This window comes from Macaca thibetana, chromosome X (genome assembly GCF_024542745.1).
Source record: "Macaca thibetana thibetana isolate TM-01 chromosome X, ASM2454274v1, whole genome shotgun sequence".
Classification (NCBI taxonomy): domain Eukaryota; kingdom Metazoa; phylum Chordata; class Mammalia; order Primates; family Cercopithecidae; genus Macaca; species Macaca thibetana.
In genome coordinates, this window is record NC_065598.1 from 49736806 (window position 1) to 49852086 (window position 115281).

At 41.0% G+C, this 115281-nt stretch overlaps 2 protein-coding genes across 5 annotated transcripts; one reads left to right on the forward strand and one right to left on the reverse strand.

The window, feature by feature from the left end:
- Positions 1-5216: 5216 nt before the first annotated feature.
- Positions 5217-15444, reverse strand: AKAP4 (A-kinase anchoring protein 4). 3 transcript variants are annotated; one of them, XM_050776869.1, is made up of 6 exons: positions 15269-15444; positions 13061-13156; positions 11945-11995; positions 11216-11395; positions 6714-8846; positions 5217-5545 (listed from the first exon to the last, which is right to left on the reverse strand). In XM_050776869.1, exons 1-6 carry the CDS (start codon positions 15293-15295, stop codon positions 5390-5392), a joined length of 2643 nt encoding a protein of 880 aa, XP_050632826.1. In that variant the 5' UTR covers positions 15296-15444; the 3' UTR covers positions 5217-5389. The 3 variants fall into 3 exon arrangements, with proteins under 3 accessions (XP_050632826.1, XP_050632827.1, XP_050632828.1); XM_050776870.1 differs by having other exon boundaries at positions 11294-11395; positions 15269-15443; XM_050776871.1 differs by lacking the exon at positions 15269-15444 and adding an exon at positions 14635-14794 and having other exon boundaries at positions 11294-11395.
- Positions 15445-19515: 4071 nt separating this feature from the next.
- Positions 19516-107184, forward strand: CCNB3 (cyclin B3). Of its 2 annotated transcripts, none has more exons than XM_050776834.1 (13): positions 19516-19665; positions 41449-41522; positions 42033-42165; positions 45507-45614; positions 49660-49790; positions 56180-59102; positions 60138-60236; positions 61459-61551; positions 94703-94840; positions 101987-102142; positions 102965-103114; positions 106509-106639; positions 106875-107184. In XM_050776834.1, the coding sequence occupies exons 3-13, from the start codon at positions 42070-42072 to the stop codon at positions 106942-106944; spliced, it is 4095 nt and encodes a 1364-aa protein (XP_050632791.1). In that variant the 5' UTR covers positions 19516-19665; positions 41449-41522; positions 42033-42069; the 3' UTR covers positions 106945-107184. The 2 variants fall into 2 exon arrangements, with proteins under 2 accessions (XP_050632791.1, XP_050632792.1); XM_050776835.1 differs by having other exon boundaries at positions 60141-60236.
- The last annotated feature ends 8097 nt before the right edge of the window (positions 107185-115281 follow it).

The following is a 115281-nucleotide window of genomic DNA, read 5'->3' on the forward strand; positions in this document are numbered from 1 at the left end:
TTTTGAGGTAAGAAAACTAAGACTTGGCTATATGAAGTGAGATGGCCATGATTAATGAAAAGTTTTATGATTTCCCATGTAATGTTATTCTTGTCCACCAGAAGACACTGAACTAGATGGATTGTTATTTATTCAATAAAAGTTTATTGAATGACTACTGTGTGCCAGGCATTGTGCTGGGCACTGAGGGTACAGTGGTGAGCAAGACAGACAGGTCCCTCTGCTCCTGAAGTTACCATTTTAGTGGAAAGGGACAATCAATAAGCAAGTAAATAACAATAAAAGGTATATATCAGTTAGTGCAATAAAAATTAAACAGGGCAGTGGGATACAAAGTAATTATGGGCGATAAGGTAGTGAATAAAGGAGGGTTTTTCTGGGGAGGTGACTTTCATGACAAGCAGGAGATGAGCTGGAGACCTTCTCACTTTGGATATGTAGCTAGGTTCTGGGAGAGAAGTCCTCATGAGGAGGGGATTTCCAAGGTCCTACTCGGGGCCACCACAGACAAGTGGCTGTAGCAGGAAGGAGGATTGCAAGGTAAGGGTTGCTCAGAGCCCAAAGTCAGAAAGACTTGCTAAATTTGAGATTTTCTGGAAAGAGGCAGGAGAGCAAAGAAACTTTTAGCAGTGGAAAGGGAATTTTTTTCCTTATAGGTACTTATTAAGTTTAAACATTTTAAAATTAACTTTATTGAGATATAATTTAGATAGAATAAAGTTCACTGATTCTAAGCATACAGGTTAATGAGTCTTGAGAAACATAGACTCCTGTGTTAAACATTGCCTCTCTCAAGATATATAGAACATTTCCATCACCCTAAATTGTTCCCTTGAGACCTTCACAGTCACTTCTGGCTAGGTATTATGTAGAATGTCCCTCGATTTGGGTTTGTCTGATGGCTTCTCATTATTAGACTAGGGTTATGTGTTTTTTGCAAGAATACCACAGAAGCGATATGCCCTTCTTATCACATTATATTGGGAGATACATTATATCATTATATCTTTCCTGGTGATACCGGCCTTGATCATCTAATTAAGATGTGACTAACAGATTTCTCCATTGCAAAGTTACTACTTTTCCCTTTGCAATTAATAAGTATCTTGGGAGAGACACTGAAACTATCCCATAAATATTTGATTTAGCACTATATAAGACCTATATATTGAATTAGAGAGTGTTGTTTTGTTGAATTTAGTTTTACTAGTCAAGAGCATGGTCTATTTTTACTATTCGCCTGTTTTTATTTTTCTCATTCTTGTTTTATAGTTCTTTAATAAACATGGATCTGGATTAATGGGAAGACAGTGTGATAGGATGGAAACAGCATAGTATTCGACATGAGGCAAACCTGGATTTGAATCCCAACTTTCCCACTCACTGGTTAGATGACCTTGCAAAAGGCCTGATTCGCTAATTTCTCATCCATAAAACGCGGCTGGTAAGAAACCCTCTCACAAGGTTTTTGAAAACATTAAAGCACTGAGTAGTATCTGGCACTCAATAAGTGCTGTGTAAATGTCATTTCTTGCCTCCTTTAATACCCAAGTGTTTAATATTGTTGTCACAATTGTAAGTAGACTCCTCTTTCTGGCAGGGTGGCCTTAGGATATAGGAATTCAACAGATTCTTTTAGATTTATTTTATGTTCTGACACCACAGAGGCTTTGGCTCAGGAGAAGCAGTGAACTTTTTACATGTCTCTGAGTCACTGGGGAGAAAGCAGCTGGACCTGTTTTAATTGACGGCAAATTATTGCAGCTCACCAGTATCTCCTATTCTAATACCTTTGCAAAACTCCTTCTTTACCTTTGGTATTTGGGGATTTGATTTTCACTGATGTACAAATATATGATTTGCAAAAGTGGCATTTTTTTTCTCTCTCTCCTGTATTTCTACTTTTTGTTTATTTTTCTTCTTTCATTATTAGAATTGTTTTAAGGTAGAATTTTAACACGGGTAATCTAGTGTGGTTCCTGTTTTTACCCAGAATAAATCTGAGTTTTTGTTTGTTTTTTTTTTTGGGGGGGTGGCGGAAGGCTGTACTCTTATCATGTTAAACAAGAGAGAAAACACTGCAACACCCACCCTCCCCCACTCCGTCTCTGATTTCTGATTTCTTAAGACTTAAGCAAAACTGCCTTCCTTGTTTGGTCTTTTTCCTTGTTCCAAATTTTATTTCCCCTTTTCTAAACTTTTAATTTGTTATTTGACATGAGGCAAACCTGGATTTGAGTTTACACTGGATTTTAAACCTGGATTTTATTTTTCTTTAAAGATTTTAAGTTCTTTAGGCAGGATGTCACTCTTTCTTTTTTTATTCTGATATAGGCTTTAAGGGGAACATATTCTCTAAATGCTGCCTTGGCAATCTCCCAGAAAGTGTTACTGTTGTCAGAAAAAGGGGTCCTGATCCAGACCCCAAGAGAGGGTTCTTGGATCTAAGGCAGGAAGGAATTCAAGGCAAGTTGTAGAGCGCATGGAGAAGAGACAGTTTATTGAACGCTGCTACTCAGTTACAGAGTAAAGCCTCCTCAGCTCCTACTCAGAGTAGGGCGTCCTCAGGAAGCAAGAGGAGGAACGACTTGTCTTTAAGTTTTCTTATCTAGTGGTCTTGTTTTCTATGTAAAACTAAGTTATGTCTATGTGCTGGTGGGCTGACAGCATGACAATTTATTATTTTGCTGATGTAAAGAAAACTATTCTTGGCATTTTAGCGTGTAAGCACATCAAAGCATGACTATAATCAACTTAAAAGCATATATTGTTATGCGATATTGGGACATCTGGACATTCTGCTGTCGTGGGCATTTATCCTTACGGGTATTATTAAGCTGTTTTCTCAGCCATAAACATCTTATGACCACGGGCGGTGACTGGCAAGGAACGTGTCTTGCTAGTTTTAACATGGAATTGATTTTAAAATGGTGTCACCCTGGCTCTCCTAGGCTCCTGTTTCTCTAACATTACTCCCATGAACAGTTTTACAAATTAATTTTTCCTTTTGCCTCAGGCTCCATTATGGCTTGGCATGGCACTGTTACTGATCCTGTGTATAAAAATTTTTGATATTTTGTTCATCATGGTTTTTTGGCATTCATTTTGATTTATTAAAATATTATTTGATTGTGGAGTTTTTGATCCCTGAGGCAAGTACCTCTCTCACCTCATTCCAGTCTAGTCCTGGCCTTGTAATAACCTCCCAGACAAGTTTTGCTTATAATTTTCTTTTGAGATGGAAGCCTGATATCAGAGAGACTGAAACTGTTATTAAGCCAATTGTACCGCCTTCCAGGAGAGAATCGTGTTTTCCTTTTCTGCTCCTTTCACCTCTTTCTTACTATATGCCAGACTCTCAGCTCAGCAGAAGTCCTTGTCCCTTTCCAGCTGCTGGCATTGAGCACGGCCGCATTGCTATTGGGATGCCCGGGGTTACTTCTTCATTTAGAGAGGTCAAAGGCCAGGGTCTTATTCTCCAGAAATAAACCCCAAGGGCTATTGAGCTCCTTCAGACCCTTGTCAGGGTCCTTGTGGCCCAAAGCATTCCTTTCTCTGCTGGAATCTGTCAGTTAGCTCTGGCAAAAATCAAGTTTCCTCACCCTGAGCTTATTCCATCCACACAAGTTTCCTTTAGAAATTATGGAAAAGAAACTTGTTCATAAAATTCTCAAATGTCAGAACTGGAAAGGCCCTGAGAGACCATCTTGCCCCAACCCCTTTCATTTAACAGAACATGTAACTTCCTTTGCTCTATTTCCATGTTTCAAGGAATCCCCAAGGCTGCCTCATAATAAAAATCAGGAGCAAGGTAAGAGCCAAGTTAATCAAGGAAGTAAACTGCTATGGGACCCAGCTGTGCTCAGGGAGGACTGAGTCATTAGACATGTAGCCCTGGCCTTGAGATTTGTTTATTAAGGATTTTCTTCAAGGGCAAAGAGAAGGATCTGTGATGGCTCAACTCCAAAGATTTTAATGGTGTGGGGTGAGACTGAAAAACATTCGATGAGCTTTCAGCCGGGCTGGAGAGTTTTAAACATCCTGCTTTGAAGAAGCCTGCCTTTACTTCTTCTATCCGACTGGGTCAGGCATTGTGGAGAAGTTGGCAAAGTTTGTCTGTGTGCTTAACTTCTCCCAAAAAGTGTCTCTCTGGGTCCCATACTCAGAGGATATGCTTTCAGTTCTGAAATGTATCAAGAGGGCACTCCTGTGTTAGGACTAGCATTGAAAGTCACGTATCATTCACATATCTACATTTGCAACAAAATCCACCCTGTGCAAAACACCATCACATCCATTCCTCTAGTTTAACCTATAAACAACGTAAGGTAATTTTTAGCTACACTTTGCAGATGAACAGGCTCAGTCTGCAGGATTGCCTAAGGCCATGTGACTAGTAAGAGGTAAAGCTTTGACTGTTGAGTCCAGAAGGACACCCCATCCTGTGCTTGGTTCTACTAAGCCGCAACGCTTCAAGGGTGCCAAAACATGCCATGAGAGCACACACCAAACTAGCTAACAAGGTCCACAGGGTTGAAACCACTGTCTTGATCTGATTTGCAGTGAATGCTAGCACTATGATTGACTTATAGGACACATAGAACAAATCTGGGAACTTACTGTTATTCCCAGAGAAGACACTGGGACATTGGGCCCCAAAGGAATTTACCCATCTTAGAGGTTTATGTTCTTGGAAAATTTTTCTTTCAGACTGGAAGAAGATAAGGAAATCTCATCAATTGAAGGAAATTCCTTATAAGGAAGCTTTATTCACACACGGGAGAGGATCAGATCCCATTGTAGTTCTGGGTAGTATTTAGCTATGTGCGGTGAACACTTTTGAGGGATGTGTGTGTAGCGAGGCAGGGTAATGGTTATACACTTTCTTCAACTAAACTAAGAAAGCTGTATCCTTGGGATTAGAAAGGGGATTATCAAGTTAGATGTGCAGTTCAGGGAGAAATAGGAAGGCCACAGGTGGGAAAACTCTAAATAGACTGTGAATTGAGATTATTTGGACAAACCAGATTACTTAGGGACCTTGACATGGATTATATCCCTGTGTCTTTGGTGCTCAGAAAATAATCCAGGGTGAGATCGGAATACAACTCCAACACTGTGTCACCATTCCTGGAAAATGGACCAATTCCCTTCCCTTGTCTTGGAAATAGCTGACCAAAAAAACGACACAATTTTTTTAATTTTTTTTTTTATTCATTTTCTTTCCCAGTTTGTTGACACCTCTTACATTCACAGGCAACTGCTCAAGTGTATTGGGAAACACAGTTGTGTATTGTGCAGTTGACTGGCCTGATGGTGGTGGTGCTCTGGCTGGGATGGAATGCTGCTAGGGGGGCTAAGATGAAGACGAGTCAAAGAAATTGTCAGCTCACAGGTTAGCGAGCAGCCAGTCCAGCAACTGTTTCCTGGCCACCTTTCCCACGGCTTCATCCAGTTGCCGTTCCTTGGCAAACTTCATGACCTCTTGAAGAAGACCTCCTACACTGTACCCCTTCTCTGCTGCTTTAGCTGAAACCTGAGGAAGCTGTGGGGAAAACAGAGCTAGTGTGAGCTGCGTGATGCTTTTTAGAGGAAAGACCTGCTGGACAAAGTGAACTAACACCCTTCTACCGGCCAACCCCCTCAACTCCTAACCTCCTCACCCACACCCACCACCTTCCCGCCCATGATTCTAGGATTAGGGTACAGCATATCATAGATCCATGACTAGAGGCTGCTGACACATCTTTCCTTTTTCCTTGAACCTTCTCTAATGTCATAGATCAAAATGCCAAAGATACTTTATTTTTTGAGCTTCAAAAACACACTCTGAAATTAGTTGTGTTCATTAAATACTTTTCACCAGATGCTGGACCCTTCAGTTAGTCTGTGCTGATTGCTAGGTCAAGGTTTGGGGTTGCCATTCCCCCAGCTCCCTAAAAAAGTGTGAGACTTGGAGTACAGAGGATTGTCTGGCCTTGGCTCCTGGACTGAAAATAAGTTGGTTAAGTATTTGATGTTTCTGGAATCCATCTAATGCAGGAAACCCAGCTGTCAGGTAGGGGGTGTGTGTGTGTGAGAGAGAGACAGAGACAGAGAGAATGTGCACGTGTATGTGTATGAATGTATGAATGCTGGCCTCCGTGGAATCTGAGGAGCAGGGCCAGGACTAGGGTCAGGCAAGTGAGGCAACTAGGGCATAAAATTTAAGGAGACAGGACTCTCAGGGCACTTGCAGGTCCCATGAGTTTGGGGGAGGAGCATAGGGAAAATAGTAAGAGACAAGTTTCAAACTGTTTCTGGTAGGTCAAACACAAAATTAGTCTATGATACTTCCAACACCTCAAGAGGGAGGGAGGAACTCCATTTTCCTTTTTTGTTCCCTCCTCTCTAGAGTACTTTGGGGGATCTTAAAACTGAAAACATGAGACTTAATCATTCCCTAATGTTTTACCAGATAGTTTGTCAAAAGGGTCACTGATGAAATGCATTAATCTCACTCTCCTCCTCTTGGTGGAAATGCACAGGCCTTGAGGTGCCCACTTAGCTAGTGGTTCACCATTTTTGTGTCTTTTTATGAGGTGAAAGTAATTCATGAAGCACACGGTAAAGAATAGACTTGAAACTGGAATGATCTTGGGCTCAAAGTACAATGCTGCCTCCCTGCCTCTGCCCATTCCAACTTTCTTTTTGTGCCTTAATACATTACTTACCTTTTCCAGTTGTCCATCCTTATCTCCCATGAAGTAGAGCATGGGCACGTTAAACTGGGAGGCTGCAATCCACTGCAGGACAGCCTGGAGCTGCTTCTGCAAGCTATTTGTAGAGCACTGATTATTGACAATTACTTCATGTCCAAGAGAGTCTTGATAGTTCTGTGGCATTGCACTGCTGTGAATGCATCTGGTGCCCCTGAAATTGGGCTTATCTGCCGAGGCTGCTTGTTCTTCCAACTCAGCAAGGGCTGCCCCATCGTTGCTATACTTAGCCATGATAAGGCAGAGCTTCATCACAGATTCTACCAGTTTATCTATAAATTGCCAGTTCACTTGCTTCATCCCACTGATAAAGTCAAGTTCTTGATGGTCCTGGCATTGTTCTTCCCCTTTGTCAGATCTCTTGGACATGTAAGTTGCTTTGCTTGCCCTGGGCTCAGAATGCTTGTTCTCACCTTCGCATGGATCCTCACATTTGAAGGGGTTCTCATTAAGCAGTTTCTGAATCAGCATTAGAACGATGTTTGACATATCCATTTTCTGGGAGTCCAGGGGTTGGTTCTCCTTTTGACAGGTGGATGGTCCAGGGGCTCTGTGAGATTCTAGGTGTTTCACTGAAAGTGCTTTGGCACTTTGGCCACCTCCACACTTTTCATATTGAGTACTCTGAGCCATATAGCCCATGGTGGAACCAGGACAGTCTTCTTCACATGTATCTTTGCCCTTAGTCTGCTGGGTCAGATGGTACTGGATCAGCTTAAGGGCAGAGACAATCAGGTCCTTGGCCAGTGAATCTGTGGAAGCATTGATCTTTTCTCCTTTCTCATCTTTATTGCTGCATGCTTTGGTAGCCACCTTGCATGGGTTTCCTTGCTTTTGGTTCCAGATGGTCAGGCCCTCCTTGAGAATGTGTTCACCGACTTTCTCAGCACTAGTCAGCGTCTTGCATGGGTCTGATTTCATTTTGCCTTTGTCCCTCCCTTTCATTTCAGCTTTCATGGTGGAGAATTCAAGACTCTGGTTCCTGCATTTGGGATCATGGGACCCAGCTTTTAAAGATGCATATGACAGACTCTGAGACTTAGTCTCCTTCTCCTCACCAATAAGTGCACTGACCAAGCGCTTCAGCATGGCCTCCATGATGTCTGCAGCATTTTGTTTCCATTGGTTGAACAGATTTCTCTTGACAGCTGAGACAAAGTCTGAGTCAGTCATCAGGACCCCAGTAATATTATGCAGGTTCTTCATGCAGGAATCAATCAAATCGGACACAATCTCCTTGGTGTGCCTTAGCAACACCCTCTTCAGGACCACACACGCTGGAATTGGCTTCCCAGAGCTGTGCACTTTCAAGGTCTTCATGACAGAGACCATCATGTCAGATGCCACCTGATTTGCATAAACCATGAGCCCCTTGCTGATGGAATCTGCAAATTCTTTGCTCTCTCTCTGGGACATCTGTTTGTCTCCACTTTTGCTCTTGTTGGATAATTCACTATATAGAAAGCTTTTCTGGCCACCTTCCCTGGACTCCTCCTCAGTGCCACGCATTTCTGCAGCGGTCAGTTCCACAGCTTCATGGGCCATTTCAGAAGCAATCTTGCTCACAGCAGTTCGGGGACTGATTCTCTCTTTGTTCCCAGGGGATGGATAGATTGAATGATGAAGGCATTTGCTTCTACCTTCCAACTTCTCCTTGATTTCCTTATGGGCCATCTGGATTACCAGAGAAGATAGTCGGTTGACATAGAAGGAAAGGTCATCTATAGAACATTCTCCATCAGGGGAAATGACTGCTCTCTGAGTGCTAGGAGGTTTGGCTGGAGGAGCTGAAGGACTTTGATTATTGTTGGTGTTTTTAGCTGCTGCTATTTCTAGGCGTAGGTTTTGAGGTCTGTTCATCAAATAATCTATGTTCACTTGATCAGCATAGACACTGTAGCAGTTCTCAGAGGATGCTGTGTGATATTCGCCCTCTGTGTCTCCTACTTTATGTTTACAGGTAGAGGTTGAGGGGCTCAATGCATGTTGGAAACCCAAGGCATACTTCTGGAGATCACTGAGAAGCCAGTTGAGGACACTGACGGGATCAGAGGGAGCTTGTTTGAAAAGGCACACAGATCCCTCCGTCTAAAAAAAGAAGAAGACCTATCCATAAGAGTTTGGGTAGGCTATTTATTTCCCTTATTTTATTTAGAAGATGTATCAGATTAGGGATTTGACCTTTTAGAGTTTGTATGGGAACATAACATCCAGTTATATCCATTAGTACACATTCAAGCAGAAGTGGCAGCAACAAAAGTTCAAAGTATATACATGTGTATACTTAACTATATACAAGTGTTATCAATATATGTCTGCCAAATCATATGAATATGTTGTATCTCAATGGGTCAAAAATGTGTCAGTGTGTCTGTTGTGTGTGTATATATGCATGGAAATATAGCAGTTAACATGTGTGAACATCTCAATAGATGTGAGAATGTGCCATTCTGTATTGTTAGTGTGTGAAAATGCACCTCTGTGTGTGTGTGCATATGTGTGACTGTGTCTAAGCATGTGTAACAATGTGTTGACATCATTACCTATTGTATATGTCTATTGTATAGGCTGACATGTGCATGTTAGTATGCATATTTGTACATGCGTGAATGTCAAAATATGAGTGTCTATGTCCGTGTGTCTCTGAATATGTAAATGAGTCAATTTGAGTAATCTGCATATATGTGTGTATATAAATTCACTAGTATGTATCATGCAGCTATAAATGCATTTATATATGTTAAAGCATAAATTCATATATTAACACACACATTAATATAAGATACAATTTTAATATATTAATGTATATGTATGTTAAAATATGAGTATGTGTAAACAGGTGATTGTATAATGACTATGTATATTCATAAATTGGGTATCAATTTATGCTATATTTATATGTCAATGCTTGACCATGTGTATGTCAATGTTGTACATACCCTGGTATTTGAGTATGTGTGTGAATAGGTGTGTTATTGCATTTGTGTCAACAGTGTATGTATCAATGCATACAAACAAGTGCATTAGTAAATATGTGTCGCTTAGTGTAAGTTTGTGTGTATGTCAGCATGACTGTGTATGACCATATATGTCTTTGCATAGATATGTATATTTATAAGCATGTATACCAATAACTGAGTCTGCATGGTCACTATGTTTTGATCAAGTCTTATGCATGTAATGTGTGTGAATGTATGTTCATGCATTGTGTAATATGGGTGTTTATGTGTGTTGTGTGTGGGCATGTCACTGCATCTGATGCTGTATGACTTTGTATATATTTGCATATGTGTGTCATTATTTATGATCAGATTAAGTTTGCTACATCAATGCTTATGTGTGTCAATATCAAATGTAGCCAAGCATGTATTTATCATTGCTTGTATAAATTTTTTTGTAAATGTATATAAATGTATATGTTGATGTGTGTATCATTTTGTATAAATTTATATGTGTATATCTATGCCTGTGACTGTGTATGCCCATGTCCAGATATGTGTATATGTACTATATACACATATTCCACCCAACACTAACTGCCAAGCCCTCTGCTCCTTCTATTGCTTCATCTCCTCTCTTTTCACTGAATTTCTAGAAATGTGAGGTCATGATAAAGTCAACTTTTTGCAAACGAGCTTAAGTTACAATCAAGCAGATCTGCACTGTATGTAGGAAACATGGGCTGCTTTTCCAAAAATCAATGCCAGGTATAATTTATCCCTTTCTTAAGACTCCAAAATTGAGTTGGCTATACCGAAATAAACTGAAAACTCTTTGGATACTGTAATGTAAACTTGTTTTTCCTTCCTTAGGGGCCACTCCTTTCACTCCAAAGGAGTCTGGGGTCAGAAATAATGTTTTGGTTATAATATGAGCCTAGAGACACAGAACAAGAAACATTTGATTCCTGTGCATTAAAGTCAAATATCCTGTCCCATTACCAGCCACTCCAGGCTTGTAGGCATGAGAGGGTGACTTGTTGTATGCTCCAGTGCCCTCCCAAAGCCAGAACCCTAAACAGATGTAATTTTGGATACTTAAACAAAACCAAAAGGAGTTTGTATGTCACAGTGGCATGCAAGTCTAATTGCTTCTAACTTTAAGCTACTCAACAGCCTAGGTAATCTCTTAGACAACAGGGTAAGGACGAGGCACTCAAATTCTTGCTGGTTACGGATTGTCTCTGCTCCATACCCCTCTTTCTTCCTTGCTGGATGCTGGGCAATGTGGGGCACACAGGTCCATTACCAACCAGCAAAGAACATTACAAATAGTCTTGCGTGATTCTGATTGGACGCGTAGCTGGAAATCAGGAGAGGGCATTCTGAGCCTCTGTGATTAGTGCCATTATTAAGTACCTGTGTGTTGAACTTACTGTGGTCTTGAACTTAGGCCTGTGTTCTCTAGAATGTCATAGTATTCAAATTGATGAGCCTGTTTGACAGTAGTTGTCTTACCATGTCTGATCCAGAGTCTGCAGACTCATCATTGAGCTCTGAGAATAGAAGTGGTGGAATCTCAGAGGCTAAGTGTACCTTAGACTGGTCTTTCTTCTCAGTATCCTTGATCACGATAATCTCTTTTTCTTCCAGATTTCCCAGGTTTAAGTTGCCTTCTGAGCTGGAACCAGCAGCATCCTATGGAATTAAATGGTGAGATTCTTAGACAGTTGCTTTTGGAGATTTCTCCAAGCTGCCCCACCTAGGCTATTACTTCAAATTGTGAATGTTATGACTTCCTTTATCTTTTTTCTTTCTGCAGGAGAGGTAGGCTTCTGAGGCTATCTAGTCTTTGAAGAATGAGATGACTTTCCCTCCACAAATTACTACTCCCCACTCTGAAGATGCTCACAAAGCCATCAATCTCAAGAACCATATTCATCACCCTTTGGATGGGTTTTTTTTTTTAATAAAAAATAAAAAACAACTTTTCTGACATGCTGTCTTCCATGTTTTATCTTTATCAGCCCTACCAGCAACTTAAGTGGCTTCTAAAATGAGACTTGATATCAAGAGTGACAGTAAATTCAGAACCAGGGATCTTGGGCTCATGAGAATGCTGGCTTTCCCCCTGAGTCCCCTCCACCTTTCCCCTCTCTCCCCCAACATTTTCCATTTTTCATATTTCACTGATAACCCTTCTCAGCAGCTTCTGACCGATTCCGACTCTGAGCAGAGAATACGCACCTTGTAATCTTTATCTTCTACATTCAGGGTGGACACATCGACAAAACATATCTGCATCAAATTAGAAGGGTGAATTTAGAAAAACTCTAGAGAAAGGGGCATAATTTCTTTCTTGGAGATGATAATAGCACCTACCTCAGAGGGTTCTTGTGAGGATTAACTGAGACACTATATGGAAAGCATGTAAAAGCAGATTTCCTGGCACATAGTAAGTACCCAATAAATGTTAATACTGTGATTATTGTTAGGCAGACAGAATCTTAGCATTAGTACATTTCTTAAAGGAGAATACCAACCTCCTGTCAGAGCGAGGCCCAAGGTACAATATCCACATGTATTAATTGAGAAAACTGAGAAGAGAAATGGCTTGCCCAACTGACAAACTTAAATGTGGAGCTTATATTAGAACTCAATTTTCCTGGCTTCCAGTTTAGGGCACTTGCTACTACACTAGTGTTTCTCAAAATTTATTTTATTATCATTAATATAGAATATTTTAAGTAGTATATGGATAAACATTTCTGCATTTAATACGCGAATTTTATTGTGCATTAGGGAGAATATATACTAGAACATCAAACCTGGGATATTATAGATAATATTTCTTAGCATGATTGCAATTTTTAAAATGTAAGTCAATTTTTAAAACATTGTAAAAATACAAATTAATTAAATAATAATATGTGTGGCATTTGAACATGATTGAAGACTGTGAAGCCCTATGAAATTACTCGAAGTTTGGGAAATAGACCATGAAGCATTTTGCCCTCCTGAGGGGTCCTAGGGTAACATTGTTAGCTAGGCAATATTATTATGACTTAAGAGGTCTTAACTAATAGGGGCTGGTTGCTAGGCAACCACCACTCCTCCCTCCCCTCAGGCTCCTCCCCAGCCTCCCCTCCCTAGGTCCTTTACATCACACCACACCCTGCCCCTCCCTTGATTTTTATCTCTGTGTGATGTATGAGCACGCTGGCCCCTGACAGACCTTGTTGAGCTTGGTTGCTTGGAGAAGTCATGGTATCATCGTCCATTAGTTTATCTTGGGTCCCAGGGATATGTATACCCATATGCCAATTTTTCCTACTCCTCGGCATGAGTCATTTTTTATCTTACCACTTTCCGGTCCTGATCTTGTTGTCCTGCTGGGTTGTAGAGATCTACCTTGCACACACCCCTGTGGCTGCGTAACCAGTCAATATCATCAGACATCTGGAAAGAGAAAGAAAAGAAAGCTGAAATGCTTATATATGGTTTTTGGAAACCGGATCAGTTTGGATAAGAATCTCTGGAGGGGTTCTGAAATCCATTTTTGTGTTTCATATATAGGTTTAGGTTAGGGACTGGTGGGACGAGCAGTGGGGGACACATTAAGACGTTTGAACTTGATGCTCAGGATCATTATCTTTTAGCAAAATCCATAGTCTCCTTTAATTTAGACTCCCCACACCAAGTACTTGGAATCATGAGAGTATGATGACCTGGGAATCAAATTTAAAAGGAAATCTAGTGACTTTGGGGATTACATTTAGTGATTTACTTCTACCCAACTCTACTAACTAAATCTCTCTGATCTCCACATTTCTTTACCCCCTCAAGTACCTTCAAAAAACTCCAGCTCACGTTACCCCCTCTAACTTAATTCTAGCTAACTCCAGTTCAACCAGTCTTTCCCATTACACTAAAGAAAGTGAAATTAGATAAACAGCTATAACACATCACTCAAAGCCATTGGAAAAGACTGAAGTCAATAGCAGTAAATAAATAGCCCTTTTATTAAAACAACATATATAATTTCAATATATAGAACAAGATTCTGAATGGTGAGAAAACCCAGTCTAATAACCATAAATATAACACCAAGAGACAGAAATCTGAGAGAAGACCAGACCCTGATCCAATAGGATCAAGTTTAATTTATTTTAGAAAGAAAAAATAATCTCTGCCAACTTCCTTCCACCATCACCCCACCCCGGCCACCATCTCCCAACCCAGTCTGGAACTAAAAGTAAAAAGGAAATGACAGAAGCCAGTGACTGATTTTTGCTACGTAAGACCTGAGATTTATACTCAGAACACACAGTTAAGAGCTCAGTAGACTTGTTTTGGTATCTGGGGCTTGAATTTGATTTCTTTTCAAATTTTAACCAGAGAAATCCTTTTTGCCAAGTATTAGAGGGCTGTTGAATTCCCCTTCCCACCCTCCCCACTCCCACTCTCCCTTCTGCCCCTCCCCTCTCTCCCCACTCCTCTCCCTCCCTCCCCTTCCCATCCCCTCTTTCTCTCCTTCCCCTTTCTCCCCGTTCCCTCCCCCTCCCTCCCCTTCTCTTTCTGCCTTCCTCCTTCTTTCCTTCCACCTCTTCTCTATTCCCCCACAGCATGTTAATAATAGCTATTCTCTAATGGCTATCCTTTCACATGATAATACTACATTCCTGCTCTTTACCATCCCTGCCCCAACCAAGATCTTTTTGAACTCTTCCTTCAGGAATCTCTGTGAAACCTTGAAAAAGTTACAGGAAAAGACTCCTACACACTCTGAAGAGGGAGTTTCTTTTTTTCCAAGAGCTAGATAGAGAACACTAGCCTAGTAAAAAAAGAGGTGGAGGCAGAGTCCCTCATGTGATTCAGAAACAGCGTACGTCCAAGTCCAACAGAACTGTGAAAAACAAAATTTATGAACTCATTACCTTGATGATGAAGTTCTTTTAGACGTTTGGCTGAAAACGTGACACCCAGAAGGGAGATGTGCCCCTTTAGATGGAACTGAGAAGTGCCAAGTTCTTGGGCACCTGCAGTTGGCTGCCACCCCTGCCAGCTGTTGGACCAGACTGAGGGGCCAGGCTTTCCCCTGCTGCCTCTGACCCTGGGGTGTGGCAACAGAGTTTGTTGGGTCACAATGCCTGAAACTGTCACAACCTAAGCAAAGGTGGGCATGTTGGCAAACTCAGTAAACTATTCCCATCAAAAGCACATCAGGCTGCCTGCTGTGGGACAAGCTTTTTCTGGTATCTCTATGAGGGTACACACCATTTTTCTCACATTTTCTCCGGCTCACAGTCCATCAAGATAGCCCTTCTCTTTTCATTTCCTGCTAGACCTCCAGAACAATCTAATCATATCCCTACTAGAGAATCAGAGTTATGTTGCAAGAGATCTTTAGATTTACAAAGAAACAGAGAAATGTTAATCAAAATCTTTTCTGGGTATCCCAAATAAAAGTATGAAAATAGAAACTTGGAGGCTGCCTTAGCAGCTTCTGTAGTTTCACGTCACCATTAAGATGCCCCCCTAGCTAGTCAAAAAGAAGTTAGATGTCCCTACCGTTGTAGTATCAGAGTAGGCCATCATGTAGGACCCTGGAATGATGTTTTCTTGTCGATTTGGATGCTGTGATGACTCTTCCAGTCTGCCTCAAGATACTGCTCTTTTCTTCAACTCTCCATGCCCTCCTACAGCCTTGACTGCCAGCTGGTACCAGAGTTACTTCTTCATGACATCACTGTTTCTATAGAGAACAGTGACAGCACAAAGTTGGAGGGCTCTAAGGATTCTGTGTGCTCTAAGTGGTCTAGCAGGCTCTGACCTTCCCTATGAGAAATAAGTTGTCCAGAGAAAGGCTGATCTAGTTGAGACAGGGTCTCTTTTACAGACTCCTTAGGCCATGAAAAGACTTAAGCTCCACTTAATCTTTTCAATCTGGTCAGTGCTGGTTTGTTGGCTACAGTATGTGTTAGAGGTTTATCCATCACACTTTGAGATGCCTTCATCTCATCTTACTGAGTTTAGCCCCAGTTTGGAAATATTATCCCACAACCAAATGGCTCTCACTGTGCCCAAGTCTCGTCTTTCCTTGTCTTTCCTCCACATCTCCACTTTAATACTGCATGCATGTAAATAAATGTATCTGAATTAACAATCAGTTGAGATGATCCCCTAAAAGAGTTCCATATTCTTGGTTCTACCTCCATTTATTCTTTTTCCTGTTGCCCCTGAGATTGCATCTTCTAACTCTGCTATATGATTTTGATCCTGTTAGCTCATGGTGTCAAAGAGAAACAAAGCCTGGAATTTGTTAGAGGTGGCAAGACAGATTTTATTCAGGCCACTGCGGTAGAGGAGAGAGACTTCTGATGAACAGATGTCAACTCCACTGAAACAAAAGGCAGGGTGTGCTAAGGAAAAGTACCGAAGGACATTGAGTGGGGGTGAGCTTGGTCAATGTATTGAGGCATCTGTGTTTGCTAATGGGTGCTTATTAAAGTTAGGTTCTCTACGTTCACAATGTCAGGTTTATAAAGAAAAACAAAATTAAGAACTATAAAAAAAGAAATGAAATAAACAGAGTAAAATCAAAAAAAGAAAAGAAGAGAAAAGAAAGCTAAGCTCCTGCCTTCCCATAGAGACAGGGAGACATGGACCTTGTTTTTCTTGATCATTACATTACAAAGGGATGGCTTCCAGGTTGTTGAGAAAGACAGTCCTGGGTTGTAGAAGATACATCTTAAAAGAAGAGAGAAAGAATTTACAATTGCAAGTTTTCTAAAGTACACACTGTAAGGAAAGGGAGTCAGGGGCTGTAGTCAGGTTTTGGTCTGAACAAACAGTAAATTCTTTTGGCAGCAATGAACTGTCTCAGGAAGGCATTTTAAGGGGGGCTAGGATTGTCATCCTAGGGAAATGGCCTTTTGGCAGCATTGAATAGTCTCAGGAAGGCATTTTAAAGGGGCTGAGGTTGTCATCCTAGGGAAATGGCCTTGAGCTGATAGAAACTATGCTAGTGTTTGTTCAAGTCTCTTAGTGTGTGTATGTGTTGGGGGCAGGTGGATGAAATTGTGCTGAAAGTTGCAGTTCTTACAGGCCAAAGTTGAGGCCTAGTTGAGAAATGGGCTCAGAGAAGCCTGACTAAAGTTTGGTCATGAAGAGGGTGTTTATTGCTTTTTCCTATACCATCCTTTTGTCAAGGGGCAACTTTCGATGATTAAAGACAAAGTTGGAGCTCCTGTGTCTGGCTCATCCCTGTGGAATATGAAGCAAAGGAAGAAAATGTTTACATATTCTCCAAACACAAGAAATCATATCTCTAAGAGATTAAAAACAAAACAAAACAAAAACAAAAATTCTGTGTCTCGCAGCCCAGAAAGGAACAACCATGATTCATGCCTAGAAAATGTCTTAGTAATCCCCAAATGACAAAGAGAGAACTACTATGGATGATTAGAGCACTCTCCCAGAGCACCTGAATCCTGTCATCCTGGAGGCTAACCAGGAGCAGGTAAGAGCAGCATTTGGATGTGAAACCAATGAGCAAAATGTAAGGGAAGAATCAAGGCAGACCTGGCTCAGTCATAGGTCACAGTACATTTACTGCCTCTTCTTTCTCTTCATGAGGCTCTCAAATTGGTCTGTACTGAGTAGAGGGGGTGGAGGGCAGGTGAGGGATAAGGGATGTTCAAACAGTCAAAGTAAGGAATATATTGTATTAGTGTGTGAATACATGTGAATAGTCTGCACTTAGGTTTGCCTTTAAGAGCCAAATATAGAGATATTAAACACAAAAGCCTTGGTCATCATTTTTTTTTCTAAGCATCATCATCTATTTTGTAACCTTGTTTATTCTACCCAAACATCTTCTCTTTCACACAAACTTGTGAATAATTGTGCAAATCAACACTTTAAATACACTCTCAGTTTGCATTTGGCTAGAAAAAACTATGAAGATAATAAAAATGGGACCTGTGTTTATAACAATACCATGAATAATGGCAAAAGGAAATTGAATGAAGTGAACCATCAGCCTTCATGAAATCACTGTCTGGTAGTCTTGCTGGGTATCTTCCAGTCTCAGATTTACCCTACCTTTTATGTGATGACACAATGATCATTTAGAAAATGGGCAGTGATGCCAATGATTATCAGACATCATTTACTGTGGACCAATATAATTGGGAACACCACTTCTTTTTCTCCTGATTTGTTTTCCTGCCATGAGAGTGCACACTGACATTCAGAGCAGCTTCATGCAACCAAAGTGAAAAATTAGTCATTTTGAACATCTTGGCAATGGTACTGTATAATTACTTCTGTCAAGTATTTGTGTTTTGTCTGCATTGTACATATTTGTTCTTTCCTATGAGTGATTGGAGGAGTGGAGGGGGAAAATAAAGGACTTTTAAAGGCTATAAACATTATCATAAAAAAATTTCAGGGGGGGCCGGGCGCGGTGGCTCAAGCCTGTAATCCCAGCACTTTGGGAGGCCGAGGCGGGTGGATCACGAGGTCAGGAGATCGAGACTATCCTGGCTAACATGGTGAAACCCCGTCTCTACTAAAAATACAAAAAACTAGCCGGGCGTGGTGGCAGGCGCCTGTAGTCTCAGCTACTTGGGAGGCTAAGGCAGGAGAATGGCGTGAACCCGGGAGGCGGAGCTTGCAGTGAGCCGAGATCACGCCACTGCACTCCAGCCTGGGAGACACACAGCGAGACTCCGTCTCAAAAAAAAAAAAAAAAAAAAAAAAAAAAAAAAAAAAAAAATTTCAGGGGGCAACTGCTAAAGATAAGTGGAGTCTTAGGTATGTTAGGGGTTCTTTTATAGGCAGGGGCTTAATTAGGCAGCTAAAGTTCTGTTCCATAACCTTGTGGTAGAAAATGACTTATGGCTAATTTTGAGGTGTGGGCTTGGCTTGGCAGTGGCTATTTCTGGTCAGGCTTTTCCCCTTTATAATTATGAAATTTCCTTCCCCTGATTTCCTAGAACATTTGCTTATTGTCAGGATAATTCATCTGACATTTACTAAATCTGACCTTGTGGAGTTAATTACCTTTTCCTATTCCTAGATTACTTACATTACAAGCCTAGAAGGTTATCTCTTTTCCATCGCATCCACCACAATACTGGGCACACAGGTGGGCTCAAGACACAAGGTTCTGGAATTTTTAGGGCAGGAAACATAATTCGGAAATCACAGCGTCATGAGAGCTGTAAAAATGACCAAAAAATTTGGTTAGCTATCTGAGTGGGCAGGCTTCTTTCCCAGAGCAATAATTGTCACACTTTAGTGTGCATCAGAATCACCTGGAGGGCTTCGGTTTCTCATTCTGCGGGTTTGGAGTCGGGGCTGAGAATTTACCTGGTACTGTGTATTACATGCATTATCTCATTTAATTCACGCACAGCCTTATGAAATGCCTACCACTTTAATTATAAACGACTAGCTCGCGCGCAGAGGCCACGTGACTGGTGGGGTGCTTGGGCGCACTGGCCACTTCCATCGTCTTGGGGGTTGGGGGGCGTGTGTCTGTGTGTGTGATGATTAATATGCCTTTTATTTCATTCAGGGTCTGGAGATAGAAGAGAAATTCCCTGAGAAAAAGAAAAGTAGAAAGGTACCTACTCTGATCTTCTGGCCCCATCTGGTGGTTTCAAGTCAGACTTTAAAAAAAAAAAAAAAAAAAAAGCGCTGATTCGTGATCTCCCCCTGCTGGTGAGAATGGTGGGGTCAGTCCGGCAGCCTCTTGTACCGGTTATGCTGATGTGCGTTTCTGTGGAAGCTTTTCCGTTACTCTGAGGCAGTTGGGCTGAGGCGGTTGGTCCCCTCTCCCTCCGTCCCTCATCTACATTTTGATTGGCTTATTTTTGTATTGTTTTCTTTCAGTTTCCGATTGGTGGAGAACTTTCTGCTAAAAGCTTTTGTTCCAGTCCATCTGTGGCGTGTTAAAGGTACAGCGTGTATTGTCAGTCGTGACGACAGCTTTTTGCCTTGTATATTGATTATGTATTATAAATATAGAAATATATCCTGTGTCAGGCTAGAGATGTGGGAGGAAAACTGGCTGAGGGAACTAGCCTTTAAGTAGTTTATTTCCTCCCTGTCAAACCAATAAACTTGTCTGGAACATCTGACAAAATAACCTTTAAAAAGTACTTCAGGCCGACCGTGGTGGCTCGCGCCTGTAATCTCAGCACTTTGGGAGGCCGGGGCGGGCGGATCACCTGAACTCAGGAATTCGAGACCAGCTTGGTCACTATGGCGAAACCGCGTCTCTACTAAAAAGACAAAAATTAGCTGGGCGTGGTGGCACGCGCCTTTAGTCCCAGCTACTCGGGAGGCTGAGGTGGAAGAATCGCTTGTAACTGGGAGGCGGGGGTTGCAGTGAGCCAAGATGGCGACACTGTACTCCAGCCTGGGTGACAGAGCAAGACTGTCTCAAAAGAAAAAAAAAAAAACTTAAATATACTATTACTTGGTGACAAAATCTTTATCCTGCCCTGCAGATAGTATATCAGTGAATGAATGTTTTAAACATTACCGTTGGGCGCAGTGGCTGCAGCAGGAGGATGGCTTGAACTGGGAGGTGAAGGTTGCAGTGAGCCAAGATGGCGCCACTGCACTCCAGCCTGGGTGACAGAGCAAGACTCTGTCTCAAAAGAAAAAAAATATATATGCTATTACTTGGTGACAAAATCTTTATCCTGCCCTGCAGAGAGTATATCAGTGAATTAATGTTTTAAACATTATAGCTGGGCGCCGTGGCTGCAGCAGGAGGATGGCTTGAACTGGGAGGTGAAGGTTGCAGTGAGCTAAGATGGCGCCACTGCACTCCAGCCTGGGCGACAGAGTGAGACTCGTGTCTCAAAAGAAAAAAAAAAAATTAAATAGCCAGGCGCGGTGGCTCACGCCTGTAGTCCCAGCACTTTGGGAGGCTGAGGCCGGCGGATCATGAGGTTAAGAGATCGAGACCATCCTGGCCAACGTGGTGAAACCCGTCTCTATTAAAAATACAAAAATTAACTGGGCATGGTGGCATGCGTCTGTAGCTACTTGGGAGGCTGAGGCAGGAGAATCACTTGAGTCCAGGAGGCAGAGGTTGCAGTGAATCGAGATCATGCCTCTGCACTCCAGCCTGGGCGACAGAATGAGACTCTTGTCTCAAAAGAAAAAAAAATAAATAAATAGCCGGGCGAGGTGGCTCACTCCTGTAGTCCCAGTACTTTGGGAGGCTGAGGCAGGCGAATCACAGGGGAAAAAGATCGAGACCATCCTGGCCAACATGGTGAAAACCCGTTTCTACTAAAAATACAAAAATTAGCTGGGCATAGTGGCACGTGTCTGTAGCTACTTGGGAGGCCGAGGCAGGAGAATCACTTGAGTCAGGGAGGCAGAGGTTGCAGTAAGCCGAGATCGCGCCACTGCACTCCAGCTTGGTGACAGAGCGAGACTCCATCTCAAAAAACAAAAACAAAAACAAAACGTAAATAAAAAAAATATTAAATATACTATTGGTGACAGCTGGGCGCAGCGGCTCACTCCTGTAACCACAGCACCTTCGGAGGCTGAGGCGGGAAGATAGCTTGAGGGCAGGACTTTGAGTTTGAGACAAGCCTGGGCAACATAGCAAAACTTCCGTGTCTACCAAAAAATAAATGAAATAAAATAAAATTAGCAGTGTGTTGTGGTGCACGCCTGTAGTCCCAGTTACTCGGGAGGCTGAGGTGGGAAGATCACTTAAGCCTGGGAGGGGGAGGTTGTAGTGAGCCGAGATCATGGCACTGCACTCCAGTCAGGACGACAGAGCAAGACTGTCTCAAAAGAAAAAAAAAATTAAATATAGTATTACTTGGTGACAGCTGGGCACGGTGGCTCACTCTTGTAATTCCAGTACTTTGAGAGGCTGAGTCGGGAGTATTACTTGAGGGCAGGAGTCTGAGGTTGAGACCAGCCTGGGCAGCACAGCAAAACCTCTGCCTCCTGGGTGAAGAGGTTCTCCTGCCTCAGCCTCCTGAGTAGCTGGGATTACAGGTGCCCGCCACTACGCCTGGCTAATTTTTGTATTTTTAGTAGAGATGGGGTTTCACCATGTTGGCCGGGCTGGTCTTAAACTCCTGACCTCAAGTGATCCACCCGCCTTGGTCTCCCAGCATGTTGGCATTACAGGCATGAGCCACTGAGCCTGGCCCAATACTATATTGTTAACTATAGGCACTGTGTTGTGCAGCAGATCTCTAAAATTTATTCATCTGTGTCATTTCTGATATTGCTAATTTGTGTCTTCTTTTTCTTTGTCAGTCTTGCTAGAGGTTTGTTAGGTTTTTGATCTTTTCAGAGAACCAGACTTTGTTTCATTGATTTTTACTCTTGGTTTTTCTGTTTTTAATTTCATTGATTTCTGCTTTTGTTGTTATTATTTCCTACCTTATGCTTGCATTGGATTTACTTTTCTCTTCTTTTTCTAGTAGTGAGGTGGGTGCTTAGAGTATTGATTTTTGCCAAACAGAAATTTAAAAATTTTTAGCTACTGAAAAATTTCTCATCCTGTTTTGAAAGTTTTTCTTCCTTTTGCAAGATTATGGAAATATTCTTTTATAGCTTGTCTGGTATTTTCATGGTTTCATTTTTATATTCAAATCTCGGATCCATAAGTAATCTATTTTCATGTAAAAGTAAGGTAGATAATAACAGATCTTTTCTCTTAGGCTTTAATGCAGAGGTATAGGGAGGAGAAGAAAGGAGACTTTATGAGAATGTTATATACCTGGGAGGAGGGAAATATTGACAAATTGTGGAGTCGAAGGGCTGTCTTCTCTTTCCTCAGTATCTTCTCAGAATGGTACCCAAAGAAAAGTTTAAGTCAACTGGAGGTATGCCAGCTAAGGGAAAAATACGTTTAAAAAATTTTGGAAAAATCACAACGTTTACTGAATAAGTTTTTTTGTTGTTGTTGATGTGAAAAGCTAGAAAAAAATAGAATGAAATTGCTTGTTTTGTGATTTTTGTGTTGCTGTTGTTTTGGTGGATAGACCTTTTCCTCTCATGACTAAAAACTTAGGGTGACTTGTGTTAATGCTACGTTTCCCTTATGTACATCCCAGTAGGATACTGTCTACAATGATGACCTTTACAAGAAGATACTCATTTACTTAGCGAACAGATATTTTTTCAGTTATCTATCAAGGAGGCAGATACGGGGTACTGGTCATGTTTGTTTTCTGGAATCAGACTGCTTGTGTTTAAATTCTGACTGTAATATTTAAAACTTTCATTCACTGATATACTATCTGCAGGGAATGATGAAGATTTTGTTTTGTTACCTGTGACAAGAGCTTTTTGCCTTACATATTGATTATATATTATAAATATAGAAATATAAGGTATCAAGCTGGAGATGTGGGTGGAAAACTGACTGAGGGAATGTAGCCTTTAATCAGATTTTTTTCCTCCCTGTCAAACCAACGAACTTGTCTGGAACATCTGGCAAAATAACCTTTTAAAGAGTACTGAGGCCTGACATGGTGGCTCACACCTGTAATCCTAGCTTTGGGAGGCCAAGGCAGGTGGATTGTTTTGAGCTCAGGAATTCAAGACAAGCCTGGCCAACATGGCAATATCTCGTCCCTACTAAAAATACAAAAATTAGCCGGGTGTGGTGGCAGGCACCTGTAATCCCAGCTACTCTGGAGGCTGAAGCAGGAGAATCACTTGAAACCCAGAGGCGAAGGCTACAGTGAGCCTAGATCGCACCACTGCACTCCAGCCTGGGTGAAAGAGTAAGACTGTGTCTCAAAAGAAAAAACAAAACAAAACAAAACACAAAAACCTTAACTATAGTATTAGTTGGTGAAAAAATCTTTATCCTGCCCTGCGCGCAGTATATCAGTGAATGCATGTTTTAAACATTACAGCCGGGTGCGGTGGCTCACACTTGTAATCCCAGCACTTTGGGAGGCTGAGGCAGGAGGATTGCTTGAGGACAGGAGTTTGAGTTTGAAACCAGCCTGGGCAACATAGCAAAACCTCAGTCTCTACCAAACAAACAAACAAAAAAGTAGCTTGGTGTTGTGGCACGTGCCTGTAGTACCGGTTACTCAGGAGGCTGAGGTGGGAGGATCGCTTCAGCATGGGAGGTTGATGCTGCAGTGAGCCATGATCTCACCAACTGCCCTCCAGCCTCCTGTGCCTCTTGCTCTCAAGTCAGGATGATGAATCGGGGTAATGACTTCATGTGGCCACTAGGAGGTCGCAGCTGTTGGAAAACGTTTTCCCATGCAGTAGAAGAACACCCTGTACAAAAGGCGTCTTGAGAAGGCATCCCTCCAATTAAAAGGGAAATTGGTGATTTCTTTTGACAGAAGCACTCCCCATCCTAAAAACTGCATTTTTGTGTATGTCGTATTTATTGATACATTTCCTTAATATTTCCATCATGAAGATGTGTATAGGTTCAAGGAAGGCAGTAACTGTCTCTTTGTACAACCTAGCAGTGGCTCATGTGTTTACACACTCAGTAACTTTTGGTGATGTTGAGATGATTATGACAATAGTGATGGTGTTGATAATAAGAGTGGACTCAATCATACGTGTCTTCTGAAATTCTCAACAGTTTTACATTCACCTAGTGAGTTTATAATTCACATATCACATTCTGCCTTGTGGTGTATTTGTTTCATTGTGAGCTTTATCTTTCCAAAAACAGGACTTCTTGAGGAGAATTACTGTGTTTTACCCATTTTCACTTACCCTGCTAAGGGTAGCGAATTACTGTGTTTTACCCATTTTCACTTACCCTGCTAAGGGTAGCACAGGTTCATATATATTAGTAAATGCCTCTTCAAATCCAAGTTCCCAGATGCTAGCCAAGGGCCAACCTTTGTAAGCAGGATTTTCAAATGACGATATTCTTAGGTCTAATATATTATCTCTGTTCCACACAGATTTTGATAGGGATTGTCTTGAATCTGTAGATCAATCTGGGCAGTATTGCCATCTTAATATTGAGTAAGCTGATCAATGAACATGGGACATCTTTCCATTTATTTAGGGGTCTTTCTCTTAATGATGTTTTGTAGTTCTCAGTGTACAAGACAATGTCTATGTTGGATTACATGGATTGATTTTTCAAACTAGCCTTGCATCCCTGGGATAAATCCCACTTGGTCATGGTATATGTTAAATAATACTTTTAATATGTTGCTCAAATTTGTTTGCTAATATCTTGCTAAGAATTTTGTTTCTATGTTCACGAGGGATATTGGCCATGGAGTTTTCCTGTTTTGTATTATCTTTGGATGTTTTTGGCAACACTATAAAAGTGTTCTCATATAAGAAGTTGAGAATTGTTCCGTTTTCTATTTTATGGAAGAGACATATGTAGAATTGCTATCAATTTTTCTTTAAATATTTTGTTTAATTCTCCAGTGAAATCATCTGGGCCTGGATATTTTTCTTTTGGGAAATTTTAAAATTAATAATTGAATTTATTTAAAACTGGGGCTATTCAAATGATGTATTTCCTACTGGGTGTGTTGTGGCAGTGTGCTTTCGAAGGAATTTATCCATTTGTTTTAAGTTGTCAAATTGATGTGTGTAGTGTTGTTTAAAGTATTCCTTTACCCTTTTTATGTCAGTAGGGTCTGTAGCAGAATCCCCTGTTTTATTTCTTTTAAAAAAACCTTTATTGAGGTATTATTGATATATTAATACAAAGAACTGCATATATTTAATGTGTACAATTTCACAAGCTTGTTCATATATAAACACTCATGATTCCATTACCATAATCAAGGTAGTAGACATATCCAACATCAGCCAAAGTTTCCTTGTGTTCCTTTGTTGTTGTTGTTGTTGGGTGTTTTCTTGGTAAAAACACTTAACATGATATCTACCCTCTTAACAAATTTTGAAGCGCCCAATACTGTTAACTTTAGGCACTCTGTTGTATAGCAGATCTGTAAAATTTATTAATCTATGTCACTTCTGATATTGCTAATTTGTGTCTTCTTTTTCTTTGTCAATCTTGGTAGAGGTTTGCCAGGTTTTTAATCTTTTCAAAGAACCAGACTTTGTCTCATTGATTTTTACTATTGGTTTTTCTGTTTTTAATGTCATTGATTTCTGCTTTTATCATTATTTTTTCCTAAGTTATGCTTGCATTGGATTTATTTTTCTCTTATTTTTCTAGTATTGAGGTGGGTGCTTAGAGTATTGACTTTTAAACTTTTCCTCTTTTCTAATATTAAATAGTGTTATAAATTTCCCTTTCAGATTTAGCTGTGGCCCATATATATATGTATATATTTTAGCTGTGACCCCTGTATATATGTATATATGGGTATCATCCATTCTATATATATCATCGGTCTCTCTCCGTATGTATATGTACAATATATATTGTATTACATATAGTAGATAGTATATAATATATGATATATTTTATGTATAATAAAATATATAATGAAATATAATATATAATATATTTTTTATGTATACAACATGTATATTTCATATATGTAATTTAAAAATGAATATATATATTTTAAATAGAGACAGAATGTCCCTATATTGCTCAGGGTGGTCTTGAACTCCTGGCCTCATGTGATTGTCCCCATGTTTGCCTCTCAAATTGCTGGTATTACAGGTGTGAGCCACCATACCTGACCCACAAATTTTGATGTGTTGTATTTTCGTTTTCATTTAGTTCAGTGTTTTGTTTTTATTTTGATTAAAACTTCATCTTTGATCCATGAGGTATGTCGTTTCATTTCCAAGTGTTTGGAGATTGTTCTGTTATTATTTATTTATTTATTTATTTATTTTGAGATGGAGACTTGCTCTGTTGCCCAGGCTGGAGTGCAGTGGTACGATCTCAGCTCACTGCAAACTCTGCCTCCTAGGTTCAAGCCATTCTCCTGCCTCAGCCTCCCGAGTAACTGGGACTACAGGCGTCCGCCACCATGCCGGGCTAATGTTTTGTACTTTTTGTAAAGATGAGTTTTCACCGTGTTAGCCAGGATGGTCTTGATCTCCTGACCTCGTGATCCACCCGCCTCGGCCTCCCAAATTGCTGGGATTACGGGCATGAGCCATGGCGCCTGGCCCGATTGTTCTGTTATTCTTGTCACTGATTTCTAGTTTGATCCCATCATGGTCAGAGAACATACTGTGTTATGAGTTCAATCTTTTTTATTTGCTGAGATTTGTTTTACAATTGAGGGTATCATCTATTTTGGTGAAAGTTCCATGGGCACTGGAAATGAATGTGTATTTTGTTTTTTCTTGAGAGCGGGGAAGTGTTCTATAAATGTCAATTAGATTCTGTTTGTTGCTGTTGTGGTTGAATTCTTCTATACCCTTGATGATTTCTTTATCTAGCTGGTTTTTAAAAATCAATTATTGAGATAGGGATGTTGAAGTCTCCAACTGCAAATGTGGATTTGTCTATTTCTCCTTTCAGTTCTGTCAGTCTTTGCTTCGTGTATTTTGCAGATCTGTTGGTTGGTACATACACGTTTGAGATTGCTGTATCTTCTTGGTCGATTGACCCTTTTATTATTATGTAATGTTTCTCCCTGACCCTGTTAATTTACTTTGCTCTGATATTACTTTAACTGATATTAATATAGCCACTCCTGTTTGTTTAAAATTAATGTATGCATGATATATCTTTTTCCACTTTTTAATTTCTACCTGCTTATATCATTGTATTTGAAGGGGGTTTTCTTGTTGACAGCGTGTCACTAGGGTGTGCTTTTTTTTTTTTTTCTTTTCTTTCTTTCTTTTTTCTCTGGTTTTTTTTTTTTTTTTTAGATGGAGTCTCCCTCTGTCACCCAGGCCGGAGTACAATGGTGCGATCTCGGCTCACTGCAACCTCCATCTCCCGGGTTCAAGTGATTCTCCTGCCTCAGCCTCCTGAGTAGCTGGGAATACAGACACGCACCACCATGTCTGGCTAATTTTTGTATTTTCAGTAGAGACGGGGTTTCACCCTGTTGATGTTGGTCAGGCTGGTCTCGAATTCCTGACCTTGTGATCCACCTGCCTCAGCCTCCCAAAGTGCTGGGATTACAGGTGTGAGCCACCACACCAGGCCTTTTGTGTGTGTGTGTGTTTGTGTGTGTGTGTGTACGTGTGTCAGAGTCTCACTCTGTCGCCCAGGCTGGAGTGCAGTGGTGCAATCTTGGCTCAGTGCAACCTCCGCCTCCCAGGTTCAAGCATTTCTCGTGCCTCAGCCTCCCAAGTAACTGGGAATACAGGGGCAGGCCACCATGCCCAGCTAATTTTTTGTATTTTTAGTAGAGATGGGGTTTCATGGTGTTAGCCAGGATGGTCTCTATCTCCTGACCTCATGATCTGCTCACCTCGGCCACCCAAAGTGCTGGGATTACAAGCATGAACCACTGTGCCCAGCTTGGGGTGTGCTTTTTAAAATTCACTTTGCCAGTATCAGTCTTTTAATTGTTTTACTTAATTTATTTACATTTAATATGATTATTGATATGTCATACCTTAAGTTTGCCATTTTTATTTTTTGTTCTCTGGTTATTCCTTCTAGTTTTCATTTTTATATTTTATTTTATTTTTCTGCCTTCCAGTCAGTTACATGAACATCCACTGTAATTCCATTTGGATGCATCTGTAGTGGTTTTGAGTGCCTCTCTTCATATGGCTTTCATAATGGTTGCTCTGGGTATTACTGTGTGTGTGTGTGTGTGTGTGTGTGTGTGTGTGTGTGCGTGCGCGTGCGCGCGTGTGTATTTTTTGTGTATTTTCAGATTCTACTGGAGTTATCATTTCCCAGTTTGCAAGAGGTATAGAAACATTTCCTTCCTTTGTATCTCTTTATCCTCCTTTATTTTTTGATATTACTGTTTTTAACATTTCCTGTACCTACATTGAGAACCACATCAGACAATGTTCTAATTTTTGCCATAACTGTCAAACATATTTGAGAAAACTCAGGATCAGAAGGAAAGTCTGTTGAATTGACCCATACTTTGCTCTTTCTATTGTTCTTTCTTCCTGATGTTTTAAGATTCCTTCTTTTATACCTTTTATTTTTTTTTAATTTGTGAATTTTCTATTCTATTGGGGTAGATTTACTGGCAACAAATTCTCTTAATTTTCCTTCATCTGAGAATGTCTTGATTTTCCCTTTACTCTTGAAGGATATTTTCCCTGGATATAGAATTCTGAGTTTAGAGCTGTTTCCTTTTAGTTTTTGGAAAATATTGTGTCACCTCCTTCTGGGCTGCACAGTTTCTAATAAGAAATCTACTATTACTCAGAAATTTTTACTTCTATTAGAAATATTTCATTCCCCTCTTTCTGCCTTCAAAGTTTTTTTTTCTGTGTTGTTAAGTTTCAGAAGTTTTATGATGTGTTTGTTGTGTTAATTACTTTGGGTTTATCCTGTTTAGGATTTGCTTAGCATCTTCAGTCTGGATTTATATCTCTCCCAGATTTGGGAAATTTTCAGTCTTATTTCTGAGACTTAAGTATTTTTGTGGTAAAGATTAATGGAAGTAGAATCTCTGGGTAAAAGGGTTCAAACATTTGAAATCCAATAGATATTTTCAAATAACCCTCCCAAAGTTTATGGCAGTTTTTATTTCCATTGACAGTGAATACAAATGACTGTTTACCCACCCCCTCACCAACAGAAGTTATTATCAATATATTAAAGCTTTGTCAGTGTCCTAAACAAAAATAATCTATTGTTGTTTTAATCTGCATTTGTTTTTAGTGAAATTGAACATATTTTCATGGTTATTGGTTGTTTGTATTTCTTTTTTAATTTTTCATCTTCTTGCCAACTTTTTTGATGGGAAGTTCATCTATTTTATTGATCATAGAGTTCTCATTGTACATTTTTTCTTATACTTTAAGTTCTAGGATACATGTGCAGATGGTGCAGGCTTGTTACATAGGTATACACGTGCTATGGTGGTTTGCTGCACCCATCAACCGGTCATCTACATTAGGTATTTCTCCTAATGCTATCCCTACCCTAGGCCCCCACCCCCTGACTGGCCCCAGTGTGTGATGTTCCCCTCACTGTGTCCATGTGTTCTCATTTTTCAACTCCCAGTTATGAGTGAGAACATGTGGTGTTTGGTTTTCTGTTCCTGTGTTAGTTTGCCTAGAATGATGATTTCCAGCTTCATCCATGTCCCTGCAAAGACATGAACTCATCTGTTTTTATGGCTGTATAGTATTCCATGGTATACTATATGTGCCACATTTTCTTTATCCAGTCTATCATTGATGGGCATTTGGCTTGATTCCAAGTCTTTGCTATTGTGAATACTGCTGCAATAAACATACATGTGCATGTGTCTTTATAGTAGAATGATTTATAATCCTTTGGGTATATACCCAGTGATGGGATTGTTGGATCAAATGGTATTTCTGGTTCTAGGTCCTTGAGGAATTGCCATACTGTCTTCCACAATGGTTGAACTAATTTATACTCCCACCAAGTGTAAAAGTGTTCCTATTTCTCCACATCCTCTGCAGCATCTGTTTCCTGACTTTTTAATGATTGCCATTCTAACTGGCATGAGATGGTATCTCATTGTGGTTTTGATTTGCATTTCTCCAATGACAAGTGATGATGAGCTTTTTTTCATATGTTTGTTGGCCACATAAATGTCTTCTTTTGAGAAGTGTCTGTTCATATCCTTTGCTCATTTTTTGATGGGGTTGTTTTTTTCTTGTAAATTTGTTTAAATTCTTTGCAGATTCTAGATATTAGCCCTTTGTCAGATGGATAGATTGCAAAAATTTTCTCCCATTCTGTAGGTTGCCTTTTCACTCTTATGATAGTTTATTTTGCTGTGCAGAAGTTCTTTAGTTTAATTAGATCCCATTTGTCAATTTTGGCTTTTGTTGCCATTGCTTTTGGTGTTTTAGTCATGAAGTCTTTGCCCATGGCTATATCCTGAATGGTATTGCCTAGGTTTTCTTCTAGGGTTTTTATGGTTTTAGGTCTTACGTTTAAGTCTTTAATCCATCTTGAGTTAATTTTTGTGTAAGGTGTAAGGACGGGGTCCAGTTTCAGTTTTCTGCATATGGCTAGCCAGTTTTCCCAACACCAGTTATTAAATGGGGAATCCTTTCCTCATTGCTTGTTTTCATCAGGTTTGTCAAAGATCAGATGGTTGTAGATGTGTGGCATTATTTCTGAGGACTCTGTTCTGTTTTATTGGTCGATATATCTGTTTTGGTACCTGTACCATGCTGTTTTGGTTACTGTAGCCTTGTAGTATAGTTTGAAGTCAGGTAGCATGATGCCTCCAGCTTCGTTCTTTTTGCTTAGGATTCTCTTGGCTATCCGGGCTCTTTTTTGGGTCCATATGAAATTTAAAGTAGTTTTTTCTAATTCTGTGAAGAAAGTCAATGGTAGCTTGATGAGGATAGCACTGAATCTATAAATTACTTTGGGCAGTATGGCCATTTTTACGATATTGATTCTTCCTATCCTTGAGCATGGAATGTTTTTCCATTTGTTTGTGTCCTCTCTTATTTCCTTAAACAGTGGTTTGTAGTTCTCCTTGAAGAGGTCCTTCAAATCCCTTGTAAGTTGTATTCCTAGGGATTTTATTCTCTTTGTAGCCATTGTGAATGGGAGCTCATTCATGGTTTGGCTCTGTTTGTCTCTTATTGGTGTATAGGAATGCTTGTGATTTTTGTACATTGATTCTGTATCTTCAGACTTTGCTGAAGTTGCTTATCAGCATAAGGAGATTTTGGGCTGAGACGATAGGGGTTTTCTAAAGATACAGTCATGTCATCTGCAAACAGAGACAATTTTATTTCCTCTCTTCCTATTTGAATACCCTTTATTTCTTTCTCTTGCCTGATTGCCCCGGCCAGAACTTCCAATACTGTGCTGAATAGGAGTGGTGAGAGAGGGCATCCTTGTCTTTTGCCAGTTTTCAAAGGGAATGTTTTCAGCATTTGCCCATTCAGTATGATATTGGCTGTGGGTTTGTCATAAATAGCTCTTATTATTTTGAGATACATTCCATCAATACTTAGTTTATTGAGAGTTTTTAGCATGAAGTTGTGTTAAATTCTATCGAAGACCTTTTCTGCATAATCATGTGGTTTTTGTCATTGGTTCTGTTTATGTGATGGATTATGTTTATTGATTTGCCTGTGTTGAGGTGAACCATCCTTGTATCCCAGGGATGAAGCTGACCTGATCGTGGTGGATACACTTTTTGATTAGCATTTACAATTTGGTATATTTTTGCAGTGGCTGGTACTGGTTTTTCCTTTCCATATTTAGTGCTTCCTTCAGGAGCTCTTGTAAGAGCTTTTTGATGTGCTTCTGCATTTGGTTTGCCAGTATTTTATTGAAGATTTTTGCATCGATGTTCATCAGGGATATTGGCCTGAAATTTTCTTTTCTTGTTCTGTCTCTGCCAGGTTTTGTTATCAGGATGATGCTGATAACTCATAAAATGAGTTATGGAGGAGTACCTCTTTTTCTATTGTTTGGAATAGTTTCAGAAGGAATGGTACCAGCTCCTCTTTGCACCTCTGGTAGAATTCAGCTGTGAATCCGTCTGGTTCTAGGCTTTTTTTGGTTGGTTGTCTATTAGTTACTGCCTCAATTTCAGAACTTGTTGTTGGTCAATTCAGAGATTTTATTTCTTCCTGGTTTAGTCTTGGGAGGGTGTATGTGTCCAGGAATGTATCCATTTATTCTAGATTTTCTAGTTTATTTGCATAGAGGTGTTTATAGTATTCTCTGACGGTAGTTTCTACTTCTGTGGGATCAGTGGTGATATCCCCTTTATTGTTTTTTATTGTGTATGTTTGGTTCTTCTCTCTTTTCTTCTTTATTAGTCTGGCTAGCGGTTTATCTATTTTGTTAATGTTTTCAAAAAACCAGTTCCTGTATTCTTCAATTTTTTGAAGGGGTTTTCATGTGTCTATCTCCTTCAGTTCTGCTCTGATCTTAGTTATTTCTTGTCTTCTGCTAGCTTTTGAAGTTGTTTGCTCTTGCTTCTGTAGTTCTTTTTTGTTGTTGTTGTTTTTCTTTTAATTTTTTTTATTATACTTTAAGTTCTAGGGTACATGTGCACAATATGCAGGTTTGTTACATATGTATACATGAGCCATGTTGGTGTGCTGCACCCATTAACTTGTCATTTACATTAGGTATATCTCCTAATGCTATCCCTCCCCCCTTCCCCCTCCCCACAATAGGACCCGGTGTGTGATGTTCCCCTTCCTGTGTCCAAGTGATCTCATTGTTCAATTCCCACCTATGAGTGAGAACATTCGGTATTTGGTTTTCTGTTCTTTTAATTGTGATGTTAGGGTGTTGATTTTAGATATTTCCTGCTTTCTCCTGTGGGCATTTTAGTGCTATAAATTTCCCTCTAAACACTGCTTTAGCTATGTCCCAGAGATTCTGGTACATTGTGTCTTTGTTCTCATTGGTTTCAAAGAACTTATTTATTTCTGCTTTAATTTTGTTATTTACCCAGTAGTCATTCAGGAGCAGGGTGTTCAGTTTCCATGTGGTTGTGTGGTTTTGAGTGAGTTTCTTAATCTGGAGTACTAATTTGATTGCACTGTGGTCTAAGAGACTGTTTGTTATGATATCCGTTCTTTTGTATTTGCTGAGGAGTGTTTTACTTCCAATTATGTGGTTGATTTTATAATAAGTGTGATGTGGTACTGAGAAGAGTGTATATTCTGTTGATTTGGGGTGGAGAATTCTGTAGATGTCTATTAGGTCTGCTTGGTCCAGAGCTGAGTTCAAATCCTGAATATCCTTGTTAATTTTCTGTCTCGTTGATTTGCCTAATATTGAGAGTGGGGTGTTAAAGTCTCCCACTATTCTTGTGTGGGAGTCTAAGTCTCTTTGTAGGTTTCTAAGAACTTGCTTTATGAATCTGGGTGCTCCTGTATTGGATGCTTGTATATTTAGGATAGTTTGCTCGTTGCATCGATCCCTTTACCATTATGTAATGCCCTTCTTTGTCTTTTTTTAACTTTGTTAGTTTAAAATCTGTTTTATCAGAGACTAGGTTTGCAACCCCTGCTTTTTTTTTTTGCATTTAATTTTCTTGGTAAATATTCCTCCATCCCTTTGTTTTGAGCCTATGTGTGTCTTTGCACGTGTGATGGGTTTCCTGAATACAGCACACTGATGGGTCTTGACTCTTTATCCAATTTGCCAATCTGTGTCTTTTAATTGGGGCATTTAGCCCATTTACATTTAAGGTTAATATTGTTATGTGTGAATTTGATCCTGTCATTATGATGCTAGCTGGTTATTTTGCCTGTTAGTTGATGCAGTTTCTTCATAGTGTCAATGTTCTTTACAATTTGGTATATTTTTGCAGTGGCTGGTACTGGTTTTTCCTTTCCATATTTAGTGCTTCCTTCAGGAGCTCTTGTAAGGCAGGCCTGGTGGTGACAAAAATCTCTTAGCATTTACTTATCTGTAAAGGATTTTATTTCTCCTTCACTTATGAAGCTTAGTTTGGCTGTACATGAAATTCTGGGCTGAAAATTCTTGTCTTCAAGAATGTTGAATATTGGCCCTCACTCTCTTCTGGCCTATAGGGTTTCTGCAGAGAGATCCGCTGTTAGTCTGATGGGCTTCTCTTTGTGGGTAACCTGACCTTTCTCTGGCTGCCCTTAACATTTTTTTCCTTCATCTCAACCTTGGTGAATCTGACGATTATGTGTCTTGGGGTTGCTCTTCTTAAGGAGTATCTTTGTGGTGTTCTCTATATTTCCTGAATTTTAATGTTGGCCTCTCTTGCTAGGTTGCAGAAGTTCTCTTGGATAATATCCTGAAGAGTGTTTTCCATCTTGGTTCCATTCTCCCTGTCACTTTCAGGTACACAAATCAAACGTAGGTTTCGTCTTTTCACATAGTCCCATATTTCCTGGAGGCTTTGTTTGTTCCTTTTCTTTCTTTTTTCTCTAATCTTGTCTTCACGCTTCATTTCATTAAGTTGATCTTCAGTCTCTAATATCCTTTCTTCCTCGTGATCGATATGGCTATTGATACTTGTGTATGCTTCACGAAATTCTCGTGCTGTATTTTTCAGCTCCATCAGGTAATTTATGTTCTTCTCTAAACTGGTTATTCTAGTTAGCAGTTCCTGTAACCTTTTATCTAAGTTCTTAGCTTCCTTGCATTGGGTTAGAACGTGTTTGTTTAGCTCGGAGGAGTTTGTTATTACCCACCTTCTGAAGCCTACTTCTGTCAAATCATCAAACTCATTCTCCATCCAGTTTGTTCCCTTGCTGGCAAGGAGCTGTGATCCTTTGGAGGAGAAGAGACATTCTGGGTTTGAAATTTTCAGCCTTTTTGCACTGGTTTTTCCTCATCTTTGTGGATTTATCTACCTTTGGTCTTTGATGTTGGTGACCTTTGGATGGAGATTTTGTGTGGACATCCTTTTTGTTGATGTTGACACTATTCCTTTCTGTTTGTTAGTTTTCCTTCTAACAGTCAGGCCTTTCTGCTGCAGATCTGCTGGAGTTTGCTGGAGGTCCACTCCAGACCCTGTTTGCTTGGGTATCACCAGCAGAGGCTGCAGAAAAGCAGATTGCTGCTTGTTTCTTCCTCTGGAAGCTTTGTCCCAGAGGGGCAACCGCCAGATGCCAGCTAGAGCTCTCCTGTATGAGGTGTCTGTCGACCCCTGCTGGGAGGTGTCTTCCAGTCAGGGGGCACGGGGGTCGGGGACCCATTTGAGAGGCAGTCTGTCCCTTATCAGAGCTTGAGCACTGTGCTGGGAGATCCGCTGCTCACTTCAGAGCCAGCAGGCAGGAACGTTTAAGTCTGCTGAAGCTGTACCCACAGCTGCCACTTCCCCCAGGTGCTCTGTCCCAGGGAGATGGGAGTTTTATATATAAGTCCATGTCTGGGGCTGCTGCCTTTTTTTCAGAGATGCCCTACCCAGAGAGGAGGAATCTAGAGAGCTTGTTCTACATTTTGGGAAGTATTCTTTTGTCATTTGTATTGTCAATTTTTTTTCCCCATTTGTTGTTAGGTTTTTTTTTTTAACCTTGCTTTGCTGTTTGTTGTGCCAAACATGAATTTTTAAATTTTTAGCTACTAACAATTTATCATCCTGTTTTGAAAGTTTTTTTCCTTCTGCACAATTATAAAAATGTTCTTTTATAGTTTGTCTGGTATTTTCATGGTTCCATTTTAAATTCAAATCTTGGATCCATCTGTAATATATTTTCATGTAAAAGTAAGGTACATTATAATAGATCTTTTCTATTACACTTTAATACAGAGGTATAGGGAGGAGAAAGGAGAGTTTATGAGAATGTTGTATACCTGGGACGAGTGAAATATTGACAAATTGTGGAGTCGAAGGGCTGTCTTCTCTTTTCTCAGTGTCTTCTCAGGATGGTACCCAAAGAAAAGTTTACGTCAACTGCAGGTATGCCAGCTAAGGGAAAAATACGTTTAAAAATTTTTGGAAAAATCACAACTTTTACTCAATAAGTTTTTGTTGTTGATGTGAAAAGCTGGGAAAAAATAACATAAATGAAATTGCTTGTTTTGTGATTTTTGTGTTGCTGTTGTTTTGGTGGATAGACCTTTTCCTCTCATGACTAAAGACTTACGGTGACTTGTGTCAATGCTACATTTCCTTTATGTGCATCCCAGTGAGATACTTGTCTACAATGATGACCTTTACAAGAAGATACTCATTTACTTAGTGAACAAATATTTTTCAGTTATCTATCAAGGAGGCAAATATGGGGTGGTGGTTATGTTTGTTCTCTGGAATCAGACGGCCTGTGTTTAAATTCCAATCTGATCACTTACTAGCTGTGTGATCTTGAGAAAGTTACTAAACTTTTCCATGTCTCAGGATTCTCATCAGCAAATGGGGATATTAATACCTTATAGGATTTTTGTGAATGTTAGAACAGTTTCTAACATATAGTAAATAATTTCTAAACGTGAGCTTTTGCTAATGCTCACTACTGAAGATAGAGCACAACATGTATGGTCCTACTCTTTATGAACTTTGCATTCTTGAGAAATTAAAAATTACAAATAGCAGTATTACTCTTTAAAAAGTTAAGGGGCTGAGTATAATGGAGTGGGAGAAGAATCCTTTAAATAACATGGGCAGGGAAGGCCTCTCTGAAGAGGGGCATTTAAGCTGAGACTTGATCCTTGAGAAAAAACTTGCAATTTTAAAAATAGAGGGAAGAATGTTCCAGGCTGGGGGAACATCTTGTACAAAAATACCAGGTAGAGAGAGTTTGGTAAGTTCAAATATTTGAAAGAAGACTATTATGGTTGGAGAGCAGGGAATGGGAAATGCAGTCTATGAAATGAGGTTGATGAGGTAGGCAGGACCTTGTAGACCAGGGTAGGTAGTTAGGATTTTTATTTTAAATTCTGTGGGAAATTACTGAAGAAGGGAGGGACACAATACCATTTTTCTTTTTTTAAAAAGATCACTCTTGTTGTTGTGTTATATTTGTATCAGAGAAAGGTAAATTTTGGAAATGGGAGAAACAGCTTTGAGGCTCTTGACAGTGAGCCAAATGAGAGCCTAGGTGGCAGTGGAGATGGAGAGATGTTGATGGATATAGATATATTTTGAGGTCAAATCAACAAAGGTGATGGAAAAAAGTTAGAATCATAGATGATACCCAGCTTTCTGGCTTGAATAACAGGTTTGATGTGGTATCAATTTCTGAAATGGGGGATACTGAGAAAAGGATCAGGTTTGGGGAGGGGCTTGACAATTCAGAGTTCTATTGTGAACATATTGAATTTGAGTTGTCTATTAGACATCCAAGTGGAGATGTGGAGTAGTAATTTGGATTCATGAACGTGGAGTTTAGGGCCAGCTTTTAGATAATATTTAAAGTCATGTATCTGGATGAGATAACCCAGGGAGATTAAAAAGAGAAGAGGGCCTGGGATCATACATATAGAATATATATATATTCTAGTTCCTGGCACAAAGCAGGTGATCAATAAATATTTGTTAAACAATTGAACTAATGTATGAATGAAATGAATGAGACATTGAGCTATTAGCAAACTACAATTTTGTCATGTGTAAAATGGCAATAATACGAGTATCTGGTTTTTGGACAGGATTTAAAGCAATAAAAAATTTTATAGCAGGTAGCACATGCTGAATTAACTTAACTACTATTAGCTCTCTGCACTTCGGGTGCTCATTCATAAAATAGGGGCAGTAACTTCTGCCTTGCTTCCTTCACAAGGCTATTTGTGAAGCCTGCAGGAGTTAAGGCTTGACTCTATAAGTGGTTATTAATATTAATGTTTTAATAGGCCTGTGCCTGCATTATACACCTGCTCTGCTCTTCCCATCCTCTGGCAAGATTATTTAAATGAAAACACGTCGTTTATTTTATTTTATTTTATTTTATTTTTTTGAGACAGGGTCTTAGTCTGTCACTCAGGCTGGAGTGCAGTGGCACAATCATTGCTCACTGCAACCTCTGCCTCCCGGGCTCAAGTGATCCTACCACCTCAGCCTTCCAAGTGGCTGGGACTATAGGCACACGCCACTACGCCCTTACTAATTTTTTATCTTTCATAGAGACGGGGTTTTTCCATGTTGCACAGGCTCATCTCCAACTCCTGTGCTCAAGCGATCCGCCCCAACTCGCTCTCCCAAAGAGCTGGGAGTACAGGAGTAGGCCACCGCTCCTGGCCAAAAACCCTTCTTTAAAGAAACCCGATACTCCCTGTGTGTCAGCCCAGCCTGGTCCAACCAATTATACTAGAAACAACACCCTACTGCGAGGTCCCCAGTGACAGAGTTCGATTTTTTTTTTTTTTAAAACTACCCAGCTCCACCCCTTCCTGTTAGGCTTTCGCGTGTTGCAGCTGTGCACGCTGATTGGTCCTCTGCTGGCCAATCACCACTGCACTTAGTGACGACTGTAGTTTTCAAAATCCCAACTGGGCTGGTGGAGGGGCGCAGGAGCCAGGTTGAGAGGAACTCGAGCCGCTATAGTAAGGAGCTCAGTTCATTTCCCTGGCCTCTCCTGGTCCAGGGGTGCGTCCATGGTCTTTGCTGTCTGTCCTCAATCTCGGTGTGAGGTAGGCGCCTTTGGGCAAGTACTGCTGGCTCCAGTGTCCGGCTCTGTCGCCTACCAGTGGGTCCTTGGGCATCACTCCAGCCCCTTGCTGAATTCTGTTACTGGGATGCGCGGTGTTCCTGTAAGGAAACTTTTCAATCTCCCGTCGATCAGCAGCCTGTGGAGTGAGCCCTGTACAAGGTTGGGCAGGGGGAGTGTTTGTTAAGGAGTGAGATGGCAAAGCAAACAAGACTGGGTCCCAGCTTTTAGATGGAGCAATTAGTACACGTGCCTGAATCAGAGTACTTTTACAAAACGTCATTTCACAAGTGAAAGTGTGCAAGATTAATTTCATCTACAAGTGTAGAGGGATCAGACATATTTAAGTCATAGAATGCTCCTTGCAGGATGTCTTTTGAGCTACAGGTTGAAGGACATGAAGGGAGGATGGACACATGTGTCCTCACTCTATTGTTAACCCTTTATCTTCACTGGCTCTTTTCTGTTCCCACCTGCAACCCCCTTCAGCTTTGGCTTTCTCACCACCCTCTGCTACGGCCCACTTAGAATCGTAGAAGATCAGAGGTAGAAGGGACCCTAGAACAGCGGGGCTTAAATCTTAACGTGCATAGAAATCACCTGGGGACATTGTTAATTTGCAGATTTTTATTTGATAGGTCTAGTTTGGGCCCTGAGGTTTTAAATTGCTAACAAATTTCCAGGTGATGCTAATGTTGCTTGTCCATTGACCACACTGAATAGCGAGGAGGCTCTAGTTCCACTGCTTCGTTTTATTGGGTGGGAAAACTAGGGCCCAGAGAGGGAAAGGGACTTGCCTCTTTGCCACTTGCCACTTGCCTCAGTGTCACCCAGCCAACTAAGAGCAGGGCCAGAACTAGACCTTAGCCATCCTTCCCAGCCCAGTGCTGCTTTATTGACACAGTGCTGTGTTCTCTCCCCAGAGCCTTGCTGTCTGTAACCTGTCTTTATATAAAAAATGAAGTTGCTACTACTTCCTGTAGACTATTTTGATCAGCTTAGCCCTGCTGCCCCTGTGTTGGTTTCAGCACCAGCCCTGGGAGGTCCAGTGGAGTCTGCAACACTTGCCAGTGTGTATATAGGGGACATGGAAAGTCTGAAAAGGGGAAAGGATTCTAATTTTCTTGCCCAAGGCTCAGGGTTCTGTAGGTGGCAGAAGTTGAGAGTGTTCTGCAGAGAGTGTCCTTTTATGAAAGGATCTTTTTGATGATGTCAATCCCTTCTCCTCCCCTTCCCCCTGGGAAAATTAGTTTACCCAAGTCAGTGCGTCTTTCCCTCAATGCAAATGATTAGTGTTCAGGATAATAAATGGGGTATATGACCATCATTTAAGTAACCTTATTTTCTCTGAGATTTAGTTAACCTGTATGTTATCAACTGAGAGTTTTCTAGCCTGTGGACTCCATATTTCTTTTTCCTTTTAAAAGGTAAAGGTTTCAGAGTGTGAGTCTTTGGTTGTCCATTAAAAAAAAAAATTATGAGGTGTAAATAATAGTAGTGGAGTAAGTGATTTTCATACAGTGCAGTTAAGGGTGGGTGCACCCAATTTAACTTTATTGCTGCTTGGCTGAGGTTTGAGGAATGAGATGGAATATAGGTTTGGATTTGATAGAAGAGGGGAGTAAGACAGCATTTATTAAATGCCTGCCATGTATCAGGTTTCGTACATGTAAATTTGCATTTGAGCCACACAAGTCCTCTGCAAGTAAGTGGTGTTATAGCTGTTTTGAAAATGAGGAAACTGAGGCTCAGAAATGCTAACTTGTTTGGCTTAGAAGTCCAGTTATTCAGACTCCAAGACCTGTGCTCATTCTACCTCCTCACACTATGGCCTTTCACTGTTTTGGAATGTTTTTGAGTGTGATCAAAGAGACTTCATGGTATTTTAGAAATTGCCCTGGAAAAAGCTGGGCAGTCTATGCTCCTTAATAGTTTGTCCTGGTAGTAAGTTACTTAATTCATCTGAGACTGTAAAATAGAATTGTACCTGCCTTGCTTAGCCTCATGGTTTTGTTGTGAGAATCAACTGAGGTAATATATGTGAATGCATATACTTATACTGGCTTTTCCTCACCTACAAAATGTTTCATCCTTCTCCATCCAAAACAAAACCCAAGTCAGCCTTTCCCCTTTCTTAAACTTTCCCCTCAAGCTGCAGAATTTTCTGTTTCCTTTTCTTACCAACCTGGCCCCAGCCTAGCTTTTCAGCCTCATTCTAACCCCTCCCCAACATGTTATTTACACTCCCTACTCCAGACAGCTAGGACATCCCTGAACTCTGTATGTTCATGCCTTTACCTGGTCTCAGGCTTTCTTTGCCTGGAAACCTCCCAGTCAACTTGGGAACCTGTTTGTCATTTTAAGTCCTGATCACATGTTACTTCCTTTGTGAAGCCTTCCTCCAGCCCCTGTCCCCAACAAGATTACTGACTTTCCATTATGTTTCTATAGCACTTAGTTTGTGCTGCTATAATAAAGTGCCATGGACTGGGTGGCATTAGTTCTCACAGTTCTGGAGACTGGGAATCCAAGATCAAGTTCTTATGTCAAGTGGTTTTTTAGTAAGTTTATTTTGCTATAATCTCATCTTTTGAATTTTTTGTTCCTTCCAGGTGTCTGGAACTGGATTACAGTTTCTTCTGTTGAATGCAGTCTTTGAATGCTGCCTGGCCTATCGCGAATACATGTGTGTGCAGTTATTGTTTTCTCTGTAGGGTCATAATTGCTTTGTCAGGACCCCATGCCTTTTAAAGAACATTAGCTCTACCAGCTTGCCTCCATACTATATGAGCCGTCATGTTCTTCATTGTTTTCAATGCAAAACTCCTATGTAATTTGTTCCCAGTGCTGCTAGGCCTAAACTAGGGGCTAGACAACATCCCAGTGTTCACAGAGGATGGTAGGCACAGTGCTCGGCTTTTTACATAAAGTATCTCATTTAATTTGAAAACACCCTGCAGAGGTAGGTATACTTATCTCCATTTTACAGATGAGGTAACTGAAGTCCAGAGATTTTAAGTCAGTCACTTGCCTGAGGTTAATTGTGATAAAACCAAGATTTTAATCCAGATCTGCCCAACATCAAAGTCTGTTTTCTCCTAGGGATGCTATAGAGAGACTGGGTTTTCTCAAGAATTTTCAGAGAATTCATGGTGTTTCTGGTGAATGGTGTTAAAGAGCCTCTTTCTGGTTGCAGCCCTGCCTTGGACAAGACACAGCTGAATCTGTAAGAGATGCTACTGCCACTACCACCCCAGAGCTCCAAACCTGAGCCTACGAAATCTCAGTCCAGCAAAATTGTGCCCAGTCATCATGACCAGTCTGAAAAGGTTAGAGCAAGCTGTCTTCCCTGACAATATCTTTGGTAGTTTCTTCCTGTGTTGGCTCAGTACCTATCCTCACCTGTGAGTCTTTTGAAATATGTCTGGTTTAACCTGAGAAAATGGGGAGGGGTGGCAGCCCTTGTAGTTGGAGAATGCCAGCAAATGAGAACTTTGGACTCTTCTTTCTCATAAATGCAGGGCTCGAATGAAGGCCACCCTCCATAACCCTCAAAACTGAACAACACTCAGTCCTTATTAATGATCATGTCTATGTCCTTACTTTCTCTGAGAAGCTCCAAGCACCTTGCTGAAAGACTGGTACATTCTGGGGAGAGTATGAAGATTATATCAGCACATTTTTTATTATGCTTTTTATAGCTATTACATTTGAAGAATGGGTATATTTTGACTCTGCTGTTTTGACTTTATTGATAGTTTGATGTTCTAACCTTAGGATATTCTGTGTTCATCATCATACATATTTTAATCAGAATTATACTAGCACTGATGAATTGGCATCAAGAGAGTATTTCCTGGAGCAAAACATCATTAGGTGAATTTAATTTCCTTGATTGGTTTTCTCTGAGCACAGATAAACATTTTCTAATCTTGTTTATTTTACTAAAATGATTTTCACAGAGGTGCCAAATTTTTTCCTATGTAAATTTTTCAAGAAAGATTTGATATATTGATTAGATTTTTGTCGACATCAAATTTTCGGATTAGTGTTCTGCCATTGTAACTTTCCTTTAGTGGCAATTAGTTTTCCAAAACCAACTTTCTTGGAGTACATTTTGCAAATCTAAGTTTTATTGAGTTCAGTTTCAGCTGTAATTTTATTTTGGGTCAATTATTTCTACCAGTAATATTAAATAGGAGTTGGATAACAGTTTATTTCTTAGCTAATTTCCGAGAAAATAATGTTTCATTTTTGGCTAATTTCTAGTAGGATTATTTATCATCAGCTAGATGAAAGGCTAATAGCTTACTTATGTCTTGGCTTAATCAGTTAGAAAATGGATGTAATTTTTCTCAGCTTTTTTTGTTTTGTTTTGAGATGGAGTCTTGCTCAGTCGCCCAGGCTGGAGTGCAGTGGCACGATCTCGGCTCACTGCAACCGCCACCTCCTGGGTTTAAGCAATTCCCTGCCTCAGTGTCCTGAGTAGCTGGGATTATAGGTGCCTGCCACCATGCCTGGCTTATTTTTGTATTTTTAGTAGAGACAGGGTTTCACCATCTTGGCCACGCTGGTCTTGAACTCCTGACCTCGTGATCCACCCTCCTTGGCCTCCCAAAGTGCTGGGATTGGGATTACAGGCCTGAGCCACTATGCTTGGCCCTCAGCTCGTATTTTTTTTGTTTTTGTTTTTGTTTTTGAGTTGGAGTCTTACTCTGTCACTAGGCTGGAGTGCAGTGACATGGTCTCGGCTCACTGCAACCTCTGCCTCCTGGGTCCAAGCAATTCTCCTGCCTCAGCCTCCCGAGTAGCTGGGACTACAGGCATGCGCCACCATGCCCAGCTAATTTTTGTATTTTTAGTAGAGACGGGGTTTCCCCATGTTGGCCAGAATGGCCTCAATCTCTTGACCTCATGTTCGCCTGCCTCAGCCTCCCAAAGTGCTGGGATTACAGGTGTGAGCCATCGCGTCCAGCCTCAGCTCTTTTAAGATTGCTCTCTGTGCTGGAGTGGTTTATTGTGTCATGAATCCAATTCTGATAACTCACTGTGCCATGTATTAACTGTTAATGGTACAGCTGGAGAACAGAGCAAATGGTCTGATCCCAGCGTCCTGCTTCACATTACAACAACTCTCTGATATAAGTAGGGAAGGTTTGTTCTCAGAATTTCATAAGGGCAGTCTGAGACTTAGGAGATTTTTACCACGTAAAGCTCCTAGAGGGTAGAAGACTCCTATAGTGTGATTTGCCCTAACCTCTAACCCAATAGAGATGGTCTTACTCATTTGGGAATGGGTTAAGGCAAGCACAGATACAGAATATGTGGAAAGAAAGCCCCTTCTGCTTCAAAATATTCATCCCCCTTCCCTTCCCCAGCCCCTCCTTTATGTATACTAATAATCAGAGATTAATCTGGATTACCAAACTTTTTTTCTTAATATAAAATTTTCCTTTGCGGTTTACAATCATATCAGACTTCGTTATTTTAAATACTATTTCTGCCCATTTACAGTTCATACAAACTTTTAAAAAACATGTGTTGTCTTATTTAATCTTCAAGGACTGTAAGGCAAGTTATCCAGTTTTACTGATAAGAAAACTGAGGCTCAGAGATTAAGTGACTGGTCCAAGGTCAACAGTTAGTAAAGAACTGATCCTGGAGCAGTATATAGATGTGTGTGCTATTATCCTTAGTGGTAATGTCTTTTAAAATGTGTCCCCAACCTCTGGGCCATAGACCGGTACTAGTCTGTGGCCTGCTAGGAACTCAACCATACAGCAGGAGGTGAGCAGTGAGTGAGCAAAGCTTCATCTGTATTTCTAGCCATTCCCCATCACTCATATTACTTCCTGAGCTCCACCTCCTGTCAGATCAGCAGGGGCATTAGATTCTCATAGAAGCATGAACCCTGTTGTGAACTGCGCATGTGAGGGATCAAGGTTGTGTACTCCTTATGAGAATCTAATGCCTTATGATCTGTCACTGTCTCCCATTTCCCCCAGATGGGACTATCTAGTTGCAGGAAAACAAGCTCAGGGCTCCCACTGATTCTACATTATGGCGAGTTGTATAATTATTTCATTATATATTACAATGTAATAATAAATATGCACCATAAATGTAATGTGCTTGAATCATCCCAAAACCAGCCCACCCCAGTGTCCGTGGAAAATTTGTCTTCCATGAAACCGGTCCCTGGTGCCAAAAAGGTTGGGGACTGCTGTTTTAAAAGCTACTTAACATAAGAGACACGTAGATATTTGTTAAATTATTAAAGTGATCTACCTGAAAGCATCTATATTAAAGGAATGACTAGGAATGGTAGGGGTGGTAGTGGCCCACCTTGGATAGGATAACCATAAGTATGAGAGAAGTAAGAGGAAAAATGAGCTTTACTGAGCTACATTTTGCTCATTTTGTGAGTTACACTGAAGGTCATCTTGCCTCTTCATAGACTTACCCATTATCAATGTCTACCACCTTTAGGGACTTAATAAACAGCTCTGAGTGCCAGAATTTCCTTTTGTTACAGTTTATTGGGGGTTATTATATGCATCCCCAGTTACTTTGAGATTCTGGAGTTCCCCTGAGCCCTAAAGAGGACCCAGAGTCCCTGAAGAGACTATTCACAATTGGATATACTCATTTACCTCTTTTACTTTTTTAGACAGGGGAGAATTGCCAAATGAAGATATCTCCATCTTCACTTCAGGAGTCTCCATCTTCACTTCAGGGAGCACTCAAAAAGAGATCAGCTTTTGAAGATCTCACTAATGTGAGTATGCTAGTCCAATCCTTTGCTATGGTTTTGCATAAGGCTTAGACACCCTCTTTCTTGAGGGACCTTTCCACTTTACCAGACCCTCTCGGGAATGTCGACAGCAAATTTTATTTGGGATCAATGACCCAGTTTCAGAAACTGCAGGGGCTCTGCTCCTGGCACATACCATCTGGAGCAATTGGTGGAGTTCTCGGGAAGCAGCAGACAGTGATTATCAGATATGAAATTGCTATGAGATAACTATGAGAACTATGGAACTGCATTTAGATGAAGTCCAGAGGTGACTGCCCAGGCCCTCGAGGTAAGTATTTCGGTGGAATCATTGTAGTCTAGTGCAGTGTTTATCAATTCACACAGGACAATTTTTCTGTTGTGCAGGACTGATCTCAGCTAGCATCCCTGGTCCTCAGGCATTAAATTCCACCAGCAGCCCAGTCATAGTGAGAATCAAAAATGCCTCCAGATATACAGAACTGTTGAGAACCACAGTTCCATGATCCAGTCTTTAACTATGAGGATCTAGAAATTCAATTTTGGCTAGAATTCTTTCAAGTAACCTCCCTTCTGGTGTTACTAAGGTGCCAGTAAAAATCAGAATTAATAGAATGTTGTTAAATGAATATAGAATCAAGCCAAAGGCAATCTATGTCTTAAAAAATAATAATAACTGATATACCTACTGGGTGCTTACCATACGTCAGGCACTATGCTAAGCATGTTATCCTGTATTAGCTCACTTAATCCTCATGTAATCCTATGAGGTAGATACTATAATCTCTTCTTGATAGATGAGGACTTCGCCAATGTTGGTTTTGAAGTCTGTGTTATCTAGGCTATAGATAATCCTGGTGAACTATTCTTGCCCTGCATTATATAGTGTACTTATGTATCTACCAGAATACTTATATCTACTAAATAGTGTTTTACTCCCTTGGGCATAATTGGATAGGCATTGGCAAAGTTCTTTCCTTTAGATCCCTGCCCTTTAGATTCTGTATGACCGCCTTTCTGCAAATACAATCTCTTCCCTATACAGATTACAACATAGTTTTTTTAAGTTATAACTTTCTGCATAATTTCAGACCTACTATCAATTGGTAGAAAGAGCCCCTTCCCACACACACACACTTGTAAGGTTAGATTCATCTCCTGACTTATTTAACCATGGATGCGGAATTTAGCTGAAATAAGGTAGCCATGAATCAGGAGCAGATGCAGCCTATCTTAGTGTAACTTCCCTTGGTCCCTCCAAGTCCCTGACGGGAGTACAGTGACAATAATGCAAGGGAAGTGTCTTAGTCCATATGGGCAATTATCACAAAACACCTTAGACTGGGTAACTTATAAACAACAAAAAGTTATTGCTCACAGTTCTGGAGGCTGAAAAGTCCAAGATCATGGTGCTGGCAGATTTGCTATCTGGTGAGGGCCCATTCCTCATGGATGACATCTTTTGCCTGTGCCCTCACATGGTGGAAGAGGCAAACAAGCTCCCTCGGGCCTCTTTTATAAGGGCACTAATCCCATTCACAAGGGCTGTGCTCTCAAGACTTAATCACCTCTCAAAATGCCTATCTCTTAATAGCATCACATTGGAGATTAGGTTTCAACATAATGAATTTCAAAGGGACACAAGTATTCAGATCACAGCAGTAAAGTATCACAGCATATGAGAAACTTTCTTGTGACATCTGAGTCCCTTTTTCATGAGTTTATCTTACCATTCAGAAAGAACAGACATACATGAACTGTATCAATAATGGGAAATCCATGCAGATATCTAGGACCCTCCTGATTCTCCAACTGAATTGAGCATCCATTTGGCCATATTTGCATGGGGCTAGAGGGCAGGGGAGCAAGGCATCATTAGCAGAGTTTCTGCCTCTAGCTCTCTAGCTGCTCAGAAAGCCCATTTCCCTTTTGCACTCAAGTTCTGAAGATTTACCTTGGTTACCTTGAATGGTCTTTGGTGCCTTCCAGAGACAGTTCCATCATTACAATGTACCTAAGCCATTCCTAAGGTTGGGCATTACTGCAGATATCCGAACTCATCTATTTGACAGTTGAGGGCTCCTTTCGCTCTGGGTTTTGGAGGTTCCCTATATGATAATTTGCTTCTTAACAGTCAGTATTATTAGGTCTCCATGTCTTCATCCCTGTGTTCTTCTCAACATTTGCCACAGTGAGATCCTGGCCTGCCAAAAAGAGTTAATCTGTTTTAATTAGTTAATCTGCTGTGAGTTTTTATTTTCCTCTCCCTTATCATTTCTAGCATGGGAAGGACTTGTGATATTTAACAGCTGGTGCTAAGCCAGTAGACAGGGAGATAGGGCCTATATCCATGTTTGCCTAAATGGTTTTGTGTAGGTAGGACTTTTGTTTATTTATATATGTTATTTTATTTCATTTTATTTTATTTTATTTTTTGAGATAAAGTCTTGCTCTTTTGCCCAAGCTGGCGTGATCACAGCTCACTGCAGCCTTAGCCTCCTAAATAGCTGGGACTACAGGTGCTCACCACCATGCCCAGCTAATTTGTGTATTCTTTCTGTAGAGATGGGATTTTTCCATATTGCCCAGGCTGGTCTTGAACTCCTGGGCTCAAGCAATCCTCCTGCCTCTATTTGAGATCTTTCTAGCTTTTTGATGTGGGCATTTAGTATTTGTATACACATATACCTATTTAGGAAATCATGAATTCATGCAACTTCAATTTCAATACATAAAATTCTTTCTTGGGTTCACTAATCCTTATTTGTATGTTCTATAATGAGAACCGTGGCTCCTAAGAACATCAACACATTTACTTAATACTGTAATACAGCTAAAAGAGTTTCAAAATGGCTTCATCCAAACCACTGTAATAAACAAACCTACTAAAAAGAGTTCCAGATTTATTAGCAATATCTACACCCCCCTGCAGAGCTATCCTAATTGAGGATGTATACTTTGAAGGTGGCAGTCAAATACTATTTATAAGTGACTGGATTGGTTATTTCTGATCTTTTCTTGTGCTTTCTAAAAAGAAAGGAAAAATCATTTAACATAGTTATGGTACTTATTTGAAATATAATTAGGTTCATTTGTGTCATTTAATTTTTTAATTTAAAAAAATTTTTTGAGACAAGGTCTTGCTCTGTTGCCCAATCTGGAGTACAGTAGCGTGATCGAAGCTCACTGCAGTTTCAACCTCCCAGACTCAAGCAGTCTTCTTACCTCGTTCCCCACAAGTGGCTGGGACCATAGGCATGTGCCCCCACACCGAGCTATATTTTTTTTATTATTATTTTGTGGTAACAGGGTCTCCCTATGTTGCCCAGGTTGGTCTTGAACTACCAGGCTCAAGTGATCCTCCCACCATGGCCTCTCAAAATGCTGGGACTACAGGCAAGAGCCACTGTGACTAGCCTGTTTGTTTCATTTTAAAGACATAACTTTAAGTGTATTTTTACTGACATTATTAACAGTCCCATGATCTTTCCCACTGTTAAAAGTGTTAGTCAGGATTAGAGTCTGTATGGAACTCCCCAAAGCCATGTGTTAAATGAATGCCACTTAGTGAGATGGGATAGATATATCACAGGTAGTATTGTGTTAGAGGTGTATCCTGAAGAGGCACACCCAGACAGCAAAGTCAATCATACTGCCTTTTTTCCCCTCTGAAAATCTTATGAGGTCAAAGTGGAGTATGATGTTAACACAGCATCTTTTCAGTTGTGGGCCAGCTAGTAGGCCTGGCATAGAGCACAGAACTACATCCTGTATCTCTTAGAAACACATAGGGCTGCTAGTTAGCCAACACATACCAGTACTGCCGCACTGGTTGTTTGATGCTAGCTTCCACTGTGATTGGTTGGCCCAGTGCCATACTGGTTGTGAGATGTTTGGATTATCACTCCTGGGAACACCCAACCAACTTATGTGGATCAGGACTTTCCTATGAGAGCCACCTATTAGGTAATTTGTGGTTTTCTTCATTTTCCTGCCTCCTCCTTCCCCCGTCCCGCACCCATTTTTTTTTTTTTTTTTTTTTTTGCAGGCTTCTCAGTGTCAACCTGTCCAGCCCAAGAAAGAAGCCAATAAAGAGTTTGTAAAAGATGTTTCTAAGAAGATAAGCAGGAGTACACGTGCTCTTGGATTGGCCAAAAAGAATAAGCGGAATCGAAAATGGTGAGTGAGAGGGGACTCAGATGGCATTATTTTAGATGGTAGAGTATGTGACATCCTTTTATCCCCATTGAGAACATATTTAGCAAGCCACAATGGTGACTACCACATTAACCCTGGGTGCTGAGGTGGGCTCAGCTGTGGTTGCTGAAGTGTTATAGGCCTCTTCTGTTTCTCCTCTTTCATTATGTGTGTGCATAATGAAAGAGCTGTTGTCATTGGAAAATTTACCAAAAGACTTCGTGCTCATCTTTTCCTGTCTTCTAGTAATTCAGTACCTGTTTGAGCTAGTCTGTGCTTTATAGTGTGGAGACAACTTAACTTTTCAGGGATTCTCAGCAGCTGACTGGTAGCTTGCCAGTCTGCTTATTCCATTAGAAGCTTTAGGGGAGGTTTGTACCTTGTTACTGGAGATAAATTACTATCTCCCTAGAGCAAAAACATGTGTTTTTCAGCTGTTACAGGTACCGGTCACAGGTTCTACAAGTACAGATGCACATTCCCATTTAGGACTGAAAAAAGAATTTACCTCTAGGAAGACTGTTACTGAAAGATGACTTAGATAGTGGAATGAGACCTTTCTATATCCCCTCCTCATTCCAGTGAGAATTATTCTTCAGGGACTGACTAATCTACATCTGAATAGATTAGATAGATGCCTATTACCTATTACCGGGCTAAAGTCAATTATACTGCCTTTTTTCCCCTCTGAAAATCTTACGAGGTCAAGGTGTAGTGATATTAACACAACATCTTTTCAGTTATTTGCTAGCCAGAAGGCCTGGCATAGAGCACAGAACTACATCCTGTGTCTCTTGGAAACATGTAGGGCTGCTATTTAGCCAACACATACCAGTACTATTGTACCGGTTGTTTGATGCTAGCTTCCACTGTGATTGGTTGGCGCAGTGCCATACTGGTTGTAAGATGTTTGGATTATCACTCCTGGGAACACCAAAGGGTAAGCTAAAAAGACTGAGTAACTCTAGAAAATAACATGCACAGTCCACAGGATATTTTGCTAATTACCCAGCAGAAAGAAGATTAGCATTTAGCTTTACTTGGTTTCCTGCTAAAATGGAATTCTGGAGTTTGCATGCATATTTTGACCTTAATTCTCTGCATTATTTTGAGTTTCTTTTATCATTCTGACTTTAGCAGGGTAATCCTCACAAATGCCGTAAACATTCTTCTCTTCACTCAGGGTTCAGTGGAAAGGACCCTAATAATAGTAGGAAAACTAGTAATAGCTGCCATTTATTGAGAGCTCACTGTAATCACACAAGTATAATCATTAAGTCTTTTTTTTTTTTGTAACAGCTTTATTGAGATATAATTTGCATACCATACAGTTCACCCATTTAAAGTATACAATTCAATGGTATTTAGTATAGTCACAGTTATACAGCCATCACAATCAATTTTTGGACATTTTCATTAACTCCAAAGAAACCCTGTACCTTTGGTTATCATCTCTCAATACCCCCAACCTGCCCAGCTTTGGGCAACCGCTAATCTACTTTCTGTCTCTATATAGATTTCCCTATTCTGGATGTTTCATATAAATGGAATTAGACAATGTGTGGTCTTTTGTGTCTAGCTTCTTTCACTTAGCATGTTTTTGAGGTTATCCATGTCATAGCAAGTTATTAGTACTTCATTTCTTTTTATTGCCAAGTAATATTTCATTGCATATATACAACACATTTGGTTTACCCATCCATCAGTTGATAGATATTTCTATTTGTTCTACCTTTTGGTTATTGTGAATAGTGCTGCTATGAACATTTGTGTATACCTTTTTGTTTGAACACTTGTTTTCAGTTCTTTTATGTATATACTTAGGAGTGTGGTTGCTGGGTCATATGGTAATTCTGTGCTCCATGCATTGAGGAACTGCCAAACTGTATTCCATAGTGGCTACACCATTTTACATTTCCTCCAGTAGTGTATTTACTTGAGGAAATGTAAAATGGTATAACCACTGTGCAATGGTGGCAGTGTTTTGTTTTTGTTTTTGTTTTTCCTTGAGACAGAGTCTCACTCGTGTCACCCAGGCTGGAGTGCAATGGCGTGATCTCGGCTCACTGCAAACTCTGCCTCCTGGGTTCAAGCAATTCTCGTACCTCAGCCTCCCAAGTAGCTGGGATTACAGGCGCCCACCACCACACCTGGCTAGTTTTTGTATTTTTAGTAGAGATGGGGTTTCACCATGTTGGCCAGGCTAGTCTCAAACTCCTGACCTCAGATATTCCGCCTGCCTCGGCCTCCCAGAGTGCTGGGATTACAGGAGTGAGCCACCATGCACAGCTGACAGTGTTTTTTTTTTTTTTAATATGTATATGGCCATCGTGGTGGGTGTGAAGTGGCATCTCATTGTGGTTTTTAGGTTTGCATTTCTCTGACTAATGATGTTGAGCATCTTTTATGTGCTTATTGGCTATTTGATACTTCTTTGGAGGAATGTCTGTTTGGATCCTTTGCCCAGTTTTTATGCTTTTATTTCTTAATTTTTAAAATTTTATTTTTAATTGACATATAATAATTGTAAATAGTTACTGGTCTTTGTATTGTTGAGTTGTAAGAGTTCTTTATATATTTTAGATACAAGTCCCTAATCAGATATGAGTTGCAAATATTTTCATCCATTTTTTGCGTTATCTTTTTCACTTTGTTGATGATGTCCTTTGAAGTACACAAATTTTTAATTCTGAAGAAGTCTAATTTATTTTTTCTTTTGTTTATGATTTTGATGTCATACCTAAGAAACCACTGCCAAATCCCAGGTTAAGAAAATTTATACCTGTTTACTTCTAAGAGTTTTAAATTTTTAGCTCTTAACTTAGGGTTTTGATCTATTTTCAGTTAATTTTTGTTGGCGGTGTGTATTAGGAGCCTTAACTTCATTGTTTTGAGTGTGGATATCCAGTTTTTCCAGCACTATTTGTTGAGAAAACTAACCTTTCTTAATTGTCTTGGCACCCTTGTGGGAAATCAATTGACCATAAATGTGTTTATATATGGACTCTTAATTTTATTCCATCAATCCATATGCCTCTCATTAACTATCATTATGCCAGTACCATATTGTCTTGATTATTGCAGCTTCATGTTGTGTTTTGAAATTGGGAAGTGTATTTTGGGAGGCCAAGGCGGGCGGATCATGAGGTCAGGAGATCGAGACCATCCTGGCTAACACGGTGAAACCCCGTCTCTACTAAAAAATACAAAAAAATTAGCCGGGCGTGGTAGCGGGCGCCTGTAGTCCCGCCTACTCGGGAGGCTGAGGCAGGAGAATGGCGTGAACCCGGGAGTCGGAGCTTGCAGTGAGCCGAGACTGCGCCACTGCACTCCAGCCTGGATGATAGAGCGAGACTCTGTCTCAAAAAAAAAAAAAAAAAAAAAAGAAAAAAAAAAGAAAGAAATTGGGAAGTGTGACTCCTCTAAACTTTGTTCTTGTTTTTCAAGATTGTTTTGACTATTTTGGGCTCATTGCAATTCTATATAAATTTTAGAATCAGCTTGTCAATTTCTACAAACAAGCTAGCTGGGATTCCTGTATAAATTGCCTTGGATCTGTGGATCAACTTGGGAAGTATTGATATGTTTTTTTTCTTATTTATTTATTTATTTATTTATGAGACAGAGTCTTGCTCTGCCGCCCAGGCTGGAGTGCAGTGGTGCAATCTTGGCTCACTGTAACCTCCACCTCCCAGGTTCAAGCGATTCTCATGCCTCAGCCTGCCCGAGTAGCTGGGATTACAGGTGTGCAGCCACCACACCTGGCTTTTTTTTTTTTTTTTTTTTTTTTTTTTTTTTTGTATTTTTGTAGAGACAGGGTTTCACTATGTTGGGCAGGATGGTCTCAAACTCCTGACCTGAAGTGATCTGCCCACCTCAACTTCCCAAAGTGCTGGGATTACAGGCATGAGCTACTGTGCCCAGCCTGACATCTTAGCAATATTAAGTTTTCTAATTCATGAATATGGATATCTATCTATTTAGATATTTAGTTTTTTCAGTGGTTTTTACAGTTTCCAGAGTATAAGTTTTATGTTTATTTTGTTAAATTTATTTCTAAGCATTTTCTTCTTCTTGACACTATTGTAAATGGAATTGTTTACTTAATTTCATTTTCAGATTATTCATTGCAAGTATATAGAAACACATTTGGTTTTTGTATATTGATTTTGTGTCCTGGAATCTTGATGAAGATGTTCATTCTAATAGTTTCTGTGTGTATTCCTTAGGATTTTGTCTGTATAAGATCATGTCATCTGTGAATACAGATAGTTTTACTTTTCCAAACTGGATGCCTTTTATTTAGTTTTCTTGCCTACTTTCCCTGGCTACAACCTCTAGTACAATGTTGAATAGAAGTATCAAGAGTTGGACAGTCTTGTTTTCTCTCTGATCTGAGGGGGAAAGTATCAATCTTTCACCATCAAGTACGATGTTAGCTTTGGGTTTTTTGTAGATGCCCTTTGTCAGGTTGAGGAACCTCCCTTCTATTCCTTGTTTGTTAAGTGCTTTTTATCATGAAAGAGGGTTAGATTTTGTCAAATGATTTTTCTGGATCTTTTGAGATGATCATGTAGTTTTTGTTTTCTATTCCATTAATATGATGTAGTTCACAAATTGAGTTTTGGGTGTTAAATTAATCTTGCATTCCTGGGATAAATCCCACTTGGTTGTGGTGTATAATCCTTTTATATGTTGCTGGATTTGGTTTGCAGTATTTGGCTGAGGATTTTTGTATCTATATTCATAAGAGGTATCAGTCTGTAGTTTTCTAGTGGTGTCTGTCTGTTTTTGGTATCAGAGTAATACCGACCTCATAGAATGAGTTAGAAACTTCCCACTTTTTGTATTTCTTGGAAGAGTTAATGAAGAACTAGTATTAATTATTGTTTAAATGCTTGGATAGAATTGAAGCCATTTGGGCCTGGACTTTTGAGTAGTTTTTGTGAGTAGTTTACTTTGTGAGTAGTTTTTGATTATTGATTTGATATCTTGTTATAGGTCTATTCAGATTTTCTGTTTTCTTCTTGAGTCAGTTTTGGTAGTTTGTGTCTTCCTAGGAATTTGTCCATTTCATCTCAATTATCTAATTTATTGACATTCAGTTGTTTATAACGTTCCTTTAAGTGTTTTTGAGCATATTAATTTGTTGAATCTTCACAATAAGCCTACGAAGGAGACAGTATGATCCCCATTTTATAGGTGAAAAAAACTGAAGCACAGAGAGTTAACTTGCCCAAGGTCACCCAGTCAGTAAGTGGAGGAGCCAGGATTTGAATCCAGGCAGTCTAGCTCCAGAGTGCATGTTCTTACCATAGCTAGACTATCTAAAGATCTCTAAAAGTTATCAGGAGGGACCTGGACTCTTATCTGGTCAAGCAGAACCTTTTGAAGCACTTTTTTTTTTCTTAACAAATCAGTTGGTTTTCATTCTGTTCCTAGATTTGTACAACTATCACCACTATCTAATTTTAGAACTTTTTCAGCGCCCTCCGTCCACTAAATCCATACCTATTAGGAGTTCCTTTCCCTTCCCAATCCCCCTTTCTACTCCTACCACTGTCCCAACTTCAGGAAACCACTAGTCTAGTTTCTGCTATGGATATACCTCTATGGATATGTCCATTCTGCATATTTCATATTGAACTAAATCATATCATATCTGGTCTTTTGAAGGTATTTACTCCTGCTGAGACTGGTGATTATATCTGCCTGAAATTCTCTTTCTTCTTATTCTGATCTTTAATCTTCCTGTGATTTGGTTTCACTAGATTCATCACTCTAATTGAATATACAATCCTATTCAAAACAAAGCTTTGCATCTGACACATGTGACAAGTTTCTATTTTGAGCTTTTTATTACCTCCATTGGGAAAGCATCTCCTTAATAGCCCAGGGTGAGGGGAATGTAGTTAGATACTACCAATGTTAATTATCAGCCCACCTCTCTCATTAGCCTTCAAACAATGTTAATTTCAACCTGAAGTTTACCAGATGCCTTGGGTTGATAGACAAAGACAAATGCAGCTAGTGAAGGAGACTGATGTATGAACAGATAACTCATACAATGTGATAAGTATTATAATAAAAGCCTTTGTATGTAAGGTAATGAAGCATATATAAGAAAACGTAACATGAATTTCAATGGAAAAATTATAGAAAAGTGTAGGAATCTAGGCCATAGAAACTATACAGTGTACTATTTAAGTTGATTCACCATGGTACCTATTGATTTTGTCCCTCTAATCTGTCTTATGGGGTTGAAGCCTCTTCCCCTTTCATACCTTTAGTAAATATAGCAACAAAAGGAAATGGTAGGTGAGGACTCTAGGAACTACATTTTTCTTACCCAGACATTGTTTCCTTCACAGGCATAAGCTGGAAGTCACACCAGTAGTAGCCTCTACTACCATGGTACCAAACATTATGGAGAAACCACTCATTCCAGACATATCCACCACCTCCAAAATACCCAACACTGAAGAGGCATCTCTCTTCAGAAAGCCATTAGTTTTAAAAGAGGAACCCACTATTGAGGATAAAACCCTTATCAATAAGTCATTATCTTTAAAGAAGTGCTCAAATCATGGGGAGTTGTCCCTGTTGGAAAAGCCACAGCCCCTGCAGGAGGAGAGTGGCAGTGATGATGAGTTTGTTATAGAGCCAATGACTTTTAAGAAGACACATAAAACTGAGGAGGCAGCCATCACCAAGAAGACATTATCCTTAAAGAAGAAGATGTGTGCAAGTCAGGGGAAGCAGTCCTGCCAGGAAGAGTTGTTGGCTTTGCAGGATGTCAATACTGAAGAGGATTTCTTCTTTATGGAGTCAATGAGTTTTAAGAAGTCTAAAACTGAGGAGTCAATCCCAATCCATAAGCTATCATCTTTAAAGAAGAAATGTACCATTTATGGGAAGATGTGCCACTTTAAGAAGCCACCAGTATTGCAGACAACCATCTCCGGAGCGATGTCCTCCATTAAGAAGCCATTGTCCTTTAAGAAGAAGCCTACCACTGAGAAGGCGACCCTTTTCCAAGAGCCATCTGTATTTCAAGAGAAGCGCACCACTGAGCATGAGATGTCCATCTTAAAGGAATCATTGACCTTGCAGAAGACCAACTTTAAAGAGGATTCCCTTGTTAAGGAGCCATTAGTCTTTAAGAAGAAGCCTAGCACTGAGGAGGCAATCATGATGCCATTAATATTAAAGGAGCAGTGCATGACTGAGGGGAAGAGGTCCTGCCTGAAGCCATTAATATTGCAGGCGATCACCTCTGGAGAGAAGTCGCTCATTACAAAGCCATTGTCCATTAAAGAAAAGCCATCTACTGAGAAGGAGTCCTTTGCCGAGGAACCATCTGCATTGCAAGAGAAGCACATCACTCAGGAGGAGGTTTCCATCTTAAAGGAGCCCTCATCCTTGTTAAAGTCTCTAACCGAAGAGTCACTTTTTGATGAGACTTTGGCTTTTACAAAGAAGTGTACCATTGAGGAGGCACCCTCTACCAAGAAGCCTTTAATTTTAAAGAGGAAGCACACCACTCAGGGGACAATGTCCCACTTGAAGAAACCACTAGTATTACAGACCACCTCTGGAGAGAAGTCACTTATTAAGGAGCCACTGTCCTTTAAAGAAGAAAAAGTGTCTTTAAAGAAAAAGTGTACCATACAAGCGATGATGTCCATCTGTCCAGAACTGTTGGACTTTCAGGATATGATTGGTGAAGATAAGAATTCTTTCTTTATGGAGCCAGTGTCATTTAGGAAGAACCCTACAGCTGAGGAGACAGTACTTACCAAGACATCATTGTCTGTACGGAAAAAGAAAATTACTCAGGGGAAGATGTCCCACTTAAAGAAGCCACTGGTCTTGCAGAAGATCATTTCCAAGGAGGAGTCACTCTATAAGAAGCTGTTGCCCTTTACAATGAAATCTACAACTGAAGAAAAGTTCCTCTTCCAGGAACCATCTGCATTGAAAGAGAAGCACACCACCTTGCAGGAAGTGTCCCTCTCAAAAGAGTCATTGGCCATCCAGGAGAAGACTACCACTGAGGAGGAATTCTCTCAGGAACTATTTTCATTGCATGTTAAGCATACCAACAAAAGTGAGTCCCTCTTCCAGAAGGCTTTGGTCTTGCAAGAGAAGACTAATACCAAAGAGGATTCCTTGAAGAAGCTGTTGGCCTTGCAGGAGAAAAGCACCATGGAAGAAGAGTCCTTTATCAATAAGCTATTGGTTCTGAAGAAGGAGCTTTCTGCTGAGGCAGCCACAAACATAGAGATGCAATTATCTTTAAAGGAGCAGTCCACTGCTCAGGGAGAAGCGTTCCTCTTGAAGAAGCAGTTGGCTTTGAATGAGAACACCAGTGAAGAGGAGTTCCTTATTAAGCAGCCACTGGCCTTGGAGGGATATCCCAGCATCGAGGAGGGGGAAACCCTCTTCAAGAAGCTTTTGGCCATGCAAGAGGAGCCCAGCATTAAGAAGGAGGCTGTCCTCAAGGAGCCCACTGTTGACAAAGAAGCTCACTTTAAGGAAACTTTGACCTTGCAGGAGAAGCCCAGCATTGAGCAAGAGGCCCTCTTTAAGCAACACTTGGCTTTGTGGGAGAAGCCCAGCACTGAGAAGGAGACCATCTTCAAAGAGTCTTTGGACTTGCAGGAGAAGCCCAGCATTGAGAAGGAGACCCTCCTCAAAAAGCCATTAGCCTTGCAGATGTCTACCATCAGTGAGGCATTCCTCTTAGAAGATATGATAGCTCTGAATGAGAAACCCACCACTAGGAAGGAGTTGTCCTTCAGGGAGCCATTAGCCTTACTAGAGAGTCCCACCTACAAGGAAGACACCTTTCTCAAAACATTCTTGATTCCCCAAGTTGGAACCAGCCCAAATGTGTCTGGCACTGCCCCTGAATCCATAACAGGCAAGTCCAGCATTGCTACCGTGACCAGCATGGGCAAATCTGGTACCATCAACGAGGCATTCCTCTTCGAAGATATGATAACTCTGAATGAAAAACCCACCACTGGGAAAGAGTTGTCCTTCAAGGAGCCATTGGCCTTACAAAAGAGTCCCGCCTGCAAGGAAGACACCTTTCTGGAAACATTCTTGATCCCCCAAGTTGGAACCAGCCCATATGTATCTAGCACCACCCCTGAATCCATAACAGGCAAGTCCAGCATTGCTACCATGACCAGCGTGGGCAAGTCCAGTACCACCACCGAGTCCAGTGCATGTGAATTTGCTTCTGATAAACCTTTCTCACCACAGGCCAAGGGACCACCAAAGGAGGTATTCATCTCTCTTTCTTCTTAAATTAGATAAAGTGTTCTTTGATATCCTGGACGTGGCTGCTAGCAAAGTGTTTTTTTTTGTTTTTTTTGTTTTTTTTTGTTTTTTGCCTTCCTAAGCAGTTGAGCCATATACAGTAAGTTATTGAGAGTATCCCTCTACCTAGTGAGAGGGTGATATTTCTTGGGTTTACTTCTGGTTTTATTTAATGATACGTGATGCAGAATCATCTCTTCTCACCGTTTATAGCCTGAGGTTACCCATGATATGGAATATATTTCCCAGGTTCTTTGGCATTTTTCTCTTAAATCAAGTTGGCCTTGTAGAATCTCTTGACTTCCTGATTGGCACAGTGATAGATCTAAGCAATCAGAAAGTATTTATTCCAGTAATACCACAAGGGTCTGGACTACTGTGCTGTATACTTGGGCTTTGCAGTAGTGGCCAGGTAATTTCATTCAGGAAATTGCCTTTCTTAGTAATTGTAATTTGCATCACAATGGGCTTTGGTTAAAAAAAATGGGCAAAGTTCATAGGAGCATCTCCCAAGAAAGGTGGTCTTTACATTGTAAATTTGAATAATAAAGGGATGATATTTAGCAAGCAGGAGGAGAAATGTCCTTTTTGTAGCAAAACAACCTGGGTAAAGGTATAGAAGGGAGGAAAAGACTACCAAAATGAATTGGGCCAGATCAAAGCATTGACATAATTAGGGACCTAAGAAGACAGGTAACACAGCTGAAATAATAAAATAAGAATGTCCATCTTGGAGAATCTTGAGCTTACCTATAAAAAGGGTCCCTTGTTCCAAGGGCAGCGAAGGTATATACAACAAAAACTAGGCATTTCTTGATCACTGGACCATATGAGGATTGCACGGCCAAGGAGTACTGTGTTGTGGCCCAACATATACAAGGCTTGAGACACCTTAGCAGAAGAAGACAGTGGAGAGAAAGGACTAATCCTTGATATGTATGTGCTAAGTCTTTCTTGGAATAATTCTCCTCATAATATATCTTTTTGGTGATTTCTAAGCAGATAACCCCATGGGAAGATATTGACGAGGACAGCAGTGATCCAAGTTTCAACCCAATGTATGCCAAGGAAATCTTCAGTTACATGAAGGAGAGAGAGGTATGTAGGTTTCTTGGATTTGGGGGTGGGCAATGATTTCTAGTTTTCGTTTCCTCATCATTCCATCCTTCAGTATGCAAGTTGAAAGGGATGGTAATAATGATGATAAAAATAATAATAGCAACAACTAACAGTAGCTTTCTGTGAGTTGGATATTGTACTAACAGATTTGTAGATATTATCTTAATTCTCTCAGTGACTTCATGATGATAGGCATTATTATCTCCCTCTTATAGATAGAGGAAACTGCCCAGAGTCATGTAAGTGGTATATGGTAGAGCTGGGATATGAGCTAAAATCTGATTACCTTGAAGACCATAATCCTGTACATCTAATTGCTAAGAAGACAGTCTTAGACATAAAAATGGTCAAGTAGTCTCTGAGTGGCTGTTCTTAGAGATCTTTTTCCTTCCCTATGCATGTTTCTGGCATTGTATGCAAAATCGTATTCTTTGTTTCATCTCTCCAAACTGGTGAAATTTTATTTCTCCTTTGAAATCTGCCAGTCTCCTTTACCACTAATATTCATCAATTCCAAAGTTTCTTCTATCTCTCTCAACAGAATAGATGGGACCAAGATTATCTACCAAGTAGAATTTTTAGCATGTCATGTATAAGAGGGTGGGTGGATGGAAACCCACCTACAGATCCACCTATCCTCTTTATAGAGAGAGTGCAATTGATTGACTCCAAAGCCCACACTTTTTCTGGCATACCTAAGTAAGGGACATCTTTGTTATAATAAAAGTGTGAGCCTTGGTTCAGCAGTATCAGTTTCACTTGAGATCTTGTTAGAAATGCAGATACCTAGCCCCATCCCAGACCTTCTAAATCAAAATCTGAAGTTTTACATGATCCCCAAGTAGTGCATATGTATGTTAAAGTTTGAGAAGTGCTGTTCTACATAGCATGGTATTGTGCTTTAGATTGAATTGCAAAGAAGGGGCAGAACTTTTTTGGCATTTGTCTACAGCTATAGGTATGTTTCTGCCCTTATTCCCCCTGGATTCTTCAATATCCACTCTGACACTTGAATATCACATGTGTCTATTTCCCAAAGGATAACTGCAACTTGCCTGGAAAAGGATACTTTGATCTGCCCCTATCTAATACCAGTTGAAAATAAGGAGTTAGAACTATGAGGGAGAAGTTAATTGTTAAGTTACAATTTTGAACTACAAGAAGAGTTTATTTATTAACATTTCTTTCTCATCGATGCCAGGAACAGTTTATACTTACAGATTACATGAACAAGCAGATTGAAATCACCAGTGACATGAGGGCCATTCTTGTGGACTGGTTGGTGGAGGTGCAGGTAAGCCTGACAACTCCTGCTTTAAGGAGCTGCTGTTCTCTTTCTCATTCAGGGCTGCCAGGCCAGAAGCATGGTAAAAATGTACTGGGTCTATAGAGTTGAATAAGCCGTGGTTCCTGCCCTCAAGGAGCTCATGATTTAAGAGGCAAGATAAGATATGCCGACAAATTAGTATAATAGAAAGTGGAATATACTAAGTACTCTAAGAGTGTTTCAAATAAAATACTGTGAGAACTAATTGTAAGGAGAGACTTTCTAGAAAAGGCAGTGACGGTATGGTCGTTTTATCATTCTTAAAGTCTTGTAAAAGTATATCTAGTGATTTGGATTGGAGTCGATGACAAAGTCTTTCAAGCTTTGGGTGGAATGGATAATAGGAAGTACAGTGTGGCACAGGACATCGCAGGTAGCTGTTTGTCCAAGGTTAGACATTGAGGGAATACTGCTATGAATACTTAGTTATTATTTTATACTAAGGAAGGAGAGCCCAGAGTAGTACATAGCATATAGTGGGGGTTCAGTAAGTATTTGTTGAATGAATGGAAGTGAGAGAATTGCTATGTAGTTTGCAAGGAAACATACAGCATGGTCAGTCTATGCCCAGCAGTCTTAGTATGTAATTAGGAAGAAAAGACAATATAGTTTTATATCCTTTGTTAAATATCAGAGGAGTGGTTCAGGCTCATTTTGGAGTGACAGACCAAGGAATTGTGGTGGACACAGTATATCTGAACATCAGAAAAGCATGAAAATGTCTCTCGTCTTATGAAAATGGTAGAGAACAGTAAATCAGATAAGAGTAAAATTTGGGTAGATCTTAAATAAGTGAAATAGAACCCAAAGATTGCTTATCATTGCCAAGCTGGAAAGAAATTTCTAGTGACTGCCATTGGACTTTATTCTGCTTAACATTCTCATTAGTGATGTAAATGGGAACAGAGAAGATGTATTCATTAAATTCCTGGATGGCATGAAACTAGGAGTAGGGATAGGAAATAAACGGCTTACAGAGAAAAAATATCTCTGCCAGCTGGAATGATGAACTAAATATTTTTTATTTAAAGTTTTTGTTATTGCATAAAAATGTACATTATAGCAAAAAGAAATTATAATTACCTGTGATCCCACAACCCTAAACTGCTGTTCTCATTTGTTTGCATATATTATCTCCCCATCTTAAACAGTGGTTATCCATTAGGGGTGCACCTCAGAATCAGATGCCCAGGTCCTATCCCGGACTTATCCAATCAGAATTGTGGGGATGTGGCCCAGGCACACATATTTTTATAAAGCTCCGCAAGTTATGTTAATGTATACCCTTGAAAGAGAATCTCAGTTCTAGAAAATACCATATTGTTTTCATAACTGTAGTTATATGTAGTACTTTTATAACTCTTTGGGTTTTTTATTTTAAAATAACCAAATAACAAAAATGACTTTTTGGATATACAGTTCCATAAAATTTTTTTTTTAATTTATTTATTATTATTATACTTTAAGTTGTAGGGTACATGTGCATAACGTGCAGGTTTGTTACATATGTATACTTGTGCCATGTTGGTGTGCTGCACCCATCAACTCGTCATTTACATCAGGTATAACTCCCAATGCAATCCCTCCCCCCTCCCCCCTCCCCATGATAGGCCCCGGTGTGTGATGTTCCCCTTCCTGAGTCCAAGTGATCTCATTGTTCAGTTCCCACCTATGAGTGAGAACATGCGGTGTTTGGTTTTCTGTTCTTGTGATAGTTTGCTAAGAATGATGGTTTCCAGCTGCATCCATGTCCCTACAAAGGACACAAACTCATCCTTTTTGATGGCTGCATAGTATTCCATGGTGTATATGTGCCACATTTTCTTAATCCAGTCTGTCACTGATGGACATTTGGGTTGATTCCAAGTCTTTGCTATTGTGAATAGTGCTGCAATAAACATACGTCTGCATGTGTCTTTATAGCAGCATAATTTATAATCCTTTGGGTATATACCCAGTAATGGGATGGCTGGGTCATATGGTACATCTAGTTCTAGATCCTTGAGGAATCGCCATACTGTTTTCCACAATGGTTGAACTAGTTTACAATCCCACCAACAGTGTAAAAGTGTTCCTATTTCTCCACATCCTCTCCAGCACCTGTTGTTTCCTGACTTTTTAATGATTGCCATTCTAACTGGTGTGAGATGGTATCTCATTGTGGTTTTGATTTGCATTTCTCTGATGGCCAGTGATGATGAGCATTTTTTCATGTGTCTGTTGGCTGTATGAATGTCTTCTTTTGAGAAATGTCTGTTCATATCCTTTGCCCACTTTTTGATGGGGTTGTTTGTTTTTTTCTTGTAAATTTGTTTGAGTTCTTTGTAGGTTCTGGATATTAGCCCTTTGTCAGATGAGTAGATTGCAAAAATTTTCTCCCATTGTGTAGGTTGCCTGTTCACTCTGATGGTAGTTTCTTTTGCTGTGCAGAAGCTCTTTAGTTTAATGAGATCCCATTTGTCAATTTTGGCTTTTGCTGCCGTTGCTTTTGGTGTTTTAGACATGAAGTCTTTGCCCATGCCTATGTCCTGAATGGTACTACCTAGGTTTTCCTCTAGGATTTTTATGGTATTAGGTCTAACATTTAAGTCTCTAATCCATCTTGAATTAATTTTCGTATAAGGAGTAAGGAAAGGATCCAGTTTCAGCTTTCTACTTATGGCTAGCCAATTTTCCCAGCACCATTTATTAAATAGGGAATCCTTTCCCCATTTCTTGTTTCTCTCAGGTTTGTCAAAGATCAGATGGCTGTAGATGTGTGGTATTATTTCTGAGGACTCTGTTCTGTTCCATTGGTCTAGATCTCTGTTTTGGTACCAGTACCATGCTGTTTTGGTTACTGTAGCCTTGTAGTATAGTTTGAAGTCAGGTAGCGTGATGCCTCCAGCTTTGTTCTTTTGACTTAGGATTGTCTTGGAGATGCGGGCTCTTTTTTGGTTCCATATGAACTTTAAAGCAGTTTTTTCCAATTCTGTGAAGAAACTCATTGGTAGCTTGATGGGGATGGCATTGAATCTATAAATTGGGCAGTATGGCCATTTTCACGATATTGATTCTTGGGCAGTATGGCCATTTTCACGATATTGATTCTTCCTATCCATGAGCATGGTATGTTCTTCCATTTGTTTGTGTCCTCTTTGATTTCACTGAGCAGTGGTTTGTAGTTCTCCTTGAAGAGGTCCTTTACATCCCTTGTAAGTTGGATTCCTAGGTATTTGATTCTCTTTGAAGCAATTGTGAATGGAAGTTCATTCCTGATTTGGCTCTCTGTTTGTCTGTTACTGGTGTATAAGAATGCTTGTGATTTTTGCACATTAATTTTGTATCCTGAGACTTTGCTGAAGTTGCTTATCAGCTTAAGGAGATTTTGGGCTGAGACAATGGGGTTTTCTTAATATACAATGATGTCATCTGCAAACAGGGACAATTTGACATCTTCTTTTCCTAACTGAATACCCTTGATTTCTTTCTCTTGCCTAATTGCCCTAGCCAGAACTTCCAACACTATGTTGAATAGGAGTGGTGAGAGAGGGCATCCCTGTCTTGTGCCAGTTTTCAAAGGGAATGCTTCCAGTTTTTGCGCATTCACTATGATATTGGCTGTGGGTTTGTCATAAATAGCTCTTATTATTTTGAGGTACATTCCATCAATACCAAATTTATTGAGCGTTTTTAGCATGAAGGGCTGTTGAATTTTGTCAAAAGCCTTTTCTGCATCTATTGAGATAATCATGTGGTTCTTGTCTTTGGTTCTGTTTATATGCTGGATTATGTTTATTGATTTGCGAATGTTTTTTTTTTTTTTTTTTTTGAGACGGAGTCTCACGCTGTTGCCCAGGCTGGAGTGCAGTGGCGCGATCTCGGCTCACTGCAAGCTCCGCCTCCCGGGTTCCCGCCATTCTCCTGCCTCAGCCTCCTGAGTAGCTGGGACTACAGGCACCCGCCACCGCGCCCGGCTAATTTTTTGTATTTTTAGTAGAGACAGGGTTTCACTGTGGTCTCGATCTCGTGACCTTGTGATCCGCCCACCTCGGCCTCCCAAAGTGCTGGGATTACAGGCTTGAGCCACCGCGCCCGGCCTGATTTGCGAATGTTGAACCAGCCTTGCATCCCAGGGATGAAGCCCACTTGATCATGGTGGATAAGCTTTTTGATGTGCTGCTGAATCCGGTTTGCCAGTATTTTATTGAGGATTTTTGCATCGATGTTCATCAGGGATATTGGTCTAAAATTCTCTTTTTTTGTTGTGTCTCTGCCAGGCTTTGGTATCAGGATGATGTTGGCCTCATAAAATGAGTTAGGGAGGATTCCCTCTTTTTCTATTGATTGGAATAGTTTCAGAAGGAATGGTACCAACTCCTCCTTGTACCTCTGGTAGAATTCAGCTGTGAATCCATCTGGTCCTGGACTTTTTTTGGTGGTAGGCTATTAATTATTGCCTCAATTTCAGAGCCTGCTATTGGTCTATTCAGGGATTCAACTTCTTCCTGGTTTAGTCTTGGAAGAGTGTAAGTGTCCAGGAAATTATCCATTTCTTCTAGATTTTCCAGTTTATTTGCGTAGAGGTGTTTATAGTATTCTCTGATGGTAGTTTGTATTTCTGTGGGGTCGGTGGTGATATCCCCTTTATCACTTTTAATTGCGTCGATTTGATTCTTCTCTCTTTTCTTCTTTATTAGTCTTGCTAGTGGTCTGTCAATTTTGTTGATCTTTTCAAAAAACCAACTCCTGGATTCATTGATTTTTTGGAGAGTTTTTTGTGTCTCTATCTCCTTCAGTTCTGCTCTGATCTTAGTTATTTCTTGCCTTCCACTAGCTTTCGAATGTGTTTGCTCTTGCTTCTCTAGTTCTTTTAATTGTGATGTTAGAGTGTCAATTTTAGATCTTTCCTGCTTTCTCTTGTGGGCATTTAGTGCTATAAATTTCCCTCTACACACTGCTTTAAATGTGTCCCAGAGATTCTGGTATGTTGTATCTTTGTTCTCATTGGTTTCAAAGAACATCTTTATTTCTGCCTTCATTTCGTTATGTACCCAGTAGTCATTCAGGAGCAGGTTGTTCAGTTTCCATGTGGTTGAGCGGTTTTGATTGAGTTTCTTAGTCCTGAGTTCTAGTTTGATTGCACTGTGGTCTGAGAGACAGTTTGTTATAATTTCTGTTCTTGTACATTTGCTGAGGAGTGCTTTACTTCCAATTACGTGGTCGATTTTGGAGTAAGTACGATGTGGTGCTGAGAAGAATGTATATTCTGTTGATTTGGGGTGGAGAGTTCTATAGATGTCTATTAGGTCTGCTTGCTGCAGAGATGAGTTCAATTCCTGGATATCCTTTTTAACTTTCTGTCTCGTTGATCTGTCTAATGTTGACAGTGGAGTGTTGAAGTCTCCCATTATTATTGTATGGGAGTCTAAGTCTCTTTGTAAGTCTCTAAGGACTTGCTTTATGAATCTGGGTGCTCCTGTATTGGGTGCATATATATTTAGGATAGTTAGCTCTTCCTGTTGAATTGATCCCTTTACCATTATGTAATGGCCTTCTTTGTCTCTTTTGATCTTTGATGGTTTAAAGTCTGTTTTATCAGAGACTAGTATTGCAACCCCCACTTTTTTTTGTTCTCCATTTGCTTGGTAAATCTTCCTCCATCCCTTTATTTTGAGCCTATGTATGTCTCTGCGTGTGAGATGGGTCTCCTGAATACAGCAGACTGATGGGTCTTGACTCTTTATCCAGTTTGCCAGTCTGTGTCTTTTAATTGGAGCATTTAGTCCATTTACATTTAAGGTTAAGATTGTTATGTGTGAACTTGATCCTGCCATTATGATATTAACTGGTTATTTTGCTCGTTAGTTGATGCAGTTTCTTCCTAGCCTCGATGGTCTTTACATTTTGGCATGTTTTTGCAATGGCTGGTACCGGTTGTTCCTTTCCATGTTTAGTGCTTCCTTCAGGGTCTCTTGTAAGGCAGGCCTAGTGGTGACAAAATCTCTAAGCATTTGCTTATCTGTAAAGGATTTTATTTCTCCTTCACTTATGAAACTTAGTTTGGCTGGATATGAAATTCTGGGTTTAAAATTCTTTTCTTTAAGAATGTTGAATATTGGCCCCCACTCTCTTCTGGCTTGGAGAGTTTCTGCCGAGAGATCTGCTGTTAGTCTGATGGGCTTCCCTTTGTGGGTAACCCGACCTTTCTCTCTGGCTGCCCTTAAGATTTTTTCCTTCATTTCAACTTTGGTGAATCTGGCAATTATGTGTCTTGGAGTTGCTCTTCTCGAGGAGTATCTTTGTGGCGTTCTCTGTATTTCCTGGATTTGAATGTTGGCCTGCCCTACTAGGTTGGGGAAGTTCTCCTGGATGATATCCTGAAGAGTGTTTTCCAACTTGGTTCCATTTTCCCCCTCACTTTCAGGCACCCCAATCAGACGTAGATTTGGTCTTTTTACATAATCCCATACTTCTTGCAGGCTTTGTTCATTTCTTTTTCTTCTTTTTTCTTTTGGTTTCTCTTCTCACTTCATTTCATTCATTTGATCCTCAATCGCAGATACTCTTTCTTCCAGTTGATCGAGTCGGTTACTGAAGCTTGTGCATTTGTCACGTATTTCTCGTGTCATGGTTTTCATCTCTTTCATTTCGTTCAGGACCTTCTCTGCATTAATTACTCTAGCCATCAATTCTTCCACTTTTTTTTCAAGATTTTTAGTTTCTTTGCGCTGGGTACGTAATTCCTCCTTTAGCTCTGAGAAATTTGATGGACTGAAGCCTTCTTCTCTCATCTCGTCAAAGTCATTCTCCGTCCAGCTTTGATCCGTTGCTGGCGATGAGCTGCGCTCCTTTGCCGGGGGAGATGTGCTCTTATTTTTTGAATTTCCAGCTTTTCTGCCCTGCTTTTTCCCCATCTTTGTGGTTTTATATGCCTCTGGTCTTTGATGATGGTGATGTACTGATGGGGTTTTGGTGTAGGTGTCCTTCCTGTTTGATAGTTTTCCTTCTAACAGTCAGGACCCTCAGCTGTAGGTCTGTTGGAGATTGCTTGAGGTCCACTCCAGACCCTGTTTGCCTGGGTATCAGCAGCAGAGGCTGCAGAAGATAGAATATTTCTGAACAGTGAGTGTACCTGTCTGATTCTTGCTTTGGAAGCTTCCTCTCGGGTGTACTCCACCCTGTGAGGTGTGGGGTGTCAGACTGCCCCTAGTGGGGGATGTCTCCCAGTTAGGCTACTCAGGGGTCAGGGACCCACTTGAGCAGGGAGTCTGTCCCTTCTCAGATCTCAACCTCCGTGTTGGGAGATCCACTGCTCTCTTCAAAGCTGTCAGACAGAGTCGTTTGCGTCTGCAGAGGTTTCTGCTGCGTTTGTTATTGTTTACTGTGCCCTGTCCCCAGAGGTGGAGTCTACAGAGACAGGCAGGTTTCCTTGAGCTGCTGTGAGCTCCACCCAGTTCGAGCTTCCCAGCAGCTTTGTTTACCTACTTAAGCCTCAGCAATGGCGGGCACCCCTCCCCCAGCCTCGCTGCTGCCTTGCTGGTAGATCTCAGACTGCTGTGCTAGCAATGAGGGAGGCTCCGTGGGTGTGGGACCCTCCCGGCCAGGTGTGGGATATGATCTCCTGGTGTGACTGTTTGCTTAAAGCGCAGTATTGGGGTGGGAGTTACCAGATTTTCCAGGTGTTGTGTGTCTCAGTTCCCCTGGCTAGGAAAAGGGATTCCCTTCCCCCTTGCGCTTCCCAGGTGAGGCAATGCCTCCCCCTGCTTCAGCTCTCGCTGGTCGGGCTGCAGCAGCTGACCAGCACCGATCGTCCGGCACTCCCAAGTGAGATGAACCCAGTACCTCAGTTGAAAATGCAGAAATCACTGGTCTTCTGTGTCGCTCGCACTGGGAGTTGGAGACTGGAGCTGTTCCTGTTCAGCCATCTTAGTTCCATAAAATTTTAACATTTGTTTTGAAATAATGGATTCATAAGAAATTGAAAAAAAAAGGACAAAGAGAGCTTGTATACCTTTCACCCTAGTTTATCCCGAAGATGACATCTGATATAACTATAGTATAGTGTCATGGTCAGGAAATGGACTTTGTTATAATCCACAGACCTTGTTTAGATTTCAGCAATTTTACATGCACTCATTTGGGGGTGTGTATAGTCTATTTGATCACATGTGTAAATAAATATTTAGTTTATTTTCTTCACGTGTTAATTTTGTAATCACTACCATAGTTAAGGTACAGAACTGTTCCGTCGCCACAAGGATCCCTCATGCCACTTTTTGTTAGCCACAACTATCTCCCTTCCCTCTCCTTCCTGTCCCTGACAAATTATTTGTTTTCCATCTCTATAATTTTGTCATTTCATGAATGTTATATAAATGGAATCATACAGTGTATAGCCTTTTGAGCTTGATGTTTACTACTCACCCTAATTCCCCTGAGATCCATCCAAGTTGTGTGTATGAATAGTTCATTCCTTTTTGTTGCTAAGTAGTATTCCATGGTACAGATGTACCATGGTAATATGGTTTGGCTGTGTCCACACCCAAACCTTATCTTGAATTATAGTTCCCATAATCCCCATGTGTTGTGGGAGGGACCCAGTGGGAGGTAAGTGTATCATGGGGGCGGGTTTTTCCCATGTTGTTCTTGTGATAGTGGATATGTCTCACGAGATCAGATGGTTTTATAAAAGGCAGTTCTCCAGCACACACTCTCTTGCCTGCCACCATGTAAGATGTGCCTTTGCTGCTCCATCACCTTTCGCCATGATTGTGAGGCCTCCACAGCCGTGTGGAGCTGTGAGTCCATTAAACCTCTTTTTCTTTATAAATTACCCAGTCTCAGGTATTTCTTCATAGAAGTATGAAAATGGACTAATACACATGGTATGTTTAACCATTCACCTACTGAAGGACTTTTGGGTTGTTACTAGTTTTTGACTATTAAGGATAAAATTACTATGAATATTTGAATACAGATTTTTTGTGACTATAGTTTTTATTTCTCTGGGATTAATACTGAAGAGTGTGACAGTTCTATTAATTTTTAGCATATGTATAGATTTGCGTAACCACCACTAGGATTAGGAAATAGAACAGTTTGATCATGCCATAAAAACTTCCTTATGTTATCTGTTTAGAGTCACACCCACCTCCCACCCCTAACTTCTGGAAACCACTGATCTATTCTCTATCTTTGCCTTTTCAAGAATATTGTATAAATGATTTGCATTATATGTAACCTTATGAGACTGGCTTCTTTCATTCAGTATGATGCCTTTAAAATTTATTCAAGTTGTTGCAGATATCATTCATTCATTCTTTTTATTGCTGAGTGGTATTCTGTGGTTCAGATATATCACAGTTTATCCATTCTCCTGTGGAAGTGTATTTAGTTTGTTTCCAGATTTTGATAACTGTGAAAAGAACTGTACATTAATGTACAGGTTTTTATGTGAAGATATGTTTTAATTTCTAATGTCAGCACACAGGAGTGGGATTGTTGGGATGTACGATAAGTGTATGTTTAACTTAATTAGAAATTGCCACAGAGTGGCTGTACATCTTGTATTCTCACCTCCAGTGCATGAGAGTTCTGGTTACTCTGCATTCTTGTCAGCACTTAGTTTTGCTAGTACTTTATTTTACCCATCTAATAGGTATATAGAGGAATCTCCTCATAGTTTTAATTTTTATTTCTTTAAGTTCTAATAATGTTGACAACCATACTTACCATGCATATATCCTCTTTGATGAAATGTCTGTTCAAGTCTTTTCCCAGTTATAAATAGGTTAGTTCATTTCCTTAGTGTCAAGTTATGAGAGTTCTTTACATATTCTGGATACAAATCCTTTGTTGGATATGTGATTTATAAGTATATTCTCTCAGTCTGTAGTTTTTCTTTCTCTTACCAGTGTCTTTCCCAGAGCAAAATTTTTTAATTTTGATAAAGTCCAGTTTATCAATGCTTTCTTTATGGATTGTACTTGCTTCTAAGAACTCTTTGCCTAAACCTAGGTCAGGAATATTCTCTCTCTCTCGTGTGTGTGTGTGTGTGTGTGTGTGTGTGTGTGTGTGTGTGTGTGTATTTAAATTTATTTGTTTGTTTATTTATTTATTTATTTATTTTTGAGACAGAGTTTTGCTCTTGTTGCCCAGGCTGGAGTGCAATGGCATGGTCTCAGCTTACTGCAACCTCTGCCTCCTGGGTTCAAGCGATTCTCCTGCGTTAGCCTTCCAAGTAACTGGGATTACAGGCGCCTGCCACCATGCCCAGCTAATTTTTTAATTTTTAGTAGAGATGAAGTTTCACCATGTTGGCCAGGCTGGTCTCAAACTCCTGACCTCAGGTGATCCGCCTGCCTCGGTCTCCCAAAGTGCCAGGATTACAGGCATGAGCTACTGTGCCCGACTTCTTTCCTATATTTTATCTAAAAGGTTTATAGTTTTACATGTTACATTAAATCTATAGTCCATTTTTAGTTAATTTTTGTATAAGGTGTGAGATTTAGGTCAAGGTTCTTTTTTTGCATATGAATGTCTAATTGTTCTAACACCATGTGTTAGAATTAAAAACTATACTTTCTTCATGGAATTGTTTTTGCACCTTGCTAAAAACAGTTTTTATGGGTCTATACCAATATTCTGTTTCCTTTATCTCTGTGTCTCTTCCTTCACCAATATCACACTGTCTTTATTTCTGTAGTTTTATAGTTAGTCTTAAAACTGGATATTGTGATATTTTCAACTCTTTTTTTTAAAAAAAACTGGCCGGGAATGGTGGCTCATGCCTGTAATCCCAACACTTTGGGAGGCTGAGGCAGGTGGATCATGAGGTCTAGAGTTTGAGACCAGACTGACCAACGTGGTGAAACCCCCATCTCTACTAAAAATACAAAAATTAGCCAGGTGTGGTGGCACGCACGTGTAATCCCAGCTACTCAGGAGGCTGAGGCAGAAGAATCGCTTGAACCCGGGAGGCGGAGATTACAGTAAGCCAAGATCACACCACTGCACTCCAGCCTGGGCAATAGAGCGAGACTCCATCTCAAAACAACAACAACAACAACACAAAACAAAAAAACACCTATTTTAGCTATTCTAGTTCCTTTGCCTTTCTATATAAATTTTAGAATCAGTTTATATCTTAAAAATATTTCTAGGAGTTTGATTGGAATTGAGATATATTTTGTGCAGAAAAGAGTTAAAATAATAGGCCTGATACTGCTGTCCCTAGAAAGGTCTATTCTCAAGGTTGGCCCTTGGCTGGTAATCTGGAAACTTGGCCGGTAAGCAGTCCGTACACTAATGTAAAATTTCCCCGAATGATAATTGTGGCTTACTGTGCTTAAACTCTTTATGCAAACAATGTGGTTTAGGCTGAACACCTGCTTTCCTTTTGGGAGTCTGGAACTTCAGAACATGCTAGGCACAGAGTGTTTACTTGACCAGTTCCCAGTAAAATTTTGGGCACTGAGTGATAGTAAGCTTCCTGGTAGACAACACTTTCCACGTATTGTCGCAACTCATTGCTAGAGGAATTAAGTGCATCCTGACGTGACTACTGACAGGATTCTTAGAAGCTTGCTTGTGGCTTTGTCCAGACTTTGCTCCATGCTTCTTATCCCTTTGCTGATTTTGCTTTGTATCCTTTCACTGAAATAAATCATAGTCATGAGTATGACTATATGCTGAGTCCTGTGAGCCCTCCTAGGAAATCATTGTGCTTGAGGGGGTCTTAGGGAACCCCAGTACACATCTATAGGTGAATTCAGATAGAATTGACATGTTACTATGTTGAATCTTCCAACCTATGTATGTCTCTACATTTATTTAAATTTTCTTTGATTTATTTTTCTCATCATACAGATCCTATACATGTTTTGTTAGATTTAGAAAAAATATTTTCTTTTATTGAAGCTATTGTAAACGATGTTTTTTAAATTTAGCTTTCTATTTGTACATTGCCAGTGTGAAATACGGTTGATAATTGTGTGTTGGCCTTGTATTCTGTGACTTTGCTAAAACTCGGGAGTTCTTTTTTTGTAGATTTCTTGGGGTTATCTACATAGATAATTGTGTCATCTGCAAATGGGGACCGTTTTATTTCTTCCTTTCTAATCTCCATACTTTTTATTTCATTTTCATGTTTTATTATACTGCCTGAGACTTCCATTATGATGTTGATATAGAAGCAATAAGAATGGACAGCATTGCCTTGCTCCTGATCTTAGGAGGAAAGCATTGACTTTAACTATTAGTGTGATTTTAACTGTAGGACTTTTGTAAACACCTTTGATCAGGTTGAGAAAGTTACTCTCTATTTCTAGTTTGATGCTGTGTAATATATTTTTTATCATGAATAAATGTTGGACTTTGTCAAATGCTTTTTTCCTGCATCTATTGATATGATTTTTTTTTTGTTTTAGACTAATATAGTAAGTTACATCAATTGATCTTCAAAAATAGAAGCAACCTTATATTTATATTCCTGAGATAAGCCCTATTTTGTCCTGGTATATTTTTCTTTTTATGTATTGCTGGATTTGATTTGCAATATTTTGTTGAGGATTTTTACATCTATGTTTATGATGGATGTTGGGATGTTGGTCTGTAGTGTTCTGGTTGGGTTTTTTATTTGTTTGTTTTTTGTTCTGGTATCAGAATAATAGTGATCTTGTAAAATAAGTTGGGAACTATCCGCAACCCTTCTGTTTTCTGGAAGGGATGTGTAGAACTGATGTCATTTCTTCTTTAAATGTTTGGTAGAATTTGCAAGTGAAAACATTGGAGCCTGGAGGGTTTTTTCCCCCAAAAGGTTTTCAGTGAAGAATATCATTTCTTTAATAGTTATAAGGTTATTTAAGTTATCTATTTCATATTGGTGACTTTTGGTAGTTTGCAGTTTTCAAGGAGTTGGTCCCTTTCATCTAAGTTGTCGAATTTATGTGCATAGAGCTGCTCATAGTGTTCCCTCTTTCATTCCTGATACTGGTAATTTGTGTCTTCTCTTGTTTTGTTTGTCAGTCTTGCTAGAGGTTTGTTAATTTTATTCATCTTTCCAAAGAACCAGATTTTGGTTTCATCCATTTTTCCTTATTTTTCTGTTTTTAGTATTCTTCATATCTGCTCTAATTTTTATAGTTTTAAAAATAGTTCCCTTTCTTCTTGCTTATGTCTTAATTTCTTTATTATCCATGGTGATTTTCTATGTACTAACTCTGTTACTGACACAGGAGTACTGAAGTCTTCAGCGATAATTGTGGATTTGTCTATTTCTAAGTTTTGTCATTTTTTGGTTTGTGTTTTTTGAAGTTCTGTTGTTAGGAACATACACATTTAGGATTATTATATCTTCTTTATATTTATTTCTGACTTTTTCTTCATATAACAATGGTTATATGATTGCAAACATCTTTCCAGTCAAACTGACATATTTCTATATCCATTTTGTTTGCAGTATGGTGTTTCTCTTCTGTCGTACCCATCCTGCTATTAATGGACATTTAGGTTATTTTCAAATATTGCTCTTTGAAATAACCCTGTAGTGAATATACATATATGTGCATTTTTTATAATTTTACTATTGTTTCTTTGGACCAAATGACTAGGAATAGGGTTATTAGATCAAAACATGCACATGAAAAATTTTTGTACATGTTGACAACTGTCCTTCTGAAATGTCATGACCACTTATGCTTTTACCATTACTGAATGAAAATGCTTATTTTCCCATAATCTTATCAACACAAGAACTTATATTTTTTACCATCCGATAAGTGAAACATTTTAATGTGTTATTTTAGTTAGATGTACAGAAGCATTGGCATTTTAAGTAGTCAGGTGTATCAGTTCTTTCCCTTATAGCTTTAAGATTTGTTTCTTGCTTAGGAAAGGCATTAGTCCAGAATTATATAAATATTTCTCCAAATTTTTTTCTAGAATATTTATAGTTTCATTTCTACTTCTAAATCCTTAGTCTGTTTGGTGTCAGAATCTAAACACCTTTCTCCAATGATTATCCAGTTATTCTAACACCATTTATTTTCATTATACACTGGTTTGAAATGACACCTTTATCATATATACTTGAGTTTGTTTGTAGTCTTTCCAGTTCTCTTCCATTGATCTATTTGTCCACTCCAACATCAGTAGTATGCTGTTTTTATTATTATGGCTTTGTAATACAGTTATTGCCTCTTTACTCATCTTTTATAAAATATTCCTGGTTGTTCTTGCATATTAATTTTTCCAGGTGAGCTGTAGAATAATTTTGTCAAGTTTTCAAAAATAGCCCGTTAGGATTAATTCAGGAAAAATTCGCAGACTTTATAATATCGAACTTACTAAGTCAGTTATGTTGTGTCTATTTACTTCCCAGGTATTTTAGAATTTCAAGTTTGAAAAAATTGTCTTCATATTGGTCCCACTAACTTAAAAATGTTTTTCTTGAGTATTGAGAATTTTTTAAATGTTATGAGTGTTATCCTTTTTCCAAGATTTATTGCTAGTATATTGGGAAACAGTTGATTTCTTAATGTATTTTATGTTCATCTACTTTGCTGAAATTAGTCATGATTTGTTTAATTTACTCTTGGGCTTGATATGCTTATAGTTTATTTAGAATTTTTGCATCTTTGCTCATAAATCAGATTCCTTTTTAAGTTTCTATTGAAGGATGCTGTCATTATTAAGTGTGGTTTAATAAAGATTTAATAAAGGTCTTTATAAAGGATTACTCTAGCTTTTTAATTTAATTAGGGAAATGTTCTGGCAGTACTAAATTTAACACAGGAATTGTATTTTCCTTGAGGAACTTTTCCATGAACCCATCAATGTGTATAGTGCCATTTTTGTGTGTGATTCTTTGAGAAATTTTTCTAATAACAATGGCTATTGGCCTAGTAAGGCTTTCTTGCCCTTCTTGAGTCGTTTTTGTAGTTTATATTTTCCTGTTTTGTTTTGTTTTGTTTTGAGACAGGGTCTCACTCTGTCACCCAGACTGGAGTACAGTGGCGCAATCTTGGCTCACTGCAATCTCCGCCTCCCAGGCTGAAGCTCTTCTCCTGCCTCAGCCTCCAGACTAGCTGGGATTACAGGTGTGTGCCACTACTGCCCAGCTAATTTTTGCACTTTTAGTAGAGGCGGGGTTTCACCATGTTGGCCAGGTTTGTCTCAAACTTCTGACCTCAAATGATCCACCCACTTTGACCTCCCAGAGTGCCGGGATTACAGGTGTGAGCCACCGCGCCTGGCCTTGTAGTTTATATTTTCCTAGAAATGTATCCATTTCTTGGATATATTGTTATTATCATAGATTGTACATAGTATTTTATAACCCTTTATAATGATTTCTTTTCTCATTGTATGATGTGTTATCTTCCTCACATGTGCTTGCATTCATATCTACATGTTCTTTTCCTCAATGTTCCTCACAAGCAGTTTTTTAAAAATCCTCTAGTCTTTTCAAAGAACCAGCTCATGGGTAAATAGATACCTTTTCTGTTTTAAAAATTCATTTAACATCTGCTTTTATTTTTATTTTATTCTTGTTTTACTAAGGTTTATTTTGTTGTTTTCCCTAGCTTCTTGAAATGAATGCTAAGTCTGTTTTAATTATTCTTGACTTCATAACAAAAGATCCAAAGCTATACATTTTCTTCTTAGTTCTGAGTATATCCCATCAATTTTGAAAAATAGTTTTGTAGCTATCTTGATTTTTCTCAATAATCTGCAGTCGCAATTTTTATTTCCTCTTTGACCCTGTTTTTTGGTGTTTTCAGGGCTTAACATTTTAAAAATATGTTCCTTTTCTTTATTTCATTTATCCTTTTATTATAAATTTCTAGATTTATTTCATTGTGTATTGAAAATGTGACCTGAATAATTTCTTTCTTAAAGTTAATAAGGTTTTCTTCCTGGTTTCAGGTATAATAATTTTGTATAAATGATTCACTGAAGAACTGTATTTTCTATAGGGCAATGATCATTATATCAATTTTGGCTTAATAATTACATAATTCATATGCTAATTTATTTTTTCTAATTTATCAAAGCCTAAGAGCAGTATGGTAACTACCCACAAATACTATTGCTTAGTTAATTTCTCCTGGCATTTCTTCACCTCTGCCATCCTACCTTAACCTCCTTGATTTATACAATATTTTAACTGAAAAATTCTGAAAAGGAATTTTGAGGAAAGAGACTTTATTCCAGTGAACAGTTTGCAAGCCAGGAGATACAGCCTTCAGTGTAAAATAAAGGTGTGCTCCTGAGAAAAAAATTAAGGGTTTAGGTTTTCCAGCAAAAATTCCCACCCAGATTGCCAATCAGGTCTATTTATGCAAATGAAAAATTCAAACTTGCTTAGTTCTGATTGGTATATGGTATACACAGCTGAGTTCTGATTGGTTGATACAGTGGAACTTTCATTGGCTGGTAACTCTGATTGGCCAAGGCAAGTGAACTCCGAAAGTCTCAAAATTAAAAATGTGTGAGTTTTACACAGACCTCTGAGCACCTATGTGACCTCTAGTCAGCAAATGGTCACTTGGCTGTATTTCAAATTTTGACCCAGGTAGTTACTGAGGATCCATCCTGAAAGATTGGCTGTTTCAGGTTTACATTTGTTCACAGTGTATATGTGTAAGTGTTCATATATATATGTGTGTGTGTGTGTGTTTGTGTGTGTGTACATAATAACACTTTTCTCCTAACTCTGTGGGGTAACAACTATAAATTGTTTGGGTGTATTCTTACAGATCCTTTATTGTATGTCTTACCACTTTTTTTTAAAGTTTTTTTTATTATCCTTTTAAAATCCTAGGTTATATGAGCAATACATGAAATATAGCTTTTAATTGTGTGGGTTACATATTTTTGTTGTATGAATAATATGAATAGGTTATGCTGTACACATTGCTCTGCACCTTGCTTTTTTAGGAATAAGTCTTAGTCATCTTTCCATATAAGTATAGATCTACAACATTCTTTTAAACTGTGGCATGATATCTTTTTATGTGAATATAGTCTGTATTTAGTTAACGAACTCTTTTGATAGACCTGGTCTGTTAATTTCCCCTCAAGTAAGCTGAGATAATTTGCATATTTTAGTTCATTCCTTCTTCTGTTTTTAGTTAAAATAGTCTAGGCTTTTAGATCCAGATTATATGTAATATATTGTCTTCCCTATGGATAATTATTTTTGACATTTCTGGATGTGAGCCTGTTTTCCTTAATTTTGTCTGGTATATTGTGAGTCCTTTCAATCTAAAAGTTCATTATTTCTTTGACTCAGATAAATTTTTATCTTTTGTTTTTTGACATTATTACCCTTCTGCCTTTTCTCTTCGTGTGTGTGTCTCCAGAATTTATTCCCTCAAGTTTTTATTCATTATCTTCAATATTCTTTTATCTCTTAATTCTGGGAGAATTTCTTAAGGTAGCCATTGGAATAACTGATTTGGTTTTGGCAGTATCTAATATGCTGTTCATTGCCTCCGTTACATTGTTTAAATTAGTTCCTTTTTTCATCAGAAATCAGTCTTTCTGGATCCCAGAATGTCCTCTTTTCATAGATTCAGTGTCCTCTCAGACCTTGTTGAGGGTGTACTCTTTAAAAGTGTATTTCAGTTCTTTGGAATAAAAAGATTGCGTAGATAGACACTTACTCTGATTCTTCAGGATTTTTCTCCTTTAAAAATTACTTGTTCTTTTTTTTTATACATCTGGTTGATTTTCTCTGTATTTGTAGAAGGTGGTAGATCTTTGAGTTTTGGAATTTGAGGCGGATTTTATCAGATTTGTCTCCTAGTTCAAGACTAAGAGTATTCTTTATATGTTCTATAGTTTTGATTTATTTGTTACTTCTCTTTTGTTTCTTCTTACCCATCTCTAGATAGGGAGAGCAGTTGTTTCTGAAGAATTGGGAGAGTGTTACATAACCAGAGGCACTTGTGAGGAAAGGAGAGAATCTTGCTAATGTGCTGAAGGGCTTCTTGTCCATATTTGTTGTAGCTGCTTGAAGTTACCTGCAGCACTGCCCCTGTTTTCTGACCAGCACAGAGACGCTTGTTTGGAGCCTGATGCTGAGAGGGCCGAAAACCATTATCATGTGAAGAATAGTTAGACGAAGTCAAGTTATTTGTTTTAGAATGGGAAAGGTTTATAGGAGACATAATAACTATCTTCAGTAGTTAAAGGGTTGTCACAACAAGGATTAGACTTGTTTTATGTGGTTCCAAGTGGTAGAATTATGTTAGAAGGGTATCATCTTATATTCAAGGAAGGAGAATTGCTATAACTGACACAGCTGGTGTTTTAAATATTTATTGCCTCTAGATTTCAAACATTCATTCAGATATAACCCACACACTTTGATGTTACCACTTGATACCAACATGCATAAATGCATGCATAAGTGGCCAAGTGCCTATGTGAGGTACTAGGAGGCTATGCAAGCACTGGCTGTGCCATTTGCTCACAGAGGCATTATCCTTAGAGAACTGCTGCTTTCCATTCCTATGCTCTTTTTATTTTTCATAATCACCTTACTGTAATTTCTTGATACTTAACATGGTAGTCATTACTTTTCACATGCATGAGCTCGTTCCATCCCTTTCTCCTGACATTCCTTTAGACAATGTGGTAGGCAGAATAAAATGTCCATTTTCTAATCCATAGAACCTGTACATATGTTACCTTACCTAGTAAAGGGGAATTAAGGTAGCAGATGGAATTAAGGTTGCCTATCAGCTTAATTTAAGATAGTGCAATTATCCTCCATTACCCAAGTGGGCCCAATGTAATCATAAGGATCCTTAAATATAGAAAAGGGAGGCAGAGAGTGATATAATGTGAGAACAACTTGGCTGGCTATTGCTGGCTTTGAAGGTGGAAGGGCCCACAGAACAAGGAATGCAGGCTGCCTCTAGAAGCTAGAAAAAAAAAAAACAAGAAAATGGATTCTCTACTAGAACCTCCAGAAAGCAACACAGCCTTGATGACACCTTGATTTTTAACCCAGCAAGACTCATTTTGGCCTTCTGGCCTCTAGATCTGTAATATAAAGAATTGGTGGTGGTGTAAGGCATTACGTTTGTGGTAATTTATTATAGCACTGTGTTAGATCATTCTCACATTGCTATAAAGAAATACTTGGGACTGGGTAATGTATTTAAACAAAAAAGGTTTAACTGGCTTACAGTTCTGCAGGCTGTATAAGCATGATGCTGGCATCTGCTCAGCTTCTGGGGAGGCCTCATGGAGCCCTCATGGAGCTTTTTACTCATCACAAAAGGTGAAGCAGGAGCAAGCACATCACATGGCAAAAGCAGGAGCAAGTGGGGGAAGTGCCATGCACTTTTAAACAACCAGATTTTGCAAGAACTCACTATGATGAGGACAGCATCAGGCCATGAGGGATCTGTCCCCATGACCCAGACACCTCCTACCAGGCCCCACCTCCAACACTGGGGATTACAATTCACCATGAAATTTAGAGGGGACAACATCCAAACTATATCATTTCACCCCAACCCCTCAAGTTTCACATTCTTCTCACGTTGTAAAATACAATAATCCCCTACCAATAGTCCCCCCAAATCTTAACTCATTCTAGCATCAAGTCCAAAGTCTCATCTGAGACAAGGCAAGTTCCTTTTACCTATGAACCTATAAAATCAAAACAAGTTATTTACCTCCAAGATACAATGGAGGTACAGGTATTGGGTAAATACTCCTATTCCAAAAGGGAGAATGAACAAAAGGGGGTCTGAAACCCAGTAGGGTTTAAATCTTAAGCCCTGTCATTTAATCTTAAATGTAATAAAGTCATTACATCTTAAAGTTCCAAAATAATCTCCTTTGTCTCCATGTCCCACATGCAGGGCACACTGCTGCAAGGGGTGGGCTCCTAAGGCTTTGGGCAGCTCTGCCCCTGTGACTTTATGGGGTTCAGCCCTGGTAGCTTCTCTCATGGGCTGGAGTTGAGTTCCTGTCGCTTTTCTAGGCTCAGGATGCAAGCTGCCCATGGCTCTACAATTCTGGGGTCTGGAGGATGGTGGCCCCCTTCCCACAGCTCCACTAGGCAGTGTCCCAGTGGGGACTCTGGTGAGGGGGTTCAACCCCGTATTTCCCCCCCTAACTGCCCTCATAGAGGTTCTCTGGGGGGGGTTCCACCCCTGCAGCAGGATTCAGCCTGGACATCCAGGTTTTTCCATACATCCTCTGAAATCTAGGTGGAGGGGGCCAAGCCTCCTTCACTCTTGCACTCTCTGTGCCTACAGACTTCACACCACATGGAAGCTGCCAGGGCTTATGGCTTGCACCCACTGGAGCAGTGGGCCCAAGTACCTGGGCCCCTTTGGGCCCCTTTGAGCTGCAGCTGGGGCTTCAGGGATGCAGGGAGCAGTGTCCTGAGGCTGCACATGGAAGCCACCCCCCACTCACCCTCCTAGGCCTCTGGGTCTGTAATGAAAGGGCTACCTTGAATATCTCTGAAAAGCTTTAAATGCCTTTTTCTCATTGTCTTGTCTATCAGCACTTGGCTCCTTTTTAGTTATGTAAATCTCTCTAGCCATTGGTTGTTCCCAAGCCTGCTTGGATTCTTCCCCTGAAAACAGTATTTTCTTTTCTACTACATGGCCAGGCTGTAACTTCTGCACTCTGCTTCCTCTTTAAATATAAACTTCCGACTTTAAGTGATTTATTTGCTCCTGCATCTTAGTGTAGGCTTTTAGAAGCAGGCAGGCCCCATCTTGAACACTTTTCTGCTTAGAAATTTATTCTGCCAGATACCCTAGGTTGTTACTTTAAGTTCAAACTTCCACAGATCCCTAGAGCATGGACACAATGTGGCAGGACAAGCCACAGACAAGAACCCCTCAGATACGGAGTTGTGGAAGGAAAGGACTTTATTCAGCTGGGAGCATTGGTGGACTCAGGTCTCCAAAATCTGAGCTCCCGGAGTGAGCAATTCCTGTCCTTTTTAAGGGCAAGGGCTTACAACTCTGAGGGGGTCTGCATGAGAGGGTCATGATCAATTGAGCAAGCAGTGAGTACATGACTAGGGGCTGCATGCACCGGTAATCAGAATGGAACAGAACAGGACAGGGATTTTCACAGTGCTTTTCCATACGATGTCTGGAATCTATAGATAACATAACCGGTTAAGTCAGGGGTTTTTAACTACCAGGCCTGGAATGCTGTGCCGCGCTGTCTGACTACTGATTCGCTTCTGTCTTTTCTTTAACTCCTACTTTTTCTTTGAGGCAGAAATTGGTCATAAGACAATATGAGGGGTGGTCTCCTCCCTTATTCCCCCGCTTTGAGAACCTCACTCATTAGTGGGAGTTCTCACTTTCATCCTCACTACCTGTGTCTTTTTGCAAGACAGATTGATAGTGATTCATATAGTACACTTGTGCTGAAGCATTTTGGTGAACTAAGGTAGCGATGAAGCTTTTTATCATTTGAAGAAGTACAGGTAGCAAACAAGGGAGTAGTAAGCAGGTTCCTATTACTATTATAACTCCTGTTATAAGAGTTTTAAATCCTCCTAGCGCTGGGAACCATTTTCCAAACATGACCCCAAGATCAAATCCATGCCACACTTGCATGGGCATATGTGCCAGTTTTGTCATATCTCTATGTCTTCAACTACTTGCCCTTGATCATCTGTATGTAGACAGCAATTAGTAAGGTTAAATTGCCTATAGACCTCTCCTTCAGCTGCTAGCAAGTAGTTGAGAGCCAATCTATTTTGATAGATAGCATTTCTCATCTGAGTTTCTTGCCAGGCCAGAATAGTCAAGGCTCTGCCAGTTTTATTAGTGATGATTTCTAAGACAGCTTGTAACTGTATGATTCAGTTGAGCATGTAAATGGGGGGTCCAGTATCCCCACAAGCTGTCTTGTGCCCAAGTAGCAGGCCCATAATATTGTATGATTCTCTTGGGACCATTCAACATCTTTCTAATTTCCTGTAGCTATGCTTCTCTTTTTGCAGGAAGCATGGACATGGCAGCCCAGGAGTTCGCCTGTTTTTATAGGCAGTAGGAAGAAAGATGGTTTAATAGTGCCAATAACACAACTGCCTGCCCACTGGTTGGGTAATTTGGTGTAAGCTCTATGCCCAAATATCCAGTATAATTCAGTGGGGGCTGTCCAGTCCTGGTGGGACTCTGGGTGGGTCCACACGGTTTGCAACTTCAGGAATTTACTAAATGGATTCCTTTCTGTGTGATTTGAACTCCACCAAGTGACTGTTTTTGTGGTACCATTATACAGTTTCTGTCCCAGACAACTAAGTCGTCCTACGGGGTGAGTGAATTCTTTTCCTTCTCTAGCTATGCAATATTGTCCAATAATTGAGGCTTTTAGGATGCAGAAATTATCAGGGTGATTCTTTTGAGCCGGGAATTCATCGGGAACTGGGTCTGTGGGTACTAATTCTCGGGCTTCCTATGGCCATTGATCTCCCATTACAGTTCCTCCACATACATAACATGAAGTGACATTGAGAGACTGGGCTACATGCTTGGCTAATTGCAAAAACAAATTTCTTGTTTTTCCTGGAATTTCTGGTACTGGCATATGTAGTTCATCATAGAAAGTTTGAAACACTGACTCAGGAGAGCATTTGTAAACTTCTCCTCGAACTAAGATATTTACTCAAGGATCCAGTCTGGCCCCACTGATTCCTAAGGCCACATGCTTCCCTTTTTTCCAGCGAGCATCAAGGGGATTGGTTATTACCAGCTCTAAGGGTTACATTGTCCCTTAGTATAGGAAGGGCCACTTTTTCCTTTCTGAAGGTAGACTGGATCCTTTTCATTTTTTATCCAAGTGGCGCAAATGACACAAGACCAGTATCTACATTCATTTCCACACAGTCTTAATTCATGAAAAATGTACTTATTTTCAGTCATATAGCCTTTTCCCCAATCAAAAGAGCCACATCCCCTTCCTAACTCTATTATTAATGACAGCACAGGCATCAAATTTCAAGATTATGCATTTGGGCACTCCTTTTTCTTCTGTTTTGGCTAATACTTTACTTGTATCATTTACGAGTCCCCACCAGGCTTCAGTCCTTAATCTTATTTCAAAAACTCTGGATATGAGAGGCTCAGAGGGGTCATAACACACATCTAGGTGGTCGTTTCCTGGGCTACATACCTTGTACTGGGTGTCATTTTATAAACATGTTCCTTTTAAAGTTCCTAGGCATTCATAGTAACTATAGAACAGAAAGATTGTTTTAACTTGTTGCACTACCTCAGTAACCTGATGTATATACACTGAGAGCAGTCCTCCATGCAGGGAAAATCGGTGGAAGTTTTTACTATACAAGTCCAAATTATAAGGAAAATGAGTCCCACGATGATTCCCCTCATGCTTTGGCCGTGCGTAGACCAGTCAGCTTCTGGGTGTGACTAGAGCAAGTCTTGTTGTCCTCCTCAGAGTCACTTTGCAGGGGTTGTCCGGGCTCGGTTTTGCCTCCCAGGTTTCAGTGGCTGCAGGTTTCACACAGCTGTGGTGGATCCAGGCTGGGATTCCTTCTACCTTTACAGCCATGGGAGTGGTTAGGATTATGGTCTGAGATCCTTTCCACTGTGGCCACAAAAGGGCTACGTTCCAGTCCTTGATCCACACGTGATCACCTGGAGAGAAAGGGTGAACTGGGGAGAATAAGCTGACGGGACACCTCTCATTTACTCAAGTTGAGATTGTCTGTGTAATTTTTCCCAAAGCCTGTAGCTGTTGCTGTAACTCAATTTCACCTAACTCTCGTGGAGTGCCTGGAAGCTCCCATAGTATAGGAGGAGGCCTATGATACAGTATTTCATAAGGGGATCATCCTGTTTTCTTAGAAGGGGTGCATCTAATTTTAAACAATACCATAGGAAGGGCCTGTATCCATTTTAAACCTGTTTCCTGACATACTTTCCCTAAACTATTTTTGATGGTCCGATTCATTTGCTCTACCTTTCCAGAACTCTGAGGTCGGTAGGTGGCATGTAGCTTCCAAGTGATTCCTAATGCCTTTGCTGTCTTCTGTACCAAGTCAGCCACAAACACCAGCCCGTTATCTGAGCCAATTTGTAAGGGCAGTCCAAACCTAGGAATAAGATCTCAGAGAAGCACACGGGTTACTTCGTAGGCCTTTTCAGTTCGTGTTGGATAAGCCTCCACCCACCCAGAGTAAGTACACACAAGAACCAGCAAATACTTGTTACCTCCACATTTCAGCATTTCTGTGAAATCTACCTGAAGATCCTCAAGAGGAACTGCTCCATAAGCTTGTGTGCCAGGTGGAACAGTGGGGCCTTGCCTCGCATTGTGCTGTCGGCAAGTAATGCACTGTTGTGCTACTGCTTTGGCAAGGGCTGGCAAGTGTGAGATGTAGCGGCCTACATCTCACTGTACTGGCCTAACAACTTTTCAAGTGACTCTTGACCTAGATGAGTGGTTTCATGCACAGCCAGTACGACTGTGGCTCCCAGCAACTGTGGCACAGCTACCCTCCTATCTGGCAGTCTGATCCATACTTCTTTTATTACTTGCCCCCCTTCTGTGTGGAAAAAGTCTTTTTCTTCCTTACAATAGGTAGGTACCAGATCAGGTGTTTGAGGGAGTAAGGGGGCTGCTACTGATGTCTGATAAGGGGTAGATGCTGCTTTTAGAGCTGTTGAGTCAGCTTGGGAATTTCCTAAGGCCACTGAGGTGGAGGCTCGCTGGTGTCCCCTGCAGTGCATGACTGCCACCTTCTAAGGTTTCCACACTGCCTCTAATGATTGTAGAATTTCGTGTTGATATTTTATGTCCTTTCCCCCAGAGTTTAAAAGGCCCTTTTCCTTATATAATGCTCCACGCACTTGGAGGGTTAGCAAGGCATATGGAGAGTCAATGTAGATGTTTACAGTCTTACCTTCACTGAGTTCTAGAGACCGAGTTAAAGCAATGAGCCCAGGCTTCTGGGCTGAAGTGCTCTGTGGCAACGGTTTGGCTTCAATGACAATGTCCAAAGTTACCACCGCATATCCTGCACATCTTTCTCCTTGTGGGTTGATGAAGCTGCTCCCGTCCATGAATAACTCCCAGTCTACTGATGCCCATGGCTGGTCCCAAAGGTCAGGTCTGCTAGAATAAACTGAGTCCAACACTTCTACACAGTTATGCTCAACCGGGCTCTCTCATACTGGGAGCAGGGTGGCAGGATTTAGGGTGTTACAGACTTCAGTGGTTATGCGGGGATTTTCACATAGCAACCTTTGGTACTTGGTTAATCTAGCATTTGTTAGCCAATGATATCCTTTGGTATTCATCAAAGTTACCACAGCATGGGGGGGCCTTTATGTTGAGGTTTTCCCTAAGGGTTAGTTTATCCGCTTCTTGTGGTAACAGGGCCGTCGCTGTCAGGCCCCTTAAACATGGGGGCCAGCCTTTGGGAACCCCGTCTAGTTGTTTTGAGAGATAGGCCACTGGCCTTGGCCAGGGCTCCACAGTCTGGGTTAAAACTCCAACTGCCATTTTTTCTCTTTCTGACACATAGAGTGTAAAGGGCTTTGTCAAATCTGGTAGTCCTAGGGCTGGGGCTGACATAAGTTTTTCCTTTAACTCACAAAAGGCTTGCTGTTGTGGAGGCCTCCATTCAAAAAGCTCCTGGTTGCCCCTCTTTGTAACCCTTTACAAAGGCTTGGCTAGTACTGCAAAGTTTGGAATCCATAATCTGCAAAACCCCACAGCTTCTAGGAATTTCCTTACTTGCCTTCTGGTTTTGGGTTCCGGTGGGCTGCAGACAACCTGCTTTCTTTCTGACCCCAGGCTGCCCTCCCCTTTCCGAATAGTAAATCCCAGGTAGTGTACCTGCTGTCTGCAGATCTGAGCTTTCTTCTTAGGCACCTTATACCCACAGTCCTCCAGGTGCAGAAGCAGGGCATCTGTCCCTTTTGTGCACCCAACTGCTGTGGAGTGTCCCAGCAGAAGGTCGTCCACGTACTGGAGCAAGCCTAGGTCTTTAGCAGGAAACTTTTGCAGGTCTCGAGCCAGGGCCTTCTCGAAGATAGTAAGGTAGTTCTTGAATCCTTAGGGAAGCCGGGCCCGAGTGTACTGAGTAGTGACACCTGACTCCGTATCTTCCCACTGAAAGGCAAACAGCTTCTGGCTCTCAGGAGCTAGTCTGATGCTAAAGAAGGCATCTTTTAAGTCCAGACAGGTAAACTAGCTGTCCTCAGCTGGCAGCAGCCCTAACAATGTGTAAAGGTTAGGAACTGTAGGGTACAGAGTCACTGTAGCCTGGTTGAGCAAGCACAAGTCCTGTACTGGCTGGTAGTCCTTGGTCCCTGGCTTAGGGACAGGGAGGAGGGGGGTGTTCCATGGAGACTGGCAAGGAACTATAATTCCAAAGGCTTTCGAGTGCTTGAGATGAACCTGGATTCCTTTGAGAGATTCTCTGGGAACTGGATACTGCTTTTGTCTAATTGACTGGGCCCCAGGCTTAACTTCTATGAGTACAGGGGCTTGGTTGACCGCCAGTCCCAGAGGATTATCCTCCGCCCATACTTGGGGCCATTGCTTAGCTAGAGCTGGTTTAATCTCTTGGCCTGGCTCGGTCAGCAAAGTCTCCATTCTTCTTCCCTGGGGACCGTAAGGGCCATGATAACTCCTGTTCCTGGTAACTTTAGCTTGTAAAAAGCCCTGTTTTGTAAAGGAGATGGTGGCTCTCAGCTTGCTAAGCAAGTTTCTTCCCAGCAAAGGCAAGGGACAGTCAGGCATATATAAGAACTGGTGAACTATTTCATGTCCCCCCAGTGAGCAGGTCTGAAGTAGACAGAAAGCCTGCTTAGTGGAAACTCCTGTTGCTCTGATTACATCAATGGTTTCTTGTTTTTTTCTGAGGGGGCAACCAGGGTGGTCACTACTGAATGTTCAGCACCAATATCAACCAAAATCTTAATGTCCTTGCCCCTAATTGTAATCCTGACTGTGGGCTCCTTGAGGGCACTTGAGCCTGGCCCCCTTCAGTCTAATAGCCCTTCAGCCAGATTGAACAAAGCACCCTCGTCTTTATCTGAGGTCTTTTGCTCCAAATCACCTTGCTTTTCCTTCAGTTGGGGACACTTATCTTTCCAATGTCCTATTTCCTTACAATAGGTGCATTGGTTTTATTGCAAGCGTGGGCAATTAGATTGGGTATTCTTCCCAGAACCCCCATTTCCCTGTCCTTTCAGGGGAATTCCCCTAATGGCCGTGGCCAGTAAGTCAATGTTTCACCTGGCCTGGCGTTTGTCTTCCTTATGGCTTTCTCTGGGACTTGTTGCATCTCTATTCACAAACACTTAATTGGCTATTTCCAGTAACTGTGAGGTATTCATACCTGCAAACCCAGCCTGTTTCTGCAACTTTCTCCTGATACCTTCCGCGCTTTGACTAACTAAGGCCGTATTAATCATGTGCTGATTTTCAGGGCTATCTGGATCAAAAGGAATGTACATAGAGTAAGCCTCACACAGTTGTTCATAGAATTGCGCTGTACTCTCCTCTTTTCCTTGGATGACCTCAGAGACCATATTTACATTTGTAGCCTTTTGAGTCTTTTTCTTTAAACCTTATATCAATGCCTCACGGTACTGCCTTAGCCTCTCCATGTCTGGCTCCTCGTTCAGGTCCCATTGGGGGTCTGTTCCTGGCAGCTGAATTCTTCTATATTCTTGGGGGTTTTGGTAATTGACTGGGATGTGCTCCTCTAGCCACTTAGTTGCCGCCTGGAGCACCCTTCGCCTTTCATCTGTATTAAAGAGGTACATGAGCAGCTGGTGGCAATCATCCCAAGTAGGATTATGAGTCTGTATAATAGTTTGGAGCAAGTCAATTAAAGTTTGAGGCTTTTTGGTGTAAGATGGAGTATTATTTTTCCAATTGAGGAGGTCAGCAGAGGTGAAAGGTTGATACACAAAGGCTGCCTTTTCACCATGTGTCCATCCTCATCTACCCCAGTATATCGCTGTTCTCTCAGGGGCATTTGGATTTCAGTTTTGGGCCGTAAGTGAGCTGCCAAAGGAGGAGTTTCTCCCACGGCTTCACTTCTTCTTTTGTTTACTCTGGGTGGTCTGGGAGTATGGATATCTCGTGGAGGTGGAGGTGCTGTGGGCTCAGGAGTGGGGAGCCCTTCCTCTCAATAAGGAGGAGGCACTGCTGATACCAATTCCTGCCATGATTCTTCTGGTGTTGGCTCAGACAGGACTTTTGGCGCCAACTTCCCTCGGTGGGTGGACTGACAACCTTCCTTAACTAACTGTCCCTTTGCTACTAGTACTGCTGCTGCCTGTCCTCTTAACCACTATGGGGGATCTAAAACTAGCTGTAACCAAGACTTTATATACAGGAACTGATCTGGGTGCCCTGGCTTACAGGTTACCCTGTGCCATACCTTCGAGACAAAGGATCTGTCCAGGTTTCCTTCTGATGGCCAACCCACCTCTAATGCTGGCCAGTCTATCTCACACAAAGTTCTAAGTTTTCCTGGTGTCATAGTAACTCCATAGTCTCCCTTAAATCCCTTTTTGAAATTTTTCAACATAGTTCCTAGTGGGATAGGCTTACTTTGTGCCTGACCCATGTTTCCTTGAGACAAAACACCACGCTCACACCACATGCACACCACAAAACAAAGAACGGGTAAAGAGGGCACACACACACTTTTACAGTTTGCACCAAACCAGAATCAAAACCAAAATCAGAGTATCAAGAAATCCAAGCCAGGTCAAAACCAAAACCAAAGTATCAAGCAATCCAAGTCAAGTCAAAAACAAAAACCAAAGTGCCAGTACAGACACGTCATGGGTGATTAGGCCATGCTTCCACTCAAATGGAGTGGCTAAGTTCCAAAGACCAGTCTTACCAAATTTCAGATGTCCGGACTCTAAGTGCCAGTTCCTTCCTGGTATTCAGCCACTGCATTGATCCTCCACAGGGGCCTGCCATGCACTGCTCTGGTGAGGCGTTCCACTGGGGCAATTGCCTACCCGGGAGCACTCTCAGGATCCACGTCGCTCAAACTGACTGGAGTCCCCCACAGGGATGTTCCACAGGGCAGGCCTAAGCCACCTAAGGGGCTGCCTCGACCATCCATTAATCACCTCGCTTCCCAGTCAGGGAACCAAGAAATGTAGCAGGATGAGCCGCGCACAAGAACCCCTCAGACACCAAGTTGTGGAAGGGCTTTATTCAGCTGGGAGCGTTGGTGGACTCATGTCTCCAAAAACCGAGCTCCCTGAGTGAGCAATTCCTGTTCCTTTTAAGGCTTACAATTCTGAGGGGGTCCGTGTGAGAGGGTCGTGATCGATTGAGCAAGCAGTGGGTATGTGACTGGAGGCTGCATGCACCGGTAATCAGAATGGAACAGAACAGGACAGGGATTTTCACAGTGCTTTTCCATACGATGTCTGGTATCTATAGATAACATAACCGGCTAGGTCAGGGGTCAATTTTTAACTACCAGGCCTGGAATGCATACTGACTACTGATTTCACTTCTGTCTTTTCTTTAACTCCTACTTTTTCTTTGAGGCAGAAATTGGTCATAAGACAATATGAGGGGTGGTCTCCTCCCTTAACAATATAGCCAAGTTCTTTGCTAAGGCATATAACAAGGGTGACGTTTGCTGTAGTTCCTAATAAATTTCTCATTTCCATCTGAGGCCTCTTTAGCCTGGACTTCACTGTCCATGTCAGTATCAGCATTTTGATCAGCATTTGGCCATTTAACCAGTCTCTAAGAAGTTTCAAACTTCCCCTCATCTTCCTCTCTTCTTCTGAGCCCTCCAAATGTTTCTATCCTCTGCCCATTTCCCAGTTCCAAAGTTGCCATATTTTCAGGTATCTTTATAGCAGTACCCCATTCTTTGGTACCAATTTTCTGTGTTAGGCAATTTTTGCACTGCTGCAAAGAAATACCTGAGACTGGGTAATTTATTCTAAAAAGATATGTTAATCCAAAATCTCTGAGACAGGTCTCAGTCAATGTAGAAAGTTTATTTTGCTTCCATGACACAGCCTCAGGAGGTACTGATGACATGTGCCCAAGGTAGTCAGGGCACAGCTTGGTTTTTTACATTTTGGGGAGAAATGAGACATTAGTCAATATATGTAAGATGTACACTGGTTCACTCTGGAAAGGTGGTACAACTCGAAGTGGGGAGGGGGCTTCCAGGTCATATGTAGATAAGAGACAAATGGTTTGCATTCTTTTGAGTTTCTGATTAGCCTTATCAAAGGAACCAATCAGATATTCATTTATCTCATTAAGCAGAGGGATGACTGAATAGAATAGAAGACAGACTTGCCTTAAGCAGTTCCCAGCTTGACTTTTCTCTTTAGCTTAGTGATTTTGGGGTCCCAAGATTTATTTTTCTTTTGCAGAGGCTTAGCTGGGCATAGTGGCTCATGCCTGTAATCCCAGCACTTTGGGAGGATTGCTTGAGGCCAGGAGTTTGAGATCAACCTGGGCAACGTAGTGAGACCCTGTCTCTCAAAAAAAAAAAAGAAAAAAAGAAGTTTAATTGATTCACAGATCTGTAGGGTGTATAAGCATGGCACTGCTATCTGCTTGGCTTCTGAGGAGGCCCCTTCAGGGAGCTTGTACTTTTGGCAGAAGGCAAAGCAGGAGTAGGCTGTCACATGGCAAAAGCAGGAGCAAGAGGGTGGGGTAAGGTGCCACACACTTTTAGACAGCCAGATCTCACAAGAACTCACTATTGCCAGAACAGCACCAAGCTGTGCAGGCTCCATTCCCATAACCCAAACACATCTCACCAGGCCACACCTCCCACATTGGGGATTACAATTCAACGTGAGATCTAGAGGGGACAGCATCCAAACTATATCAGGCACCAATAGGAAACTAACATAGAACAGGTTTCTGAGTAGATCCAAGGCCATATTCCAGAAACAATAAGAACTGTTTCTTAGTATTTCTGTTATTCAGAAATTTAATGTGTGTATTGCTGAACCATTGTATTTGACCATCTTCAGACAATCATTCATCCATGAAAATACATGTCAATTTCAAGTGCTTCTCATTGACTATTTTTTGGATCATCTAGGTACTAGATGTACTAGATTTGGATCATCTAGGTTACTCATCAGTCATTAAGAGTAACCTATACAAGGGGAGGTACAATTAAGTGAAACTTACAGGGAGGGTAATGTCACTCAATATAAGGGAGAATTTTCTGTTAAAGCCATTCAAAAAGACATTGGGCTATATTTGGAGGTTTGTATGGCAGGATCTAAACAATTACTTGGTAGAGATGTTAAAGAGAATATTCATGCATTGGTTGAGTTGTTGGATGAGGACAGATTTTATTCTTGAATCCTAAGAACCCAAGGGGTTGTGAGGAAGAAGCATCACTGAAGATTGGGTGGGACTCTTGCGTATAGATGTGCAAATTATTCCTGTACAGCGTCTCTAGCCAAGACTGAAACCGCCAATAGAATCTAGCTCACACTTTGTTTGCCAAGCTGTGCATTCTGGCTATGGGGCTGCTGTGCCCTGAGGTAGCAGTAGCCTTTGGCTAATTCATATAAAGGTATTATCTACTTGATAAGATGTATGCTTGAAGGGCTGCATTCACCCAAAGAAGGCACTTTTTTTCTAATTTGCAGAAAGGTACTGCACGGGCCAGCACAAACCATGGGACTAGGGCTATAGGAGATGGTTTCTTGGAGTTGGTGAAGGCAACACAAGGATACATAAGAAAAAGAAACTAGAAATCAATAGCAGGAGGAAGTTGGGAAACTGTACAAATACATGGACATTAAACAACATGCCCCTGAATAACAAATGGGTCAATGAAATTAAGAAGGAAATCAAATTCTTGAAACAAATGAAAATAGAAATACAACATACCAAAACCTATGGGATAAAACAAAAGTGGTACTAAGAGGAAAATTTATAGCAAAATTTTATTTAAAAAGTAGACAAATATCAGCCGGGCGCTCACACCTGTAATCCCAGCACTTTGGGAGGCCAAGGCGGGCGGATCACGAGGTCAGGAGATCGAGACCATCCTGGCTAACATGGTGAAACCCCGTCTCTACTAAAAATACAAAAAATTAACCAGGCGTGGTGGCAGGCACCTGTAGTCCCAGCTACTCAGAGGGCTGAGGCAGGAGAATGGCATGAACCCGGGAGGCGGAGCTTGCAGTGAGCCGAGATCATGCCACTGCACTTCAGCCTAGGGGACAGAGCCAGACTCCATCTCAAAATAAATAAATGAATAAATGAATAAATAAATAAATAAATAAAATTTAAAAATAAATTTTTAAAAAGTGGACAAATATCAAACAATCTAACAAGGCACCTTAAGGAACTGGAAAAGCAAGAACTGCTTTAACCCAAAATTAGTAGAAGGAAAGAAAGAATAAAGACCAGGGCAAGACTAAATGAAATAGAGACTAAAAAAAAAAAAAAATGCAAAAGATCAACAAAATAAAACGTTGTTTTTTGAAAAGATAAATAAAATTGACAAACCATAAGCTAGACTAAGAAAAAAGCGAGAGAGAAACCAAATGAGTCAGAAAACGAAAAGAAGGGAAGGGGGTTATATTATTAATACTTTAATCCCAGTCTGACTTCTCCAGTCCCTTAGCTCACTTCTGAATTGTGCTACTCCCAATTGATATATTCTAATAGCATATCTAGTTGGGAAGAGAAAGTAGTACATGAATAAACTAATAAATGAGTTTCCATATTTCAGAGCTAAATAAACATCTCCTTTGGGAGGTCACTGTACAAGTTGGCAGCAAATGGAGAAAGCAAGAATCTAAGTATCAGAGATCAAAGGGAGAGGATGTGTCCACTCAAGGCTTTTATAGAGAAGGCAGAGCATTTCTCTCTGATTTGTAAGGCTGGTCAACTACCCAAATGTGTAAGGATAGATAATGCCAGTGTCCTCAGAGGCACAGGAGATATACACAGGAATCTAGCTAAAGCAGTTTCTGTATTCGTAGAAGAGTCCCAGCTAGCCAGGACTGTTCTTGATGTTGCAGACAGTCCAGGTAGCTAGATCTGTCTGGAGGTGACTTTGGAGCTGGACAATATGCAGATCTGTGTCGTGTGTGTATTCCTCCAGGTGTCCTTTGAGATGACCCATGAGACCCTGTACTTGGCGGTGAAGCTGGTGGATCTCTACCTAATGAAGGCAGTATGCAAGAAGGATAAGTTACAACTCCTTGGAGCCACTGCCTTTATGATTGCAGCAAAATTTGAGGTGAGCCTGAGTCCCTATGGCCTGGAGAATTAATCAAGTTTCCGTCCAACCCAGTGAATGAATATATATTCATATATATTCATTGTTATGTGCTGCATAACAATGTTTTGGTCAATGATGGACTGCTTATACTATGGTGGTCCTGTAAGAGTATAATGGAGCTGAAAAAGTCCTATCACCTAGTGACATCTTATCTTTTGTAACGTTGTAATGTAATGCATTACTCATATGGTGATGCTGGTGTAAACAAACCTACTGCACTGCAAGTCATAAAAGTATAGCACATACAATTACATACAGTACATAATGCTTGATAATGATATAAACTGTTACTAGTTTATGTGTTCACTATACTTTTAATTGTTTTATTATTATTGTATTAGAGACAAAGTCTCGCTCTGTTGCCTAGGCCGGAGTGCAATGATGTGATCATAGCTCACCGTAACCTCAAACTCCTGGGCTCAAGGAATCTTCCCACCACAGCCTCTCGAGTAACTAGGACTATAGGCATGCACCACAGTGCCTGGTTAAGTTTCAGAAATTTTTTTGTAGGGGTGGCGTCTCATTTTGCCCAGGCTGGTCTTGAACTCCTGGCCTCAAGCAATCCTCCTGCCTTGGCCTCCCAAAGCACTCGGATTACAAGTGTGAGCCACTGTGCCTGACCCGCTTTACAGTATACTATTACTTATTTAAAAAAAAAAAAAAAAGTTAACTGTAAAATAGCCTCAGGCATGTCCTTAGGGAGGTTTTCCAGAAGAAGGCATTGTTGTAGGAGATGACAGCTCCATGCATGTTATGAGCCCTGAAGAGCTTCCAGTGGGACAAGATGTGGAGGTAAAAGACAGTGATATTAATGATCTTGACTGTTTCTAGGCCTAGGCTAATGTGTGTGTTTGTGTCTTCATTTTTAATAAAAAAGTTTAAAAAGTAAAAAGTAAAGCTGGACATGGTATTTCAATGCCTGTAATCCCAGCACTTTGGGAGGCTAAGGCAAGAGGACTGCTTGAGCCCAAGAATTTAAGACCAGCCTGGAGAACAAAGTGACACCCCATCTCTACAAAAAAATAAAAAAGATTAGCTGGGTATTGTGGCACATACCTGTGGTCCCAGCTACATAGGAGGCTGAGGCAGGAGGATCCCTTAAGCCCAGGAGGTTGAGGCTGTAGTGAGATTTGTTCAAGCCACTGTATTCCAGTCTGGGTGAGAAAACGAGACCCTGTCTCAAAGAAAGCTTATATAATAAGGATATAAAGAAAGCAAATATTTTTATACAGCTTTATACTGTGTTTGTGTTTTAAGCTGTTATTACAAAAGAGTCAAAGTTTTATAAAATAAAGTTACAGTAAGCTAAGGTTAATTTATTATTGAAGAAAAAATATTTTTTATAAATTTAGTGTAGCCTAATTGTACAGGTACAGTGTTTATAAAGTCCATGGCAGTGTACAGGAATGTCCCAGGCCTTGCCATTCACTCACTACTCACACACTGACTCACCCAGAGCAACTTCTACTCCCACAAGCTCCATTCATGGTTAGTGCCCAATACAGGTGTACTGTTTTTAAATCTTTTATGCTGTATTGTTACTGTACTTTTTCTATGTTTAGATAGGCTAAACAAATACCATTGTGTTATAATTGCCTACAGAATTCAGTAGAGTCACGTGTGTACAGGTGTGTAGCCTAGGGGCAACAGGCTTATATACCATATAACCTGGGTGTATAGGCTGTACCATCTAGGTTTTTGGAGGTACACTCTTATCTGTGATCTTCCCACAATGATGAAAATGATGCATTTCTCATAACGTATCACTCTTGTTAAGTGACACATAACTGTGAATACATACATTTATATGTACATATATACACATGTGTATACACTTGTGTATATGTGTACTGATGTGTGTGTATACAGTTACATACATACAAATAATTTTTTTCTGCCACATTTTTTGTCCCTCTTTCCAAAGCAGAAAAGCTGGTGTTGGTTGGCAATGGTGGTGTATTTGTTTCCTGGCATCAGCAAGGTTCTTCCATTTTCTATTTGAAGATGTATTATGTGGGCATCCACCTAATTAAATGGGCAGTTCTTTTTACAGCTTCCTTCTGGTCCATGATTCTCTGCCTCCACCATTTTCTTGTTCTACCAACTCCATTCCTATCTGGTGGAGTCTCAATCTGCTTATATAACAAAGCATTGCCTAACCAGGGTGCTGGAGACATTTAAGAGAAAATGGCCTGGTGTTGATGGCAGTGAGTCTAAATGGTCCAGGTGAAATAGTAATTTGGGAAGTAGCAGTATAAAAGTGAGTAGCTGACCTTTTCTTCATGACCATTATCCATCTAACTAACCTCTCTGATTCCCCTTCCCTAGGTGCTAACTGATCTTGTTCAACTTTCATTTTTCCTTCAGCTAGGCTAGTTGTAGGAAGCCTTAGGGTTTGGGAGCAGAGAAGTGGCAACTTTTACCAAGGATTTCAAAGAACTTTAGAACTGTGGCCTTGTTTCTGTGTTGGTTCACTCCCCAGCTCCTGCCTCCCTCTCCTCCCCAGACACATACTGACTCTTACCCTCTCCCTCCCTCCCTGCCTCATTCTCTCCCTCCTTAACTTGCTCCCTTCCTCCCCTCCTTCTTTCCCTGTCACCTGCCCTCCAGTGATTTTTTTCCTTTACTCACCACCCCACCCTCCTTCGTTGCCCCTTACTCACCTGCTCACTTGAGCCCTCCCTCCCTCACTCTATCCCTTCCTCCTATGCCAGCTTGCTTGCTCCCTCCTCCCTTCCTCCTGCTTTTCCTCCCTTGCTCACTCCTTCCCTTGTTTCCTCCCTCCCTCACTCACCTGCTGGCTCCCTCTTTCTTTCCCTCTTGCTTCCTTCCCAGGCTCCCTCTCTTACTTGGTGGATAGATTCCTCTCTCCCTGGCTAGTCTACACCCTCCCTCCCTCCGTGGCTTGCTCTCTCCTTTCCTCTCTTTCCCTTGCTCCCTCACTTGCTCTCTCCCTTCCTCACCTACTTTCTTCCCTCCCAGGCTCCCTCTTTTTCTTCCTTGCTCACTCTCTCCCTTCCTCTTTTACTCCCTGTCCTGTTTTTTCCCTCCCTCCTTCTCTTACCCATTCCCTCCTTCCCTCTCTCCTTCCCTCGCTTGCTTTCCCTCCCTCCTTTGCTCCCTCCCTTCCTCCGAATTTCACAGGACCCCTCTTCTCCTCCCCTTCTATTCCTTTCCCCCTTCCTCCTTCCCTCCCTCCTTTGCTCTCTCCCTCTTTCCCTATGTGGCTTGCTCACTCTCTGCTTCTTTCCCTCTCTTTTCCTTTCCCTGGCTTGCTTTCTCCCTGGCACACTCCCTTTCTCCCTTGCTAGCTCCATCTCTTCCTCCCTATCCCACAGGACCTCTCCCTCCCTCCCTCCTCCTTCCCTCTTTCCCTTCCTCCCTCCTTCCTTCCTCTCCCTCCCTTCTTTCTCTCACCCTCCCTCCCTATCTTCTTCCTTGTACCCTCCCTTTCACCCTCCATTCTCCTATTCTCCCTTTCATCCTCCTTTGTGCTTCCCTCCCTCCCTCCTTCCTTCTTCCCTCCCTCCTTGCCTCCCTCCTTCTCTCCTTCCTCTTTCTCTCCTTCCTCTTTCTCTCTCTGTCCCTCATTCCTCCTACCCTTCCTCCCTCATTTCTTCTTCCCTCCCTCCCTTCTTTCTTCCTCCTACCCTTTCTTTCTCCCTTCTTCCTCCATCCTTCCTTCCCTTTCTCCTTCCCTCCCTCCCTCCTTGCTTATCTCCCTTCTTCCTCCTACTCTCCCTTTGTCCCTCCTTCCTCCTACCCTCCCTCTGCACCCTCCTTCCTCCTTCCCCCTCCCTTTTTCTACCTTCCTTCTCTCCCTTCTTCCTTTCTCCTTTTCCTCCTTCCCTTCTCTGTTTCCTCCTTCCCTCCCTCCCTTTTTTCTCCTTCCCTTTCTTCCTCCCTTTTTCCTCCCACACATCTTCCCTCCCACCTTCCTCCTACTTTCTTCTACTCTCCTTCTTCATACCCTCCTTTCCTCCTTCCTTTTTTCCTCCTTCCTTCCCTTACTCCTTCCTTCCTCCCCTTCTCCTTCCTTCCCTCCTTTTCTCCTTCCTTTGTTCCTTCTTTCTCTCCTTCCTCCTACCCTTTTTCTCCTTCCTTCCTCCTACCCTCTCTCCCACCCTCCTCTTGTCTACCCTTCCTTCGGCCCTCCCTCCTTCCTCCTCCCTTCCTTCCTCCCCTCCTTCCTCCTACACTCCTTTAGTCCCTAATTTCTCCTACCCTCTCTTCCTCCCTCCTTTTCCCCTCCCTACTCTTTTCCTCCCATTCTCCTTCTTCATCCTATCCTTCCTTCCTCCTACTCTCTTTCCTTCTGCACCCCCCTTTCCCTCCATCCCTTCCTCCCTCCCTCCCTTCTTTCTCTTTTTCTCCCTTCCTCCTTCCTGTCCTCCCTCCTTTCTTCTTCCTTCTCTTCCTTTCTTTATCCCTCCCTCCCTCCATCCTTCCTCCTACCCTCTCCCCCCGCTTCTTTCTCCTTCCCTTTCTTTCTCCCTCATTCCTCCTACCCTCCCTTCCACCCTCTTTCCTTCCTTCCCTCCCTCCTTTCTCTTTGTCTCCCTCTGTCCCTTCTTCCTCCTACCCTCCCTCAGTCCCTCCTCCCTTCTTCCCTCCTTCCTCCTCCTCTCCCTCCCTCCTTTCTTCCACCCTCTTTCCTATACCCTCCTTCCTTCTGTTCCTCTTTTCTTCTTCCCAACCTCCATTCCTCCTTCCTCTTACCCTCCTTCCTCTTACCCTCCTTCCTTCCCTCTTTTCTCCTTCCCTCTTTTCTCCTTCCCTCTTTTCTCCTTCCCTCTTTTCTCCTTCCCTCTTTTCTCCTTCCCTCTCTCCCTCCTTCCTTTTTCTCTCCCTCCTTTCCTCCCTTCCTCCCTCCTTCCTCCTCCTTTCCTCCCTCCTTCCTCCTACTTTCCTCCCTCCCTCCCTCCTTACTCCTCCTCCTCTTCTTCCTCCCTCCTTCCTTCCTCCTCCTCCTCTTCTCCCTCCCTCCTTCCTCCTCCTCCTCTTCTCCCTCCCTCCTTCCTCCTCCTCCTCTTCTCCCTCCCTCCTTCCTCCTCCCTCCTCCTCCTCTCCCTCCCTCCCTCCTCCCCTCCTCCCTCTTCCTCCTCTTCTCCTTCCTCCTCCCTTCTCCCTCCCTTCCCTTCTCCTCCCCTTCTCCCTCCCTTCTTCCTCCTCCTCCCCTCCCTCCTTCCTTCCTCCTCCTCCCTCCCTCCTCCTCCTCTTCTCCCTCCCTCCTCCTCCCCTCCCTTCCTCCCTATTTTCCACTTCCCTCCCTCTGTTTCTCCTCCCTTCTATCCTACCTCTCTCCCTCCTTCCTCCTTTCCTCCTTCCCTCCCCTTTTCTTCCTACCCTCCCTCCTTTCTCCTTCCCTCCCTCCCTCTCTTTTTCTTTCTACCCTTCCTCCCTCCCTCCCTCCCTGCTTTCTTGCCTCCCTTCCTTTCTTCTTCCTCCTGCCCTCCCTTTCTCCCTCCTTTTTCCCTCCTTCACTCCCTCCTTTATTCTCTCCCTGCTTTCTCCTTCTTTCCCTCCCTCCTTCCCCTCCTCCCTTGTTCCTCAGTCTCTCCCTTCCTTTCTTTTCCTTCTTCCCTCCCTTCTTCCCTCCTTTTTTCCCTCCCTTCTTTTTTTCTCCTTCCTTTACTCCATTTTCCCTTTGTTTTCCCTCTCTACTTCCTTCTTCCCTCCCTCCTTCCTACCTTCCCTCTTTCCTTCCTCCTTTCTTCCATCTTTCCTCAACTGATCTTTTCTTTCCTCAGTTACTCAATCTTTTTCTTTTTCTTTTTCTCTTTCTCGGTGGCTTTTCTCACTCAGTTCTTGCCCCTCCCTCCCCACCCTGTGCCCACCTCCCCTCCTCTTTCCTTACCTCCCTTGTTCCCTCCCTTTGTTTCCTGCTTTCTCCCTGGCTGGCTCTCTCTGTGTCTTGGAGAGCTGTGCTGTGCCTTAGCTTCAGTGGTGTTAAGAACACTGCGGGTGGTCCCTGGCTGACAGAAAGGGGAAGGGAGGGTGGAAGTGAAAGAGAGGGAGGGAGGGAGTGGTGGGCACTTCTTAGCAAATCCTGGGAGTTGGAGCACCCCTCCTCTGTTGGCTAGGACAGAGCGCCCCTACCAAGTCCTATGGAGGAGGGGTGTCTTCCTCTCACAGGATTAAGAAGTACAGAAAGCCTTTTGTTTAGGGGAGGTGTGGAGATGGCATGAGGAGAGAAAGGAGACAGTAGCCGTTGCACAGAGCAGTGGAAGAGAGAGGTTCTTGCCCCGGTGTTGCCACTAGCTTGCTGTGTGAACCTGAGCACATCACTTTTCTCTGAGCCTAGGTTTCTTTGTCTGCCAAACCAAAGGGTTGGTCCTGTCTGTGATCCAAAAATAGGGAAAAGGTGGGGGAAGAAGGCTGTGGTGGGCAGTAAGCTGCAGGTAGGGAGAAGAATTAGGGGCCTTCCTGTGTCCTCATTGTTTCTCCAAACCAATGTTTGACCTCCAGAGGGCAGAGCACTGGAAGAACCTCCTGGGACAGAGGTTCTTCTTACCCTCAGCCTGGCCTGGCCCTCCCTTGTCTGACCTCTGGGCACCTCCGCACACTCTGCCCACTGCAGACCTTTGTTTCTGCTTATGTTTCCTCTGTGCCTGTCTGCCTCTCCCCCTCTCTCACTGCCGGATACCTTGTATTGCCCTCTTCAAACATCCTTACTCATTCCTTACCCTAGGACACAAAATACAGGCTTATTTTCTATCTCTAGCTCCCCTTTCTGTGGCTTCCTTCTGTTCCTCCCTCCAGAGCAGGCCTTAGATTTCCCATTCGTGGTTCTCAGAGGGCAGATTGCTACTCCTAGATCCTGTGCCCCATTATGTTGCTTCTGGCACTGTAAGAATCCACCCCCAGGAGGTCCTATCCTCTGTCTGGTGGTGGTGGTACAGTTTTGGGGCAGGCCTCTTCTGTCCTTTCTTTGGTTTACTTTTTCTGATGAGCCACTCACATCAACCAGAAGCTGAGTCTCAGAGCTACCCTGAAGATTTATGCCAGGAAATCCTTCACCCTTCTTCCCGCTGGCTTTTACCTCTAAGCAGAAAGGATGGGGCTGTCTGCCTGGTTGTCACCTCCTCTCCTCTCCACCCATAGGAGCACCACCCACCTTGTGTGGATGACTTTGTGTACATCTGTGATGATAATTATCAGCGATATGAGATGCTCAACGTGGAAATCGACATCCTGAACGTCCTCAAATTTGACATTAACATTCCGGTCGCCTATCATTTTCTGCGAAGATATGCTAGGGTAAGAGAGAAGAGACACATCTTCATTCTCCCACTGCTGAGTTAGTCTCCTTTACACCCAGAGTAGCTGCCTGAGTGGTAGGAAAGGGGAAAGGGACAACAGGCAGCAGGGAGCATTCTCCTTCCATCCAACCTCCTAGGTTAAAGCTTGGCAATCTTTGTGAAACAATGGGAGGTGGGGGGGGGGGTGAGTTGCAGATTTCCACAGTGTGTCTATAAGGTTTTGAGGTGAGGCCGGAGTTGGGGAGGGGAAACGTTTCTTTGATCGGTGGGGGGGACACGTGGAAAGCTTTGTAGGGGGACACTGGCAATATTCTCGTTCTTTGCCTGAGTATTGGTTACAAGGGAGGTCACTTTATAATTCATTGTATTGTGCAAATGTGTACAATGTACTTTTCTCTTTGTGTGTGTGATAGGTTGTAATTAAAAAAAAATAAGTTTAAACAAGAAAAGGGAAAATGTTGTTTTGAAGTATGGAACACCTTATAGGGAGGACCGGGAACAGAGTCACGGTGGGAGGAACTTTGGCTCTTTAAAGAATGACCCATATAGCAAGGGGGGATGTAGGCCAGTACCATACATACAGTTGATAATTTGATTAAAATCCTAAAGGTGGCAAATCCCACTGACTGTTTCAGAATGCCCCCTAAAGAGTCTGTTTTTGTGGGTAGGGAAAATGAGGTGAATTATGGTTGCAGGAGAAAGGCACATTACTCAAACAGAGGGCCACTGAGGCTCGGGATGATGTAACTGGAGAGGGAGTCCTCTGCTTGGTACCGGCTTTCTAAATTGATTTCTGAGCCAGTCTTCTCATTGCCTTTAGTGTATCCACACCAACATGAAGACACTGACCTTGTCCCGCTACATCTGTGAGATGACCCTGCAGGAATACAACTATGTCCAGGAGAAGGCTTCCAAGCTAGCTGCTGCCTCCTTACTACTGGCCCTCTACATGAAGAAGCTCGGATACTGGGTAAACGCTTGCAAGATAGGGGTGTGGGGGCAGAGATTTAAAAAGCACAAGGTCAGCTCGGGGGAAGGTGTAAATTAGGGCCATGGGAAACTCTTGGGGACAAAACTGACACATACTCACAATTATGAACTCTAACACCTGGACAACCGGACAAGGGCTTCTATAGCAATAGTTTTGAATTATGTCATTTTTCATAATCAAAGTACCCTTTGTTCCAAAGAAAGCTCACCTGAAAGCTTACTGTGAAGGTATTCTGGTTGTCATAGGGAGTAGTGTGATCCTACTTCTTATCCCCAGCCCTGTTCCCCTCTTGTCTCTTGCAATCCCCTCAGCAAGGCTGGCCCCTGAGGGAGCTTGTTGGAACAGGGTTTGAAAAGCACTGAGCCAGGGAAGAGTAGTGAAAGCAACCGTCTGTGTCTATAAAAGTGGCCCTTGGGCATGACTATAGTGTTCTTCTGTGAAGAAGGCCCTCACAAAGCCTCCTGCTCCAATACAAATAAAACTCATATTTGATGCTTTCTCAATTGTATGAAAAGTTGGGGGTAAAATCAACTTTAGTGAATTTTGCATTCTTACTGATGATATGTATAATATGTAATCCAAGTAGCAGGAGTATGCTCACAAATGCAGCCCCTCTGCTCAACCACTTCTGAGCTCCTCCTACCTAAAAATCCTGGAGCCACTGAGGGAAGAACCTCTGTGTGCTGAGAAAGAACCACATAAAGTACTTATGTGAACTTGGACAAGCCATATTAAAATTTCTTGAAACAGAGAAAGCATTCAATAGATGATAGTGATGATGAAAAAGAATAAATAATAATTATGACTGGCATTTATTGAGTGCTTAGACAGTGATCTAAGCACTTTGCATATTAACTCATTTAATCTCCACAATAACCCCACACGATAGTACTGTTATCCCTGTTTTGCAGATAAGAAATAACTCCCATGTTTACACAGCTGATGAGAGGTGGAGCTAGGCTTTGGAAACTAGGAGTGGTATTCACAATCTAAACCAACTGTGTAATCAGAATGGGCATGGCCACAGCTCTGGAGCTAAGGGCCTGGAGGCCCCATGCTGAACCAAGCTTTGACCCTTGGATCCCATGGAAATCTAGTGGGCCAAGAGGGGGACAGCTGATGGGTCCAGGGCAGCAAACTGTGTGCCAACTAAGATAGAAATATTTCAGTGTTTTCACACTTGGTGACTAAACCAGGGCTTATCAGCTAAATGTCATCCTGAATCTGAACTCGGGTAGTCTGACTCCACAATCCTCTATGTTAGTATACTGCCTCTCCTATAGATAAGGAAGGCTTCACAGAAGAGGTGACTTTTGAGCTGGGTCTTGAAAGGTGTGTAGGAACTTGTGAGAGGAGACATTCTAGGTAGAGGGAGCAATAATTAAAAAGACACGAAGGCATTGAGGAGGGAGTATGTTGTGTTTAGGGCAGAATAAGACATCCCCTGTGGATACAGCAGAGAGTATTGTAAAAGGAGAGGTGCTAATGATGTTAATAGTGACAGATGAGACCAGAATGGTAGATCATGGTCCGATTGTGAAAGAAAGGCCTTGAAGGCTACACTAAGGCATTGAAGGTTTTTTAGGCAGGGAGGTTGACCTGCTCCTGTTTGTGTGTTTTAGAAACAGTAGTGGTGTAGCAAAATAGAAGGTAGAGTAGATGAGAGAGAACACCAGTGAGCAGGCTATTATAACATAGTCAAGGTGAAGCATTTGAGAGTCTGAACTGACACAGTGGCACTGGGGCCTTTTAATCTTATTTAACACATCCAGTCTACTCCATTACCCCCTTGTGTTACTCCCCTACTCAGCACGCCAATGACCGCCCTTTGCCTGTGGTGGTGGTAGTTTCCAAACAGTATTTGGGGGAGTCCTGGGTTTCCTGCAGAAGTGTCTCAGGTACCATGTGAAAGATAAAGGGATCCAAATTCGTGGGCTTCTTAGCTCCCACCCTCACTTCCAGGTAAGCTATTTGGGCTTCCAGGTAAGATACTTGAAAAAGAGGAGTTCAAGGAAAATAAGACATTTTGAGGAAACCACCAAATCCTCTTCCTTTCTCTGTCTGTTGAGCTCCCCACTTCACCAACCATTGTGGACATGCTCTCCTCTGTGAAGCTTTCTGTGACTCTCCCCACAGAGTTTGTGGGTCCTGCTGCTGTGTTCCTCCAGTGTCCTATGCTCACTTCCATTCTAGCACTTACCACATTTTTAACTCTGTTTGCACATCTGTCTCCTTTACTAGACTACAAACTCCTCAAGGGCAGGTCCCTCGTTCATTTTTGTGTTCCCAGGATCCTACGTATAGGGCTTGGTAATCCTAGTTAGCATTGTTTGGGCACTTACTATATGCCAGACTCTGTTCTATGTATGATAAACACACATACACACACACACACACACACACACACACACATATTTAACCCTATGATGGAATTACTGTAATCCCCATTTGGCAGATTGGGAAACTGAGGCCCCAAGAGGTTAATTAACTGGCTCCAGGCCAAGCTGTTAGGGGAACTGAAATTTGACCTGAAGCATTTTGCCTCCAGGACCTCTGCCCTTAAACACTGCTGTACCGCTTCTGTCACATAATAGGCATTCTTAGCTGAGTGAGAAAATGAACCTGTGCAATGATAGCTGTTACAGTCGGAGAGGAGGATCAGCCTTAAGTTCACGTTGGCAGTTGAGTTGGCACCTAAACTTTGTTCTAGGGTTTACCTGGCCATTAGCTCTGGACCTGAGACTGAGTAAATTACAAAATCAGTCCTATTCCTTAGGACTGGTGGATTTCTGCTTACATGAACATCTGTGACCAGGGCTAATATCTTTTTTGTTGTTGTTGTTAAGAGATAGGGTCTTGCTCTGTTACCCAGGCTGGAGTGCAGTGGTGCGATCATAGCTCACTGCAGCCTCGAACTCCTGGGCTCGAGTGATCCTCCTGCCTCAGCCTCCCAAGTAGCTGGGACTACAGGTCCACACCACCATGCCCAGATAATTTTTAAATTTTTTTATAGAGATAGAGTCTTGCTGTGTTGCCCAGGCTGGTCTTGAATTCCTGGGCTCAAGCAGTCCTCCTGCCTCGGGCTTCTAATGTGCTGAGATTACAGGCATGATCCCTACCACACCTGGCCAAGAGCTAATATCTAAATGGTACGTATGGATATAGCCATCTCAGTAGTTTGTGGCTGGAACCTATTCTTCTGTAAAGCATAGTATAATTATTGATCAGCATCCATACTATGTGAGTCTTTGAAATGTTTTGAATGTCATCTCTGTTTAAACCATGTGTGGGAAGCTTAGACTTGGGATAGCAGAGATGGAGGGAGGATTGTGCTTCCTATAGTAGAAATCACTATTCATGCTGCTTCTTCCAGGTTCCCTTCCTGGAGTATTACAGTGGCTACAGTATCTCTGAGCTTCACCCCTTGGTCAGACGGCTGAACAAACTGCTGACTTTCAGTTCTTACGATAGTCTCAAGGCTGTGTATTACAAGTATTCTCACCCGTAAGTACCAAGCCCCGGATGAGGTTGGGTTTGTGTTCATTTACGGGGAAGCTTTAAAATACTAGACCCAGACTAGCCTCACTTAGGAGAAAAAGATTCAGGCACTTTTCACCTTCCTTTCTACTCTAGGGTTAAAGCAAGATAGGGAACTAAGGGCCATATGTCCCACTTGTTCCATGGAGCCTGATTGTATTTGCCCTATTCTATACTGAGGAGACCCCTCTTCCTTTTGCAGGGTCTTCTTTGAAGTCGCCAAAATCCCCGCCTTGGATGTGTTGAAGCTGGAGGAGATTTTGAACTGCTGATTGTGAGGCCAAGGGCGTGGTACTCTAGCAGCAGCCACAGGACTAGGCATGCATGTTAATAGGGTATATTTATTCTGTGTTTGAATTTGTCTTTTGATTGCTTTTATTCATTTTTCCTCTCTTTGTCTTTTCCCAAACTGATAATGTTATAAATATTTATGTTGTTTGTTTTTATGAAAGAAAAAAATATTGTCATATTTGACTACAAATTTAATAAAAAATTAATAGTTATTGTTAAAATGGCTCATCTCCCCTCTTATTGTTCAGGAATCCCATGCACAGCTGAATAATTCTTTTCTTCTTCCTAGTCAAGGCTGGGCCCCAGGGCCTAGGTTACCCAATTCCCTCCTCTGTTTAGAAGCTTTCTCCTCATGGGAAGAGGAATTGAGCTAACTGTGAACTGATGGATGGGGCTACAGAAGGAGGTGCCCAGTCCAAGGAGAAAGCTCCTTACCTGACAGGCAGGCCTCTCTGTTCAGAGCTGGGCAGCTGGCAGTGTAGGCTAATACCCTTTGGTCTCAATCTCAGGTATTTTGCTTTCTTTGCTTCTTCCTAGATGATGAAAAGTTGGGGATCAGGATTTTAATCCAAATGTAGCCTTGCTTTCAGTTTGGCAGCTTTTTAGAGTCCAAATTTGAAAACACTCTTGGAGTGGTATGTGCTGAAATCATTTTTGGCCCTTGTCTTCTGCCAAGAGAAGAAATTCCTACCTGTGAAATTGGCAAGATGTCCTATAAATGCAAGCATCAACGACTTGCCCAATCTTTAACTCACATAGCATTAAGAGGTTCTGCTTTCTTTTTCACTGTGCCCTACCTTTGGGGTGATGTGTACTGGGACAGTTACTTAAGTTGTTAATGGAGGAGTGGAACATCCAGTATGCCAGTTGTTCAAGAGCCGCTCCTCAGTCTCACCCCAGGACCTCCCCACAATCCAGCATGTAAAGTCTACCACAGCAGGAGACCTCTAGTACTCTATTCTAGTATTGTAGCTGGCAGTTATGCTGATTGGTCTGTGACCATTTGTTACCACTTGTCAAATATTTTGAATATCAGTCCTGGAGGGTGGACATTTGGTGGAGAGGACAATCAAGGAAGCAGTTACAGGGAAAATGCCTCTTCAATTCTGTCCCAAGACTCCATGCTATTGTAATTACATCACCTTTTCTGATGGGTTAGAGACAGATGGATGAGCATGCCAAGCCCTTAGGTGTCTCAGCGCTTTCCTTCCCTTTGAATCAGTTTCCCATTCTTCTCCTGACTTGCTTTGCCTTGGAGACCAGACATCACTAGGTTTCCTCCTGCCCCATTCCACTGTGTTGCAAGATGACTAAAGGTACAGCCAGAGAGGTCCAAGCTGCTCAGCAGTGATTCTGCGGGCACAGCCAACTTTGCATGAACATGCTAAAAGCATTAGGCTGGAAGCCATCTTGCAAGTCTCCAGCCTTACTAGAAGGATGTGTCGTGTACCTGCTTTTGAATTCTGGAGCTTTACGTCAAGGGAAAAAAAATTAACCGGTTGAATTATTTCCCCCTTTTTACCAACCCTGTTCTTTAAAGGTGCTAATGAAACCATCAGTAATTTTTGTTGTTTTTGCAATGCGTCAACATTTATTTTGCACACACTCATCACTACTTCAAAATTAAGATAGCTGTTAGAACTGGATCTTGTTAAAAGTGGGTGCAAAAGTTATCGTGGTTTTTATGGCAAAAACCGGGATAACTTTTGCACCAACCTAATATTTAGTGCCTTATTAAATAAGCATATCTATTTCTTTATCAGGAATTTGCTGGCCCAGTGAGGTGGCTCACACCTGTCATCCCAAAACTTAGGGAGACCAAGGAGGGAAGATCACTTCAGCCCAGGAGTTCGAGACCCACCTGGGCAATACAGTGAGACCCTGTCTCTACAAAAAGTTAAAAAGTTAGCCAGGTATAGTGGCTCATGCCTGTGGTCCCAGCTACTCAGGAGACTGAGGCAGGAGGATCACTTGAGCCCAGAAAGCAGATGTTGCAGTAAGCCATGATCATGCCACTGTACTCCAGTCTGGGCAATAGAGCAAGATCCTGCTTCAAAAAAAATTTGCTTTTATATTTTGATGACTCTCTCTCTATATATAAATAAAACTAGCTTTCTTTGTAACCTTATGTATTTTTAACAGTTTTATTTTCTTAACTGGATGCAAATTATTTTATTTCTGTATGTATATATAACTTTATATCTGCCTATATCTTTAAGATCATAACAGTTTAAAAAACAAAACTAAAAAATGCTAAAAGTTTAAATAAACCACAAAATCATCTATATAGGTCATAAAAACACTCTGGTAGAGAAATGTGCCCAGTAATTCATAAGTAAAACAAACATAGCCTGTGAAATAATGTGACATGCTTAGAAAAATGCCTGACACATAGCATAAATATCTAATAAATGGTGGTGGTACTCTCTGGTAGCAGAAGGGGCACAGAGTGGCTACAGAGGTAAGGAGGGGTGAGACTGTTAAAAAAAAAAAAAAAAAAAAAAAGGCCTGGCTGGGCACGGTGGCTCACTCCTGTAATCCCAGCACTTGGGGAGGCTGAAACGGGTGGATCACAAGGTCAGGAGTTCGAGACCAGCCTGGCCAATATGGTGAAACCCCATCTCTACTAAAAATACAAAAAGTTAGCCAGGTGTGGTGGCAGGCGCCTGTAGTCCCAGCTACTTGGGAGGCTGAGGCAGGAGAATCGCTTGAACCCAGGAGGCGGGGGTTGCAGTGAGCTGAGATCATGCCACTCACTCCAGCCTGGGTGACAGAGTGAAACTCCTTCTCAAAAAAGAAAAAAAAGAAAAGGCTTAATCGGTATGTTGAAGGTTTTTATGCTAAGAGTTTTGATTTGGGAGACATAATCCATCAAGGTTCAGTCAGAAAACAGAAACCACTCCAGTTATATTTCAAACAGAGGAAATTTAATACAGGGAATTGGTTACTCAAGGACAGAAGAGCTAAGAAGTCACACGCACAGCGTGAAGCTTCTGTTATACTTAGGGCTGGAGGAACAGTAGCCAAGAGGTGGTGTCACCAGAGCCCCAGATGCCAGGGATATAAGCTGAATTTGGAACCGGTGATCAGTTGGGACCAATGAGGGTAGGACTGATGAAAGAAGGCTGGAGCCAGGAAGGAAACAAAATTACTGCCAGACCTATTGCTGGAGGCAGAGTGAGAAAGGAAATAGCCTGACTTCTTTATATTTCAATAGTTTTTGGGGAACAGGTGGTTTTTTGTTACATGGATAAGTTATTTAGTGGTGATTCCTGAGATTTTGGTGCACCTGTTACCCAAACAGTATACACTGTACCCTATGTGGGTAGTCTTTTGTCCCTCACCCACTCCCACTCTTCCCCCCAACTCCCCAAAGTCCATTATATCATTTTTGTACCTTTGCATCCTAATAGCTTAGCTCCCACTTATAAGTGAGAACATATGCTATTTGGTTTTTCATTGCTGAGCTACTTCACTTAGAAAAATGGTCTCCATTTTTCTCCAACTCCATCCAAGTTGCTGTAAATGCCATTATTTTGTTCCCTTTTATGGCTGAGTAGTATTCCATGGCATATATATACCACATTTTCCCTGTCTACTCATTGGTTGATGGGCATTTAGGTTGGTTCCATATTTTTGCAATTGTGAATTATGCTGCTATAAACATGCGTGTGCAAGTGTCTTTTTCATATAATGACTTATTTTCCTTTGTGTGCATACCCAGTAGTGAGATCACTGAATTAAACGTTAGTTCTACTTTTAGTTCTTTAAGAAATCTCCATACTGTTTTCCATAGTAGTTGTTCTAGTTTACATGCCCACCAGCAGTGTAAAGGTGTTCCTTTTTCATCACATCCACACCAGCATCTATTATTTTTTGACTTTTTTGGAGTAAGGTGGCATCTCATTGTGATTTTAATTTGTATTTCCCTGATAATTAGCAATGTTGAACATTTTTCCATATGTTTGTTAGCCATTTGTATATCTTCTTTTGAGAATTGTCTATTCATGTCCTTTGCCTACTTTTTGATGGGGTTGTTTTTTTCTTGCTCATTTGAGTTCCTTGTAGATTCGGGATATTAGTCCTTTGTCAGATGCGTAGTTTGTGAATATTTTTTCCCACTCTATGGGTTGTCTGTTTACTCTGCTGATTATTTCTTTTGCTGTGCAGTAGCTTTTTAGTTTAATTAGGTCCCATTTATTTATTTTTGTTTTTGTTGCATTTTCTTTTTGGTTCTTGGTCATGAATTATTTGCCTAAGCAACGTCTAGAAGAGTTTTTCCCGATGTTAACTTCTAGAATTTTTATGGTTTCAGGTCTTAGATGTATGATTTTTGTATAAGGTGAGATATGAGGATCTAGTTTTATTCTTCTAATTCTTCAAATTGGCTTGCCAATTATCCCAACACCATTTGTTGAATAGGGCGTCCTTTCCCCACTTTGTTTTTGTTTGCTTTGTTGAAGATCAGTTGGCTGTACATATTTGGCTTTATTTCTGGGTTCTCTATTCTGTTCCATTGGTCTATGTGCCTATTTTTATACCAGTAGCATCCTGTTTTGGTAACTATACCCTTATGGTATGGTTTGAAGTCGAGTAATGTGATGCTTCAGATTTGTTCTTTTTGAACATCTTGCTTTGGCTCTGTGGGCTCTTTTTTGGTTCTATATGAATTTTAGGATTGTATTTTCTAGTCCTGTGAAGAGTGATGGTGGTATTTTAATGGGAATTGCATTGAATCTGTAGGTTGCTTTTGGCAGTATGGTTGTTAAGTATATTCCTAAGTATTTTATTTTTATTTTTTGCAGCTGTTGTAAAAGGGATTGAGTTCTTGATTTGATTCTCAGCGTGGTCGTCGTCGTTGTACAGCAGTGCTGTTGATTTGTGTACATTGACTTTGTATACTGAAACTTTATGGAATTCATTTATCAGATCTAGGAGCTTTTTGGACGAGTCTTCAGGGTTTACACATACCATATGATTCACCCACTTAAAGTGTATAATTCAGGCCGGGCTTGGTGGCTCATGCCTGTAATCCCAACACTTTGGGAGACTGAGGTAGGAGGATTGCTTGGACCCAGGAGTTCAAGATCAGCCTGGGCGACATAGTAAGACCCTGTTTCTACAAAAAATTTAAAAATATTTAAAAAAACTAAAAGGTATGTAATTCAAGTTTTCGGTATATTCAGTTTTGTGGTTGGGCACGGTGGCTCACGCCTGTAATCCCAGCATGTTGGGAGGCTGAGGCGGGCAGATCACTTGAGGTCAGGAGTTTGAGACCAGCCTGGCCAACATGGTGAAACCTCGTCTTTACTAAAAATACAAAAATTAGCCAGGTATGGTGGTGCATGCCTGTAATCCCAGCTACTCAGGAGGCTGAGGCGGGAGAATCACTTGAACCCAGGAGGTGGAGGCTGCTTGAACCCAGGAGGCGGAGGCTGCAGTGAGCTGAGATTGTGCCACTGCACTGCAGCCTGGGTGACAGAGCCAGATTCTGTCTCAAAAAAACAAAAAAACTAACTGTTTTGTAATCATCACCACAATCCAATTTTGGAACATTTTCATCACCCCTCAAATTAAACCTCCAACCTATTAGCAATCAATCTCCTTTCCCACACCCCATGAGCCCTAGGCAACCAGAAATTTACTTTCTGTCTCTATCAGTTTGCCTATTCTGGACGTTTCATATAAATTTAATCATACAATATGTGGCCTTTGTGTCTGGCTTCTTTCACATAGCAATGTTTTCAAGGTTCATGCATGTCGTAGCATGTATCAGTATTTCCTTTTATTGCTGAGTAATATACCATTGTATGGATATATATACATTGTGTTTACCCAGTCATCAGTTGGTAGAAATTTGGCGGCTATTGGGAATAATTCTGCTATGAACATTCATGTATAAGTGTGTGGGCCTCAGTTTCCATTTCTCTCAGGTATATACTTGGGAGCAGAATTGCTGGATCATGTGATAACTCTATGTTTAACTTGAGAAACCTCCATACTTTTCCAAAGTGGCTGCACCATTTTACATTCCCATAAACAGTATGTGAGGATTCCAGTTTCTCCACACCCTCTCTGACACTTGTTATTATATTTTTACTATAGCCCTCCTAGTGGGTGCAAAGTGATATCTTGTGATTTTGATTTACATTTCCCTGATGGCTAATTATGTTGAGCATATTCTAATGTGCATATTGGCCATTTGTGTATCCTTTTTACAGAAATATCTATTCAAATCCTTTGCCCATATATATGTTTTTTGAAACAGTCTTGCTCTGTTGGCCAGGCTGGAGTGCAATGGCACAAACATGACTCACTGCAGCCTTAATTTCCTTGGCTTAAGGAATTTTCTTACCTCATTCTCCTGAGTAGCTGGGACTATAGTCACTTGCGACCACACCCAACTAAATTTTTTAATTTTTATTTTTAGTAGAGACGAGGTCTTGCTGTGTTGCCCAGGCTGGTCTCAAGCTCCTGTTTGCACATTTTTAATTGGGTTATTTGTCTCTTTATTATTGAGTGGTAAGAGTTTTTTAATATATATTCTGGGTCATATATATGATTTAGCAACATTTGATTATACCAATTGTCTTGAAAATTTTACCTTCATAGTGTTATTTAAAGCATATAAGTTTCAAATTTTGATGAAGTTCAATTTATCCATTTTTAAATGTTTTTACTTTTGGTGTTGTAGCTAAGAAACCATCACCTGATCCAAGGTCTTGAAGATTTATCCCTTTTATTCTAAGAATTGTATAGGTTTAGCTCTTATGTTTAGGTTTTAAATTCATTTTAAGTTAATTTTTATATATGGTATGTAGGATTCCAACTTCATTCTTTTGCATATGGATATTTGGTTGCTTCAGCACTATTTGTTGAATAAAACTATGTTTTCCCCACATAATTATTTTGATACCCTTGTTGAAAATTAAATATGAGAGCTTATTTCTGGATTCTCAGTTTTATTCCATTTACTTATGTGATATCTAGCCTTATGCTAGTACTGTAATTTTTCAAAGATTAAAAACAATGACAAATAAAAATTATATTGCTGTATCTTTGTAGTAAGTTTTAAAATTTAAAAAAGATATAAGTCCTCCAATTTTTTGATCCTTTTCAAGTTTATTTTGGCTATTCTGGGTCCCTTCATTTCCATATGAATTTTAGCATCAACATGTCAGTTTCTGAAAAGAAGTCCACTGGGATTGTGATAGGGCTTACATTTAACTCATAGGTCAATTTGGGGAGTATTTTCATCTTAACCATCTTAAATCTTCCTGTCTATGAACATGGATATCTTTCCTTTTATTTGGGTCATGTTTAGTTCGTTTCAACAGTTTTTCGTAGTTTTCAGTATATAAGTTTTGTTCTTCTTTTCCTAAGTATATCCTAAGTATTTTTTGATTGAGCCATCAGTCTTGAATCACTTTCAATTTCCTACTTCATTCCCCACAGACATACTTACCTCTTCACCTATCTCAAGTATCTTTATTTTCTGTTTTAAAGGTTGGACTGACCCACCTATTGTTCAAAGCAACTCAACTACCTTGGGACTTCTCTCCATCAATTTTTCTCCCTCATCTTAGCCCTTCCCTTGCTTTTCCCTGCCACCATTTCCTGTACTTTCATCCTCTTCCTCTTTTGTAATCTCCGTTTCTAGCTTAAAAACATGCTCAAGACACTCTTGCCACATGCTTACAAAATGAAAAGCAAAACAAAATAAAACCTTTTTTTTTTTCAAGGTGGAGTCCTACTCTGTCACCCAGGCTGGAGTGCGGTGGCACAATCTCAGCTCACTGCAACCTCTACCTCCTGGGTTCAAGTGATTCTCTTGCCTCAACCTCCCGAGTAGCTGGGATTACAGGCGCATGCCACCACTCCCAGCTAATTTTTTTTTTTTTTTTTGTATTTTTAGTAGAGACGGGGGTTTCACCATGTTGGCCAGGCTGGTCTCGAACTCCTGACCTCAGGTGATCCACCCACCTCGGGCTCCCAAAGTGCTGGGATTACAGGCATGAGCCACTGTGCCCGGCCAAAATAAAACTCTTTATCTGCATCCACCTCCCACCTGCTGTCCAGTTCATCTCTTTTTTGTACTAAACTTCTTTTTAAGTACACTGACTCACTGTTTGTACTTAACTCATGTTCCATTCAGTCCTTTAACCCATTGTAATGTAGCTTTTGTCCCCTAGCACTTCATTGATGGGCCTTTAGCGGAAACATTGATGATTTTCTGGTTTGCAAATCTAGTCAACAGTTTTGAGCTTTATCTTACTGGAACCCTTTTGCTACCTGTGACACTGGTGTCTTTTCATTCC

Excerpts from the sequence above, each read along its gene's own strand:
- AKAP4 (XM_050776869.1), bottom strand. The coding sequence starts at position 15,295 with ATGATGGCCTACTCTGATACTACAACG. Across the intron at positions 13,157-15,268 it reads CCTACTCTGATACTACAACG|ATGTCTGATGATATTGACTG; the intron begins GTAGGGACATCT and ends TTCTCTTTCCAG. Across the intron at positions 11,996-13,060 it reads AAGATCAGGACCGGAAAGTG|ATATGTTTTGTCGATGTGTC; the intron begins GTAAGATAAAAA and ends AATTTGATGCAG.
- CCNB3 (XM_050776834.1), top strand. The coding sequence starts at position 42,070 with ATGCTACTGCCACTACCACCCCAGAGCTCCAAACCTGAGCCTACGAAA. Across the intron at positions 59,103-60,137 it reads CCAAGGGACCACCAAAGGAG|CAGATAACCCCATGGGAAGA; the intron begins GTATTCATCTCT and ends GTGATTTCTAAG. Across the intron at positions 94,841-101,986 it reads TGATTGCAGCAAAATTTGAG|GAGCACCACCCACCTTGTGT; the intron begins GTGAGCCTGAGT and ends CTCCACCCATAG.